General features: G+C 47.9%; 3 protein-coding genes across 21 annotated transcripts in view; 1 reads left to right on the top strand and 2 right to left on the bottom strand.

The window, feature by feature from the left end:
* The first annotated feature begins 26659 nt into the window (after nt 1-26659).
* Nucleotides 26660-101249, top strand: LOC123588145 (proline dehydrogenase 1, mitochondrial). Of its 17 annotated transcripts, none has more exons than XR_006707729.1 (17): nt 26739-27296; nt 31660-31868; nt 37305-37339; nt 37836-37985; nt 39452-39516; nt 39722-39838; nt 40216-40295; nt 41036-41117; nt 42507-42599; nt 42692-42838; nt 43639-43814; nt 44999-45097; nt 49862-49950; nt 81947-82031; nt 82822-82956; nt 86397-86523; nt 98968-101249. XR_006707729.1 is itself a non-coding variant. In XM_045458466.1 (14 exons), the coding sequence occupies exons 1-14, from the start codon at nt 27006-27008 to the stop codon at nt 50212-50214; spliced, it is 1821 nt and encodes a 606-aa protein (XP_045314422.1). In that variant the 5' UTR covers nt 26660-27005; the 3' UTR covers nt 50215-50605. The 17 variants fall into 17 exon arrangements, 11 of the variants coding, with proteins under 11 accessions (XP_045314422.1, XP_045314426.1, XP_045314419.1 ...); XR_006707726.1 differs by lacking the exon at nt 98968-101249 and adding an exon at nt 88874-89619; XR_006707727.1 differs by lacking the exon at nt 98968-101249 and adding an exon at nt 88877-89619.
* Nucleotides 51228-57498, bottom strand: DGCR6L (DiGeorge syndrome critical region gene 6 like). 3 transcript variants are annotated; one of them, XM_045458475.1, is made up of 5 exons: nt 57253-57461; nt 57008-57168; nt 53221-53321; nt 52248-52388; nt 51228-51783 (listed from the first exon to the last, which is right to left on the bottom strand). In XM_045458475.1, the coding sequence occupies exons 1-5, from the start codon at nt 57453-57455 to the stop codon at nt 51700-51702; spliced, it is 690 nt and encodes a 229-aa protein (XP_045314431.1). In that variant the 5' UTR covers nt 57456-57461; the 3' UTR covers nt 51228-51699. The 3 variants fall into 3 exon arrangements, with proteins under 3 accessions (XP_045314431.1, XP_045314432.1, XP_045314433.1); XM_045458476.1 differs by lacking the exons at nt 51228-51783; nt 52248-52388; nt 53221-53321 and adding exons at nt 54527-54666; nt 56455-56625 and having other exon boundaries at nt 57253-57498; XM_045458477.1 differs by lacking the exons at nt 51228-51783; nt 52248-52388; nt 53221-53321 and adding exons at nt 54527-54663; nt 56455-56625 and having other exon boundaries at nt 57253-57497.
* An 11713-nt stretch (nt 101250-112962) lies between the features above and the next one.
* The window catches only part of LOC123588398 (piwi-like protein 1), a 36091-nt gene continuing 6792 nt past the window's right edge, over nt 112963-142261 (bottom strand). Inside the window, exons 5-20 of the mRNA XM_045459276.1 lie at nt 141523-141641; nt 140574-140654; nt 139733-139927; nt 137456-137567; nt 134019-134145; nt 133684-133801; nt 133192-133306; nt 132513-132700; nt 131873-131945; nt 118745-118945; nt 118496-118599; nt 115951-116021; nt 115388-115544; nt 114701-114826; nt 113659-113806; nt 112963-113495 (exon numbers count right to left, since the gene is read on the bottom strand). Coding sequence (XP_045315232.1) covers nt 113379-113495; nt 113659-113806; nt 114701-114826; nt 115388-115544; nt 115951-116021; nt 118496-118599; nt 118745-118945; nt 131873-131945; nt 132513-132700; nt 133192-133306; nt 133684-133801; nt 134019-134145; nt 137456-137567; nt 139733-139927; nt 140574-140654; nt 141523-141641 — 2052 coding nt within the window. The 3' untranslated portion in view covers nt 112963-113378. The remainder of the gene's footprint in view (nt 113496-113658; nt 113807-114700; nt 114827-115387; nt 115545-115950; nt 116022-118495; nt 118600-118744; nt 118946-131872; nt 131946-132512; nt 132701-133191; nt 133307-133683; nt 133802-134018; nt 134146-137455; nt 137568-139732; nt 139928-140573; nt 140655-141522; nt 141642-142261) is intronic.

Below are 142261 nucleotides of genomic sequence, written 5' to 3' on the forward strand. Positions count from 1 at the left end.
GCTCAGATGTTTCTGACTGCTCTGGGCTGGCGCCTGGGCCTCTCACCTGCCCATAGGTCTGTGTGGTGAGAGCCCACCACCTTGGGCCACAGGACAGGTTTCCTGTGCTCCCAGTCAGCACCTTGGCCACCATCCTCCTTGTGTGACACCCAGCCTGTGGGACTCCAGGGTGTTGGCTGCAGGTGTTGGCTGGGTTGGGTAGGTGTAAGCCAGTACTGAGGGGTCTCAGGGCAGACAGAGGGGTTGCTGAGCAGGGCTGGGTGGCAGGTCAGTTGGCCTCCAGCAGGATACGGCTCATTCCTTAGGCCGGAGACATGGGAAGGGTTTGGTGAGGCACATTTATCAGGATGTGGGCAGGTGCAGGACAGCAGGAGGGACAGTATACTTCCCAGGAGGGCAGGTGTGGAGCCATCACTCTTTGTGGGTCCAAAGAGTGACAGAGAGAGGGCCCCAGTTGGTGAAGGGTCGGGGGTGGGCAGAGGGCTTGACAGGGGCTGCAGCCAACCCTAGGGGATCAACCTGTGTGTGGGAAGCCAGAGACCTTATGGGAAGAGCTTGGTCATACACTGCCCCTTTAAAGCAGTCTGTACTGATAAGTTTCTGGGAGGCCCAGAAGGGTGCAGAGATGATAGGCCATTTGGGCCCCACTGATCTGAGTTCACTAGTCTTTCTGGACACATGGCCCAGGGGACCAAGAGTAGGCATGGTCTGAAGCCTATAGACAGCTCTACTCTCTAGGCTAAACAGACCTGTCTTGCCTGCCTGGGCTGGCCTTCTGCCTGAATTGCCCCCCCTCAGACACACCATACATAGGGTATGGCCTTCTGTTAGCTCATCCAGCCCACCACACCCCTCCAGTGAGGCCTGGTACTGTGCCTCAGCATCACCCCCATCCTGGGGACCAGCCTTCACAATCAGCATGTCAGGTGTGAGACAGCTCTCCCGATTGTGTGACCTCAGACCAGCCCCTTGGCCTCTCTGGGCTCAGTGAAGCCTGTAGACAAGGTAGATGCTAATGCTTCCTGGGCTGGGTCAGCTGCTCAATGTCTCTCCTTTGTCCACTTCTCCTATCCCTTGGGAGGGCTGATTGGGGACCTAACAAGAAGGGTGGGATTTTTCACTCAAACATCCACATTTACTTATAGAATCCAGCTTGGACAAGGGGACCCTTTTGCTGCGGCTGGTCCTGGGCTGACAGGAACACAGTTCAACCTCCTTAGAAGGCTGCTGCTTCCACAGGCTCCCAGAGGCTTGTTTCTATCCTGGAGAGACAGGCCTGTAGTGGCTTTACTTGGGCAGCCCAGAGGTGTACCCACAGGCATTTAGTACCTCAATCCCTTCCCAGGGAGGGGTGGGGAAGCAAGAAACATGGTCTCTGTTGCACACATTCTGGGCCACCCCAGGGCAGTGCAGGGAGAGACCTGGAAGGAAGCTCAAAGTTCTTGCAAACCTGTGCCTACCACCCAGGCACTGCTCCAATGTGACCCTTGCTGGCATTCTGAGTGGGCGGCTGGGAATATGGTCCTGGTGCCAGGGAACTAGGGGGCGCCGGCCTGCCATCTGCTGGTACCACAGAAGGTGGCTGCCTGCCTTAGGCCTGAGACGACTCTGCACCAGGCCTGTTAAGTGCACAGTTCCATTCTGTCCTGTGGTGTAGACACCACCAGCATTCCCCATTTTACAGGCAGGAAAATGGAGGTCAGGGGAGTTTAGGTAGACCCACCTCCTGGAAACCTCTCCCAGGGCCACTTTTGCCCATAGCCACTGCTTCCCCCACAGCCCCTCACTGTCTGCAACTTCATGGCTTCAGGGGGTGTCTTGGTCTTCTGTCATCAGCCCTGCACCCCTGAGGAGTCCCTCTGCCCAATTTTGGTGCATATTAAGCCATAATTAATCTGTTTCTTCATCTCTTATTCATCAAAGCCACACACAGCAGCAATCGGGACCATTATAGGGAAGGGGCCGACAGCCTGACCCCTGGCAGAATTCCCAGGCATCCCACTGGTCTGCTCATCTCCAAGTGCTTCCAACCTCTGCACTGAACAGGGGCCTCCTCCCATAGGTGTGCTCCTCAGGCCTTCCACCTCCAAGAGGTTGCTGAGGACTGTGCATTGCATAGTGATAGCCCTCACCACACCACCTTTCCCTCCCCCACTACCCCCACCCCTGCCACTGACCTGGAGCCCCTGTGGCCAGACTCCAGGAGGGGAGCCTGACCCTGCAGAGGGAGGAGACTCAAGCTGCTGTCACCTAGACCTCAAGGCTAGATCTGCCCCTTCTGGCTTCCAAAGGGTGGAGTGAGACCCCAGGGCTCCCTGGCGGTCACTGAAGGGTGAGCTCAGGGTCTTCTCCCAGCAGGTGCAGTAGTTGGTGGTCTCTCAGCTAGGGATAAGTAAGATACTACTGTTTCTGAGGGCCCAAAGTCTGATGCAGGGGCAGAACTCCGGAAGGTGGGGTCCCATGGCTGTGCCCAAGGCATCAGTGCTTGATTCATGCCCCTCCTCCACCCCTGCAGGGAATGTGGATCCTTCCAGAGCCACCCACCCAGCAGTGACAGCTAAATTGGGATGCGCTGTTCACACTAGGAGCCCAGCGGGCGGTCAAAACCGGGTCGGGGGGGGGGCACCTGGTGAGAGGACCTGGGAGAGCACCCAATGGGCTGAGGAAGGCAGACCTTGGTATGACCACAGCTGCCAGCTAGAGTGGACAGGAGTGGAGGGGAGGGCAGGCATCACAAACCCATTCTGGGGCCACAGTGAGGGGGTTTTTGCTGTCCAGCTCAGGTGCATGTGACAGAATGACCCACATTTAGGCCTAAAGAATCCCACGATTAACTCTCCTTCCATAGGCAAGTGAGGACACCCAGAGAGAAGGTCCTCTGCTTCAACCACTCCTTTGAGACACTCCCCTTCCACGGCCAGGAACAGAGCCACAGCCCAGCACCCTGGACAGCACTGCGCCTGCGCGCTCCACCGCGGGAGGGGTGGGTGTGGTCGGCCTGGAGAGTGGGGGGTGGGGGTGGGGGTGGGGGGGGCGAGGGGTGGGGCGAGGGGCGGGCGGCACGCAGGTCGTCTAGAAGAGCCCAAAACTGGGCCCTGGGTGTTGCGTATTCTCGGGCCTTGCTAAAGTTCTAACTGCTTGTTCTCTGATTAAATCAAGAGGCCCTGCCAAAGCAATTCTGAAGTTCACATGAAAGAATATGTGAGCAAAGAAATCCAGGAAAAATTTTAAAAATAAGCCAACCGAGGTAGACCAGCCATGTGGGATCCTAAAATATGTTCTAGAACCACAATAATTAACACAGCCCATGGACAGTCAGATGACAGGGGAAAAAACCCAGAAAGAGACTCCAGTGCAAATATGAGAAAGGAGCAGGTGAAATCCAGGAGGAAAAATGGGTTATTCATGAAATAATTCAAAATATATAACAAATATACCATCTTAGGACAGCTAACCAGACATTTGGGGGAAATGTTTGGATCTTTACCTCACTCTTTGACACTAAAATAAGTATCAAATGGATCAAAGCTTTAAAAAGTAAAAATGAAACTGTGAAACTACTAGAAGGATAAAAAAAATCTGTAATTTTGAATCATTCTAAGAATTATACAAAACCTAGAAGCCATAAAACAAAAGATGGGTATATTCATCCTCAGAAAAATAAAAGGCATGGAGGGAGGGGCAAAATAAAAAGATAAACAAGAAACTGGGAATATAGGCAACTATCTCACAAATGGTCACTGTTACATGTAACAAATTCTCACAAATCAGTAAGAAAAGGACCAATAACCCAAGAGAAAAATGGACCAAGACCTGAAATGAACCCATATAAACAGGCTCAACTTCACTTGAAATGAGAAAGATGTGAATTTAAATTACAGTAAGATGCAGTTACCCTGTCCTCTGACAGCGCAGTGGAGTCCTTCAAGGTGGGGGACTCACTCTGGTGAGAGAGGGGGCACCTGCAGGTACTGTTGGGAGATGAGGGAGGGGACACATGGATGTATGGCTGGAAGTGGTAAGGGAGAGGACACCTGTATAAATGGTTGGGGGAATGATGAGGGGGACACTCACACGTATTGCTTGGGGTGGGGAGGGAGAGGACACCTGAAGGTAGGGCTGGGGGTGTCAGGTGGCTGGAAATGGGGAGGGAGGGAGATGTTTCTTTGTGCTCCTTTTATTCCATGTCACAGGCCCAGGGATCCAAAATAGGAAATAAAGCATTATTTTAAAATAAAACTAATGACACCATCTCCTCCTGCCTGCCTCCAACACCAAGGCAGCAGGCAGGGGCTCTCCTGGCCGTCCACCTGTGGGGAGCTGCTGACAAGCACCCGTAAGCACCTGCTCCCCCTTTGTCCTCATTTGGCACTGTGCTGGCAGTGGCCTGCTTTAGTTAGTCTTGCTTCTGGGGAGCAGTGCCAGTTTCAACTGGGTGTGCTCTAGTTGGCCTCCGGCCCTCACTGCCCCTCCTCATTGGGTCCAGTCAGCTTTGCCTATATTGTATTATCAGCCTCAGCTGTCTGGACCCATGTGTCACAGGTGGGCAGCAAATCCCAGGCCTCCCACAGACTGGGCATGGTCTCTGGGCAGTCCCTGTCCGTCTCAGCCTCAGTTTCTCTGATGGCAAAATGGGGTGAGACCTACTTCATAGGAGGGAGAATTAACAACAGGGAGGGAAAGAGGAGTGGAACGTGGGGGAAACAGCTTCTCTCAGGGGGTCCCAGAACAGGTCAAGGGTCTCTGAGTTTTCAGGGCTTACCTAGTGATGTCCATCCGGGAGGTGCAGAGGTGCCAATCATCTGGGACAAGGGGATGGTGATCCAGGAGGGCTGCCTTGAGGAGTCAGATTTCTGGTCCCTAAGTGCCAGGCCAGGGTAGCCAAGGTTGAGTGTCCACTCTGCAGGGACCCACCCGGCTACTTCTGCCTGTCCACCCTTCATCTACTCATATCCAAGCAGGGGGTGCCTGACAAGCTGGAGCTCTGGGAAGCCCTAGGGCTGAACTTCAGGGACCAGAGTGATGTGGGAGTAGCTCTCACCAAAGCAGAGCATGTGGCTCTCCCCTGCCCCATAACTCACCAGCCTGTCTTGTCCTGTCAGAGCTTTCTGGAGAAAAGGTCACCTTTTCAGCTGAGTCTGAGCTGGAGCTGGGAGGATGGCAGCACCATTTGGGGGAGTATGAACTGGGAGAGATGCCTCCAGGATCCATTCCACCTGCCAGGTCAGGAAATGCCTCCTATATGCCCCTTGTGGAGCAGGCTGTGTGCTCCCTCCTCCCCTAGACCCTAAGACAGGGACACCCTGTCTAGGGGACCCAGGGTCCTGGGAGGGGGTAGTCCAGCCCCAAAAGCATCTGGCCACAGCCAAAATCAGGAGGAAGGCTCTGCTGTACGCCCAAGTGGGTTGTGGATGTGGCAGCAGCCTGGGCCTTTGTCACAGATGAGGAAACTGAGGCCCAGGAAGGTCTCCCTAGGAGTAAGGAGTGGGAAAGCCAACAAACCAGATGTGTGGTGAGTCTTTTTCTCCACTTTGTCCAGGTCTGACTTCTGGGGAAGTCCCTGAGTGCCTGGGGAACTGGGGGCGGGGGGGGGGGGAGGGGGGGCGCTGCTGGGGGAGGTAGCCGCTGGAGGCCCAGCCAGCCAACCACACTTCTTTGTTTCTTGGGGAGTCTCAGTGACTAAAAATCAGGCACATCCTTGACCATATAAAGGATATCAGGTAGAAGCTAAGAAAATAGAAATAAAGTATGGGCTTTGGTTGATAATAACGTATCAACATTGGTTCATCAATTATAGATACGAACGTGAGATGTTAACAATAGAAGAAACTGGGTGTGTGATATGTGGGAACTCCCTGTACGGTCTTCTCAATTTTTTTCTATAAATATAAAGCTGTTCTAAAATAAAAATATTATAAAAAAATAAAAAGGTCTGTTAGCAAAAATCTGGGATATACAGAATTAAGCAGTGGGATCACACTCCCTCCAGTGGTGACCCAGACCATGGCTCAAGCGGTTTATAGTGCCCATTTTTAACCCTGTCAGGCCTAGTTCCATAGCACCCTCCTCTGTTCTCCTCTCACCCACACCTGCCCTGCCTGGAACATCCTCAGGACTGTTATACCTGGCAGTGGGAGGCCCCAAGAGTGTAATCCATCCTTCTATCCCACATTGTTGGACGTAGTGATGAGCTCTGAGTTGGTCTGGCTCTTACTCTGCAGAGGGTACCTCTGCACCTAGGAATCTGCCTGGACCCCTTTCCTGGTGGACTGAGGTCAGCCCCTCCCCCATGGGTGATCCCGTATATAGATGGCAGATGGAGGGAGTAGCCCCATCTGAACTCCCAGGAGGTGGGGACAGTGGGCTCAGTCCCAGCTGATTCTCTCCTGTAAGGCTGTGGCTGTGTCTCCCAGCCTCTCTGGCCTCCTATTTCTTCTACAGAAAGTAGAGTGTGGTGGGGGACCGACAGGCACCCCCAGACAGACTGGGTTCAAACCCCCTTAACCCTTCTTGGCTGAGTGACCTTGGTAGAACAGGTGACCTTTAGCACCCTTGCAGCAACAGGGGAGGTAGCTAGGGACAGCGGTGCTCAGCCAACTGTGCCCACCCAAGGAGGGGCCAAGCCGGGCTCTGCTCACTGGGCCGGGGAGCCTAAATTAGCCCTGGTGATGTCCGAGAGCTCATGTCTGGGAATGAGTGAGTGATAGGGGGTGGAGGTGGGGGTGGGGAAGGGCCTAGCTCTTTTAATGACCTGCTATGTGCCAGGCCCTAGGATGCACCATGCCGGAGGCCCCTACAGTCAGTCCCAGACACAACCTGGGGCCCAGGTCAGGCCTGCTGGAGGCTCATGCGGTAGAGAAGAGGCACTGAGCCTGTCTCAGTTTGTTTGGGCTCCTATAACAAAATACCACAGGCTGGGTGGTTTATAAACAGCAAAAATTTATTGCTCACTGTTCTGGAGGCTAAAGTCTGAAATCAGGTGCCAGCATGGTAGGGCTCTCTGCTGCGTCACCCGCTTCTTATTTCCTCACATGGCAGAAGAGGCAAAGAACCTCTCTGGACCTTCTTTTATAAGGTCACTAATCCTATCTGTGAGGGCTCCACCCTTTTTGCTTAAGCACCTCCTGAAGGCCCCACCTTTGGGGTTGGGATTTAAACATATGAATTTGGGGGGCATACCTTCAGACTGCAGCAGAGCCTGATGGGCAGGCCTCCAAGCAACAGAGGCCAGGACAGCCTCAGGTTGAGAAGGGGGGCAGCTAACACATACTGTTTCTCTTTATGAAGACTGGAGGCCTCACCTGGGGCCCACCTAGGAGCCTGGAGCCCTGACCCAGCCGTGGGGCACACTCGTCCACTTAAACTGCCCATTTGTGGACCCAAGACACTAGTAGGCAGTGCCTAGGGGTGGCTGTGGTCCTCTGTCTGCTAGGATTGGGCCCAGTAGAGTCATAGGACACCTTCCTGCTCCCAGGAGGTTAAGGTAAAACATGGAGGGTTGCCTAGTTGCTGTGCTGGGACAACATCTAGCAAAGCTGCCTGGCTTTTGCTGTGCCCTGTCACATGGACCTGACCTGCACAACCAAATTTTTTTGTGTCCACACCACTTGCCTGCTCCTGGGGTCAGGACCATGACACCATCTGTGCAGCCTGTGAGAATGAGAGCTACCCTGGGCCATGCTGTTCAGGTTGGATGGGGGACCAGGCCACGGAAGGTGGGTGCAAAGCTCAGGCCCAAGGGAGTCAGCCCAGGGTGCAGCCAGCTCTCCTGCCTTCCTCTGGCTTCTTTCCTTCCATTTGTAAACTCCTGGGGAAGTGCCTGACTGGTCCAGCTGGCCTGGAGGTGGGGGCAAGAGGGAACCCTATGACTGGCCACCCTCACCAGAGTTCCAGGATTGAAGCAAAGGGGTGTCCTGTCCTGGGCCCACACATCTGTGGACTTTTGTTAAAGGGTGGATTGACACTTCCATTACGCAGGAGAGGAAACTGAAGCTTGAAGTAGTCCCAGGTATGCCTGAATGCTACACTGAGAGGGCAATGAATCCCAAATGGCCACCTCTCCCCCTGCCATGCCAGAGTGGGTGGGAGGGAGTGGCTGCAGCCCGAAAATTCTGCTGTACATTTTTCTAGTTGCAGGAGTCAGAGGAGATGATTAAAGGTGGATTATGGTGAGATAAAAAGTGTGAGTGATGCACAGGACATAGAGAGAAAGTGCAAGAGCCTCAAAGACCCTGCTATGCTCTCGATGGGGTGACTCAGAAACAGGCTTCACACAGGAAACATGGAAGAGCGGAGGGATGGGCTTGGTCCTGGATCAGGAGCCCCATGGAGCCCACCCATGGCCTGTCCCAGGCCGTCCTGTGCTAGGGGCAGGAAGGAAGGGGCAGCATCTCCCCAGACCTGTGTTCCAGAGCTTCAGAAACCCTTTGGGAGCCCAAGCAAACAATACCCCACTGTACAGATGGCAAATTGGCGGGGGGGGGGGGGGGGAGAGCACGTCCAGAGTCACACAGCCATTGTGTGACATGCAGTACCCTCCACGTGCCAAGCAGAGAGAGCTGCAGAGAGACCAAAGGGAGCAAGGTCTCACCAGGGCTCAGCATGCCTCAGTTTCCCCATTACAGCCGACTTTGAATAAGGTCCTTGTAAAAGCGTACCTGTTCCCGGGTGGGCCCAGTCAGCCACCCACAGGGGAGTGAGAGGTAGTTGGTGCACTAACCCTGTCAGGGTCAGGCCTCTAGCTGGATGGAAAGAGGGGACAGAACCTACAATCATACCAGCTACCCCTGCCCCAGCCCCAGCCTGCAGGAGAGGAAAGAAGCCTTGAAGTACCAGGCCTTTGAATTGCTGTCTCCATGGCAACGCGTGGGCACAAAGGGCCGGGCCAACAAGCAGGCAGCGGCTGCGCAAAGCTGGAAGGAGGAAGGGAATCTTTTATTTATGGGGAGGGAGCTTCGGGGAGCTGGGCTGTGCCCACACCCACAGCCAGGCCAAGATCTTGAGGCTGTGCTTTCTGTCCCATAGGCAGGCCCCTGACCTAGCACCCTCCCAGGACCACTGAGACATCCTGCCTGGCTAAGAGGACAGAGCATGGACAAATGGAGGGCAAAGCTGGGGCAAGAGTCCAGCATACATCTACCTGCAAAATGACCCCAGAGATCCCCCAGGGGCAAGGGAGTCTTCTCCACTGCGCCCCAGTCTTTCTATGGCACATGTGCTAGGGCAGGTGCATGCCAGGTGTTAGGGCAGGTGCAGGCAGTGAGGAAATGCAACTGAACGGGTTGCTGCAGAAATAGAACTCGGGCCGGGGCTGCTTTCCTAGTACTAATGAAGGGCCTCTCAGAAGAGGAGACCAGGAGCCAGACATGAGCAAAAGCACCAGCAATGCAAAGGCCCTGAGGCAGGACAGAACTGCCAGTATGTGAGTATAGGCAGGAAAGTCAGGGCAGATCCACCCACTGCATCCTCTCCTTCCCACACATCTGGCCACAGGTTCCATTCCTTGGGCATCAGAGGCCCTGGGCACCAGGTACCTTGGGTCCCGCCTGCTTCAGGCTTGGGTCCTGCCATCTACTCCTGGTGTCCAGGTGCCAACCCCACCTTCTCCTCAGTTCTGATCCCCTAAAGTGCAGGAAACTGCACACAGGGTGCCACAAGGGGGACTTCTGACCCTAGAGACCCAGGCTGCAGTGCAGAAACCACCACCGTGGAGCAGAGATTTTCATTTAAAAAAATATCTGAGCCAGATTGAAGAGAGAGAGAGAGAGGGAGAAAGTGAGCAAGCAAGAGTAGAGATAGACATAGAGATAGAGGGGGTGTGGGAAGAGAGATGAGTGTCATAGCTCCACGGTTGCTCCCCCTCCACCCCTATCCACAACAGTCCCTCCCCATCATCCCGGCCATCACATCCCATCTCCTTTCCTTGTAAAGGTCTAGATTGAGGCACTATTTTGTGAAATTGGAGAAACCTCACTGGAAATTCAAAACCAGCCATACAGTGAGCCACACATATGTTTTCTGGTTTGAGCCAAGGTTGGGGGGGATGTGGGAGGATGCCCACCCCTAGGGTCTTCAGAGTTTATTGAGAAGCCAAATCATGGGGCTTAAGAGGGGCTTGTAGAAAATGCTGTGTCCTCTCCAATCCCGAGATCTGGTCTCAAGGTTCCTGGGAAACTGCAAGTCCTTTGGGGAGTCTGGAGCCTGGAGCCTGGAGCCTGAGACCCATGTGACCGTCTGAGCTTTTGATACCTTCCACAGTGTTTTCCCCAGCTCCTGACTCCCTGAGCACCAGCCTCAGGGTGGTTTAGGGTACTTGGGGCTGTTTCCTCCTATCACATTTGGAGACAACACTTTCCCACTCCCACCTCTGCCCAGGGAGTCTGCCTCCCTCCCTGTGGGTCAGTTTGATCTCTCCTGTATTTGACTTTGGGGTCTGAACCATGAGGCAGGGGAGAGAGAGCTCCTGGGGACCAGGCAGGACTGAAGGGGAAGAGGGGAGACTCTAGCAGACAGGCCAGGGGACATGGCTCAGCCAGCACAGATCTGCACACGGTGGGGGAAGGTGGCCAAGGTGGAGTGGGCACATAGCCCAGAACCCATTCTCCCCATGGGCACTGTGTCTGGAACAGCCCCTGGCCCCTCCATTCTAAAGATGGCACACTCCAGCCCAAGGAGTGTAAATGATGTCCGCCAAACCACACTGTCAGTGGTAACAAACGATGTATTCCAGCTGTGGCCACTGCCCACCGCTGCAGGGCTCCAGCCCAGACAAGCTCCAACTCCTCTTGATGCTCAGAAAAAAGGCTTGTGGCTGCCAAGTGCTTTCCCCTGCTTCCCATCCACACTTCTCTGATCCTAACTGAGGTCTTTCTCTTGCCAGGACCCTGCCACCCACAGATATGGCATCGCCGTCAATGCCACCCAGGGCTTGTCTCGTCCCTGGTGGCCTCTGTGTGGCCAGACTCTCCCCTGGACAGTCTCAGGCCCCCACACGACTTCTCTCCTGGAGCTGCTGCTAATGGGCTACCGGGCTGGGCAGTACTGTATCCTCTCCCCCTTCCTGGAAGCTGCTCTGCCAGGAGGTGCTCTCAACTGCTGGGAGACAGGGGCCACTGTCCTGCGCCTTGATGGGAAGAGGCACGAGGCTGCACTAGCTGGAGGCCTCAATCATCAGGGGCGTGGAGGAGGACCCAGTGAGGGCCATCGCTGGGGACGGTGGAGATGAGGAGGTCCAGGAAACCTAGTGACAGTATAGGAGGCCCAAGGCCGCCACCAGGGGCAGAGGGGGACGGCAGGATTAGCTTACCTCTCCAGAGGGCAGAGCCAGGTAGGAGGCCTCTGTTTGAACGGGGAGCCTGTAGCAGCAGCTCTATTCAATTTTTTGTAAGTGGGAAGTTGTTTCCGTTACTCATCAAATCCTTTCATTACAAAATGCCCTTATCCTTGAAAACACAGTGCTTTGGAAGGAGCAAGGTGAAGCTGGGTTAGCTCTGTCCCCTGTGGAGAAGGCTTGAGGTGACCACTCTCCTGGGCCCTGACTTGATGGGGCTGTTCCTCAGGGAACGTTCCCCGAATCAGAGGCCCTGCCGGCTGACAGGAGGCCTGGCATCACCAGGACCAGGGTCCTGGGCTTGAGTCTCATTTGCCAACTTGGACGGTCACTTACTCTGCAGGTGTTTGCTGAGGGGCCCCACATTTGTGTCCTGGGTGGGTATCCATCCCAACACCCTGAGGAGGGAGACAGGCTTTGGAGTTTTGTTTGTACCCATTCCTAGAGGGAGCCCATATATTTCACCAGCCTCTCAAAGCTCATCAGAGACCCAACCATGGCCAGTGCCCCACGGACCTGCCTGGCCACAAGCCCAGTACCACTTCAGGACACATCAGGCCTGGCCTGTCTTCCTGGTTCTCCCCATGTGGGGCAGGGGGCTGCAGACTCTTGGTGTGGGCTCAGGAGGCTGGACAAAGGTGCTGTGGGGCTGCAGGACCTTGAGGACAAGGCTGTGGACCCAGGCAGGGGCAGTGAGCAGGGCCAAGGGGTGGCCTCCCCTGGGTAATGGAACAGGGGAGTGGGACCGTATGGGTCCCTTCAGAGTCTGGACCTGATCATCTGTGTTGAGGGCATTCTCCTCTTCTAATCAATGACTTCAAGATGGGCATCTCTGTTGGCTGGCACTGGGCCCTTTGGGGCCACTGGGCACCTCTGGGGCTCATTGTGGGCCAATGTGATGGTTTTCAGGTGGGCACTGCCCAACCTGTCCCTCGCCTGCTCTCTGGAGGCAGAGGACCTCGAGAAGAGCTACAGGGAGCCAATTATCCCCAAGGCAAGCCGGCTGCAGATAATTGGGAAGAAAGGCTTTTTAACGAGGCCGGCTCGTGGAACCGAGCACTGGGGTGCGTCCTCCCAAACTGGGACTCAGGAATTTAGTGGCTCACCATGCCCCCGTGGCTAATTGGGAGCCCTGGTGTACCACTGTCGGCCTAGGGAGGTGGTGTTTTTCTGGCAACTGAGGTGTGGGGGAGCAGATGCCTTGGGACCCTAGAAGTGAAATTTGTACCACCACCCCTCCACCTCCCAGAAGCCTCCTCATTTTTCTTTCTTAGAAAACTACAATGGTCCTTAAACCAGAGTTCACTGTGGCCTAGAACAGCCCCTTGTCTGTGGAGGGGATATTTGGATTTCATCCTGCAGACCGTGGGGTCAGCAACCACACTCCCTCCTAGGCCTCTTCACTCCTAATTGGGAAATAGAAAAATAAAACCAAAACATGAGTTCCCTATTAAAACAGGTGGAATCCTTGTACCCTGTCCCTGACATGATTCTCCTGAATTTTCACAACACCCCCCAATGACCCTGAGAAGAGAGATCAGCATGGTGAACCCCAGCATGGGTGGGGGAACGAGGACTTCCTGGTTCCAGGGGCTCCTGGTTGGGGATGCAGTGCCCCTAGCTTGCTCCACCTCCTGCGAAGGATGGCTCTCCTAGGGTGGCTCCATTCACCTCTGACTTGAGAGGGGTGTGAGAGATAAATAATGAGTGTCCAGCACTCAACAAAGAGCCTGGCTAGAGTGGGGGGAGAGAGGACATGGAGCCAGTCTTTGGGCACATTCCAGACTGGGGCAATAAGGGCAATGGTATTGCAGTTGGAGCTCACTCGGCATGCTGCAAAAGAAGCTTTGGTGTGAGGTAGGGGGGAGTGGGGATGGACAGTGATGATACACCCACAGTGAGCCTTTGGCTCCAAGAAACGGAAAACTCACTGCAAACTGAGTGGGATGGTGAAAGGAACTTGTGGGCTTGTGTAACTAGATGGGCTTCAGGTGATGCTTGATCAGGGCTCAGCTCTGCTCATTGGGGTTTCCTCAGCTGTATTGCCCTGTGGACCCAACTCCCCATCCAGGTTGCCCACAGTCTATACCTCTAACCTAGCCATCCAGTAGCCACCCTGGGCTCCATTCTCATTGCACCAACCTGGATCATCACCATTCCCAGGGTAGGACACAGTGACTTGGCTAGCCTGGATTCTGCCTGATCCGGACCAACTGCTGTGGCAGGGACAAGTCTGTGCTTGTCATAGGGCTCAAGCTGAGCCCAGCCAGGCTCTAGTCCTCACAACAGGAGAGGGCCAGGCCCAGCAATGTCACAGCTGCTGCAGGTGGGGTAGGAATGGTGCTGGTGTGACTGGGAGGGGGGCGGCTGAGGCTCATTGTAAGTGGGTGGCCCTGGGAAATTTCTCAGGAATAAGTGGGGGCTGGAGGGCAGTTAGGAGCTTCTGTCCAGAACAGAGGTCAGCCAAGTGGTGTGGGTGAGGAGGAAGAGAAGGGAAGAAGTTCGGGTGAGTGAAGGAGAATGGGGGACAACGTTTCTAGGGCCAGTAGTGCTGTTTAGTGGCTGGGGAGGACAGGGCTGGAGCTAGTTTTAGATAGGTCAGGTGTGGAGCCAACTGGGCCCTGGGAGTCACCAGGCTGGAGATAGGACCGTGGACCTCACTAGTGATGGTGGTGGATCCTAGTAAAGGCCAAAACACTAGATGTGCTCACCAGAGAAAGAAAATGGACAGTGCAGGGAGGGGCCCAGGACTGGGATGGGGCCAACAGTAGAAGCAGGGAGGAGGGGGGCTTGAGACTATTGACAGCAAATTCTGGAAAACCATCCCTGAGGCTGAGGGATCTGATATATCTGAGCCTGGGCTGATGGGAAGGACCTGTGGAAAGTCCTGGTACCAGCAGCCTCAAAAGGGTGAGCTCCCCATCACTGGAGGATGAAAAGGGACTGACCGTCACTCGAGGCAATGAAGCTCTGCAGCCCTCAAGATGCTGGGTGGGAGGGAGCCTCACATGGGCCCATCCTGGGGTCACCTCTGTTGGGACCCCCACTGGAAGTTGTTGGACCCTGAACATCCTTGGCCCAGCCATGGGGACTGTTGTGCCTTCCCTGTCTACGGAGGAGGACCTTGTCCAGAGGCGGAGCGCCTTGTGTGTCCACAAACACAAACCAGTGCCATCAGCTCACCTGCCAAGCAGGGGTCTCTGTGCTGCTGGGAGGTACATTCTTAGGGCTGTGTGGTACAGCAGCAACATAAACGTGCTTTATGGCCCCTGGGATGCGTTCATCATGAACACCACCTGAAACATTCTGGACCCTCACCCCATCCTCTGGGGCTCGGGTGTGCAGGAGGGATACCCTATGCAGGGCTCCAGGCTAAGCCAGGACAGTGTCCAGGAGGGCAACCCGTGCATGCGTGTGTGTGTGTGTGTGTGTGTGTGTGTGTGTGTGTGTGTGTGTGATGGGGGAGAGAGGCGGTGAGGAAGGATGCCAAGAGCCCTGTGCTAGGGGTAGGCAGCAGGAGAATGATCTGAAGGGGAGGTGGCCCCCAGGCTAGCAGCTTGCCTGGGGTGGAGAGAGGGAGAGGTGAAACTTGCCATCCCCCTGCAGCTGCAGGTCAGGGCCTAGGTGTCCCTGAAGAAGGACAAAGTCCCAGGAGGCAGGGGGCTCTGACAAGGTGGCTCTATAACCCTCTGCTGCCCTCTGCTGGCCAGCTCTGTCATTGTGGGCCTGGCCCCTCTCTCTACTGTGGGCCTGGATCCACGGAGCCCAGGTGGTGCTGGGGGCCAGTAAGGGATTGAACCCCTGAGGTCTGAGGGGGCTGGAAGCTTGTGGCAAGCCCTATACCCAGCCTCACTTCCCCCAGGAGGTCCAGATGGATTCTATCTGGCAGAGAGCAGGGGCCAACCTGGCATATGCCCTCTGAGGAGAGGCAGCTTCGGGAGGGCCTCCTTGTGGCCACATCCTGAAACATCACCCTGTGCGCTCTGCACTATGGCTCCCGACTCTCGGCCCTTGAGGGGGCTCTAAGGGAAGCTAAGGTCAGGGCCCCCTGCCTTCTGTCTCCAACTGTACCCTGGACTTGGGTCAAGCTCCTCCAGCCCCAGCCCACCACAGGCTCACCACCCAAACCCACTGTGTAAAGAGCAGCATGTTGAAGGGAGAATGCCCCTTTATGGTGGCCCTCTCTCCGTGTGCCCAGAGCTCTATGCAAGAAAAAGTGAATTCCATCAATCTTAATGGCGTTCCATACATCCAGCGACTTCGATACTCATCCTGGTACCCGGTTCGGGTAATCAATCAGTGAGTGGTGGCTGCTGTCACAAGGTAGTAACTGCTGTTCCCCATCTCTCCATGTCTGTGGAGCTTGGTGGCTCTCAGCAGCCACAGGCTAAGCTGAGGCTGGGTCTTCACCTGTGGGCATGGTGGTAGGGTCATGAAGGGCTCAGGGCGAAAGCATTGTGACCCAGACAGAAGCCATTTACTGAAAAGCTCTTGATGCCCCAGGATATCCCTCACAGCCTCCCTCAGCACCTCCAAGGCTCCTGCTCCTCTAGGACATCACCCAGAACCTGTCCTGCTCTTTCAGCGGCAACTTGTCACATGTTCCCCGTAGCTACTACTCCTGATCTTATCCACCCTTGCTGGGTGCAGGCCAGTCCTGTGGTGGACCACATTCCCAGAAGGCTGCTGGCAGGGACGGTGCTGAAGGGGTCTGTCGGCTTCCCTGGGGTCTCTGTACCCACCGAGCTGCTATGAACTGGCACAGGGCTGTCTGGTGTTTTGAGAACTCATCTTGAAGGAGCCCCCTGGTTATGGCTTGTCCTGGGAAGCAAGCAAACAGGCCCTTTTGAGGACAAGGATGCTATGAAGGCACCAGGAGCACAGGAGCCAGGAGGCAGGAGTGGTGGAAAGTTCCAGAAAGGAGGGCGGGTGTACATACACAACCACATGAATGGTGTGAGGTGAGAGTGCTGAGCGTGCACATGCAGGTGTGTGCGGATCTGTGCATGTACACACATGCTGTGTGTGCACATGTGTGTCATGCCTACAAAGATAAGAGATTGGAGAGAGATATACAGAAATTTCAGCTCTGGCTTCCCGCCCTGGATGCTGGGACCTCAGATGATGCTGTTGTGTCCATTACCTTTTCAGATTTTTATCAAGATGTCTACTAAAAGCTACATACTAGCTCTATAATCAGAAAGGAAATGAGCTTTTTCAAAACATCAGGTGGTGTTCAAAGCAAGCCAAGGCCTCTGATAGGCTGAGGGTGAGGCCAGAGCTAGGTTCCTGGAAACTGGGATGAAGATTAAGGGAGAAATGGTACAGCACTGAGGGTGGGGGGACCCTGCAAGGCTCTGTTTCAGAACCATGTGTTTATGTATTACATTTCTCTACCAGCTACCCCACAACCTCTGGGTTCCCAGTCTCCACCTGGGTTCCTCCTGGCTCACCTCCTTATGGCCTGGAGGTGGGACCTTCCCACTGTGCCCCATAGCCCTGCTCTGCCCTAGGGCACCCATCCCAGTCCCTCCAGACTCACCCCTGGCCCCTGGGTCTTGCCTGGGATAGACACCCTCACTCCCCAGGGCCAGCTCCCATGTCCATGGACCCCCCAATGTCCATGGTTTCCTACTGCTCCTTCAGCCTCATCAGCTGGCAGCCTCTGGGCTTGCAGAAGACACAACTCTCCTCCCCCCAGACTCCCCCTGGCCTTTGCTTCCCCCCTGCCCCCATGTGTGTTTAAACATTAATCAGAGGAGAGGGAGGTCCATCTGGGCTGCTGTCTGTGATAACAGAGTCTAACACAAATGTCCGGGGGGCCGGGTTGTTTATGCCTTGGTGCTGGTTGCAGCCTCTTCAGGAGAGTGGCAGGATGCACAGGTGGACGTCAGCCGTGTATTTTGCCGGGGGCAAAGAGGCCAAGGTCAGCATCTCTCAGCACCTGGAGGTACAGCATGTACCAACGTCAAAGCATGGCCAGAGTGAGGAATGAAAATCAATGTCAGGCTGAGAGACTAGCCGCAGCTGCAGATGCACTCAGGCAGGAACAAGGACAGGGCCAGGGACACAGATGGGGTGGGGGTGCCAGAGCAACTGGGGGTTCCACATGCCCTAAGAACATTTCCATTTACCTTGGGAACCTACAGGAGGGGCAGCTGGTGAATAGTGCCAGGGGAGCCCATCCACCTGGGCTCTGGACATCCCTGGTGGGGGTGGCCAGGCTTCTAGCCCACATGGAGCAAAAGTGCTGACTGGGCACTGGAGCATTTCCCAGAGAGGAGCCAGAGGCCTTGAACAGCATCCAGAGACACCTGGACAGTGCCAGTCAATCAATCTCTGATAAGTTCCTGAGAGCCTGGGTTGAAGGGCACTGGTTAGGGGTTTGCCTAGGAGCCCACATGTCCAACTCATCCAAATTATCACACATTAAAAACTAAGCCATAGGGTTATTTTATGGTGTTATAACTTTTGTAAAACGTGATAGAGATTCTTTATAAAAAAGCAATCAATACAAGCACATTACCATAAAAAACAAGTGTCAGGGTGCCTGGGTGGCTCAGTCGGTTGAACGTCAGACTTCAGCTCAGGTCATAGTCTTGCAGTTCATGAGTTCAAGCCCCGCATCGGGCTCTGTGCTGACAAACAGCTCAGATCCTGGAGCCTGCTTCAGATTCTGTGTCTCTCCCTCTCTTTCCCTCTCCCCTGCTCATGCTCTGCCTCTCAAAAATAAATAAATGTTAAAAAAATTAATTAAAAAAATAAAATAAAAAAACAAGTGTCATCCTGAGTCTTACCTTCCTCAGTTCATGTGTTCTTTTTCATTTTTATGTTTTTAATGTTTTTTAATGCTTATTTATTTTTTGAGAGAAAGAGAGAGGGAGAGAGAGGATCCCAAGCAGGCTCCACACTGTCACCACAGAGCCCAATGCTGGGCTTGATGTCACGAACTGTGAGATGTGACCTGAGCCGAAATCAAGAGTTGGATGCCCGAGCAACTGAACCACCCAGGTGCCCCATCAGTTTGTGTGTTCTTGCCCCCTTCCCACTGCCTTTGTGGGCATACAGCTTCACCTGTAAAGGTGTTAGCACCCAAATAGATGCTCATGTTATCATTGTGTGGATGCCCCATGGTGCTCCTGGCCCTTCAACCCCAGTGGTGACATTTAAGGATATCCTGAACCATTTTTATCAGGGGGCTCGGGGAGAGGTCCCAGTCCAAGACCTCACCCAGGACCTGTGGGCCAGGCCTGCTCTGCCCCTGCCTTCAAGCGAGGTCCAGCAAGACCTGGGCTGAAATGCCTCCCACGAAGCCCAAGGAGCCAGCCCTACAGGAGGCCTGAAGCCTCTGAGAGGCTCTTGGGCAGCAGGTGGAACCAGAGCCCTCAGCCATGCTATGTGCAGCTCCCTTCCATCCCAGCTCTACCAGGGGACCCAGCTCAGTGACCCTGGTGGAAGTTCTGGTGCATCTACTGGGGTGGGGGTAGAGCAGGGTGTCCCCAACCTCCTACTGTGCCCAGACTCTCATGAGAGGCCATAGTTTGGCACCCTCAGTTTGGGAGCTGGGCTCGTCCCTGCATGGCTAGAGGGAGATGAGGGGCATGAGGTGCCCATGGCAAAGGGTCAGAAATCAGAAGCAGAGACTGTGAGCCACCCCCAGGCACTTTGCTGGCTAGAGGGGCAGCTCAGGGTGAGTTTGGCTGGTAAAGGAGGGGTACCAGCCTATCCATCTTCAAGTTTCACTGTGACCCCCTGAGGCCCCAGCTCTTCCTCACCAAGCCAGAGTCCTCCTTGTCTCAACTCATCTGTCACCTCCTCTGGGAAGCCCTCCATCCCCTACATGGGGACCCAGGAAATACAGCCAGCATTGAGGCCCTTGCTGGCAGCCAGCTTGACACACACATCCAGATTGGGCTCTGGGGACACTGGACAAGCTCATCCCTGAACACCAGGGGCCACCCACCTTGAGAGGACACACTGCCAAGGACAGAGAACAGGAGGTTCTACCGATGCAAGGCAGCTGGCTCAGTGAAGGCCATTTCCACCAGTGTCCAAAGCTATGAAAAGCTGGTCACGTAATCCAGACAGGCCAGCCCTCGTGAGTGTCCAGGACTTCAGCCAGAAGCCACTGCTGTGCCTTTTCTTTCTATGGCTATTATCTATGCACTTAAAAATATATTTTTTTAAGTTTTTAATGTTTTTATTTATTTTTGAGACAGAGAGAGACAGAGCATGAGCAGGGGAGGGGCAGAGAGAGGGAGACACAGAATCTGAAGCAGGCTGCAGGCTCCAGGCTCTGAGCTGTCAGCACAGAGCCCGATGTGGGGCTCAAACTCACAGACTGTGAGATCATGACCTGAGCTGAAGTCGAACGCTTAACTGACTGAGCCACCCAGGCGCCCCCCAAAATATTTTTTTATCACAGAAGTCACACATGTTTTTTGGGAGAAAAAGCTTGAAATAGAGTAACAAGTAACCATTTATGTCCTACCTCACTCCTCCTAGGAAACCCTATTGGGTCTGGGGCACATGCTGAAGCCACCAGAGCAGCTTGTCACGGGTGTCATTCTGCATCCTGCCCCATGGCCTTGGGGAGATGCCAGGAGAGTCCCCTGGGGGCCCTGTGTGGGGCAGCCAGGCTCTTCTCTTTGGGGAAGTCTCCACCCAAGCTGGGGTCACCATCACAGGGCTGGAGCAGAGAGGGTGTGGCTGGCCCAGTGTCACCAAGCATTCTGGCTCCTGGTCAACCCCATAGGACCCATGTGGCATGTCTGTGACATCCTGTCCAGATATAAGGTGTGTGTGTGTGTGTGTGTGTGTAGGCCCTCAGAAAGGGCTGCAGGGAGGCCAAAGTCAAGCTTTTCAGGATGGCTTTGCCTCTGAGACTTGGTCCAAAACCTGTCATCCCTCCAAAGGTCCAGATCCTTGGTGACCTGCCACCACCCCCAGGCTACCAGCCACCATGCAGGAAAGCTGTGCGGGGACACTGTCACATCCGTGTTCTTGGGATTAATGCTAGCAGGGTATCCTTTTCCACATGGGGTCCCCCTACCTGTAACCTCCTCGTCTTCAAGCCCTGCCTTGACCCCTCCAAGGAAGCAGCCAGATTTCCTCTGGGGCTCCTCCCCACTTGCAGGGGACCTGGTCTCCTGAGGCTTCCCTGAACCTCTCAGGTGTCCCACACAGATGGCAAAGGCACAGCTCTGGTTTGTCGGGTGCTTAGTAGGTGCCAGGCCTGTGCTAAACACCTTTGGGGCCTGTTGAATCTTGGCAATGACCCTGAGGAGTGGGTACTGTGATTATTCTTACTTCCCCATACAAAAAGTCCCAAACTCTCTCTGGTCCAAGACTGCCATCTGTGGACCGGCTCTGCCATCCATGTGCTCCTGGTGCAAGACTGTGCTGGGACATAATGGGAGCTGGGGTCACCACTGCTGTAATTGTTGTGTTATTCCAGTCTCCACTTAGCACACATTTACTTGGTCCTGTTAAAGGCATCCATTGTCTTTCCTTCCCTTCTGTTGCCAGGGGCTGAGGGCCCCTCCAGCTTGGTCCCCTTTCAAGGCCTGTGCCTACGCTGGGCTCCTATGTTCCCACTTCCCCAGGCACCACCAGCCAGGGATCCCATGGGAGGTGGTGGTCCCTGTGGACCTTGACAATTGACAATTGGAAAAGGTGGAAGAAGGCTCTAGGGACAGCCACCTTGGCCTCACATCCTGCTGTGAACCCTTGGGCAGGTAGCTCCTCCTCTGTTGAGCCTCAGTTTCCCCTGCACAAAATGGGGCAGTAATTGTAGCTCCTGTAGGGGAAGGTTGTGATTGCCACACTTGTGCGCATATGGAGTACCCCCTGATTTTACAAGGAATCTGGTGGGGAAGGGATGTAAGCGCCTTTTCTCACACAAACATTGGAAGTGACCATACAAAGTGGCTGGTGTGGCAAAGTGTGACTGCATTCATGTAAACGTAGTACAAAGGATCTAGCAGACAATCTTAACTTCAGGAACACAATCATGTTTTACTAGCTCTGAAAACAATGAATAACATCTCTTAGCTAAATAGAGCTTGGGCAGAATCCATGAACGCTGGCATGGAGTGGATAAGGGATAATGTGCCGATGAGGGAATTTACAAGATGGGGGCACAAATACTGGCTTGTGTTTGGTGCAGGCTGATAACAGGAAAACAAGCCCCAAATTAAACAAATGTGAGTGAATTCCTCTGCAAGCAGACGGAGCAAATATATCAGTAAAAATGGGTACAGAGCAAGCAGCAAAACGTAGTAAATCAGAATGAATTCTGACTATTCGGGTAGATAGATATTTCAGGAAATATGGGTAAGAGGCACATGGCAAAATAATAGCTTTGACAGAGTTCCAATGTCAAATTCACGGCTGAAGTGAAAACAAATATTTCACCAAGTATCTGTAGGAGACAGGACACGGGAGGAATTCGGAGGGAGGGCTGTCTGGGAAGAGCCATGGCACATGACTGCAGCAAAAGGGGGTCTGTAAGTGTCCTGAGATGCCTGGCCAGGTGGCCTGCTAAGGTCTGTCCTCTGGGTACTTCCTCCCCAGGAGTCCCTGGCCCTGCTGACTGGCTTAACCCCGGGAGGTGACCACCAGGCGACTGCCACATGACCAAATCCACTGAGGTCTGGCCCTCTTGGATATGCCTCAGTCTTCTGAGATAGAGGACAGAAGCCCAGCCCTTTGCCTCCTGGGCTCACTTCCTGGAGACCCCCACACAAACTCCCACCAGAATTGATGGCCCTGGGGCCCCGTCCTTCTTTTAAAATGTGCCAGCAGCTATTCCCAGCAGAATTGCCTTCTTAGCATTGACAGAGCACCTGTGAAACTCAGTTGTTTTATTTATGTTTGTACTAGGCTGGCATCTTGCGGGCCAGTCTTATCTCTGCAAGCACACTCACAGGTAGATTATCTTCCCTGGGGATCTTGTGCACTGCGATGCTCATCCCTGTCCTGCCTCAGTCTGGAGGTGAGCAGACGGTCTTGGCGAACACCGTGTGCCCTGCCTCCGTATCCTCTCCCCAGGTCATGGGCTTCCTTAAAGCAAATGCCCTAACTGTAAGATTTTTGCTTTTTATAACATGACAGCTTATTGGGATACAATTCACACACTATACAACTCACTTATTTCAAGGGTACAACTGAAGGGCTTTTAATATATTCACAATGTTGAGCAAACATCGCCACTATCTAGTTCTGGAACATCTAATACCCAAAGTCCATACCTATTAGTAGCAACCACTAATCTACTTTCTGTCTCTATAGATTTGCCTATTCTGGACACTTCATATAAATAGAATTACCAACATGTGGCTTTTGTGTCCAGCTTCTTTCAATCAGCATACTATTTTCTAAGTTCATCCATATCGTAGAATGCATTAGTACCTCATTCCCTTTTTATGGTTGAATAAACCATCTGAGTGTGCCACACCATCTGAGTGTGCCACAATTTTGTTTCTCCATTTGTTCATCAGTGGACACTTGGGTTGCTTCTACCTTTTAAAAGTTATTATGGTTATTATGACTAGTGCTGCTATGAGCCAGGATCACTTGTCACTCTCCCCCAAGGCTGCTTGCCCCTGGCTCAGGGATTGGGGGATGGTAGATGCTGTGAGAAAGGTGGAAATTGGCTAAAATTCACTGAAATTTACCAACTTCTTCATCTAGCTGTTCCCTGCAGGCTGCAAGCGGTCTACTAGGCTCCAGAACCAGAAAATAGTTGCCTAAGACAGTTTCATTTAGTTCAATTGTTGTTCATTCAGTGGAGAGATAAATGCCTGGGGCTTTCCACTCCACTGTTGTCACTGCCTGTCCTCAATTCCTTTGCTTTTGAGCCAGAGGCTACAGAGTGAACATTTTTCTGTAAGAGGTGATGAACCCAATGCGTCCTCCTCCTAGCATGAGGTTGGACTGAGTAACCCCAGGGACTGTCCTGGGTGTCTGGGGTGCTGGTTCTAGGCTGGACCCCGTCATTGACCACCACAAGACAATGGCTATCTCATATGTGAGCTTTGCCTGGACCTAGCCTTGACCTTGTCAGTTGTGTTTTGGTTTAGACTCCTCTCTGATATTTCCTGAGTCAGAGCAGGGATGGAGATGCCTGGCATTTGCCATGAATGTTGGGGGAGAGAGCATGGGACCGTTAGACTGTGGGCTAACCTGGAATTTCATGTGCTCAGTTGTGTTGCCAAAAGTCCATATGAGCCTTCTCCATTATCAGGGCAGTGACAGGTGGCACAGCCGGTGGTGCCAAGGTACTCCCCTCTCCCTGCCCCTAATATGAGTGTATCAGAGAGAGGTCACTAGGCAGGAGCAGATAAAATCAATAAGATTCTACCCAAGATGGGCTGAGCACAGTACTGGCTCCTGGTGGGGGAGGGTTAGGGTCAGTTCTTCCCACCTTCTCCAGCCCTGTGTTTGCTGGCAGCAACACTGACTGGTGCATTGGGTTCATTGATTGGCATATGTACCTGACCACAAGGCAGGACTGTGCCTCCTGCTCAGTTGCACTGTTTCTCCTGACACATAAAGCTGGGGTGGAGGCTGAGTGCTGGGAACCTGGGTGCACTTATGGTACCTGGGTACAGATGCTGTTGGGGGAACACTGTAGCCTGGCAAGTTTGGTGTGCACAACACACAAGAGAATGTGGCCCCAAAGGGGTGTCTTCATGGGAAAGTAGGAGCCCGGATGCTGGGCAAGGGCTGGATGTGGAGCAAGGTGATTCAGGGGTCAGGGCAGGGCCCAGAGGACAGGTCTCAAACCCACAGCCACCTGCCTAGAGACTGAGTTCCCACACCACACATGCTCCTTCTTTCCTTCATTCAATAAAGACACATTAAAGAGGCAGTGTGGGGGAACACGGCAAGTGGCTGGGACTCAGCAGTCAGGGTCACCAGTGTGAAAATTAATAAAAAGAAGTCGTTTATAAATGGAGAATGGAAGCCAGCAGGGGGAGCTCTCATGCCCAAAAGGAGGAGCTGCTCCCTGCCTGTCCATACTACTTTAGCTGCTTTACTACCTAGCAGGAGAAAGGTTTTTCTCTTCCTCCAGCAACAGGACCGCCAATGAGACTGTCACAACTCAGCCAATGAAGAGCCAGTATACTTCAGACTCCCAGTTTTCTCCAATGGACTTCTTGTTTATAACAGCTCCTCCCCAATTCCCCCCTTCCTCTATAAAAGAGCAGTACTTTCCTTTGTGCTCCAGACTTGCCTATGGTTTTGCAATTCTCTGAGATTCCCGAATAAACCCATTTTTGTTTTAACGGACAGTTTTATTTTTAAGGTTTATTTATTTTTTATTTTAGATAGAGCATGAGCAGGGGAGAGGAGCAGAGGGAGAGGGAGAATGTTAAGCAGGCTCCAAGCTCAGCACGGAGTCTGACATAAGGGCTTGATGCCAAGACCCTGGTATCATGACCTGGGCCTAATTCGAGAGTCTGACACTCAACCGACTGAGCCACCTAGGCGTCCCTATTTTTAAGGTTTAAAACCAGCAACATGTGTAAGAAGAGGGTGTTGTGGCCGAGTCGGTGCCCAGCCAGGGACATGCCTGAGGAGTAGTAGGGAGGTTGATCCTGAGGAGTAGTAGGGAGGCTGGGGTGCAGGGGGAGGGACAGGTGCCTGAGAGCAGAATTCAAGTGGCCTGGAGCTCATGGGGGGGGGGGGGGGGCTGGTGAAATGACCAGCATGGGTAAGAGAGGTATGGTGGGTGTGGGCAGGGCTGCTGATGGTGGATGAGCCAGACAGCCATGCAGCTTTGCTATGATGGCAGTGGGGAGCCCCTGAAGGATTTTCAGGAGGAGGGAAGATCATCTGTGAAAGGAAAAGTAGTCTGGTGACCATGGCCAGCTGCCAACGCTGACCTACTCTTGTGAGTTGTTTTTAAGCTGCTGTAGGAATCCCTGAGTTCCTGCCTCTAGGCCTTGACTCACCTGCCCCTTTTGCCTCTCCCTTTTTTCTCTTCAGCCCCAATGAGAGCAAGAGCTGGTAGAAAAACCATGACTGTCTCAGGAAGTCTCCCTTAGTGTACAGCAGTGGTGATGGTGTCCCTCCGGGAACATTAGTAAGGTCTGGGGGAAGGATGCTACAGGCATTGGGTGGGTAGAGGTCAAGGAGGCTGATAAACATCTTGCAATGCACAGATCCTCCCCACAACAAAGGATTATTCAGCCCTAAATGTCAACAGTGTCAAATAGTTCAGGGAATCCAATGCCCCAAGATGCATGAAGCACCAGGTGAGTGAGGCTGAGAGAGGCTGCCACCCACAGTCAGACCCAGCTGAGGGGGTGCCAGAATGTCCTGATGAGAGGTAGGAGGGGCCAAGGGGTGAGGGAAGGGGAAGAAGGTGCTAAGGCTGGCAGTCAGGGCAGGTCCCTCCCAAGAGAGGATATCTGGGGCTCCGTTGGCAGGCCACCTACAATGTTGGAAAGAAGGGCATTGGAGGCAAAGGGGCAGAGGGTGGGAAGGCTTTTATGAGTGAAGGGAGGCCCAAAAGAGGTAGCAAAGCAGATGGTTTTGCTATCAGACCCAAGGGCAGCACTGAGGGCCTGAAGGGGTGGCTGGGGGTAGAAACTGTGGGGGCTGCAACGGTTCCAAGAGGAAGCTGGAGGTGCATGCCTGTACGTTGGGTGGGCGGTGGGACTGGACGGACGGGAGAGGAACAGAATTGGGCAAGCCCTTAATGGGCCTCCTTTCCCCGCTCACGCCATAGGTCTGGGAAGGAGGCCAGATGGCCTCCTAAACGTCCCTGTACGCACGAGGAACGACACCACATTACAGCCTTAATGGCTTCTACGTCCTCCCAGCCTCAGCTGTGAGTCCGTGAGGCTCAACGACCACGCAGGAGCCCAGGTATGCAGGTGTGTGATGGCGCCGACGCGCGGGCTCCGGACCCACAGGGCCAGCATGTGGACCGGGGAAACTCAGGGAGAAATCGCACACTTGGTTGCGGACCCAGTTCCTGGAGGCGCGGAGTCTCTTAGGGGAAAGATGAAGCTGGGAATATGTATCCAAGAAGGCAGGGTCTTCTTTGAGGGTGTGGCCACAGGCTGAGAAGGAGGGTTTCAAGCGCGTTTGGCGCCATTGGGTGACCGAGGCGGCCGCAGAACGTACCGGATGTGGGAACTGTCAAGGGTCTGGCCTCCTAGGGGAGAGGGCGCGGCGCGGAGTCCAGGGCGGGCTTTCCCTAGCAAGGTGGCTCAGATCCTAGGCCGGGGCGGGGCCTCCCAAGGGGAGGGCGCCACTCAGGGCCTCCCGACGTGGGGGTGTGGCTCAAGGGCGGGAGGCGGGGACCCCCAGGAGAGGGCGCGGCTCAGGGTGCCGAGCGGGGTTTCTGGGGCGGAAGGTGCGGGTCCTGGAGCGGGGCGGGACGGAACGGGACTTCACAAGGAGCCCACGCGGCACAAGACGTGGTGCGGGGCCTCCTGGCAAGGGGACGTGGCTCAGGGCGCTGGGTGGGTGGGGGTCTATCGGAGAGGGCCGTGGCTCAGCATCAGGCGCGCATCCTAAGGCAGGGCGGGCGGGGCCTCCCGAAGAGAAAGCGCGGGTCCTGGGGCGGGGCCTCTAGAAGAGAGCGCGGCTGAGCTCGGAGCGAGGCGGGGCCGGCCGCGCGTACTTAAGCAGTCTTGGCGCTTGCGGACGCCCCGCCATGGCTCTGAGGTGCATCGTTTATGTGCTGCGCTTCGGAACTCCCCGCGTCGCCCCACTGTCCACGGCGCCCGTGGCTCGCGAGCAGTCCGCGGCTGGCGAGCAGTCCGCCGCAGGCCGGGAGGCCACTCCAGGATGCCGGGCGGCCGAAGGTGCGCGACCGCCGTTGCCCGTCGTGGACTTCGGCAACACTCAGGAGGCGTACCGCAGCCGGCGCAGCTGGGAGCTGGCGCGCAGCCTGCTGGTGTTGCGCTTGTGCGCCTCACCTGCGCTGCTGGCGCACCACGAGCAGGTGCGCGGGTGGGCATGTGGGTGGGTAGGTGCGCAGCGGAGCGCGCCGGATCCTCTGCGTGTTCCGGGAGCCGTTGTGGAGTTTCACTGTAAAGCGGGGGAGCGCCTTGAGCATTGCCTGTAGCCGGGAAGTCAGGAAGGGGAGGTGTTTCCTGCATTGTCTTTTGAGCTTCGTGAATTTTCCTAATGCCAGTTACTATCAACTAAAAACAAAGACCAGTTTCTGAATTTTTAAGCTATATGCTCCTTGTGGTGATGCAAAGTTGTCACCTGAAAATTGAGTGTTTTAAATGTTGCCTAAAAGGGAATCTTGGTGGTATTGAAGGGTCTTGGTTTCTCAGAAACTGACTCAGGAGCTCGCCAGACACAGCCACTCCGAACAGTGTTGAGGGAAAATGGGAAGCCCCTTGAACTACAGCTTTTATTACTTCAATATAGTAACTTGTGAAAAGTGTGTGGGCTTTGGGGAAGTAAAAAGCAGAACGCCGTCTTAGCCACTGTCAGTCTGGGTGTATGGAGATGACAGTTATTTCAGGGTGATCCTGGAAACAGTTTGCAAAGGTGCATGTTGGTGCTAAGTGTCTGGAAGGCTCTTTATGCAGGTGGTGTTGATTTCTCAAGCGAGGCTGTGCTGAGGGTATCATAACTGCCTCCCTTGGTCCCTGAAGGAGGCGGAAGGGGCAGAACTGGAGTTATGGAGGCTTCTGGAAGTCATCTGTGTTTGCAGTAGATGTGGATGTCCTGAGGCAAATTTGTGGCTGTGGAGAGCCCAGGCCAACTGGAGAGGAGGGCAGAAAGGAACACTTGGGGTTCAAGGAGCCTGGTGAGGGGTGGAGGTGTTGAGGACCCTTTGAGGAGCACCAGCGTCTGAAGGGCAGAAAGGAGCAGCAAGTTCTGGAGGTGCAGGGGTCAGGAGGGAGGAGGCAGCTGGGGCGGGGGTGGTGGGTGGGAACGACTAGGGGAGAAAGTGGCTGGCCATGAAGTCTCCGTGGAGGACAAGGACAGGGACCTGGCTCCTGCTGTTGGGGCATCATGGGACTGCTGGGTGGGACTGGGATGCATGGGGCAGAAGTGGTGCAGGAGCTGTGCCTGCTGCCATGTGACTGGAAGGGAGGGAGTGAAGGCTGGAGCCATCTAGGCCATATTTCTCTGAGCTTTCTTCCTTTGGATCAAAGCCAGAGAGAAGCCAGCACAGCTGGAGACCGTGGGGGTGCTGTGAGTGACCACTGTCCAAGTGCCAGAAAGTGCTGGAGTGCAAGGACCACTGTAGGTACCTGGAGGTGTGGGGAGGCTTATCCCAGGCTCCCCTCCTGTCCCACCTGTGTCCTGGGGGTGCCTTCAGGGAGCCCACTAACGGCACTCTGTCTGCCCCCCGTGGGACCTGTTCCACCACAACATTGCTAGGGGTCACACTGGTGCCGTGGCCTCGGTGCCTGGTGCTGGAGGAAATGGGGCAGAGACCAGGCTGCAGGGTTGTAGACTGCTCTTCAGAACCAGCATTTACCTTGTCCTCTGGCCTGCAGTGAAAATTCTTCCTGCTGGGCAGTGTGGGTCTGTGTGGCACCTTCGGTGGGGCGGGGTGGGGGATCATCAAATCCGTTCCCAGGGAGTATCAGCCTGCAGGAGCTCAGTTGGAGATGCTGCATTGGTTTGGCACCCAGTTTGTCCCTTCCTTGCCAGAAGACAAGAGTTTAGAAAACCCAAGTCTTCCATGACAAAGGCTTCTGTACTTGCGTATAAGCCAGTGCAGAAGAGGGTAACAGAAAGGGAAGGAGACAGGATGGATGGTGATGGTGGCTTTTGTGGGACAGAGAACTGGCTTTACCCCTTCTTGATCTGCACACATCTGTTTGAGTCTTTTACAGTGAAAGCAAGTATATGTGTTCCTGGTGTGAGTTTCTAAACCCATGAAGGATGTCCCTACCTGGAGAGGAGGGGACGCCACCCTCATCTCAGGCTGTGCCATCCAGGGATGCACCTGATGCCAGGATGGTTTTAAAGGGGCGGCTTTGCTCTGGAGATAGCTTTAAAACTGTCAGCCCTGTCCCATGTGGTTCCATAACCTTCTGTGATAGGCTGGCCTCCCCTTTGGCAGAGTGAGAGGGTAAGTGACCGGCTCAGTGACCTGGATGGCCTTCCCTGTCATTCCCTCTGAGCCCCGCCTACACCTGAGGAGCTGGTCAGTGCGAAGTGCAGGGTGTGCGGAAGGTTATCAGCCCAGGCCCCCCCCCCCCCCCCCCCCCCCCGCCCCGAGCCAAATTCCAGCATCTGCCTTGCTCCTGCTTCTTCTATTAGCATTGGCTGTGGCTGCTTTTGTGCTTCGTCAGCAGAGCTGAATAGTTATGACTGAGACTGTGTGGCCCACACAGCCTATGTTATTTACCATGTGGCCCTGTACAGGAAAGTTTGCTGGGCCAAGAGTAGAAGACTGGCCCATTTCTGCATATGGTGGTTTCTGACAGTTCTCAGAGCTGATATGTACAATGTCGGGGTTTCCCAGAGCCAGATAATGATTTTGGGGTGTCAGATTCTGCACCACCTGCCACTAGGTGATTTTTGATATAATCAAGATCTGGCTTTTCCACTGGCGAGGCTGCTCTGGCCGATGGACTCCCTGACCACTGGCCCAGGCTGTATGGTGCCGAGACACCCTGTCCTGTTTTCCCGAGTTGGCGCTGTAATTTTTTCTCATCCTCTTTATAAAAACAATGAGATGCAGGACACCTGGGTGGCTCAGTCGGTTGAGAGTGTCTGCCTCTTGATTTTGGCTCAGGTCATGATCCCAGGGTCGTGAGATGGAGCCCCACATTACCCAGCACGGATCCTGCTTAAGATCCATTTTCTCTCTCTCTGCCCTGCTCCCCTTTTTTTCTCTCTCTGTATCTCTTTCTAAAAAAAAACAGACAAAATCCTAATGAAATGCAATAAAATCAGACACGACTGCAGAGAGGACGCAGCAAGGCAAAGGTGATGGCCTGGAAACCCTTGTCCTTGGGACGCCCTGTGGTGCCCTCAGGTGTGGTCCCGAGGCATTTCCACCAAATGCCCACCTGTGATTCAGGGTGTGTCTGACTTCGGGCCAATGTGAGGCTGCTCAGGACTGGTTTGGGGATGAAGGTGTTTGATTTACTGATACTTCTGCTTAAACTAGAGATTGTTCCTTGAAGCCCTGAATCAAGAGATGTTCCTCACAAAAGGGGTTCTGTTATCCATTGGGTTTGACAGACCTCAGGCTTTTTCCGTCTTGGAGATAAGTGGAGGGGGATAGTGGACACATAGGAATTCCCAGACAGGTGGCAGACGTGCCCTCCAAGCAGCCATCCCTTCTAGGCTCAGGGGCCTCCATTGTCCTCACTCCTTCCTGCCCTGGCTGTTCTTACTGCAGGAACTCCGTTCCACCTCCATGCCTTGGCAAGCCCCCCTCTCTGGGTCTAAGTTAGCAAACATTTCCCACCCGTGCTCTGGCAGTCACTCCCTCACCCCCTGTTCTGAATCACACCGTGGAGGTGCCTCGCTCCATCGAGGTCTCTTCCCGACTTGATGTGAGCTCCTTCTCTCTTTTGTTTAGCCTGGAATTGTACTGGGCACAAAGCAGTGACTCAGGACTTTGTTTAAAGGATGGCAGAAATTGAGGATATGGTGAAATGTGATTAGAGGAGCTGAGTGCTTTATGGGCAACTGTCTTGTTCAGGGGAATGTCCACTCTAGCTGTGGGTCTGCTGTGGCCCTGGATGACTGTGTACTTCGTAGAAGGCCACCTGGCTTATTATTCGCCTAATGTTTGCTCCAGTTGAAGTCGGACTCCTTCTGAATTTAGCATGTGTTCATCTGCTCAGTAACTACTAGAGGGCCGGCCCCTTGCCAGACACTGTTTTAGGGACTGGGAATAAACAGTGAAAAAAATATTAAAAAATCTGGGTGCTTGCCTGCTAGAAAGTTGCACCGAATCCTCCTACCTGGCATAACCCACTGAGGTATGAAGACAGAGGATGTTACGAACACACCCACTGCTATTCCCAGAGAGACCTGCTATTCATTTCTTTATCCACCAAATGATAGTCTGGCACTGCTATGTGCTGCTTGGGTCACCCGTGAGTGTGCAGGGCAGAGAAGTGTGAGTGGCCGTGGGGGCGGCACTGGGACCTCTGCCCTGCATGATGAGTAGATTGACAGTAGCTACAAGTGGAGAGGCAAGCTGCTTCCGGTGGTGTCCACCGTTACATCAAGGCCCTGAGTTGTGTTTGACTTTGGGAGATGTGTGTCAAGGCTTTATGGTTGGAGCAAAGTAGGTGGGGAAGCAGGGGTGTCCTGCTGGGATGGGGGAGGCCAGGCAGCCAGGACAGCCCTTTCCCTCTACCTTTCAGCTGCTCCATCTCACCAGGAGACTTCTGGGGCAAAGGCTGTTTGACAAGCTGATGAAGATGACCTTCTATGGGCAGTTTGTGGCTGGTGAGGACCAGGAGTCCATCCGGCCCCTGATCCAGCACAACAGGGCCTTTGGCGTGGGCTCCATCCTGGACTACGGGGTGGAGGAGGATCTGAGCCCCCAGGAGGCGGAGCACAAGGAGATGGAGTAAGGCCTGCCTGGGCATTGGGTTGTAACCCCAAAGCATCCTGGGGCCACCTGGGGCTGGGCTGGGAGGAGGTCCCTAAGGATAGGAGGGCTTGGTCAGTCTGCTTACCAGTGGCCCTCCTGTGTTCCACCTGGGGTTCTTGTATTTTTTGCTCTGTGAGGATGACAGCTCTGGGCTTTCACAAAAGGTCTTGCGTGCACAAGCCTAGAGGAGGGGCAGGGATAGGGGTTGGCAAACCATGACCCACAGCCCAATGTGGCTGGCCTGCCTGGTTTTGTGTGATTTGCAAAGTGAGATTGGTTGTTGCTTTTTTAAATGGTTGAAAGAAAACAAGAATACTATTTTGTGACACTTTAAAAAAAATTTTTTTTTTTTTAACGTTTATTTAATTTTGAGAGAGACAGAAACAGAATGCGAGTGGGTTAGGGGCAGAGAGAGAGGGAGACACGGAATCCGAAGCAGGCTCCAGGCTTCAAGCTGTCAGCACAGAGCCTGACGCGGGGCTTGAACTCATGAGCTGTGAGATCATGACCTGAGCAGAAGTCAGATGGTCAACTGACTGAGCCACCCAGGCGCCCCTATTTTGTGACACTTTAAAGGTATGTGAAATTCGGGGCGCCTGGGTGGCTCAGTCGATTAAGCGTCCAGCTTTGGCTCAGGTCATGATCTCACAGTTCATGAGTTCAAGCCCTGTGGCAGGCTCTGTGCTGACAGCTCAGAGCCTGGAGCTGCTTTGGATTCTGTGTCTTCCTCTCTCTCTGTTCCTTCCCTACTCATGCTCTGTCTCTCTCTCTTTCTCTCTCTGTCTCTCTCAAAAATAAACATTTGGAAACAAAGTATATGAAATTCAAATCACTTTTGACCTAGAGGAACAGAGTTGAGTAGCTGTGACAGATGCCATATGGCCCACAAGGCTGAAGATAGAAGCTACCTGACCGTTTACAAAAACCGTTTTCTGACCCTGATGTAGGAAGTGCTCTGGCTTTCTGTTCTACTAAAGCATTTCTTCTGAGGCATTGCTAACCTGTTGGACAGGTACCACTGCCTAACCCTTGCCTAGCTCTTGGGAGGATTTTCTAATTAGTAGGTGGGCCCTGCCTGGTAAGTATGGAGCCTGTCAAGCCTGGTGCCTACCCAGGGGTCCAAGAAGGGAATGTGCAGCCAGGAGCAGTGTGATGGGCTGGCCTGGGGTCTCCTCCTGAGATCACCAACTTGCTGTAGGACCTGTTCTCTGGGCAGTGGGTATAGGGACAGATGGGTACCTCCCTGACCTACATTTCTGGGCCACAGAAAAAAATTAGAGGACAAGGTCACCCTCTGCTTCCGGGAGAGGTGGCCTCACAGTAGATCCCAGCAAGACCAGCCCTTTCTGTGCAGAATGCCTGGTTCCTGTGCTGATACACGCACCCCTCCATGCCAGGCCCTTGCTTGCATTTGGGACCCTTATTTCTGATAGCAGCTGTGCCCAACCACGTGAGGCTCAAGACAGGCCTGCTGAGTAACCTTCCCTGTCGCATGCTGGGGTGTTTGCTCTGGCATGGGGACAGGAGGGGAGGGGAGGGAAAGGCATCACATGAGGCTCCTGCCCTGGGAACGGAATGTCCAAGCCAAGCAGCAACAGCAGCAGAGGATTGGCCTGGGGAGCCCAGCCCCTGTCTAGCCATTTGCTGTCTTAAAGGCAGGGTTCTCCAGTTTGGCACCCCTCTGTGTGTTCCTCACTGTGGCCTGGGGCTGCAGCCTTCAGTGAGGCTGCCTGTTGAATAACTAAGGGACTCTGTGTTCCCGCTGTGTCTAAGTTGAGGGCAGAGTGATTTCACAATAGGATTTTCTCCCTCTGGTGTGAAAAGACTTATTTCCTAGGGTGATCTGGCTGGCTTCCTTCCTGTCCTGCAGGGGGAGCATCGGGATGTGGGCTGGCCTTGCCCTGTCCTGGATCCAAGGAACCTGTGCCCCTGGGCCATGCTGCTGTTGATACCCATCATGATGTAGCAGCCCTGCTTGGTGGGCTTTGGGATGTGAGTGGTGGTCCCTCCCATCCTACCATGGTGCCCACCATCTGATGCCAGTGGCAGGTGTCCACTCATGCCCAGGTCTGCTGCCAGGCATGTGCCTTTGGAGAGGCCTGGACCAGGGTGACAGAACCAGGCTTGTGGGTGCTGGTTGAACATCTATACTGTCAAGTTGCCTGCCTAGCTTCCTGGGTGTTTAGTCAAGAGTGACTCCTACCATGCAGCCTTCATCCATGCAGCCCCCCATGCAGAGAACTACTTCTGTGTCCCAGTGGGGCCCAGAGGTCTGTTTTGCTAATCCTGTCACGAGGCACATAGACCCTGCTCTGGGGAGTGATATAGAGGCCACTACCCCAAATTAAGGCCACAGGGGTTGGAGTAGGAAGGGTACAGGTGGTGCTGGGCCTGCTGTGGGCATAACCATGTGAGGCACAGAAAGGATAGAAGTGTCTAAATGCACAGGAGGCCCAGCAGGCCTCCTGAAGTTCTGAGGAGGGGATCCTGGAAGGGATCCCTGGGCAGGAAGCAGGAGGTAGGAGGCTACAGGTGGCAGAGGGAGAGAGTAGCCACATATGGCGGGGGCGGGACGGTGTTTCTCAGAACACCTGGTAGAAGGCAGGAGCCCCATAGGGTCTCCCCAGTAAGCTGAGAGCTGTGGGGATAGGGAAAGTGTACCTCCTGATGATTGACTATGACGAGGACATCTGGGGATAGTGTGGATGGCAGGTGTGTCTGTCTTGCCTGTGCAGACACAGGACTGGCTGGCGGTGGAGCCCCAAGGTGGGGGCAGCTCTATAGGACTAGTGTGCGCAGAACACTCAGGTGCTGCCTGGAGCCAGGGTCTGAGGGGCTAGGGATGTGGATGTGCAGGCAGGAATGAGCTCCACTGGGCTTGTCTGTGCTTCACTCCTTCCTGCTACCTTATTCCCCTCACTTTCTGCTTTTTTCTAAAAGGCGTCCAGTCAACACATCACCCAGTGTAGTGAGCTGAGCTTGAAGGTGGCCAAGAGATGGTCAGGGCCTCCCTACTGCCTCTTCAACCCCCTGGGCCACTTGTATTCATCTTCTTCTCCCCTCTGCCCCTTGGCGCATTCTCTTCCTTCCTTCACATCCTGGGCCATGCATGTGTGCATACGTGTGTGTGCGTGTGCTTGCACTGGGCGGTCTCTTCCGGTCCCTGCCAGTCACGTGACCCTCCTCCCTTCCACTGCACCTGGCAGCTGCCATCTTTGTCTTCTCATGACCCACCCACCAGGTCTGGTTGACAGTGTGACCCTGATCCTTCTCAGTGCCATCTGCTCAGAGACAGGCCGCTGTCCCCCTGACCACATGGTTGTGCAGCCGACCCAGTTCCTCTGCTCAGTCCATTTCTAAAGTGCTTCCTCTCTGGTTTGTGCCCAGAAGGTTCATGGATGGAAATAGCACAGACTCTGACTGCTTTCCTGCCACTGAACCTACTGGCAGTGAGGATGGGAGTGGCGCACACCCTTTGGAGGCTGGCTGGGGCTTGGAGGGTGGGTAGACCAGCTGTGGAAATGTTGAGTGGGCACCTTACACAGTGCTGGGTCCCTGGGAGCCCATGTGAAAGAATGCAGCCTACCTAGAAGGCAGGGACCTTGAAGATGAATACTTGTGTTTCCCTGAGCCATGGGCTGTGTGGTTACAGAGAAGGCCCAAGTCCCCAGCAGCCATCGTCCTTGCTGGTTAGACCCATGCCTTAGTGCAGATGGTGGGTCCTGAGTCATGCTATTTGCCTGGTTGTACCTGGACCACAGCTTGGGGCTGGTCTTACAGGTGCTCCTTGTTCCCAGTGGGGATGTTGTGTGTGGGGCTGACCCCCTCCCTTATGTTACTGAGTCAGATATTGTCACACAGGCACACCTCACCCTCTTCTGTATGTCAAGCACATATGTCTAGTTGGCATGAAGTGACTCTTGTCCCCTGTTCCCAGGTGGGGGTCTTATGGGCTGTGTAGCCATGTGCGCGGCCCCTGTGAGCTGTCCCAGCTACTGGGACTCCCGGGTCCTGACCTGGGCATCCTGGCTCACAGTTGCCAGATATGGGCCCTGGGGTTACACAGGAACCAGGGTCTAAAGGGAGGGCTCCCTGGAAGGCGGCTGGTAGCCCTTGGGTGCAGGAGCAGGGAGGTCAAAAGCTGCCTTAGACCTTTGATTCAGCTTGAGGCTACCACAGGTGCAATTAGCTTTCTGTGGCTTCGCTGGCTTTACCTCTGTCTCAAGTGCCCCAGCGCAGGGGGTGGGGGACGGGGAAAACACTGTCCTTTTCCTGTGAAGTATGGGCAGAACCTCAGGGGCCCCCAGGGGTCTGAGCATTTAGGAGTTCACCAGATAAGCCACAGGGCTTCAGCTGCACTCTTTCTGTGGGAACTGATTTAAGAGGCTTTAAATACAAAGTCAGATGATGGACAATGCTGCTCGAATGCCACTCCAGGACAGTAATGGTGAGCGGCTCCTTCATCTGAGTAGGTTTAGCCATGACATTTGCTGTCCCAGATGTCATAGCCAGTGAGAGGGGGATGGTGTCTGTTGTGATTCTGGCAGGCATTCTGGGTGAGGGGGCACCTGGGTGGGGGCAGACCAGGCAGGGGTGGTGAGGGCATGGCCAAGGGACTGCAGGGAGGCCTGAGGGTGGGCAGAGGCAACCATGTTCTCAGACTGGCCTCCCTGATCTGTCCTCATGAGGACTGGGGGGTGTTATTCCCTTGTGATGGGAGGCCAGGGGAGGGCTTGCATTTTAAAAGAAAAATTCTGATTACTGGTTAGAAGATACACCTGAGGGGCAAGACTGAAGCAGGGCGCTGGCAGGCAGTGGCTGGAGGTGGGGCTAGCTGTGCATCTGGGCAGGAGCCCAGAGCCTGGCCTGGGGTTCCTAGTGGTTGGAGGTGCCTGGATGCAGGGGGCTTAGGGCAGAGCAAGCGGCCTCAGCTTTGGGAATTTTGTACTTTGGTAATTGTCGGGCTCCGTTCCTTATCAGTCCTGGCTAGCCCTGAGGCTCTGTCTTCCCCTCAGAAGGAATGCCCCCATAGCTAGCTTTCATCAAGCACCTCCTCTTTGCCTTGGGCTATCAGCTAGTTTTATTCACTCCTCACCTACACATGAGGAATCTGAGCCTTCTCCAGGGTGCAGAGCTTGTAGGCCAAGTTGGTCTGTGAGGCTGCTGCCCTGCCCTGCTCGGGGGAGGTGACCCTGCAGGCCTGGGGTGGGTAAGGAGGCGGGTGGGGCACCTGAGTCACTCTTACCTGCCCAGGCTAACCCAGCTATTCTTGTACAGTCCGCCATGTCAGGTCAGGTTCAGGACTCCACTTCTGGCTTCCTCTCACCTCTGCTTGCTCAAAGGGAATGCGTGCTTGTCACTTGCAGCCTGAGGTGGTGTGACCCACCCTCACCCTCTTGTTCCTTCCCACAGGTCCTGTACATCGGCTGTAGAGAGGGAGGGCAGTGGTGAGTATGAGGAGGCCATTCAGGAACAAATACTTTCACCACCTGCCCCCCTCACCCTCACCACCCCTACTTGGGAGACCTAGGTTCAAGGGCACAGGCAAGACTTGGGGCCAAGGCTCCTCCCTGTGCCTATGTGGCTTCTCCCTGTGTGCACCCAGGCCATTACTTCAGATCTGCTGACATCCTCAGGGCCTTCCCAGGGGTCCTCATCCCCTTGTCCTAAGTGGGTCTGGGTTCTGCCTTTTGGCCCGAGTTTGCCATGTGACTAGGATTTGGCCAGGGGGAAGGAACATTGAGTATAGGAGCAGGGAGTGGTGGGCAGCACAGTGGAGGGGGGCTGTGGCTGCTAAGGAGCCTGTCCTGAGGGAAGAGGGCTGTGGGCCATGGGCAGGTCCTGCTGGATGCAGGGGAAGCCCCATGTTTGCCTAGAGTGGGGTGGGAGCCAGAGCACAGCACAGAGCCTGTGTGTGCTCAGGCCATGTGCCCATCCCTCCAGGTACAAGTAAGAGGGAGAAGCAGTACCAGGCCCACCGGGCCTTTGGAGACCGCAGGGATGGTGTCATCAGTGCCCGTACCTACTTCTATGCCAATGAAGCCAAGTGTGACAGCCACATGGAGACGTTCTTGCGCTGCATTGAGGCTTCAGGTGGGGCCGGCTGTACACCTGCCAGGGAGGCTCAACCTCTTTGTGTAGAGATGCTGGTGGGTGAAAGCAAGGCCAGGCTAGAGCACTTGCCTGGGGCTTGGACAGTCATGAGGGATGACCATGGGTGACACTGGGGAAGATAGGCTGGGCTTAGGTCACACTGGGGTCACGCCTGAGTACAGCTCCTACCCAAGGAGCCTAGCACCTCCTGCCCCTTCCTAGATACTAGTGCCCAGATGTGAACCTCAGTAAGGCTGTCAGTGGGCTGAGTAGCACCCCCATATAGGTCAGGGGCTTGAGCCTCACCACATGTGGTACTGGGGTTTGCCAATGGCTGTGCTGTTGCCACAGAGGACTCCTCCTGCCTGGCCTTATGTGGAGAGCCTGCCAAGGGAGGTGAGTTAAGTGGGCCTCTGAGTCCTTTACTCTTTAGGACATCCCCCCAGCCACAGTGCAGCCCACCATGTGGCCCCAGCAGCCCTTCCATCAGTGGGCTCTGTACCTTCTGAACGCTAGAAGGAGCAGGAGTGAGTTGTACTCAGAAGCAGCCTTCTGAGATCAGCGCTGGGGAGATGCCAGGCAGAGAGGGTCCAGAGCATGGTGCGCCTCCTTACCTCTGTGCCTGCTCTGCCTGAAGCAAAGGTCACAGAAGCCAAGATGGGTCATGGGTTTCTGGAAGGGAGGAGAGAGGCAAGTGTGATTGAGTGCCTTTGGTGCTCCATCCTGTGCTTCACTGGGCATTTCTGTGTTTTGTGAATCCCCCCCCCGGGCAGCCTGGGGTGCCAGTGGCATGGGAGAGGACATGGAGGCAGGGACAGAATGGGCCAGTCTCACTGGCTCCTTTGCCCACTGCATTCCTGGGCCCATGTGGCCAACAAACCCTGCCAAGTTGCCTGTTCCCGCCTCCAAGGTGGGGTATCTGAGTAGCTGTGTACATGGGCATTTATGGGCTTGGTAGAAACATGGTCCTTCTGCCTATAAATGGTTAGCCAGTAGCCCAGGATATCTGACTCCTTGCTGGGCTGTCCCCTCCTGTTGGGGGCAGGGGGTAGCAGGGATCCTTGGTGCCACCTACCTTAGCCTGAGATTGCTGAGCTGTCACTACAACTACTTCTAGGGAGGGTAAGGCATGCATGCTGGGGAGCAGGCAGCCCACCCAGACATTGCTGCAGCCCCTGCTAGGCTTGGATGGGGGAGGGGGGAGAGATCTGCTGGTCCCACTGCACTGTCATCAGTTTTGGCGACTGGATCATTCAAGGCTCCCTGGTGGTCTTGGGGGCCCATCTGTCAGGGAGACCCAGTACCATGTATGTTGTAGGTAATTGATAAGAAGAGGGGGCCACGCCAGCCATTTGCAGTCTGTCACATGTCTGTCACTCTTGAGTGGTATACGCTCTGGGCACAGGCTCCTGGTCCTCCTCATCCCCCTGTGGAGCCCTAATGGTTATTCCTGTGGCTTCTGACAGGCAGAGCCAGTGATGATGGCTTCTCAGCCATCAAGCTCACCGCATTGGGGAGACCCCAGTTTCTGGTAAGTGCCAGAACCTTCCACCTGCAGAGACAAGTCTGTAAGAACTTGGGGCTGCTATGAGCATTAAGTGAAAGCTCATGTATTGGTACCTTGGTGCTGGGAGCCAGGCACACAGGAAGGACTGGGAGGGGGCCTGGAGCTATGCTCCCTGGGGGCAGGGAGCTGGGCATATGCCAGAGCCGGTGCCTCAGGCCTGCACTTGCAGCTGCAGTTCTCAGACGTGCTGACCAAGTGGAGACGATTCTTTCACCAAATGGCTGCAGAGCAAGGGAAGGCTGGGCTGGCTGCCATGGACATGAAGCTGGAGGTGGCAGTGCTACAGGTGGGACAGCCCTGCCCTCGTGGGTATGAGTGGGTGGACACAGTGGGGGCTTGGGAAGGAGCCCTGCCTGGGGGGACCTCGCCAGGCAGTGTTTGAGGTGGGTTCCCAGAGGTTGAGGACATGCTGGGCGGCAGGATTTAGGGACGGGGGTACTTGCCCTGCACATGGCTGAGTGCTGGCTTTGGGTTTGGGAAGGGGCATCAGGGACAGGTAGGACTAGACCTGTCTATGGAACAGAAACACAGGCCAAAACTATCTTGTTCTTGCTAATGGTGTAATAAAGTCAAAAGAGCAACACAAATGTTCAGGGAAACAGGAAATGTTAGTGAATGGGGCTGGGGCACGTCCATGGGAATGCCACCTTCTCACTTCTCAAGGAAAGTGTGGCAAAGATGGGCATCGCATCCAGGACGGAGATTGAGAGCTGGTTCACTGCGGAGACCTTGGGCGTGTCTGGGTAAGAGTAGCCCCCTAGCTGGGAATTTGGGAGTGTATGCTCTGGTTCAGCCATGGTTCCAGCTGAGCCGCAACGGCTTCTCCCAGTCCTGATTGCCCTCCTGAAGAGCATGGGCCTGGGGTGACAATGCTGAAGGACCTGTTCCCTGAGACATAACAGCAGGAGTTGACAGGGAGTCTGGAGTCCTGGGGGCTGGGGCTGCAGCTAGCCCAGGGCTAGCTTAGACAACAACCAGCAGGGCTGCTCACAGAATTATTCAGGTCCTAGCATGAGGGTGCCACACTCAGCCCTTCCTGGGACCCACACGGCAGGTAGGTAGAGGGTCAGGGCAGCTGAGATCCTGGAGGGGCCCATGCCTCATCCTGAGAGACCTGGGGGCTGGACCTGAGGTCACCAGGTTCCCTGGACTGGCAGAGGCTGTCCCCTTACGTGCAGGGTCTGCCTCCTTCCTGGCCTCCTGTGTTTGGCTCTTTCCCAAGCCTGACATGGCTCGTGGTGTTCTTGGTGTTCTCCCTGGGTTTTTATAGCTGCCACCACCCTGACGCAAGAATGTTCTGGTTTTGGTTTCCATTTTGTAAACAGAGGATGATGTTAACATTTTGTCTGTCCTTTGAAACTGAAAGCTGAGGTAAGTTTTGTGGGGGTTGGGCTTGGGATGCTCTTTTAAGGAATGGGCTGGTTGGGGCCTAGGCCCCCCCACAGATCCTAGCACCTGTGTGCTGATGCAGCTTCTTCCACAGCACTCTGGACCTACTGGACTGGAGCAGCCTCATCGACAGCAGGACTGAGCTCTCTAAGCACCTGGTGGTCCCTAACATGCAGGTGATGACCCCTCGCCCCCTCACCCTGTCTCACAGGGGCACAAGGCTGAGAAGGGAAATGTTCCCTGTTGCTTTCCCTGAGGCAGCAGCTGGGGTCGCAGCTGGATGAAACCAGAGTCCTTCCTGGCTGCGTAACACCCCTGTGGTCTGGAGGAAGAGGACAGATCCATGAGCGCCCCACAGAAGGGGAGAGAGACCTGTGTCCTCTCTCCTTGCATGTCAGGTCACCTCAAACCTAATATGATTACTGGCCTGAAATGGCAGTAATCATATTATCCCACGTCACAGTTCTGGAAGGACAGGGCTCAGCTTGGGTGGTTCTAGCTCAAGGTCTCCCTTGCGGTTCTCAGAGGGTGGTGGGAGCTGGGGTCATTGTGGGTCCCCACTCACACAGTCAGCAGTTGATGCTGGCTGTGGGCCAGGGCTTCCTTACCATGTGGTGGCTGGGTTCCTAGGTTGAGTGTCCCCTGAGAGCCAGGCGGAAGCATTATTACCTAGCTCCAGATGTCCCACAGCATCACTTATGCCCAGTTCTGTTTGTTAAAAGTTAGTTACTAGGCCAGCCTGTGTTCAGGGGGAGAGGAATGAGACCCCCCCCACCCACCCAGCTGCCCCATCCTGCCTGTGGGAGGTGCTTGGAATTTGTGCCCTGTTTGAAACCACCCCTGAGCTGGGATGGAAAGCAGCAGAAGTCCCTTGGGAAAACATCCCACAGATACTGCCTTCCACAAGTATCCGGCCCCAGCTGATGGAGGGCTCAGTCCCCAAGCTAAGACACCGAGGGCCAATGGAAGGGCATGCTTGAGGCCCCACTGAGAGTGCCCCGGGCAGTGTTAGTGGGCATTTGGGGCTAGCAGAGGGCCCAGGGCTGCACAGGCCTCCAGGGTAGGTGCTCCCCACCCGCAAACCCACCCCCACCCCCACCCCAGCTGCTGAGCACCAGCTTTCTGCTGACCTGCCAGCTCCCTGAAGGCCACCACTGTCTGGAGATGGTGCCTCTGTCCCCGCTCTGTGTTGTCTGTCTCCTGCAACTTTTCCCTCCTGCTTGTAGCCACCACTCTTTCTCCGATCCCTCTCTCTGCTAGGGGCTGAGTCCTTCTGGGTGATCGGATGGATCAAGGGTTTCTTCCTCACCCTTGTGTGGGAGCAGACACCTTGGGTGTAGGTGTGACCTGGGGCGGCTAGCCCTGTGAGTCAGAGGGTGCTGGCTGGCAGCAAGGTTCTGGGGTACCATGTGACCAAGGCAGGGGATGGGGTAGCCTTTGCTGGTCCTGGGGTATTGGTAGGACCTGCACATGGGGGCAGGTGGGTGCCCTCAGGCAGAGGGAGCTGTGGCTTTGAGAGGTGGAAGCTTGGAGCCCTGCTGGGGCCTGACCATATGCTGCCCCAGACAGGACAGCTGGAGCCTCTCCTGTCACGGTTCACGGAGGAGGAAGAGCTGCAGATGACGAGGATGCTGCAAAGAATGGACATCCTGGCCAAGGTCGAGGACCCTGGGATGTGCCCAGAGAGGGTGGGGGGCACCTGTCTCACTTGATCCCAGTCAAACCTTCTGTCCCACCCCGCACTTCTCAGAAAGCCACCGAGGTGGGCGTGCGGCTGATGGTGGATGCCGAGCAGACCTACTTCCAGCCAGCCATCAGCCGCCTGACACTGGAAATGCAGCGCAAGTTCAACATAGAGAAGCCGCTCATCTTCAACACATACCAGTGCTACCTCAAGGTATGGCCCCTGCCTACTGCCCCCCACCTCTGCCACTGGTCTGCAGGTGATGCCCCTCACTTGAGTCCTGTGCTGGTGCTGGGAGAGGCCTCTGCCTGAGTGTGCCAGCCTCTGAGTGGGAGGAAAGGCCCCAGGACTCTGTTACCGGCTGTGTACTGGCCCCTTCTCTGGGCCTCAGATCCCAGACAGGGTTTTGAAGGGGTAGAAGGAAGATGAAGGAGGCTTTTTGCAGTCTGCTTCATGTGCCTTAATCCCTAAAATTTGAAGGCCTCATGAGTAAGTTTTTTCCTGCCATTTTTATTTCCTGCCATTTTTTAGTTTGGGTCCCTCTGAGGATCAGATGAAATCTCTGGTCCCCTTCCCACAAAGAGACCTGCTGAGACTCTTGCATGTACCTCAGGGAGCCCAAGGTGCTTGAGGGTGGGGTCGCTGAGCACAAACCTGGGCTGGGCTGCGCTGGGACCAGCCAGGTATTTGGAGGAGATGGTGTGGGATGGGTGTCAAGGCTCTAGGGCCGGGGGAAGTGGGTGGGTGGGTGGGAGGATGGGGCAACATCCCTTGGCCCTGAGTCAGCCTGAGAAGACTCCGGAGAATACCGTGGCTGCTGGCACCTAGTCTGTCCCCCAACAAAGTTGTCCTCAGGCCACACTGAGGAGTCACCATTTCTTAGAGATGGAGGTTGGAGGGCCTTCCTCACTCACACTTGTCTCCCTGCTTCCCTGAGCACCTGGGCCTCAGGGGACACAGGCTGGAGGGGGCCCCATCCTGGTCAGCAGCAACTTTTGGCCCTGGTCCCACAGGACGCCTATGACAACGTCACCCTGGATGTGGAGCTGGCTCGCCGTGAGGGCTGGTGCTTTGGGGCCAAGCTGGTGCGGGGTGCATATATGGCCCAGGAACGCGCCCGTGCTGCGGAGATTGGCTATGAGGACCCCATTAACCCTACGTACGAGGCCACTCATGCCATGTATCACAGGTGCGCCAGCCCTTCTTGGCCCCTGGGGGCCTCATGGCTTCCTGGGGAGGGGAATGACAAAACAGGGCAGGGGTGGTGGAACTGACCTGACGTGACCCCTATCTGACTGTGGAGCAGCCTAGTGTGTCAGAAGCCTCTGTAGGAGCAAGACTTCTGTCCTGAGACCAGAGCTGATTATCTTCTCTGCTTTTTACTTATTTTTTGAATCCTCAGCTTTTGTTTTACCCTTTCTAAAAACTTTTAAGGTGGATTTTTAGTACAGAAAAGTCTACTGAGTAAAACTAAACTGGCCCAGGTCCCCCAGCCAGCTCTTGTTGACACTTAGGACAAGAGATCCCTGAGCAGCCCTCCTGCCTCGCATGCAGCCCATTTGCTTTCCAAATTACACACCAGGATCATCAACTGTTTCTACATCTGCTTTTGCTGTGTTTGTCTTTCTGACCTTGTCCTGCAGCAAGGACAGGCAGATCCCATGCTTTTTCTTTGTGAGGTTGTGTGTGTGTGTGTGTGTGTGTGTGTGTGTGTGTGTGTGTTGCAAATAGACTCTGAGTGCCTTGGCTCCCGCTCCCTCCCCGGCAGTGCCCTGCTTTCTGGGAGTATCCAAGTGTGCCATGGGTATACCCACATCTGCTTTGGCATTGTGCATTCAGTCCTGTGCCCTTGCTTTTCCATGTAACACGTATTTGGATCCTCCTGTGTCAGCATGCCGGCCCACAGTGTTAACCCAACAGCCAGCAGAGTGCCCATCTTTGTGAGCTTTTGGTGGTTTGCTGTCAGGTCATTACAGTAGTGACTCATAGCACACTTTGCCCCTGTCTCCTGTACTCATGGGCAAAGACATAGTTGTCACATGTTCCTGGAAATGGTCATAAGGACACACACCATTGCTGCCAGATGGCAGAACCCTCACACTCTCTATGCTCAGGGAGGCTTCAATTTCCTTATGGACCCCTTCTGGAAGCAAAGCTCCATCTGTCCTGAGTGCACTGTGTCCCAGGTAGTCTCCTTTTGAATGTCTAGCCCCAGGTACTGCTCACATTTTCTTTCTTACCTATGAGGTGTTGAGGAATGACAAGTACAGCCTTGGTCCCATTACCATGGCCACACTTGGAGTGGGCTCGCTGGACAGCCATGGGCCTGCTTGTGGCCTCTACAGGCTGGGGCTTACATGGCACTCCCTTCAGGTGCCTCAATTATGTCCTGGAGGAGCTGAAGCACAATGCCAAGGCCAAAGTGATGGTGGCCTCTCACAACGAGGACACAGTTCGCTTCACGCTGCGCAGGTAGGCACCCTCTTCAGCTGTCTGGTGTTCCTTAGTGAGGGAAGGCTTGGGATGAGTGGTGTGGAAGCTATGCAGAGTGGTGGCATTTAGGGGTGATGTCTGTGGGATGAGCTAGAGTGGCACCTTTAGTGTCCTGCAAGCTTCCTGTCTCCCCAGGTCCAGCTGGCCATTGGCACTGCAGTAGCAAAAAGGCTATTTGCAATGACTTGGGTTTTTAAAAATTAATACCTGACTTATTGAAATTTCAAATCAGAAATTAAATTTCATTCGGTGATTTAAATAGCTTACTGAAGTGCACAAATACAATGTGCAATGTCAGATCCCCTCAGGAGGCCTCCAGCATATCATCTTATTTATAAATAGTTACTCTTAACATTTTAAACTGCATCTGGAACTTAATATAGTCTGTTTTCTCTTTAAGTGTGTGTCTTGTGGGGCAAAACTTTGGTAGAATCCACGCAAGTCTGATATAGGAATAAGGTGAAGTAAATTAAAAAAAAATTTTTTTAAATGTTTTTAAATTTTTGAGAGAGACAGAGAGCATGAGAGGGGGGAGGGGCATAGAAAGAGGGAGACACACAGACTCTGAATCAGGCTCCAGGTTCTGAGGTGTCAGCACAGAGCCGGACACGGGGCTCGAACTTGTGAACCACAGAGATCATGACCTGAGCCAAAGTCGGACACTCAACCAAGTCACCCAGGTGCCCCATGAAGTAAATTCTTAAATATTCCAGTGTTATCACCATGTTTTTGTGTTTTCTATCTTAACCCAAGGAGCACCACATGAGGGGTCCTAGCCACTCCTCCTGCTCCCCAGTCTCCACCTTCCTGGGCTTGAGGCCCTACAGGAAGCACGGTGGCAGTGGCCTTGGTGGCCCTCACCTTTTCCAAGAGCAAAGCAGGGCAGCCAAATTGTGGCCAAGCAGGGCTTCCAGAAGAAGCAGTGAATGAACAGCCAAGGCATGGCACAGCCAGCTGCCTGACAAGCTGACTCTGGTCACCCTACACCCATTTGGTGAAGCAGTGCTTATTCTCTGCTTGTGATGGCACTGCTTTTTCACAGCCTAAAATTGCAGCTGAAAACTATTATTTTTTAAAAATTTTATTTAAATCCAAGTTATTTAACATATAATACTTGTTTCAGGAGAATTTAGTGATTCATCACTTACATATGACACCCAGTGCTCATCACAAGTGTCCTCCTTAATGCCCATCACCCATTTAGCCCATTCCCCCAACCCACTCCCCTCCAGCAACCCTCAGTTTGTTCTCTGTATTTGAGTCTCTTATGGACTGTTTTTCCTCTCTGTTTTTGTCTTATTTTTTCTTACCTTCCACTATGTTCATCTGTTACTTAAATTCCACTTATGAGTGAAATCATGATATGTCTTTCTCTGACTTATTTTGCTTAGCATAATATATTCTAGTTCTATCCACATTGTTGCAAATGGCAAGATTTCATTCTTCTGGTCGCCAAGTAATATTCCATTGTGTGTGTATGTATGTGTATATATATAATATACATACATACATACATACATACATACACACCATATCTTCTTTGTCCATTCGTCAGTTGGACATTTGGGCTTTTTCAGTAATTTGGCTATTGTTGATAGTGCTGCCATAAACATTGGGGTGCATGTTCCCCTTCAAATCAGAATTTTTGTATCCTTTGGATAAATACATAGTAGTGTAATTGCTGAATTGTAGGTAGCTAGCTCTATTTTTTAAATGTTTGTTTGAGATTGAGGGGGGAGAGAGAATCTCAAGCAGGCTCGATCCCACAAACTCTGAGATCGTGACCTCAGCTGAAATCAAGAGTCAGATGCTCAACCTACTGAGTCACCCAGGCATCCCTAGGGTAGTTCTATTTTTAATTTTTTGAGGCACCTGCATACTGTCTTCCAGAGTGGCTGCACCACTTTGCATTCCCACTGGCAGTGCAAGAGGGTTCCCCTTTCTCCACATCCTCACCAACATCTGTTGTTTTCTGAGTTGTTAATTTTAGCCATTCTGACAGGTGTGAGGTGGTGCCTCATTGTGGTTTTGACTTATATTTCCCTGATGATGAGTGATGCTGAGCATGTTTTCCCGTTAGTGAAAACCATGATTTCTAATGCACAGCAGTTGCAGCTATCAGGGTGGGGATGTGAGTGCTGAGGCCACCAGTGCCACCCAGGCCGAGTAAGACTGTGGTAAGTCTCCCTCCTGAGAGTCCCTGCCAGGATCAGGGTCTGGCTGTTTCTGTGGGATTGGTGAGGGGCTGAGTGGAGTCCTAGCTGGACAGGACTGCTCCACCTTCTTCCCTCCATCCCTGGGGACTTCCCAGCTGCTCATTTACTGCCTTGGATGCCCCAGCCTTGTGACTGGATGTCAGAGAGCCAGGGGTACCTTTTGTGCTTGGTGAAAAAAAAAATTCTGGTTTGACTTTTAAAACAGATGGTTTAAGTTGCAAATCTTAAAACCTGGTTTTCCCTTAGACTTAAAAAATATTCTGTTACTCCGTGACGGAAACTTGATCATCCACTAGATGATGTACACAAAGAGCCTCCCTGTGCCCCTGGCCTGGCCCTTGGGAACCTGCACCCCTACACAAGTGGCAGGCCCACAGGGTCAGTGATGTACAAGTGGCATCTGCTCAGGTTTCAGTTATGAGCTCAGCAGGCTTTTGCCTGACCACTCCCATTTTAGGTAGGGGTCACAGGTAGGCCACTCACCAGCTAGACAGAAAAGAGTGAAAGTTCTAAAGGTATAACCTGCCCTCAGAAGGGCTTCCTCTCTTCTGCTTTCTGAATCTTCCTGCCGAGAATAAGCCTGTTCTTGGCATCTTAGCCAGGGAGGCTCCTGCCCTGGACACGGCTTCCTTTGTCTGAAGTGCCAGCTGAGTGCGCTCTCCTTTCTCATAGCCCCCAGGGCCCGTGCCACGCTCCACAAATACTATCATGGAGAAGGCTTGGCTCCTGCAGGACATGGTTCTGTGTTTCTGCACTGGGAGCTGGGGAGCCCATGGCAGCTTGGGCTTACCTTCCCTGACGAAGTAGTGTGGGTCTCTGATGCCACATCAGGGAGCTCAGACAGCCTGTGTAAGCTTTGGCTGAGTGGCAAGCCAACCCAGAACTCAAGAGGCCTGAACAACAGCATGTTCTGTGGGCCAGCAGTGTTCGCTGGGCTCAGCTGGGGACTGCTTCTGCTGGCCCTGCCCTGAGATCTGACTTGTATCTGTGGTCAGCTAAGGCCTGACTGGACCTAAATGGCTTCATTCATGGCTGGGGCAGCAAAGGGACTGCATCACATCTAGTTTCCTATAGGCCAGTGCAGGCTTTGCCACATGGTGGTCTCAGGCTTCCAGAAGCCCTGAGAGGGCAAGCCTTTGCCCACATCACATTTGCTCTTCTCTTTTTGGCCAGAGGAAGTCAGGAGGCCTAGCTCAGAAGCCAGGTGGAGAACCTTGCCTGCTGGGAGAAGCTGCAGTCACATGGCCTAGCGGGTGGAGAGGGGTCAGCAGCCACTTCCGCAGGAACCGCGTGAATGTCCCCACCACTGCCAGTCAGGTGGGCAGCAACGTGGTGGCAGCCCTGCTCTCACAGGGTTCATGTTCCAGTGAGGGACAGAGATACTTAAACTGGAGACCGGGGCCACATGGTAGAGACCATGGCCTGCTTTAGAGTAGGTGGCCCCCACACTGGAGCCACTCTGACAGAAAGAGGGAGAGGACCTCTGGAGGATGATCCTCATGTGGAGGGCCGGGGTGAGATGTCGTCAATGCTCTAGGAGTGAGGGGCCTGAGACAGTGAGAAGAGGGGGACCCTGGAGACAGGGAAGCACACTGCTGGCCTGCAGCCTGGGTGCGTGTGAGGAGGACCCAGGCTAAACATGCCCTTGGAGGGAGGTGGAAGGATGAGGGCAGATTCCAGAGCGCTGGTAATTGAGTCTGGACATGTGGATACAGCAAGCTGTAGGCAAAAATATAAGAATCCTCAGTAAGTAGACATTGCAAACCTTGGAAATTTTTCTAAGACCATACAAGGGAGGTGTGAAGTCAGGAGAGGGTGCTGGGCACAGTTGGGGGCCAGATGTTGGGCAGCACTAAGAGAAATGTGAGCCACATCTATTCTAAATGTTCTACTAGCCACATAAGAGATGACGTTAATTTCAGTAATACCTTTCAATTAGGCCAACATATCCAAAATATTACCTATATTTAGTATTTCAGAAAAACAATACATTCTTTTTTCCAGTTTTCAAAATCCCATGTGTGTTAGATACTTCTAGCACATCTCAGTTTAGACCAGTTGACTTTCAGAGACTCAGCGGGCATCAGTGGCTGGTGCTGCTGTATGGGACAGAGCAGCCAGTAAGGGGAGGACAAGAGACTGGGTGGGACGGAGGGGATGTGGCACTGAAGGAGAGGGGCTCAAAAAGGGGTTGGAGGAGGGTCTTTTGATGGCTTACCCAGGCCAGGCTTTGGGGCAGGCCTGCCTCACTAGGTTAGGGCAGACGAGAGGGGAGAGGGAAGGGGCCATGGGGAGCAAGCACAGTGGGAGGGGGAGGCTGGCTGGGAGAGGAGGGAACTTGGTGGCCATGACCTGAGGTGGGACTTGCAGGGCAGATGCTTGGTCTGGGCAGCACAGAGCCTAAACCTATGCCCCACCCTGCAGGGGATGGAAGCTAAAGTGCATGAAGATCTGGGAGTGGAAGTGGAGGGTTCAGAGCTAGCTCAAGTTGCCCTGGGGGCTCACCTGCCATCTTGTCTGTCTACAGGATGGAGGAGCTGGGCCTGCACCCTGCTGACCGTCAGGTGTACTTTGGACAGCTACTGGGCATGTGTGATCAGATCAGCTTCCCACTAGGTGAGCTGAGTCTCCCAGGGGAGCAGGGGTGGGGAAGTCTAGGACTGGGACTCACTGCTTCTGCCTGTGTGTACAGGTCAGGCGGGCTTTCCCGTGTACAAGTATGTACCCTATGGCCCTGTGATGGAAGTGCTGCCCTACCTGTCCCGCCGTGCCCTGGAGAACAGTGGTGTCATGAAGGGTGCCTGGCGGGAGAGGCAGCTGCTGTGGCAGGAGCTCAAGCGGAGGCTCCGCACAGGCAGCCTCTTTCACCGTCCAGCCTAGTGCTCGTGGGGCACCACCACCCACCTTTAGACTTGGCCTTCAGATGCTCCCTTGCCTGGGCTGTGGCCTCCCAGGCCAATGCCACATTTATAGCCCAACCAAAACTTCACATGGATTCACCTTTTTATGCCCAAGACTATGAGATCCACTGGAAGTCAGGCCTCGGTGCCCCTCTGGCCTCTGCCCAGGACATGGGCACCCAGACCATGTCTGATGCTTGCCAGAGCCACTGGGAACTGTCAGGGACTGCCCTTCAATAAGTGGGCACAACCCCATGACCTTGGACCCAAAGGACCACCTTCTGACAGAGTTCATCCAGCCCATACCCTGAGCCCCTCGGGTATGTCACCAGTGGGGAAGCTGGCCTGGTCAATAAACCACTATTCCTGCAGCCCTCAACTTCTTTCTTGCAACGTTTTTCCCCCTCAAGTCCTCCTGTGGGGTCAGCATCAAAGGCAGAATGGTTCTGATGGCTCTGCCTCTCTGGCACCATGTGTCCCTGGGAGTGAGGCCCACCATGGGTGGAGTGGACCCACCAATCCTTCCTTCAGGCTGTATCACAGATTTGGCTATGTAGGGTGCTAGACACTCCCACCCCAAGATGACAGATAGCAGTGCCCCTGGGCACAGACCAATGCAGACAGGATGCTCCTGGGGTGGGCTTGCTGCTTCCCCACCCTGGATTCCCTCCCCCCCCCCCCGCCCCGACACTTGCTGCTCGGTGCCCTTCGCCCCAGTTGTCCTAATGACCCATCAGGCTCCTAGTATTGTGACCAGAGCTGACTCAAAGCTGCCTCCTCCCTCTAGTCCTCAGCCCCAGAGCAGACTAGATGTAGCCTTAGTGCCCTGGGGGAAAGGTGGTATGGCTGGGCCTGCAGCTCCATGAGGGAGCTCCAGAATGGGTGCCCCTGGGAGGAACCTCTGTGACATGGGGAGTGGGGGCATCTGCTGGCTCCTCCATAGGCCATGGAGCTACCAGGTGAGGGCCCCAGTCATGGTAGATACCACAGAGCTGTCATATAAGCCACGTGCAGGCCACACTGTGGCACCTTTATTTCTCTGGGCCTCAGAGGGCTTGGGCCTTGGAGCCTCTCCCATTGACTTGGGCTGCATCTGCCAAGGGAAGGGCTGAGACCAGAACAAGCATGAAGCCTGAAGCATGGCAGAGATTGGGTGCGCCCAGTGGAGTGAGAAGGTGCTAGGACCTCCAGCCCTACTGGGCTCAGCTCTGAGGCATCCGATTAGCAGGATAGGCCCACTCTTCCCTTTACCATACCATCCTAGCTTTGGACAAAAGCAAAGGTGGATGGCAGGTGCAGCCAGAGTCCCATCTGGCCTCTCCTCAGAGGGTTGACTCCTCCTGCAGGCAGCTGGGAAGGTGGTGGCCAGGTTCCATTCAGCTTTCTGCTGCCTGTAGCAACTGAGGAACAGGGCTGTCTTCTCAGCTATGATGGGCAGCAGGTAACTGGCAGGGACCCCATCTGGTCATAGAGCTGTCTTCCCCGCCTGGCAGCCCCTCTGCTGCAGCTTCCGGATGAGTTCCAATAGGTTCATCTGCAGTGTCAGCTCCTGAGATGCAGAAGGGCTGCTGTGAGGCCAGCATGACACCTAGACTCTCCTGCACTGGCAAGAGCCCCAGGCAGAAGCCTCCTTTTCCCAAAGGCCCACAGGCAGCTACCAGGGCCTAAGAGTGCCAAGCAATGAACCCATGGGACTGACTTCCAGTGAATCCTGCCCATGGCTTGCCAGAGAGGGGAAAAAGTGGGGATGCCACCCCCAACAAGGCTGCAGTTGTCCAGGCTTGGTGCACACGGAGATGTATGTAGGGAGGAGATGAGGGTCCTGTGAGTAGCAGGCCTGGGGAAGGGGAGGCAGAGGCAGTGGGACTTGCCTTACTAATTTCTCCCTCCTCCCCTCCGTCTACACACCCTGGGCCTGGCTCCCCAGTGACCAATGATAAAACCCCAGAGGGAATTGGACCTTTGGGAACCAGCATCCCCTGGGCTGCGCCAGGGCAGACCCGAGGCACTGACCTGTGGGTTGGTGGTCACATAGAAGCCAGCAACCCCTGCCTTCTCCAGTGTGCTCTGCTGGTCTGCCACCTTCCGGTCTAGCTCTAGGACAATCTTCTGGTCCATTGCCCGCTGCTCCTCACGAATCCGGTGTTCCACTGCCTGCACGGTGAGGGCGGCTCAGGGGCTTAGCCCCCTGCCCATCAATGACTCAAACATACACTGGTGGCTTGCCACTTCCTTTAGCCACCCCCGCCCCCCCCACCTTCCCAATCATTCCAAGGCCACTGATGGTGCCCTTATTGCACCAGGTTGCTCCCTCCTCGGCCACACTGAACCCTGGAGAAAAGTTCGGCTGCCCCACCCCAAATGTTCTCCCTTCCAGGACCTCGGGCCAGGTGTCCCTCCTTTGCTGTGCCAGACTTTGCCCAGCAATGACCGCTCAGGACCACCATAAGCTGGCCAGATGCCAGATCCACCTCTGCTTACTATCAAGCTGCCAACCACCTCTGTGCCTTTGCATATGTTCCCTCCCCATTGGGACTGCCAGCCAACCCCAGCTCAGCACCTCTTCCCTGTATGCCCTGGCTCAGGGCCGTCTGGGACCCTGCACAAATCCCTCCATGCACTCCTACCACCCATGGCTTCTTGGTTACATATGGGTCTCTTGGTTGTCCTGAGCAATCTGGGAACAGGACAGGCCTCATAATCCCACCATTGCCCTTGCACCTCTAAAGCCTTGGGGCACAACGGCCTCCCACTCAGCACCTGCCCTGCACAGGCCTGGGCCATGAGCAGCTGCAGCCCCAGGGAGCAGGGAATCATATGCTTTTACGCAGTTCTGCCACATCCCAACCCCCACAGTGAAGAGCCATACTGGGGGCTCATCAGGTCTCTAGTAGACCACCCAAGCTGAGGCCCAGAGCAGACAGCAGCTCCCATTCCACCCTGGGCCCCCTCCACCATGGCCCAGTCACCCTGCCCACACCCCTACCTCCAGCTCACGCTGCTGAGTTGCCTGGAGCACGGGCAAGTTGTGGGGTCGGCAGGCCTGCTGGGCTTCCTGGTGCTTTTGCCGCAGTGCCTGCCTGAGCACTAGGAGGAGATGAGACCAGAGAAGTCAGGTAGGTGGTGGGAAGTGAGATGGGAGGGGGTCAGGGAACACCTCTTGCCTCAGCACCTGCCCTGGCTGTCCCACCATGGGGCAGCCAGGACAAGGCGCAGACATGAAGCCCTGCCTGATGACCCAGCCTGCCCGAAGCCCTGCACTAGCAGCTGGGTGGAGTTCTGGGGGATGCCCAATCCCCTAGCCCACTCAGTCTTTCCCTCAACCAAGGCAGGGCCATTCTCTAGCAGCGAGGATCGAGGGGACTCGGTGCAAGAATGCAACAGAGGAGGGTGAGTGAGGGCAGGCTGGCGTAGGGGTGGGGCCAGGGCTATAGCCCGGGGTCAGAAGACCAACAGGAGTGGGAGACTGCGGTCTGGAGGCTTCTAGGTTCAGATGGCCACAGGCCAGCATTCCTGGGTGTGAGCTGCCCATCACCCATGTGATATATACAGAGATGTCCAGGAGACCACCCAGGCAAAGGTCTGGGAAAAGGAGGATGAGGAGTCATTGTGCCAAAGCATGGCATGGTCTCTGCTTCCAGAGGCATGGTTGTGTCCCTCCCTCAGAGCTGCCCTTCAGGGTGGGCAGACCTGCCCCACCCCATCCACCACTCCCAGAGGGAGTAGGATGGGCCCAAGGACGAGATGAGCCATTAGAGGTCCTCTGCTGGGGGCGGGGGGTGTCTATGTTACTTGGAGAGGAGTTCACCAAGGCCACTGAGGAAAGCTCCTACAGTTGCCACTAAATCATACCATAAACATAAGCAAAGTTGTCTAGTCTGATAGGACTGGACTGAGGATAAAGGTATCATGGGATGGAAAGAAACCAATCACAAAACAGAATATACAAAACTCTACAGCATAGATCCTAGACCCATGTCAAATGGTTAGATCTCTCCTGTAAGGAGGGGTCCTCGGCCATAAGGAAACAAACCCAACACTAGGTTTGGCAGATACCTCTTAGCCAGTGGTTTGGCACCTGCTGTGCCCCAAATCTTACCAATCTCCTGTTTCTTGGCATTCTGTGTACACCTCAACAATGGCATTTATCACATTCAATGAGTGTGAAACCAAGAACCACCCTTGAGACACCTGCATACACACAGGGACAAGGAAGATGCTCCCTGGTTAATGTTTACACCACGTGGAGGCAGGATGGGAGGAAATAAATAGATAAATGCAGGAACACATTATCTCCTTCACTTTGTTTATCAAACATTGCTGCAAATCTCAGGACAACATCCAGCTTCCACTGGGTGAGACGAGAGCTGTGGCCACTGCCTGGCTTTAGCAGTGACCAAGGAAAGCAATGGCAGCCAATCACCACCACCTGCTGAGTCAGAGGGAAGGAAAAGCAGAAAGTCACAGGGTGCTCACCCATTGCTGGTGGCATCAAAACCTGTCCAAAACTTCTGAAGCACAAGTAGCAAGGTGTCTAGAGGATTATCAAAAAATCTTCACTAAAAGGAACCAGGACTCTGGAGAAACTGCTGCCCTCCCTGCCCCCCCCTCCCCTTTATTATTCGGAGTGCTTTATTCACTCCCTGAACTAGTAATCTCTGTGGATGAACAAAGGTCACCCACATGAGAATGAGAACTACTTATTGACAGCAAGAGTAAGTGACCATCACTGCCTGCATTTGGTAGAGACTCAACCACAGGCAGGAGTGGGAAAGCTTTTTGCTGGCCAAAGGGAAAGGTCCATCCTGATGGGAGGCTGCTGAAGCTGGAAACAGACTGAGGCAGGGAAAGACAAGAAAAGATGAGCCTAAACACCTTCCTGTACCAGAAAGCAAGGAAGTGCTCCAAGAATGATGGGGACACATCAAAAGAACACAGGAGCCAGCCCAAGAGCTCTCCCACTGACCGTATGTGGCCCAATTTGAGCATTATAAAGAATAATGAGCTATGTACTTTGGATTTTTGACTGTATGCATTTTACGTCTCAATGGAAATGTTTACAAAGACAACCACTACAACAGCAGGGAAAATGTAACACCAATTCTATAAAAACTTAAAAACCTGAAGAGAACGCTTCCCAACTCATCCTATGAAGCCAGCCTTACCCTAACACCCCATGCAGAGGCATTATAAAAAACTACAGATCAATGTTCATTATGAACACAGAAGCAAAAATTCTTAAGATTTTAGCAAATCAAATCCAACATAGACAAAAAGGATAATACATCCTGACCAACTAGGATTTATCCCAGGAATTAAAAACATCAGTGTAATTCACCATAGTAACCAAAAAGCCGCATGATCATGTCAATAGATATAGAAAAAGGGATTCATCAAAATCCAATGTCGATTTCTGAGAGAAATGCTAATTTCTGCCATAAACGTTTAAGTTGCATATCATTGGGTCTGCAACTGCTGTCCAGTTTACAGGAAACAGGGTGGAGAAATGGTTAAATGACAGCATGAGGAAGCAATCTGACAGACCCAGCATGGGGACATTCTCTTCAAAAAGTCAATGCCATAGTAAATGTTTGAGACTATTCCAGGAGCAGAGACCAAAGTAACCAAATGCAATGCATAAACCTACACTGTCCTTACAGAGACAGTTTGTGACAAGTTGGGTAATGTGACTGTGGACTGAAGGTCAGAAGACACCCTGGAATGATTAAATTCTCAGGATGCTGTCCCTGGTCACGTTGGAGTGTCCTTGTTCTAGGGCACTGGTTCTCAATCCTGGGCCAAAGTTGACCCCCAATGATGTCTGGAGACATTTTTGGCTGTCACTGGAGGAATATGCCACTGTCATCTAATGGGTAAAAGCCACGGATGCTGCTAAACATCCTGCAATGCACAAGACACTGTCTCACCATTAAGACTTGTTCAGCCACAAATAACAGTGCTGTGTTAGAAAACCCCAGTCTAGAGGAATGCTGAAGACCCAGGGTGAAACCCTATGGTGTTGCATATATATTTAGAGGTATTAAGAACTTCAGCAAAATGTTAATTATTGAATCTACCTGGAGGGGATACAGGTATACACTATTCTTCCAACTTTACTAAATATTTTAACCTTTTTTTTTTTTTAAATAAGTAAGTTTGGTAAAAATACAATAACAAAGGTAGGAAATCTCATGGGGGCAGGGAGAGCTGCCCAGCATACCTTGCAGGAAGGGGCTCCGGAGACCCCTGAGTGGGTACGTCTGGGAGGAGCCAAGGGCTGAGGGTGTGGCTCGAGTAAATAAGTTTTTGGTTCCAAAGGGTGACAGGGCATAGTGCGGGTGAGGGGGCAGGGGTGGTGTGGGGCTCTGCGCCGCTGGAAGGGGAACTGACCCTAAAGCACGGAAGAACTGTCAACACTTTGGAGCATCACCGAGGGTAGTCAGCCGCTACCGCTGACCACCACCACCAGGATCCGCCCACGGACTGACCACACAGGAAGGCCTTGGGCCATCTTGCGTGGACGAGGGTGGAGACAAGGCTAAGTCTGCGCAGGGAGTGTCGATGTTATGTTGATGCGGGGTCGCGCAACTGACAAAATTAAACTGCCTTGACCTTTTTGTCACCAAAAAAGGGCTAGAGGTCTCCGCGCGCTTGACCTGGTCGATTTTAGGGTCTTCATCCGAGCGACACCCAGGGAAGGACTCGGCCTACACAGACACCGAGAGCTAAACTCCCGGAGGAGAAGCGTGCGTCGTCCCGCCTCCCCCGCGCACCTCGGTGCTCATTCTGTAGCCGCAGGCGCTGATTGTACAGGCTCTTCTCGGTGAGGTGCTGGATCTCCAGCAGCCCCTGCACGATCTCGAACACGGTGCCGTCAAGAAGCGCCAGGGCCAGGTCGCTGAGCGTGGTGTAGGACAGGCGCTGCTGGAAAGAGCTGCGGGCAGAGGGACGCAGTGAGCGCGGGCGGGACCCAGGGCCGCCTCAGCCGCCCGCTCCGCCCCACCCCGCGGCCGCGCACCTGGGAAGCTCTTTAACTAGGCTCTGTAGTGCAGATAGCAGCTGGTAATGCCGCTCCTGCTGCCGGGCCCCATCTACCGCCTCTTCGAAGGCGCCACCGTAGCGCTCCATGGTGGTCGCGCCCAGCAAGCCGCCGGCCGGAGCAACCCGCGCCTCCTCTGCGTCAGGCCCGAGTGAGACGCATCCCGCCCATTTTACGACCATCTCCAACGCGGCGCGTCCCGCCCCCTTTTACGACAGTTGAGGCGGTGCGGCCCACCTCCTGCACCCTCCCGTACGAGGCTCGCTCCGTTCTTACGCAGAGGTTCCTAGGAGGGTCCCTCATTGTCCCCGCCCCTTATCCTGCCATTTGGCCCATGCGACCTGAGGCATAACACCACAGCCTCGAAATCGCGAGATTTCGAAGAAGCCCACCCTGCCCGCCCTGAGTCGGCGCGGACCGAGGCCCCGCCCCACCGGGCTAACTCAGCGAGGGTGTGGGTGTGGTCCAGCGCATGCGCCTGTTGGGATGCCGTGTGGTTGCTGCTGTCGCAAAGTGTTTGCTCCTCTTTGCTCCCCCCAAAAGCGCTTGAGTCACTGAGTCCCGAGCTCCACCAATACTAGCGGCGTGACCTTGGGCCATTTTTGTCACCTTCAGGCCTCAGTCTCCTTGTCTTCCACTCATGGGGCGTTTGTCCGGGTTACCTGTCAAGCGAGACCCCTCTCTCCCTCTCTGACACGGGGTCTGGGAGCTCCAGCAGCGGCGGTGCAGGAAGGGTCTGCGCGCTGGAGGAAGGATGGCGGTGAGTCCCTCGCCCTCCCCAACCCCAACACCTTCGTGGGAGAGCTCTGTTCCCACCTTCACCCCCCCACCCCCTATCTGCCTCCACCAGCGTCGTCAACATGTCGAAGAAAACCTGGCCCAATGCCTCAATCCAACATTGAGAATAAAAGTCCTGGAATCCACAATTACACTCTTCATAAGCCACAAAAATATACAAAACAAAGTTTGGATTGCTGAATATCCTGCTGGACTCATGGGGGCAGGGGATTCCCGCCATGGAGAACTAGCATCATGTCTTCTTCATCCCAGTGGGAGAGTATTCAGTGCTGCCAAAAACTGGGAAGAGGCTGCTGTATAGCGAAATGCAAAAGTAGGTAGATTCATGAAGAAGACAACCAGAAAGAAGGCTTGTGTGGCCAACTTGAGCAGACAAATCCAACTGACTATGGATAGAATGCCCAGACTTTGGAGGAGAAACGCATGCTGACTCCCTGGGGGCTATGTAGGATCAGCACCAAGGAGAGGAGGCATCTTAACTAGGGCGTTTTCTGGGGTGATTGATTCCTTGAAGAAGACTCCTTAACCAAACTTTGGTCAGGCTCCCTTTAGCTCTCTTTTTAACTAGGCCTCATGCTTGGGCCCTGTCTTAAGCCTGCCTAGTCTAGTTGCAGCAAGAATCCTGGTAAGTCAGTTTAGAGAGAATTCCCTACCTTTGACCTCTGATTGTCTTTGAAACCGATCAGATTCCTTGTCCCCTACTCTCCTATTCTCAAGAGGACCCATGTGGCTGGGCTGCAGCAACCAAAGGGAGAGTGCAGCGGGGTACATGTTACAGAGGCTCCTGAGGGATTGTCCTAAGAGCAGTAGGGAGATCTGAAGGTTTGGGGACACAGACATGATCAGATTTGCCTTTCACAAGCCACTCAGTAGCCACCATGCTGGTGAGATGACAGGGCTTCACCTGGGTCAGGGTCAGGGGAAGGCAACACAGGGAGGTGGGGTTCTAGAGCCATCTGGGGTTGTACTGAAGTCCCCACTTAGTCCTCACAGTTTTCTCCACGATGTTTCCTCAGTCCTGGCAGGAGTGGCTCTCCCTTCCCCACATGTGCTCTGAGTCTGGGGCCAGGAATGAATACAATGAATGAATGACAAGCACTCAGGCCAGTGCTGTAGAGTATGGAGGACATGCAAAACCCATAGCTGGAGGTGCACACTGGCACCTTGCACCACACTCCTAGCTGGTGGCAGGAGCAGAAGCTGCGACTTGGGCACTGAGCAGCTGTGAGTGGCTGGAGGAATGGGCTGGTTTAGGCCAGGATGCTGTCACCTCCCTGGAGGTCATGGTTAGAGGGTGATAGCAGCATCTGGGTGAGGGTGCCCACCCAAGTTCTGAAGGAGACCTGGGTGACGGGAAGTGATGGGGATTCAGTCTGGGCCCACCTCTCAGTTCCCCATCTGTGAAGGGTACCTGCATGAAGCCTGGAGTCTAAGATAGGGATTTGTGCTGTGTCATCTGGGTGACCATAAGGCCCCTCTGCCCATACAAGCTCAGTGTATCTGGTTGTTCCAAGTCCTGGGAAGGCCAGGTGGGCAAAGTCAGGCAGACCTGGTTTGGAGGCTGCTCCACAGTCTTGTTCTGCTGCTGGAGCAGGAAGGCCCTCTCTGGCAACCCTACTGTGACCTGCATTAGGGGTCCTTCTCCCCAGTGTGGACATAGACAGTGGGTCAGTCAGGCACAGGGACTCCTGGGCTACCTCAGGGTCATCACAAGGGCCCAGTCTGGAGGGAGGTGTTCTGACCGCCAGATCCCCAGGGCTGATGGTTTTGGCACCACTGGGAGCTTTGTCTGCAGGAACAGGGGACTGGCATGTAGCTGGGACATGCAGTGGGGGTACATATCCCCTGTGTATCTGGACTCAGTGGAGCCACATAACACTCACACACTGGATAGTGTCTACCATAGACTTTCACTCTGTAATCACTATCTGTTCACTCCACTTGACCTCCCAAGCCTAAGAACCTGGCTGGTAGCACTTCGGTGACTGGAGCACACTGGGCTGACTCTTCAATATCAGGCGGGTACGGTCGATTGAATTGTGTGCTGGGGAGCTACAGTCCCTGTCTCTGACTGTGTGCCTGAACAGGCACAGCTGAGTCTGTGGCGTGAGGGGGTGTGTATCTATGTGTGTGGGGCTAAAAGCTTCACTGTGAGGTTTTTATAGGGGTTGGTGCTTGAGTGTTGTGTGTGCTTTGAGTTTTTGTGTGTGAGTGTCTTATTGTGTACATAGAGACATGGTTCTGCCCTGGTGTCCTGGCACCCTGCACACATCCACATAGGCCATGCAGACAAAGGCATGAACCACAGCTGATGGAAGTCTTGGCAGAACATCTGTGAACCTTCTAGAATGCTGGGGAGGCCTGTGGAGGCTCTTTTGAGGTCACTTTTTACTCACAACCTGACTCCTGAGGAGTTCTGCTGAGGTGTGGGCTCCCTAATGGGCTTCTCAGTGATGGGGCATACCACAGCTCCTGCTGCAGTTCTGGCCCTTTTGTTTCTTTGTCATCCTTTTTGGTGTGTGAGGCAAGGACAAACACATGATGGGTTTGTCAGTGTGCGCTGCGGATATCTATGAAGTTAGTACGTGAAGTCAGGTCATGTTATTATGGAGGCTGAAAAGTCCCATGATTGGCCATCTGCAAGCTGGAGACCCAGAAAAGCTGATGGTGTAATTTGGTATGAGTCTGAAGGCCTGAGAACAGGGGAGCCAATGATAAAAATCCCAGTCTGAGAGCAGGAGATGTGATGAGATGTTCCAGCTCAGACAGCAAGGCAAAGAAAAAGGGTTGAATTCCTCCTTCCTCTGCTTTCTGTTGTTTCTATTCAAGCCCTCAGTGGGTCGGATGATGCCCACACACAGGGTGGGGACAATATGCTTTGGAAGCCACTGATTCAGTGGAAATGCTGCTCTGACCTGGAAATTTCTTTACAGACATACCCAGAAATAATGTTTCATATAGACTCCCGATGATTAGTCAGGTTGACACATAAAATTAACCATCCTAAGCCCACCCCTTGTCAATTTGGCACCCATATACATCTTTAAGCCATAAGTAAATGCCAAATGAGGACAGTAACAAGGTCATGATTCTGTCTAGCATGATACAACCTTTGTAAGACCAAAAAGGCACTAACTCCTTCCTTAGAGGAGGAGGGAAGTCCTTGAGTGATGTTTACTTTTCTCCTTGAAACCATGTAACTTAAACACTATGATGTAGAATTGGCCATACTTAAATCCTATAACAAAAATTGGTACATCTTATGTTACATGATAATAATGTAAGGGAGGAAAGAAAACAAAGACAGACACAAATGTATTCATAGTAAAATAAGGAGGAAATATTCATGACTATTATAGTCTTCATTTAACTGATCATGTGGTCGTAGCTAGTATTTATAGTTACCTTCTTCCACTACTCCTCTGTATCCCTGTGCCTTTACCAAGCACTTCAGCTAATTTTTGTTCCTTACCTGGTGGGTAAACCTAACCCTTTATTCCCGAAGGGTCTGGGCCATTAATAATCTTGCCTATTAATTGGGTCATTATAGTTTTACATTAACCTTGATCACAAGGCATGGTAACACTAGGAGAGGCCCTAAGGGATCTCCTGTATATTCTTCCTTACTTCCATTGTGGAGTAGTAGTCCAATTTACCCTTGGTAGTCAGGGTAAATCACCCCAACCAGCCTTCTTTGCTTATTGATTCAGAGGCATGAAGAGACCAAAGTGGCTGAGTGGCAGTCTTAACCTCCAGTTCAATAGAATCATTGTGTCTCCTAGTAGAAGCCTTTCTCCTTCTGTGTTTCTTTTTTTTTTTTTTTTAATTTTTTTTTCAACGTTTATTTATTTTTTTGGGGACAGAGAGAGACAGAGCATGAACGGGGGAGGGGCAGAGAGAGAGGGAGACACAGAATCAGAAGCAGGCTCCAGGCTCTGAGCCATCAGCCCAGAGCCCGATGCGGGGCTCGAACTCATGGACCGCGAGATCGTGACCTGGCTGAAGTCGGACGCTTAACCGACTGCGCCACCCAGGCGCCCCTCCCTCTGTGTTTCAAGACCTTCAGGCCAGCAAAGCATGAGGTTGTGGGAATAGGAATCAGAAATTTTGCTAGTGGGTGACTAAGGTAATGGGAGTGGTGCTATTTCAGTTTACATCCCTCAGTTCCTGGACCTATGGCTTCTGGCTATTGGAAAAATAGCACCATGCATTGGATGCTGATTCAGAGAGTATACAATCTTCTGGAGAATCTTGCCTCAGCCCTGCAAGATACTGCCACTTAGCTGACACTGTAATTGAGTCTTCAAAAGTCTATTCTATCATTCTGCCAGGGGCCTGGGTGGTTCAGTCAGTTAAGCATCTGATTAAGTGTCGGACTCTTGATTTCGGCTCAGGTCATGATCTCACAGTTGTAAGTCTGAGCCCTGCATCAGGCCCTGTACTGGGCATTGAACCTGCTTAAGATTCTCTCTATCTCCCTCTCTCTCCCTCTCTCTCTATCAAGAAAAAAAAAATTCTGTGAAGCTAGTTGTTTCAGGATGATGGGAAACATGGTAAGATCAGTGAATTCCATGAGCATGGACTCATTGCTGTAGTTCTTTTGCTGTAAAGTGAGTTTCTTTTTTTTTTATTAAAAAAAATTTTTTTTAACGTTTATTTATTTTTGAGACAGGGAGAGACAGCATGAACAGGGGAGGGTCAGAGAGATAGAGGGAGATGCAGAATCTGAAACAGGCTCCAGGCTCTGAGCTGTCAGCACAGAGCCTGACGTGGGGCTCAAACTCACAGACTGCGAGATCATGACCTGAGCCGAAGTCAGATGCTTAACCGACTGAGCCACCCAGGCGCCTCTATAAAGTGAGTTTCTTAATCAGAAGCAATGCTGTGTAGAATACATGATAGTGGATAAGACATTCTGTAATTCCACGGATGGTAATTTTGGCAGAAGCATTGTGTGCAGGGAAGGCAATCTGTATCCAGAGTAAGTGTCTATTCCAGTAAGGACTAGACAGTACCCCTTCTACGGTAGAGGGAGTCCAGTGGAATCAATCTGCCTCCAGGTAGCTGGACATTACTCCTGTATAGTGGTGCAATATTGGCATTCCATGTTGGCCTCAGCTGCTGGCAGATTGGGCACTCAGTGATGACCATCTCCAAGTCAGTTTGGTGAGTAGAAGTCCATTTTGCTGAATCTATATGTAACCTTCACCCCTGCCACCATGGCCACTTTGTTCATGAGTCCATTGGTCAGTGACAGGAGTGGCTGGGCAAAGAGGCTGACTGGTATCCAGAGAATGGATCATCCTATCCACTTGATGATTGAAATCCTCCTCTGCTGAGGTCACCCTTTTGTGAGCGTTCACATTGGACACACGTTTCTTCTCCTTCCCCTTCTTCTCCTTCTCCTTCTTTTGCTTATTCAGGAAGGTCTGTCCACACACCTCTTTCCCCAAGTTTGTTACCAATTTTTCAGTCATGTTCCTTCCAAGTCCCTGACCATCCAGCCAAGCCTATGAATTGGTAATGGCACATCTGGCCGTTTCTCTTTCTGAGCAAAGTGCACAACCAGGTGCTCTGCTAGGAGTTCCACACACTCGAAGGGTTTCCTTTCACCATTGTCTTTCAGGGATGCCCCAGACAGGACCTTTCATGCTCTTGCTGTCCATTTTCAGGTGGTCAAGCAGACCCATCTGTAAACCAGGCCCACATCTTCTCTTTCTCTGTCATAGGAAACTCCCCATGTTAGGCCATAGGTGCAGGCTGGGAGAGAAGGCAGTGTAGCAGGAGTGGGAACCATGGGCATTTGGGCCACTTCTTCATGTAACTTACTTGTCTTCAGGGCCTGATCAGGCCCAATGACATCATCCATTTGATGATGAAGTGCTGCTGTGCATGCCCAGTGTTGTGGCTTGGTGGGTCAGATGGCACCCAGTTCATGATGGGCAGCTCAGGTGATGGGCAGCTCATGGTAATTTGGTGGCCATAGTTCAGTGTTCAGTCTCTCCTAAGACTCAGTAGTGGGCTAAGAGCTGTTTCTCAAAAGGAGTGTAATTATCTGTAGATGATGGCAGGCCTTACTCCCAAATCCTGAAGGCTTGCACTGTAGTTCACCAATAGGGGCCTGCCAAAGGCTGCAAACAGCATCTCTGCCATTGACCCTTCAAGCACCCTTGGATCTGCATGGGCACTGGAATCAGAGGTGAACACACCTTAAGTGATAGTCACTGTACCTCCTGAAGCTCTTTGGGTGACTGCCAGCCTCAAGGCATAGTCTCCTTGTTCTGGCCAGCCCGTGCATGGCCATGGTCCTGTAGGGAAGCTGCCAACCTCCCCAGAGCCTCTCTTTGTCTCTCCCCTTTAATAGCATTCCTTTTGGATACTCTTTGGGATGCCCACCCATGAGGTTCTAGTCCAGGTAGATGGGTGCAGTAGAGCATTCTGAGTCGGGGCAACTGGGCTGGAATGGTATCCACTGGGCATGCCAGTGGCTCCAGGTATGTGGGGCAGGTTGGGTCTGGGGAGGAGGGTGACACTTAATGCCACTGTAGTTAAGCTTAAAATGATTAAAAATCTAAATGTAATGTGATGGGCATTTTACTACCTTTTTTTTTTTTTTTTTTTAAAGGGACTTGTTAACATACAGGAAAAAAAAATGTCCCAATGGCTTCAAGTGTAAATATATTAGGTCAAAGAAATGAATCACTGATATATGATAAAGCATAGATGAGTCTCAAAAGCATGACACTGAGTGTAAGAAGCCAGACATAAAGGCCACATATTGTATGGTTTCATTTTCACGAAATATCCAGAATACAGAGATGCAGATAAATCCATAGATCCAGATAAAAAAGCAGATTGGTGGTTGCCAGGGTCTGGGGAGAGGGTGGAATGGAAAGAAACTAATGGGAAGGAATGTCTTTTTTAGGGCAATGAAATATTCTGGAATTAGGCAGTGGTGACATTTACATAACTTTGTGAATAGAGTATAAATCACTGAATTGTTCATTCTTATAAGGGTGAATTTTATGGTATGTGAATTATATCTCAATTAAAAAATTATATGATAAATACATATATATTTTTTTAAGAGTTAACATGGGGAACAGTATGATTCTCTGAGTGCTTTGTTTGGTTCCCCCACTACTGAGATAAAGGAAGACCTTCCAAATGAGAACAAGCACCGTGTATTCAGAGCTTGCTCTACATGGCGAGGGAATCAGCCACCAGCAGTTGCAGAGACTCCAAGGCAGGTGGAGGAGTGGGAGAACTTTCTGGTGGAAACAAAAGGAAGACACGTCCTGATGGGAGGGTCAGGCTGACTCAAGGTCAGACAAGATTGGTGAGGGGGAGAAAATTTGGCTTTCTTCCATTTTCTATTTTGGAAGCTTTTTGAGGAAGAGGGACATTGAGGGGAAAATGTCAGATATTGATCAGGTCCTGATTGCTTGGGTCCAGTTGTGGAGGCTGTGGTTTGGCCTTCCAGGCTGGGTCTTGCAGCTCTCAGGGTAGGGCCTCACTGGTTGGAGCAAGCAAGCTCCCGGGCTTCTGAGAGGATTTAGAAAATTCTGTGGGACAAATGGAATATTACTCAGCCACAATAAAGAATGAAAATTTGCCTTTGCAACAACATGGATGGACCTTGAGTGCATTATGCTAAGTAAAATAAGTCGGACAGAAACAGAAACATATGATCTTACTATATGTGGAATCTAGGGAAAAAAAAAAACACAAGCAAGCTCAGAGATATGGAGAACAGAATGGTGGTTACTTGAGGAGGGAATGGAGGGCCTGCGGGGGGCCAAATGGGTGAAGGGAGTCAAAAGGTACAAGTTAACAGTTATAAAATGAATGCCATGGGGATGCACAGCATGGTGACTATAGTTAATCATATCATACTACATATTTGAAAGTAGCTAGGAGTGTGGATCTTGAAAGTTCTCATCACAAGAAAACATTTTTCTAACTATGGTGACAGATATTAACTGGACCGTGGTGATCATTTTGCAAGATATACAAATATCAAATCATTACGTTGTACACCTATAACTAATATACATTGTTATGCCAATTGTATTTAAATATTTTAAAATTTTGTGGACTACAACCCATACTTCATCATTTTAAGTCAACCAGACACTCTTCTTGGGTAGAGTAGAAACTTCAGTGTTTTTACAACAACTACAATTAGCCAGAAAAAAAACCCAGTAATAATTACGATAATGATGAATAATAGTAACATCAATAGTAGCAATCATTATTCCTAAAAATCTCAGGATTTTCATTTTCTATTACAGTAACCCCCTTCAATAACTTATCTTCATAGATACTATTTTCCCTCCTGACCCCTCCGTGTGCACAGCCTCCTCCCAGTTAGTATTTCCCAGCAAGGGGTGTCCTCCTCAGCTACCCCGCCTGCAGGGGCTGGTCCGTGTCCCAGAGTGAGACTTGGAAACATTCCCCAGAAGGTGCCTCCGAAGACTGGACCCCAAGAGGGACGGCAGCCTAGCTAGGGACCCCCTTCCGACAGCTCAAGGCGGCCCGTGCTGGTCCCTGACTGTAAATGGGGACTTGGAAAATTTTCTGAGCTGCACCTCCAATGAGTGAAGCCCACGCAGGACGCGATCCAGTCTGTGAACCACCCACGCCTCCTTTTGCTGGTCGACCCTTAAGCGCCACGTTAGCCAGCCGCTTGGGAGGATGGCGGGAAGGACGCTGCTCCCCGGCCCCCCACCCCTCCCGGGATTTCGGTCCGATCTCTGGGATCGCTCCCCATGGGCTCGGGAGGCCACTGGAAGGATCCTGCCCTTGTTTGTGGCCACTCTCTGGGCTTTGCCTCCGCACTTATTCCTAGAGCTTTTCAAGTTGAGCTCTGGGAGAAAACGATATAAAAGGGGCCGCCAGGTGGCGTAGTACCACCCTCGCTGACCGCACCGGGACGGATTTGGGTCACGAAGCAGGAGGGCGCATCCCCCGGTCTTGTGGGCCTGGCCTGGCCTTGTCGCGGTCCGTCAGGGTGAAATGACGGAGGACTGGGAGGCCCAGGAGAGCCTTTCGCAGGCCTCCTCGCATCGGCCGTCCTGTCCAGGCCACAGCTCCGGAGAAGGGACTTGGAATATGTGGGGGCGTTCCGAAGGCCGCGTTCCACACAGACAGGCACCTGGAATGAAGGGCCCTACCTAGACTTAACCCATGGGTCTCAAGCTGGTCTCCACTTCCAGAGCGGGACTCGGAAAAGCTGATGGGAAAGTCCAGCAACCGATGCCCACGCAGGGCCGATTCCAGGCCCGGACACACACCTTCCCGGGCCATCTGTGCGGGAATAGCAGGTCCGTGTCTCTGAAGTGGAACTCGGGAAACGTTGGAGGCACCTCCGATCACCGGACCCCACAAAGGAATTGAGCCCAGCCAGAGCCCCGTTCTGTCCCTCACAGACGGCTCGTGCCGGCCTACCATTTTGAATGGGGCCTTGGAAAACAATTTCAGGAGGCGCTGCTGACAGCTGGGACACACGCGGGCTGGCGTCTGACCCTGCGATGTGCAAGCCTGTCCTCCCATTATGACCCAGTCCCACCTCGGGCGGGAGTGGAAAAAAACGGATAGCACAAAGACCCGATGGCGGAGCCACGTGTGTGAAGGTGTCTGGGCGCCGAACACTTTTTTCCCGTTACACCATAGCGACTTTGGTTGGTTCCCGCGTGTGAAGGGGCACCCTCAGGTTGTGGTCCACACCTGGCAGGACAGCGACGGTCACTTCTCAAAACGCTGCCTGTTTATTTTCCAGCAAATGGATAGGCGTCAATGCTCCGACTCCCAGTAGGACCCGGAAGATTGCCGCAGGTGCCACAGGCCTCCTGGAGTTCTGCCTGGCTCACAGAGGCCAAACGCCACACTTGCAGATTTCGCCAGACTGCCGGTGGAAAAGTATATAAAAGTGGCCACCAGATGGCGCCATAGAACAGTTATTAGCCTTCAAGGGGACGACACAGTCTAGGTGCTGGAGAGGGTGCACCTTGGCAGTCTAATAGGGTAATTTCCTCCCAGCCCACCTCGCAAGGCATCTGTCTTCCTGGGGGTGGGCAGTAGGCGTCCAGGGCGTCCCGGGGCCTCCTCCTGAGAGCTGCTGACCGGCAAGGCACGACACTGCTGCGCACGGGGTTCTTGGAACATTTCCCTGAGAGGCTGGCGGCCAGGGTGCGCTGCGTGGGCTTCCCCAGAGCAGCCCAGGCGGTTCTGGTCTCCAGGGAGACTTGGTCAGTTCTGAGGGGGCTCAGCGGGACAAGGACTGGGAAACTGAAACCGTGAAAGTACCCCAAGAGAACATGGATGAATCATTGTTATTTACAATTTTGGAGTGGGGAAGTTCTTTCTAAAGCATAACACAAAGCCCAGAAGCCATTAGGCAAATGATCAGTAAACTTGACCTCACAACGTTTAAACAAAATGGATCTTTGCACAAAGCCCAAACAAAGTCAAATGGCAACAAACAGGTTTGGGGAACATTTGTGCAAACACATGTAGAATATGATACTGATTTCAGCATTACTTAATATAGCAGGAAATTGGGGGGAAATAATTGCTGTTAAGAAGGACCAGCTTAAATAAATTCTAGTACATCAATGCCATGATGTACTAGATGTATTTTATTTTATTTTGATTTTTGCTTTTTAATTGAGATAGATCCAGGGGCCCCTTGTTGGCTCAGTTGGTTAAGCATTTGACTCTTGATCTTAGCTCAGGTCATGAGCTCAGGTTGGTGGGGAGCCCTGTGCACTATCAGTGCAGAGCCTGCTTGGGATGCTCTCTCTCTCCCTCTCTCTCTGCCCTGCCCTGATTCTCACTCTCTCAAAATAAATAAATAAACTTAAAATAAATGAGGTAGATCTATAGGTACTGACATGGAAAGAGGTTGATGATGACCTGATAATGAAAATAGCAAGTTTCAGAGCTTCTCTTGGAAAAAAAAAAATGCACCTTAAATAAATACCCCCATGGAAAGGCAATGGAATTAGAATAGCTAAAGCAATTTTGAAACATAAGGATAAAATCTCCCCTATTTTAACAGTTACTACATAGCTAGTAAATTATGTGTGGTACTGGCAGAGGGATAGGCATGTTGATCAATGGCAATGAATAGAAACCCAATCAAATATGCTGAACTGAGTTTTGGCAAACATGCCCAAGTAATTAACTGGATGAAAGATGGTGTCTCCATCAAATGGAAGTAGGGCAAGTGGACATCAGGGCAAAATTAAACTATGCTAAAAGCCTAAAACTCACACCCCATACAATCATTAACTCTAAATGGATCACACACTTATTTGTAGAATGTAAAACATTAGGAAAAAAAAGTCTATGAGAAAAGTCGGGGGTCTAGGGTTGGCAAAAAGAGATTTTAGACTTGACACCAAAAGTATGATCCATAAAAAGAAATGGATGAACTGAAATTTATTAAAATTAACAACCTAGGCTCTGTGAAAGACCATTTTAAGAAGATGAAACAACAAAATACATCCTGAAAGGAAGTATTTACAAACCACACACTCAACCAAGGCCAGGTGTCTGAAGCTACAAAAACTCTCTAAATGCAGTGGTGAAAAACAAATGGTCTGATTACAAAATCTGCAAAAGACATGAAGAGGCATGTCATTGAACTTTAAATCCACCAATTCCATGTACACAGGAGCTTGACCTCTCAGATAACCTATCACTAAAGGCCTGTAGTCAAATTAAATAATCATCTTGCGATTAAAAATTTCTTGAACAACAATTGTTGGTGAGGATGTGGAGAAAAAGTAACCCTCTTGCAATGTTGGTGGGAATGCAAACTGGTGCAGCCACCGTGGAGAACAGTATAGAGGATCATCAGAAAGGTGAGAATAGAAATACCCTACAATCCAGTAATCGTACCACTGGATATTTACCCAAAGAACACAAAAACACTAATTCGAAGCCATACACGGACCCTTGTGTTTATAGCAGCATTATTTACAGTAGCCAAATTATGGCCCAAGTGTCCATCGATACAAGAATGGATAAAGATGTGGTATATGTATACAATGGAATATTATTCAGTCATAGAAAACTGTGGGCTTAGAAGCTTAAAAATTCCCTGGGCTTGCACCAATGGGTTAACAAGGCATAAAGAATTATAAAACCATAGGATTTGAGTGGAAGTTCTTTGTCACTGCATTTCTTGTGTGATTGTTAGGGAAAACTTCTATTCCTGCTCCTGAGATAATAATGGCCATATTAAGAGGAAAACAAATGAACAAAGGAAGGTAGATCCTATTTCCCCTGGAGCTGAAGCTTTGCAGCACTCTACGATCAGTAGATTTGGTGGGAGCATGGGTTTTGTGCTAGTCTATGGCTGCGGCTTGCTGTGCTGATTCTCAGGTGGACTTGTCCTAGTGATGATGCATTTGCAGGGCACAGGGGTGTGAGACTTGGTGTAAATGGCTCCAGCCTCCACTCCATGGTGCTGTTTTGCTCACTGAAGTCTGCCAGTGCTGATGGGAGGGAGGGGAAAGGAGACATTAGCCATTCATATAGAAATCCTCTCTGGCAAATTCACTTCCCATTGAGATAAAATTCACACACAAGTCACACTTCATGGTGTGCAATTCTGCTTTTCAGTGTATTCACAAAATAGTGCCAAGTTACCACAATAAATTCTAGATGCTTTACATCATGTACCCAATGAAATTCCATACTCATTAGCAGACAACCTTCATTTCCCCTAATCCCTAAGTCCCCAGCTAATTTATCTTCTATTTCTATTGATGTATTTATTATGAACATTTAATATAAATGGAATAATTCCATGTATGACCTTTGTTGTCTGGCTTCTTCACTTGGTATGATGTTTTCAAAGTCAACCCATGCTGTAGCATAGACCAGCACTTCATTTCTTCTATTATTGCTGAACAATCTTTCATTGTATAGATACAAGACAGTTTATTCATTCCTCAGTTGATGGATGTTTGTTGTTACTACTTGGGGGTTATTATGAATAATGCTGCTGTGAACATTTATATATAAGTTTTTGTGTGGATATGTCTTTCATTTGTTTTAGCTGTAAAATTAGGAGTGGAATTGCTGGGTAATAAGGTAAGTCCCTGTGTCACTATTTGAATAGCTGCAAGACTGTTTTCCAGAGTGACTACCACTTTCCATTCTTGCCAGCCATGTGTGAGGCTTCAAATTTCTCTGTCATTTCACTGGCAATCACCTATCTGTCCTTATGGCTATAGCTATCTTGTGTCTATGAAAGGATATACTGTGGTTTTGATTTGTAGTTTTTTTTTAATTTTTAAAAAATGTTTTATTTATTTTTGAGACAGAGAGAGACAGAGCATGAGCAGGGGAGGGGCAGAGAGAGAGGGAGACACAGAATCTGAAACAGGCTCCAGGCTCTGAGCTGTCAGCACAGAGCCCGATGCGAGGCTTGAACTCACAAACCACGATATCATGACCTGAGCTGAAGTCAGACGCTTAACCGACTGAGCCACCAAGGCGCCCCTTGATTTGTAGTTTTTTGATGGCTAGTGATGTTGGACACCTTTTCATGTGCTTAATGGTCATCTGAAAAGCTTCTTTAGAGAATATTCTTTTGAAATCATTTGTCCATTTTAAAATTGAGTTCTTTGTCTTTTTATAACTGAGTTGTAATATATGCTAACTATGTTTCTCATTAGATATATGAATTGCAAAATTTTCTCTATAATGTGGGTTGTCTTTTTACTTTTTTTTTTTTTTTTTTACTTTTTTTATTTTACTTTTGAGAGAGAGACAGAGTGTGAGCTGGGGAGAGGCAGAGAGAGTGGGAGACACAGAATCCGAAGTAGGCTCCAGGTTCTGGGCTGTCAGCCCAGAGCCCGATGCAGGGCTTGAACTCAGGAACCATGAGATCATGGCCTGAGCCGAAGTCGGACACTTAACCAACTGAGCCACGCAGGCGCCCTGTCTTTTTATTTTCTTAATGGTGTCCTTTGAGTCACTAAAATTTTACATTTTAGTGAGGTCTAATTTATACATGTTGGAGTCTTACTAGTTGGAAGTTATTTAAACATTATAACACATAAACCACAATTTCTTTATCCATTCATCACTTGATGGACATTTAGGCTCTTTCCATAATTTAGCTATTGTTGAGAGTGCTGCTATAAACATTGGGGTACAAGTGCCCCTATGCATCAGCACTCCTGTATCCCTTGGGTAAATTCCTAGCAGTGTTATTCCTGGGTCATAGGGTAGATCCACACTGTTTTCCAGAGTGGCTGCACCTGTTTGCATTCCCACCAACAGTGCAAGAGGATTCCCATTTCCCCACATCCTCTCCAGCACCTATAGTCTCCGGATGTGTTCACTTTAGCCATTCTGACTGTCGTGAGGTGGTATCTCAGTGTGGTTTTGATTTGTATTTCCCTGATGAGGAGTGACGTTGAGCATCTTTTCATGTGTCTGTTGGCCATCTGGATGTCTTCTTTGGAAAAGTGTCTATTCATGTCTTCTGCCCATTTGTTCACTGGGTAATTTGTTTTTCAGGTGTGGAGTTTGATGAGTTCTTTGTAGATTTTGGAAACTAGCCCTTTGTCTGATATGTCATTTGCAAATATCTTTCCTTTACGTCGGTTGCCTTTTAGTTTTGTTGATTGTTTCCTTTGCAGTGTAGAAGATTTCATCTTGATGAGGTCCCAATACTTCATTTTTGCTTTTAATTCCCTTGCCTTTGGAGATGTGTCAAGTAAGAAATTGCTGTGGCTGAGTTCAGAGTGGTTTTTTCCTGCTTTCTCCTCTACGGTTTTGATGGTTTCCTGTCTCACATTCAGGTCCTTTATCCATTTTGAGTTTATTTTTGTGAATGGTGTAAGACAGTTCTCTAGTTTCATTCTTCTGCATGTTGCTGTCCAGTTCTCCCAGCACCATTTGTTAAAGAGACTGTCTTTTTTCCATTGGATATTCTTTTCTGCTTTGTCAAAGATGAGTTGGCCATACATTTGTGGGTCCAATTCTGGAGTCTATTCTATTATTATTATTATTATTATTATTATTATTATTATTATTTTTAAATGTGGAAGCACAGAGAGAAGTGCTATCCAATTATGAAATTTATTGTCAAATTGGTTTCCATACAACACCCAGTGCTCATCCCAAAAGGTGCCCTCCTAAATACCCATCACCCACCCTCCCCTCCTTCCCACCCCCCATCAACCCTCAGTTTGTTCTCAGTTTTTAAGAGTCTCTTATGCTTTGGCTGTCTCCCACTCTAACCTCTTTTTTTTTTTTCCTTCCCCTCCCCCATGGGTTTCTGTTAAGTTTCTCAGGATCCACATAAGAGTGAAACCATATGGTATCTGTCTTTCTCTGTATGGCTTATTTCACTTAGCATCACACTCTCCAGTTCCATCCACGTTGCCACAAAGGGCCATATTTCGTTCTTTCTCATTGCCATGTAGTACTCCATTGTGCATATAAAGCACAATTCTTTATCCATTCATCACTTGATGGACATTTAGGCTCTTTCCACAGTTTGGCTATTGTTGAGAGTGCTGCTATAAACATTGGGGTACAAGTGCCCCTATGCATCAGTACTCCTGTATCCCTTGGGTAAATTCCTAGCAGTGCTATTGCTGGGTCATAGGGTAGGTCTTTTTTAATTTTCTCCACACTGTTTTCCAGAGTGGCTGCACCAGTTTGCATTCCCACCAACAGTGCAAGAGAGTTCCCGTTTCTTCACATCCTCGCCAGCATCTATAGTCTCCTGATTTGTTCATTTTGGCCACTCTGACTGGTGTGAGGTGATATCTGAGTGTGGTTTTGATTTGTATTTCCCTGATAAGTAGCGACGTTGAGCATCTTTTCATGTGCCTGTTGGCCATCCGGATGTCTTCTTTAGAGAAGTGTCTATTCATGTTTTCTGCCCATTTCTTCACTAGGTTATTTGTTTTTCGGGTGTGGAGTTTGGTGAGCTCTTTATAGATTTTGGATACTAGCCCTTTGTCCGATATGTCATTTGCAAATATCTTTTCCCATTCTGTTGGTTGCCTTTTCGTTTTGTTGGTTGTTTCCTTTGCTGTGCAGAAGCTTTTTATCTTCATAAGGTCCCAGTAATTCATTTTTGCTTTTAATTCCCTTGCCTTTGGGGATGTGTCGAGTAAGAGATTGCTACGGCTGAGGTCAGAGAGGTCTTTTCCTGCTTTCTCCTCTAAGGTTTTGATGGTTTCCTGTCTCGCATTCAGGTCCTTTATCCATTTTGAGTTTATTTTTGTGAATGGTGTGAGAAAGTGGTCTAGTTTCAACCTTCTGCATGTTGCTGTCCAGTTCTCCCAGCACCATTTGTTACAGACACTGTCTTTTTTCCATTGGATGTTCTTTCCTGCTTTGTCAAAGATGAGTTGGCCATACGTTTGTGGGTCTAGTTCTGGGGTTTCTATTCTATTCCATTGGTCTATGTGTCTGTTTTTGTGCCAATACCATGCTGTCTTGATGATTACAGCTTTGTAGTAGAGGCTAAAGTCTGGGATTGTGATGCCTCCTGCTTTGGTCTTCTTCTTCAAAATTACTTTGGCTCTTTGGGGCCTTTTGTGTTTCCATATGAATTTTAGAATTGCTTGTTCTAGCTTCGAGAAGAATGCTGGTGCAATTTTGATTGGGATTGCATTGAATGTGTAGATAGCTTTGGGTAGTATTGGCATTTTGACAATATTTATTCTTCCAATCCATGAGCAGGGAATGTCTTTCCATTTCTTTATATCTTCTTCAATTACCTTCATAAGCTTTCTATAGTTTTCAGCATACAGATCTTTTACATCTTTGGTTAGATATATTCCTAGGTATTTTATGCTTCTTGGTGCAATTGTGAATGGGATCAATTTCTTTATTTGTCTTTCTGTTGCTTCATTGTTAGTGTATAAGAATGCAACTGATTTCTGTACATTGATTTTGTATCCTGCAACTTTGCTGAATTCATGTATCAGTTCTAGCAGACTTTTGGTGGAGTCTATCAGATTTTCCATGTATAATATCATGTCATCTGCAAAAAGCAAAAGCTTGACTTCATCTTTGCCAATTTTGATGCCTTTGATTTCCTTTTGTTGTCTGATTGCTGATGCTAGAACTTCCAACACTATGTTAAACAACAGCGGTGAGAGTGGGCATCCCTGTCGTGTTCCTGATCTCAGGGAAAAAGCTCTGTTTTTCCCCATTGAGGATGATGTTAGCTGTGGGCTTTTCATAAATGGCTTTTATGATGTTTAAGTATGTTCTGGAGTCTATTCTATTCCATTCGTCTATATGTCTGTTTTCGTGCCAATACCATGCTGTCTTGATGATTACAGCTTTGTAGTAGAGGCTAAAGTCTGGTATTGTGATGCCTCCCGCTTTGGTTTTCTTCTTCAATATTACTTTGGCTATTCGGGGTCTTTTGTGGTTCCATACAAATTTTAGGATTGCTTGTTCTAGCTTGGAGAAGAATGCTGGTGCAATTTTGATTGGAATTGCATTGAATATGTAGATTGCTTTGGGTAGTATTGACATTTTAACAATTTTACTCTTCCAATCCATGAGCATGGAATGTTTTTCCATTTCTTTGTATCGTCTTCAATTTCCTTCATAAGCTTTCTATAGTTTTCAGCATACAGATCTTTGACATCTTTGGTTACATTTATTCCTACATATTTTATGATTCTTGGTGCAATTATGAATGAGATCAGTTTCTTTCTTTGTCTTTCTGTTGCTTCATTATTAGTGTATAAGAATGCAACTGATTTCTGTACATTAATTTTGTATCCTGCGACTTTGCTGAATTCATGTATCAGTTCTAGCAGACTTTTGGTGGAGTCTATTGGGTTTTCCATGTATAGTATCATGTCATCTGCAAGAAGTGAAAGCTTGACTTCATCTTTGCCAATTTTGATGCCTTTGATTTCCTTTTGTTGTCTGATTGCTGATGCTAGCACTTCCAACACTATGTTAAACAACAGCGGTGAGAATGGACATCCCTGTGGTGTTCCTGATCTCAGGGGGAAAGCTCTCAGTTTTTCCCCATTGAGGATGATATTAGCTGTGGGCTTTTCATAAATGGCTTTTATGATGTTTAAGTACGTTCCTTCTGTCCTGACTTTCTCGAGGGTTTTTATTAAGAAAAGATGCTGAATTGTGTCAAATACTTTTTCTGCGTCAATTGACAGGATCATATGGTTCGTATCTTTTCTTTTATTAATGTGATGTATCCCATTGATTGATTTGCGAATGTTGAACCAGCCCTGCATCCCAGGAATGAATCCCACTTGATCATGGTGAATAATTATTTTTATATGCTGTTGAATTCGATTTGCTAGTATCTTGTTGAGAATTTTTGCATCCATATTCATCAGGGATATTGGCCTGTAGTTCTCTTTGCTGAGTCTATATCTGGTTTGGGAATCAAGGTGATGCTGGCTTCATAGAATGAGTCTGGAAGCTTTCCTTCCCTTTCTATATTTTGGGACAGCTTGAGAAGGATAGGTATTTTCTCTGCTTTAAATGTCTGGTAGAATTCCCCAGGGAAGCCATCTGGTCCTGGACTCTTATTTGTTGGGAGATTTTTGATAACTGATTCAATTTCTTCACTGGTTATAGGTCTGTTCAAGTTTTCTATTTCTTCTCGTTTGAGTTTTGGAAGTGTGTGGGTGCTTAGGAGTTTGTCCATTTCTTCCAGGTTGTCCCGTTTGTGGGCATATAATTTTTCATAGTATTCTCTGATGATTGCTTGTATTTCTGAGGGAATGGTTGTAATACTGCCATTTTCATACATGATTTTATCTATTTGGGTCATCTCCCTTTTCTTTTTGAGAAGCATGGCTAGAGGTTTATCAATTTTGTTTATTATTTCAAAAAACCAAGTCTTGGTTTCATTGATCTGCTCTACAGTTTTTTTTAGATTCTATATTGTTTATTTCTGCTCTGATCTTTATTATTTCTCTTCTTCTGCTGGGTTTAGGCTGTCTTTGCTGTTCTGCTTCTATTTCCTTTAGGTGTGCTGTTAGATTTTGTATTTGGGATTTTTCTTGTTTTTTGAGATAGGCCTGGATTGCAATGTACTTTCCTCTCAGTACTGCCTTCGCTGCATCCCAAAGCGTTTGGATTGTTGTATTTTCATTTTCATTTGTTTCCGTATATTTTTAAATTTCTTCTCTAATTGCCTTGTTGACCCATTCATTCTTTACTAGGGTGTTCTTTAACCTCCATGCTTTTGGAGGTTTTCCAGACTTTTTCCTGTGGTGGATTTTAAGCTTCATAGCATTGTGGTCTGAAAGTGTGCATGGTACGATCTCAATTCTTGTATACTTATGAAGGGCTGTTTTGTGACCCAGTATGTGATCTATCTTGGGGAATGTTCCATGTGCACTCGAGAAGAAAGTATATTCTGTTGCTTTGGGATGCAGAGTTCTAAATATATCTGTCAAGTCCATCTGATCCAATGTATCATTCAGAGCCCTTGTTTCTTTATTGATCCTGTGTCTAGATGATCTATCCATTACTGTCAGTGGAGTATTAAAGTCCCCTGCAATTACCACATTCTTATCAATAAAGTTACTTATGTTTGTGGTTAATTGTTGTTTATATTTGGGGGCTCCCGTATTCGGCGCATAGACACTTATAATTGTTAGCTCTTCCTGATGGATAGACCCTGTAATTATTATATAATGCCCTTCTTCATCTCTTGTTACAACCTTTAATTTTTTTTTTTAATTTTTTTTTCAACATTTATTTATTTTTGGGACAGAGAGAGACAGAACATGAACGGGGGAGGGGCAGAGAGAGAGGGAGACACAGAATCGGAAACAGGCTCCAGGCTCTGAGCCATCAGCCCAGAGCTTGACGCGGGGCTCGAACTCACGGACTGTGAGATTGTGACCTGGCTGAAGTCGGACGCTTAACCGACTGCGCCACCCAGGCGCCCCAACAACCTTTAATTTGAAGTCTAGTTTGTCTGATATAAGTATGGCTACTCCAGCTTTCTTTTGACTTCCAGTAGCATGATAGATAGTTCTCCATCCCCTCACTTTCAATCTGAAGGTGTCCTCAGGTCTAAAATGAGTCTCTTGTAGACAGAAAATATATGGGTCTCATTTTTTTTTATCCATTCTGATACCTTTCTGACATCCATTCTGATGTCTTTTGGTTGGAGCATCTAGTCCATTTACATTCAGTGTTATTATTGAAAGAGATGGGTTTAGAGTCATTGTGATGTCTGTAGGTTTCATGCTTGTAGTGATGTGTCTGGTACTTTGTGGTCCTTGCAACATTTCACTCACAGAATCCCCCTTAGGATCTCTTGTAGAGCTGGTTTAGCGCTGATGAATTCCTTCAGTTTTTGTTTGTTTGGGAAGACCTTTATCTCTCCTTCTATTCCGAGTGACAGACTTGTTGGGTAAAGGATTCTTGGCTGCATATTTTTTCTGTTCATCACATTGAAGATTTCCTGCCACTCCTTTCTGGCCTGCCAAGTTTCAGTAGATAGGTCTACTTATGTATTCAGTAGATAGGTCTATTCTTATGTGTCTACCTTTGTAAGTTAGAGCCTGTTTATCCCTAGCTGCTTTCAGAAATTTCTCTTTATCCTTGTATTTTGCCAGTTTCACTATGATATGTCATGCAGAAGAGCGATTCAAGTTACGTCTGAAGGGAGTTCTCTGTGCTTCTTGGATTTCCTTCTCCAGATCAGGGAAGTTCTCAGCTATGATTTGTTCGAGTACACCTTCAGCCCTTTTCTCTCTCTTCTTCTTCTTCTGGAATTCCTATGATATGGATATTGTTCCGTTTGATTGCATCCCTTAGTTCTCTAATTCTCCCCTCGTACTCCTGGATTTTTTTTTCTCTCTCTTTTTCTCAGCTTCCTCTTTTTCCATAGTTTTATCTTCTAATTCACTATTCTCTCCTCTGCCTCTTCAGTCCATGCAATGGCCGCCTCCATTTTATTTTGCACCTCATTCATAGCATTTTTATTTCATCATTACTATTTCTTAGTCCTTTGATCTCTGCAGCAATAGATTCTCTGCTGTCCTCTATGCTTTTTTCAAGCCCAGCAATTAATTTTATGACTATTATTCAAAATTCTTGTTCCATTATATTGCTTAAATCATTTTCGATCCATTTGTTAGCTGTCACTACTTCCTGGAGTCTCTTTTGAGGAGAATTCTTCCGTTTCGTCATTTTGGGTAGTCCCTGAGATAGCTCCAAACTGCAAGTCACTTCCCTGTGCTGTCCGGAGTAACTTGTGTTGGTGGGTGGGGCCCCAGTTAGACCTGATGTCTTCCCCCAGACCACAACTGGGGCCACAGTCAGACTGTTGTGTACCTTAGTTTCCCCTCTCCCAGGGGCAGGACTCACTGTGGAGTAGTGTGGGCTACTTGTCTGGGCTACTTGCATACTGCCAGGCTTGTGGTGCTGCTTCGATGGGATCTGGCCAAGGGCATATTAGCTGGGGTGGATCCGCAAGGTGCACAGGGGTAGGAGGGGCAGGCTTAGGTCACTTTGCCCTCGGTCTTCCCCTGCTGGAGGGGCCCTGCAGCACCTGGAGGGAGGCAGGCCTGTCAGAAGGATGGATCCTCAGAAGCACAGCCTTGGGCATTTGCGCAGTGCAAGCAAGTTTGGTGACGGGAACTGGCTCCCTTTGGAATTTCAGCTGGGGGGATGGGAGAGGGAAATAGCACTTGCCAGTGCCTTTGTTTCCCCGCTGAGCTGAGCTCTGTCTTCCGGGGCTCAACAACTCTTCCTCCTGGCGTCCTCTTGCCCTCCCCACTCTCCAAGAGCAGAGCTGTTCACCTTTAACATTCCAGATGTTCAGTCCTGCTGGCTGTCAGAACTCATGGAGTCCGGCCCCTCCACCTTTGCAAGCCAGACTCTGGGGGCTGTGCCTTGCCAGGCGAGCTGCCCCTCCCCCACCCCGGCTCCCTCCCACCAGTCTGTGTAGCACGCACCACCTCTCCACCCTTCCTACCCTCTTCCGTGGGCCTCTTGTCTATGAAGAGACCATTCTGCTAGTCTTCTGGTGGTTTTCTGGGTTATTTAGGCAGATGTGGGTGGAATCTAAGTGATCAGCAGGATGAAGTGTGCCCAGCATCCTCCTACGCCGCCATCTTCCCAGGTCTCTCATTTGGTGGAGTCTTTTGGGTTTTCACATAGAGTATCATGTTGTCTGCGAAGAGTGAAAGTTTGACTTCTTCCTTGCCAATGTGTAAGCCTTTTATTTCTTTCTGTTGTCTCACTGCTGTCATTGAACAACAGTGGTGTAATCATTTTTTTTGTTGTTCGGTATTTAAGATGATCTTTCCCAGAAGACCAGTTCAGGGTACCTTTGCCATTTCCAAGCATCAAAGTCTTTGGTTATGTTTGATTAGAATCTCTTGGGAATAGAGCATGAGAGATTTTGGTTTGGGTTGTTGGCATTGACCTAATATTGAGGCCATTTCATGAGACACACTCTGTCACGCACACTCGAACTGGACACAAAGTGCTTCCTTGTGAGTCAGGTGCTGGGGAGCTGGGACCCTCTCCCTTTGCACCTTCAGGTCACAGAGCAACACCTGCATGGGACACCCTCAGGTTTACACCTGGGTGAAAGGGCACTTCTGGGGTGGGCATCACAGAGAATGTTCACTCTCAGCTTCCTGCAAGTTGTCCCGGGACCTTTGGCAGAATTGAGGTGGGAGGCAACCCCTGGATCACATTTCTCTCCTCCTCTCCTCACCCAAATCCCAGTCCCAGGACCAGAATGAATCCTGCACTTGCCTCCATGTGACAGAGGCCTGTGTGCAGGTGCCCTGAGACCCTCCCTGGTTGGGGGAATTCTAGAAGCCTGTGTGAAGGCTGCTGGGCTGGATGCACACACTGGCTCTTGCAGCCCCACTGAGATGTCTCCTGGGACTGACCAGGCCCAGGACAGGTGCTCCCTGAAGTGGGGCCAGGGTCTCTGCCCTTGCCAGTACCTGCTGCTCCAGCCACACAGTGATGGACTTGCTCCCAACACCACGGTCATGCTCCACCCTGTGACCTTCCTTCAGGCCTGCCTGGGGCTTCACCCCAGTCCTTTCAGTTTCGGGCTAAATGCAGGCAGGCACTGATGTTTATGTGGCCACACCTGCTTTAGAAATTCCATCATCCCATTTTCAGACTATAGGAAATTTAGACTGTAGGAAATTGGACAAGTTACTTTACCTCTACTCTCATGTTTATCCCCACAATGGGCTTGGAAACTTAGGAGCTGTTATGAAGAATAAGTGTGTCTCAAGTACCTAAGATCCCTCAGGCACAGGACAGTCACTTGATATGCTGAGTTAGTGGTCACTCTGACAGGGCCCAGAGCAACCCCGGGCCCATGGCAGGTGCTCTTGTGTTGGCTGGATTGGTTTAATTGATCAACTGATTGATTGATTGATTAGGGAAGGTGACAGTAAACCCATGATTGTTTCTCCACTGTTCCCTTGTTACAGGACAATCTGGCTGTAGGAGGTGACAAGGAGAAGGGAAATGAGAAATAAATGAGTAGGAGAAAGAAGAAGAAGGAAGACAGGGAGGAAGTGGAAGGAGGTGGAAGGCAAGGAATGCCACACATAAAAGTCATGGGGACAGTGACTGCTTCCTGGAGTAACAGGGTGATAGGCATTGCTCCCTGGTCCCAAGTATGGAGTCTGAGAGCTGAGAAGGGCCCAAAGATCCTAGAAAACTTCCCCATCACAGAGAAGAAGGGATCATGGCCCCAGGAGGGGCAGGGGGAGGGGGGAGGGGACTGCAGTGCTGAGGACAGAATTGAGGTCTGGGGTCAGCAACCTAATCCCAGGAGCACCAGCTCAAGTTCTCACCTCACCCTGACTGTCCCCTTTCCTTACCCAAGGACAACCTATCCCCATTCCTGTCCTTGTACACAAGGAAGACGTCTCTGGTGATTTGGAAGATTCTGATACATAGATCAACAATAGGTAGGTACTTTTTTTTTTTTTTTCTATTTCATCTGTTTTACCCTCACTCTTTCTTCTTGTTCAGCTCCTTTATGTAGCTTTGACTAATTTCCTCTTTCCCACATTTTGTGACTCTCATCCTGAAGGACCGGTCCCATCTAGGCACTTGATATCCTTGGATCTTCAAATCTATATCCTCTGCCTTCAGCCATGCTCAACAACTTCCCTAGCATTTCCCTGGTTTCTGACCCCCTCCCCCAATCCACACCAAAGGTTGAATACACCACTGGGCCATAGCCAGACCATATTTAAAATAGGTTTCTGACCCACAACTAATTCAGGAACTGACCCATTATCTTGTTTTCTGCTGAGGAAGCAGGTCTACTATATATAAGTCAGACTTGTAGGAAATCTGGCTGCTGTATCTAGCAACTTGCTCAGGACTCTACACCACAACCTTGTAACAATTGGCTCCAAATGGCCATATTTATAACAGAGACATTCCTGAATTTTGGTCCCCATTTCCAACAGAGGGCCAACGAACCAGAGAAAAGACAAATATGTACCCCTAAGATTCACATAGGATACCTCGCTTCTTGACAGCTCACTATAGGCCCCCCATGCTAATAGCCTCCCATTAGCGCATAGCTAAAGCCTTCGCTTTGCCCCACTCAAATGAATTTCCAGTCTCCTCCATGATGTTGAATCTCTGCCAAAACACAAGTAATGGTGGCTGACTCCCTTGTTCTAGCAAGCTCTGACAAATATTCTTTGCTTGTGCTCATTTGGTTGGCCTTTGTTTATTGGGCAGTTCATCACAGAGGCCCCACTGAGACCCAGTCTGAGCTGCCTGTTGCTGCAAGACCCCAACCTTCAAGCAAGTGTGGTGCCCACAGAAGCCCCTTGTGCCTTGCTGCTTGCAGCTTGTCGAGTCCCTGATGCCACGGTGAGTGAACACTGCATCTGAAATTTGCTCTGTTGGAGTGAGTTTCTAGGCTATTGACACTCATTCTGGTGCCTGGGTCTTATTCTTGGTTCCCGTTTGTTTGGTCTCCTTGGTGGAATCTGGCCTCTTGTTGTCCCCTCATGCTGTCTTTTGTTTTACTATTTTGTGCTGTGCTGTGTAAAAGTGTTGTGTGTTATAAGAAGAATCTGAGCATAGAGCCACAAACAAGCCCTTGTGAGTCTAGACCCTTTGAGCCAGCCTCACAGAACCGTGACTTTGATGATCTCACCAGACTGGTATCAACCCGGATGAACTGTGCTGAAAGTCACCAATCAAGCCAGCTGAGGTTCTCTCACCACCTTGATTGTTGTGTCCTGAGAGTATTCCCTCTGGTTTCCCACAGGCTGGGGAGTACAGATTGTTGGGTCTGTGTTCAGGCAGTTGGCCAACTGCCACTTTGGGGGCCCAAGGCATGAGGTCCACAAATGTTCTATTTCTAACAAATGTCACCAGCTCTTTTGGGATCCTCTAAACCTAAACCCTCTCCCCTGCCAGAAAAAAAAAATACTGCTTTTCACATATACTTCATTACAATCTTTTAAAAAAATGATTATATAGTTTTGAAAGAGATGGTCAGTGGGGGAGGGGCAGGGAGGAACGGGGCAGAGAGAGAGAATCCCAAGTAAGGTCTGTGCTGTCATCACAGAGCCTGATGTGGTGCTCAAACTCACTTACTGTGAGATCATGATCTGAGCCCAAATCCAGAGTTGGACGCTTAACTGACTGAGCCACCCAGGCACTCCTCATTATAATCTTAATTCTTGTTCCCCACGACTTCACCCATGATGATTTGGATCTCCACGGCCAACTTTGGACTAGCTGATTTGAACAAAATCATTCATTTGAGAAGCATCTTAGAAAAAGGAAGGACCCTAATTGGCAATACCTTTTGGTTGCTATGTTGAGACCTCCAAAGGAAATTCTGAATCAAAAATGGTCTCACTGAAAGATTGTTTGGACAAAACTAATGAACAATTTGACACACCTAAACAAGAATAAAGTAGAAAAACCTCTTTAATAAATCCTCCCCTCCTCATGCCCCAGTTGTGTCCCTGTATCTGCTTCTCCTCTTATGCATCTGGTCTCTCTCCTGCACCTGCTCCCTGTCCCTCCCCTTCTATAGATCCCTCACTTTGCCCTCCAAATTCACCTAAAACACCAAAGTGCCCCTGGCCTCTAAAGATCTGTCCCTCCCATAGCAAGGTGTGAAGGCAACAGCACACCGTGTAAATCTTAAGACTGAAATTCTGTAAGAGCTTATACTTCAAGATGTTTCTAACCCAAAGAGGACCAGCAAATATTCATAGAAGCATTTAGAATTCTTTTAGGTGCATATATGACCCAGGATTAACGGACATATATCAACCAGTACACATATTGGTTGGGCTCTCAGATGATAAATCTTGAACGGAAAAAGCTGATTGGACAGACCTAGAAAGACACCTACAAGACCCTCTTTTCTACCATAAACTAAAGGGTCAAAAAAGGGGTGATGATGGTTATGAAAAAGCCAAATACCAAATACCAATTCAGGTATTTTTAGGAAATATTTTTCATTCTCATTCATGAGTTTAAAAAGGTGCTGTTGTAACAGTAACCCTTTCATCTCATTCTGTCAATGGAGTTACACCTGAAATTGGAGACCTAACTTCATAACATAAATTAAAAGGGAAAAGAACCCCTTTAGCTGAACAACAGTGACCTGGGAGAACATTTGGAAAGGGCTTTACAACAAAAACAAGACAAGGAGAAGTGGTGGCCATGCGGGTGACACAGTTAGGTGGCCCACTCCCTAAACCAACTACCTATGGAGAAGGACATTTGTAGATATTGTCAACAGATTCGGCACTGGGAATTAGATGGTCCCTTGTGCTGAAAGGAAACCAAGACCCAAGAAACATCCCTCCAATCAGATAAGTGAGGGTGTTCCAAGGAAAAGAAGCTTTCACAATCTTGCTACATGCTTAAGCATGCAAGACTTAAATATACATAGACAGGATCGTCTTCATCAATACCTAGCAGATAAGGGTGCTACTATTTGGATGTTAAATGCTGCCATTGCTGCTTATCCTCTTCCTTTGAGTAAACATGCTATGCATGTGATTGGCCTCAAATAACCCAAATATTTTCCTTGTCTCCCTACCCTTAACCACAACCTGAGACCCCTTAGCTGAAAAAATTAACCTCTGCTTCTCTAGGATTCCACCCAGGCAGATTTAATAGGGAGAGACTGCACGTGGAATTGTAATATTGAAGGCACACCACAAGGACAATTTCTTGAGATCCTACACGTCTGTGTATAATCAAGTTGTATCTGCTCTGGATGTACCTTTGCCTCTTCCATGATATGTAAGGCATACCTTAGATAAGGATATTGTTGCTGTACCTGACACTCCATGTGCTAAAAATCCCATTGACATAGGCATAACAATTGGATAAGAACCTATGAAAGTTTAGGTAGAGCCTACCAAACCACTACTTGAACTTCCCCAATATCCCTTCAAGCCAGAAAAAAAAAAAAAAAAAAAAAGGATCAAACTTGCAGTTTAAAGCCTTTTATCTGAAAGTCCTCCTACACCCTCTACTAGTGTTTGTAATATCCCTGTTATGCCAGTAAAGACACCAAATGAATGAGGATACTGATTTGTTCATGATCTCAGGGTCATCAACAAAATTGTTATTTCTTGCTTCCCTGGAGTACCTAACCCAAATACCATCCTGTTGTCAATTCTTCAAAGCTACTTGCTTCAGCATCATGGATCTTTGCTCTGCCTTTTTCAATGTCTCTCTAGACCAGGAAAGTCAATACTTTTTGCTCTTTCCTGGAAAGAACAGTAGCATAGTGGAGGGCCATGGCCCAGGAACTTCGATGCCCCATGTACTTTTCCCATGTGCTCCACCAACACTTAAAAAAAACCTAAGTTTCCCTTGTAATTCAGTTCTCATACAATATGTAAATGATCTCCCACTTTGTCGAGAGAACAAAAAAAAAATCCTATAAAAGGGCTTCCATTTACTTGCTCTCAACCTTAGCAAGAGAGAAATAATTGAGTTTCCAAAGAAATTACATTTTTGCCAGACACAGTTCATTATTTCAGACATAACCTATTTAAAGAGGGGGAAACACTTCCATCCTTCCATTAAGATTAGCAAAAACTCTCAGAAACCTGTGAGCTCCCTTGGTGCAAATACACACAAGCAGTTATGGCTACCCAGTCACTTCCCTTGGGAACACACTGGATAACCCACTATACCTTAGTAGCTGGAAGACCCATGTATCTGCGAACTTCACCACCCAGACGAGACTGCCCTACTGCATACAGACAAGGCAAAAGATTGCAAAGAACTCTTGTACTAATACCCAAGTTTTTCACCAACAGCTTAAGGCTGCCTTCCTTCAACATCTTCCTAGAAGCTTCTTCATGATCTTCAACTGGAGATTTTTCTGTGGGAACAGACATCAGAGCAAAACTGCTCTTACACGTCATTGGAATGGGCCCCAATCAGGTACTGTTTAAATTAAATAAAGCAGTGAAACTCCTGGGATTCACCCTTGGCATCATATTTCACCATGTGTATGTGTATCTGTGTGTGTGTGTGTGTGTAATTATATATGCATATATATTTGTATATTCAGAATTAGAAGGCTATTCAAACTGGGAGACCTCAAACAGGTTTCTTGGAGATCTTCTGTAAGCAGACAGCTGACCCAAGGTTTTCAGAACAGACAAATGGGGATGCCCAGATGACTCAGTTTTGTAAGCGTCCGAGTCTTGTTTTCAGCTCAGGTGATGATCTCACAGGTCTGTGGGTTTGAACCCTACATCAGGTTCTGTGCTGACAGTGCAGAGCCTCCTTGGAATTATCTTTGTTCCTTTCTCTCTGTCCCTCCCATGATCTCTCTCTCTTTCTCAAAATAAATAAATAAACATAAAATATTTTTTAAAATCAGGCAAATGGTGATGGATAGTGAGCAGCTTCCACCCAAGATGTTGGGCAAAACCTCCCATCTAATTCTTTTTCTGTTTTGCATCTGCTTAGTTAAAACAATTCTGCTCATTTTCCATAAATTCTTTGTTGACATCCACCCATCATTACCCCTTTACTCCTTTTCTCTTTCTCTTTTTTAAAAGATTTTCTTTTTTCAGGGCGCCTGGGTGGCTCAGTCGGCTAAGCGTCTGACTTCGGCTCAGGTCATGATCTTGCGGTCCATGAGTTCGAGCCCCACATCGGGCTCTGTGCTGACAGCTCAGAGCCTGGAGTCTGTTTCAAATTCTGTGTCTCCCTCTCTCTCTGACCCTCCCCCGTTCATGCTCTGTCTCTCTCTGTGGGCCCCCAGCCCATTTAAAAAAAAAAATAAAAAAAAAAAGATTTTCTTTTTAAGTAATATCTCCACCCAACATGGGGCTCGAACTTGCAACCCTGAGATCAAGAGTCATGTGTTCTACTGACTGAGTCAGTCAGGCGCCCCTCCTTTTTTCTTACTATAATCCTTATGCTAGTTATAAACATTGTTGGCCAGAAGAGACCCAAACAGTTGCCATTACCCTCAGTCTTCCTGAATGCTGGATATGCCATCCATCATCAGACCCCATGGTAAATACTTCTGGGAAATATGGGTTTCATCAAATGAAATGAATCACCAAGGCTTTAAATTCCAACTCATATATGAGCTCCAAAACGAGGCCACATTTCATTTCTCATATTTTTTAATATTTCAGTTTTTCAATATTTAAATTTTCATTATTATATGTGCACTACTGGAGGAATTAGTTCTTATGAAAAATATTAGGACAATGCTCCCTTTGGTGGAAATTGCATAGAAGTCTATAGGGGCACCTGGGTGGTTCAGTCAGTTAAGGGTCCAAGTCTTGATCTCAGCTCAGACCTTGATCTCAGGGTCATGAGTTTAAGCCCCATGCTGGGTTCCATGATGGGGGTGAAGTCTACTTAAAAACAAACAAACAAAAACATACCTGTAAGAAACCTACCTCTAAAGGGCGTCTGAGTGGTTGAGTCGGTAAAGTGTCAACTTTGGCTCAGGTCATGATCTCATGGTTTGTGAGTTCAAGCCCTGTGTCAGGATCATTGCTGACAGTGTGAAGCCTGCTTCAGATCCTCTGTCCCCCTGTATCTCTGCACTCCCCCACTCTCACGTGCTCTCTTTCCTCAAAAATAAATAAACATTTAAAAAAGAAACCTATCTTGAATTTTTTTTTCAACGTTTATTTTATTTTTTGGGGGGGGACAGAGAGAGACAGAGCATGAACGGGGGAGGGGCAGAGAGAGAGGGAGACACAGAATCGGAAACAGGCTCCAGGCTCTGAGCCATCAGCCCAGAGCCTGACGCGGGGCTCGAACTCACGGACCGCGAGATCGTGACCTGGCTGAAGTCGGACGCTTAACCGACTGCGCCACCCAGGCGCCCCGAAACCTATCTTGAATTTTGGCAAAATTTAGATAATAAAATCTATGCCCTGTTTGGAATACACACCAGTCTCAACCAATTGGCATGAGTAGTAATGGAGAGTCACGTTGCCCTAGATTTCTTCTTGGCTGTCATGGTGGCATCTGTGCCATTGCTAACACTTTTTGTGCTTGGACCAATAAAGTCAGGTAGGCAAAATAGGGTATAAAGTGCTTGAGAAAAAGCTGTTTGGATTCAAGGCTGACCCTCGGGGCTTATGGGATTTGTTCTCTTGGCCTGGGTTAGGCCATTGGAGTTCCTGGTTTTGAAGCACCTAACATGGAGTTTAATTGTTCTAGTTTTTTTGTTTGTTTGTTTCATAGAGGTTATGATTTTAGCCCTAACATGGACTGTTATTTGTTCTTGCTTGTTTGTTTCTTTGTTTCGTAGCAGTCATGTTGCTGGTCCATTGCATTCTATCTGGAGTCTTAAATGCATTTATGTAAAATGATCTCGCATCAGGTGACTGCTGTGATGAGAACAAACTGGTCATGAAGGTCATCCTCCAAGACAGTTAACTATGAAGATGGCTGACAGTGTCTAGCAGCAAAGTATGGGATCTCAGGTTTTCTCTGAATGGGCCAACCTCTAAAAAGTGAGATCATAACCAAAATGGGGGACTGAGAATGGAAGATACAAAAGAACAGTGGCCTGGCCATATATAAAAATAGGACTCTGACATGAGGTCTGCAGCCACCAGCCCAGGAAATCAACCCACTTTCTTCAGTTTTGGCATATTACCTAGAAGTCAGACGTGTAGGTGTCAGACCGCTCTCTCGAGCAAACAGCCCTGGAAGCTAAATAATAACCTCTGTATTGAATTGACTGGCCCCAAATGGCCAAGACTTGATTTGCCACTGCGAGTATCCCTGAATTTTGTCCTCACTTGCAACTTAGGACAAGCCGATAAAACCACAGATGCACCCCTAACAATGATATAGGATGCCCTTCTTCTAGAACACTCACCATAGCTTCCTTATGCCAATAGTCTCCTGCATCACTGAGGCCTTGTATTATTCTGTCTCTACAAAGTTTCTCTAACTTCTGTCCATCTCTGAGTCTGCCCAAAGGCAAGGGATAGTGGCTGACTCCCTTGCTCTAGCAAATTTTGAAGAAATCACCTGTACTTATTATCATTTGTTTCGTCTTTATTTGTATCCACAGCAACACTGAGTAGTGTCAAAAAACACTGAATGGTTCAGGTAGGGAGCTGGGCTAAGTCAAGAGTGCTGGGCCCACCCTGCTGGGGACCCACTGAAGTCTGCTTCTAGCTCAAGTACTCCTTACACTGGTATTTTCCTGATTTGGGTGGTTCTGGAAATGCATAACTTTCCCATTCCCTTCAACTCCCTAGACTTCTCCAGCAAACATCTGGTTCCAGAAGTTCTGTGGTCTTGGTGTTCAGCTTTGGAAACATGGAGACAAAGTTCTGAAACAACCATGTGGAACTGCTGAGTAAGAAAGTTGAGATGGTGTGGGCTAGAGATTTTAAAATTGAATCGAGGCCATCCTAGGTCAGAAAGATTGGAAATTATCAGTATAGATGCTACCTGAAAGAAAAAGAAAGTAGGAAAATATGTCTGGTGGTCCTCAAGTAGTGTCCTGGGGAGGGAGTCTCCAAGATGTGGTTATGGGGAAGGCACTCCCAGAGGAGATAAGGCTCTGTCCCCTGCCACAAAAGGGTCTAGACTCATCAAAAGGATGACGAGTCTGTAGAAACTGGATCTGGGGGATGAAGGAAGGAGCAGGGAAAGTGGATACTCAGAGCCAGAACAGCCCTGTGTTCATTCTCAGCCAAGTCTAGGCTTAGTCCATGCAGCTTAGACACTTCAATCAATAGCCAGTGAGACATAGAAGGCCACAGACAATTTATGAAGCCACCAAAGCACTAGCCCAGGTGGCCACTCTCCCAATTACTTCACAATACCTGCTCATCCAGATCTGGTCAGTTGAAGGGAAGCTAATTCTTAGCAGAGCCATCATGTGACCATTGGTTTGGAATGTCTTGGCTTCTGAGTCAGCTTGGGAGCCAAACAACCCTGCTCAGTGAGGGTGTTCAACTGGTCACCTGGAAGGCACCATGTGAGATGGCTGATTGTGTGAAGATGCCGGGGAAGGATGGCCCACATTGGGCTTCCCCTTATCCTTCAGAGGGGCTTCACTTGGGGGCAATTGCATCGTGTTTTGGGTCGAGGATTGAAACCTAGAGATGGGAGACTGAGTTAGGATCTGGGTTTTTCTCTTGGCTCAGGCACCTCCTCCAAGGCATCAACTGTCTCCTTCACAGAAAATGGGGCAGGAGGATTTGAGGAAGAGACTGAGGGGCCCCTGGTTAGGGGTGCAGGGCATGATTTCAGGTGTTCAGTGATCTCTCTCTCCAGGGAACCAGCTAAATTTCTGTCTTGAACACCCAACTAAACAGTTTAGTGACTTTTGGTGAGTCACTTTTTCTCTCTAAATTTGAATGCCCCCACTGTAAAATACAGATGATAGGCCCTGCTCTGCCGCCTCCCACCTCAACAGGGCTGACACAGAAACCACAGGAGATCACAGATATTCTCTTTGAGCTGTAAGCATCTCTCCATATAAAGGCCAACAGGAAGCTTACATCCTCCCCTGTTGTGGAGCCATCCACAACACCTCTCTGGATTCAACCACTACCAAGTGTCTACCTTATTTAGTGATTGAACACCTAGGGTAGTTATGAAACACCAGCCACTTATTTTTCTGAAGACTTTACTTGTGTTTAATCATTTTGAGCTCACAACTTAATACTAAAAATTAGGCCCTATTAACATTTCAATATCTCAGAACAGAGAAACAAGTCACAGAGGGGTCTGTACAACTTTCTCAGGTACATGGAGCTTCTAAGCAGAGTTTTGACCCAGGCCTTCAGTCATGGACTATGTACTTGCTGTGCTTCTATAATGCCTCAGGGAAATAAAGCTATTTGCTCACAAAACCTGTCTGTTGGGTGTTCGAAGTGTACACCCAGTTGCAAGATCTCTAGAAGTCCAACTTGGCTTCACAAGGCTCTGCTGGTCAGCTGGCAAATAATGGAATCAAAAGATTGATTGTGAATACATTATCACTAATTTCCCTATGGACTTCTACAGCAAGGTGTCAGCAGTTCTCTCTATTGCAATGCATTTCCCAGGATCTTGTTTCAAGGATGAAGAAGAAGAAATGTTCCCCTGAGGTCAAGAATATCAACTGGCACCAGGCAGTGCTTCAGAAAACTCCACATCTGGCAAACAACAGGGGGTACTCTATAAATGACCCCATTGAGGTATTGTGGAAATTCACTCATTAAGTTCATTCAAGAAGAAGGATTCTACTTTAGTCAGTGGCCCATATTTAATAGAAAACCATAAAAATTTAAACCATATTCTTCTGTATGCAAAGGGGGATGATCAAGGCAATCAGTTGTGCTGTAACTGTATAGAAGTCAAGATACATTTCTAACTCAAGATTGGGCACACGTTTTACACTAAACAACATCTCTAGCTGATTTGTGAACATTGGCTCTAATAGATCTCTCCCTAAAACAGTGTTTACAGATTTTTAAGAACCTTAATAGGCATTATTTAGAATAGGAGGTTTAGATGAATGTAAGAGTTGAACAGATAATGTAGAAAGTTCCCATATTCTACCCCTCCAGTTTCCCCAACTGATAACATCTAACACGAGTGTAGTACCTTTGGTATAACTAGCAAAAATCATAATGGCACATTTTCATTAAATTAAAGTCCGCGGCTTCCATTGAAATTCACTCTTTGTGCTTTGACATTCTATAAATTTTCACAAATGCATAATGTCGTGCATCACCGTGACAATATTCTACAGAAATCCATACACCAGTGTCCCTAACTGCGCTATCCAGGGGAGCAGCCACTGATCAGATGTGCCTGCTTATGCTTAAGTTAATTAAAGTAAATGAAGTTAAACATTCAAGCAGTTGAATATCCCTGCTGCTTTGGAGACTGAGGAATGGGGTATGAAATCCGAGAGAAGGAGGAAATATATGTGAAGGTTTGTTTTGTTTTGTTTTTCATGTGTCAGCATCATAACAGTAGGAGATACTATGTGTATGGGCTTCAAGTGTGTTTTGCTCTTCAAGATTATCTTTCCCCCAAGACCAGCTCTTTTCTGCTTCTCCACCGAGCATCAAAGCCTCAATTACATTTGGTTTGCACATTTTGCAAACTGAACAGGGAAGTTACTACATTGGGTTTGGTATGACCTGTGACAGAAGAAGTCTGGGGAGACACACTGTCACACACTTGAACTGGAGACCAGTGCTACCATGTGAGCCGGAGGCTGGGGATGTGAGGACCCTCTCTCTGCACCTTCAGGTCTCAGACCAGCACCTGCATGGGACACCCTCAGCCTTGCCCCTGGGTGAAAGGATGCTCCCGGAGTGGGCATCACAGAAAATGTACCCTCTCAGGCCTCCTGCAGAAGTGAGGTGGGAGGTGCACCCTGGAGCACATTTCTCTCAGGATCAGAATAAATCCTGCACATGTGAGTCCATGTGAGAGAGGACTGTGTGCAGCTGCCCTGAGACCCTCCCTGGTTGGCGGGAATTCTAGAAGCCTGTGTGACGGCTGCTGGGCTGGCCACACACACTGGCTCTAACGGCCCCACTGAGCTCTCCCCTGGGACTGACCAGGCCCAGAGACTCCGAGCAGCAGACAGGAGTCCCTGCCCCTGTCACAACCTGCTGCTCCAGCCACATGGTCCTGGCCCATCCTGTGACCTCCGTTCAGGCCTGCCCGGGGTCTCCCCCCAGTCTTTCCAGAGCTCAGGCAAAGGCTGGCAGGTACAGTGTTCATGTGGCTTTACCTACTATAGAACCCCTATCACACTGCTTGTGGATTAGGGGAATTTGGACCAAGTACTTTTAATTTCATGTTTATCCTCTTAGGGGCTAGGAAAGGTACAGGGTTGTTCTGAGGATTAAGTATCTCCAAGTACCTAAGGTCACCCCAGGCACAGGACACACACTCTGTGTGTGGCAGTGGTTGCCATTCCCTCTGACAGGGCCCAGCACTACCCCAGGCCTGTGGCAGGTATCCTAGGGGGGTTGGCTGCATTGGTTACTTGATTAACTGATTGGTTAGGGAGGCTGGCTGTATATTGGTGATCATTCCCCCCCTCCACCCATATGACACAACAGTCTGGTCAGTGGAGGTGACAGGAGAAGGGAAAGGACACTGATCACGGGAGATAGAAGGGAAGCAGCAGGTTGTGAGTACTGAGGAAGGCAACGTCACGCACAGAAATGCATGGAGACAGCGGCTGCCTTCTAAGAAGGACAAGATGACACCAGCGTTCATTCCAGGCCACAATTATGGAATGTGAGGGCTGGAAAAGTACATTGGAGATCAGAGACCCAGTCCCTCATCGTGGCCCCAGGGAGGAGTGCAGAGCTGAGGTCAGAATGGGGCCTGAGATCAGCCCTTATCCTGCTAGGAACAGTGAGTATGAGTTCTCACTGTCCCCTGTCCTTTCCCAAGGCCACCCCTTCCGGGCCACAGCTGCCATGGTCCATGCCAAAGATTAATTGCAGATTATGAAGACTCAGAAAAAGGGAGCAAAATCCTGCACCTAATTTCTTTCCTCTGTCATGTCCTTCACTTTCTTGCATTCCCATCCTTAAGCTCCTTCTTCTGTGGCTCTTCACCACTCCCTCTTTGAACGATTCTCATCCTGAAGAACCTGGTCCTGTCCAGGCACAGGACATCCTCACATCTCCAGTGTCTATAAGATCTCCCGCCACCCTCTCACCCGCTTTCCGAGCAGTGCCTTGGGTCCAGACCTGAGTCTGCACTCCTGGATCCTGCTCAGTCACCCTGAGTGGTGGACTGGGAGCAGGGTGGGGGCGGAGGATGGATGGGCCCACCTGCCTGAGAGGCTCCCCCAGAAGACTGGGGGTTCCAGGAACCGCGCAATTGGTGCTCTCCTGCCCCGGGAAAGGGCATGGTGCTCTGGACAGGCTCGATCCTTCTCTTCCCACCAGCTGGAAGGGGTCAGAAAGTCTCTTCCCCCAGGCTCAAGAGGGGGATGGGTGAAGAAGGTGAGAGGCGATAAAGGGGAAGAATAAGAGGAAATGTGGAATGTGGAGAGGGCGGGAGCAAAAGCAGAAGGCAAATAAGGGCCCACATCTCCGTGGCTTCCCTGACTTTCTCTTGGCCCTTTGGGAAAGGCAACCAAAGGGAAGGGAGCCCCGTGGTGGCCATATTGCACGTGATTGTGCAAGGGAGAGACAGGAGGGTGGTAACAACCAGCGCAGGAAAGGGGAGGGATGCCCTGAGCACGTCTCTCCTGGAAACGGATACCTGCTCCATATTTCCAGGGGTGCATGGCCCTGACTCTGCCCAAGTCAGGCCTCCTGGGAAAAGTGAAGGCAGAGGCCCTGCGCTCCCTGGCATGCAAGCAGGGCGGCTCCCCAGGTCCAGATCTGCAGACCCGTGACCACACAGCAGCCTGGGCATCAAGTAGGGGCCACCGCAGCCTCCAGCCCAGGCTGGGAGTAGCCCAAGCCCTTGGGGTCTGTCAGCTTCTGCGGAGCCCAGTGGACAGCCTGGATCACCTCAAACTGGGGTTCTATAATTTTTTGTTCAAATATATATATATATATATGTAAAAATCAACACACACACACACATGGAAATGAAGGGAAATTCAGTGCAGTGTCCATTAGGGAATTTGTAAGGAGTTGAATTGCAAATTGCTTATGTTTCTTTTATTTTCCAATTTTTTAAGTTAATTCAAATATAACTGGTTTAATTCCATTTGTGTTATTTTTATTTTTATTTTTTTAAGGTTTCATTACATCTTAGACAGTAGTGTCTTCTGTAGCCTTTTCGCACTGAAACACATTAAGCCATAAAGATTATTATTTTTTAACTACCTCATCATAAGCTTCTTTAAATGGAAAGGCACATGTCAGGCATTTGGATGTAATGGGGAGAAAAGATACTGAGGAAGAAAAGGGAAGCCCTCTAAGTGTCACTTCGATGGTGCAGGTGTCATGCTAGGCCCTATCACAGGTGGATGAGGGGACATCATCACCTCTCCCCCTCCAGCCCTGTGTCATCAGACCTCCTGCTCCTCACAGGCCAGGGGTGGGACTTGGGATTTTCCTCCTGCAGTCCGGAGCCTCCCCTTTCTTCTGCTCCAATACTCTGTTCAAGGGACCAGATGCTTGAGGGCAGCACAGCCACATGCCCAGGTTAAATCTCTCCTGGAGGACACAACACTGTCAGCCAACGACAATCCCCTTAGCCAAGAACCCCAAACAGGCCCCTGGCGGTGTCTGGGCCCAAGGTCACCTTCCAAGACTGGAGGAATCTTTGGGGTCCCACACACCCACCCCAAGCACCCCTTCTCCCTCCACCTCTGTGCTTCTGCAGGGAATAGGGTACCCATGTTTGCTGCTGCTTTGACACCTGTGAAGGAAGCACTAAGCAAGTGTCAGCTGGGGTCTCAGAGCACCTAAGTGTCTAGAAGCTTAAAAAGAAGACAGGAGGTCATGGACGAAGGGCTACCCGCTAACTCAGTGCCAGCCTCTGAGCATGTGAATTGTATAGATTCTGCCTTAGTTGCAGAGATATGTTTTATAGTTAATTCTTGAGGATTTTACATCAAGAAAAATGTATCTTTTGCCTGCTTTATCTTGAAGTCATTTTTATGTAAAATAAAACACACAAAAGCACATGATGCATAGGTAGCAGAAGCTGAATTACCGTGGGCACCACACTCTGTAGCGGTGATTTTCCCTCTGTGAAAGACAAATGCTTCTCTCTCTTTTTTTAAAATAGATTTTTAGTTTTTTTTTTTATTTTTTCTTTTCTTTATATTAAATATAATTTATTGTCAAAATGCTTTCCATACAACACCCAGTGCTCATCCCAACAGGTGCCCTCCTCCCTGCCCATCACCCACTTTCCCCTCTCCCCCACCCCCCCCCCATCCACCCTCAGTTTGTTCTCAGTATTTAAGAGTCTCTTATGGTTTGCCTTCCTCCCTCTCTGTAACTTTTTCCCCCCCTTCCACTCCCCCCATGGTTCTCTATTAAGTTTATCAGTATCCACATATGAGTGAAAACATATGGTATCTGTCTTTCTCTGCCTGACTTATTTCACTCAACATAATACCCTCCAGTTCCATCCACGTTGCTACAAATGGCTAGATTTCATTCTTTCTCATTGCCAAGTAAGGGGATTCAGACAAATGCTTCTGAGAAGCGTCTTCCAGCTTCTTTGCCCTGCCCCCATGCCTGCACAGTGGAAATTGGATCCTCCCAGCTCTCCAGTTTGTTCCACTACCTTCCCAGGGTGCCACCACACTCTTTTGTGCCCTAATTATGTATAATCATCATGCTTGGGAAATACATGGTAACTGATTTCATTCCTTAACCTAATAAGTTAGCAATTATTTTTATCTCCTTCTACAGGAGGCTGCCAGGGTGCTAGAGCCATTCTGTATGTGGAACTAGGATTCGCAGCAGATATGTTTATAAGAAACCATAAAGCTGTACTTAAGATGTGTGCACTATACATACAATAGATAAAGCAGCCATTAAAAAAAAGGCAATATAAGAAATAAATTTTCACATGAAGCACACTTCAAGCCCAGGTGGCTTCCTTTAATTTCAAACAAACATTGAAGATGGAAATGCCTGTCTCTTCCAGAGAAATTTCCATCCAGACACAGAAATACACACACTTCCAGAGAACAGATACAGAGGGAATATGCCCACATTGCTTTCATTGGATCAGAAGAAAATTGATGCCACCCCAGCAGTAGGCATGACAGGAAAGGGGGGCACACAGGTCAACTCTCCTGGATGTAGATGTCAAAATCCAAAACCATACAGCATAAATCTGGAGATTTGGGAAGCAAATTGAGATCTCACAGTGGGGTTCCAATGGATGGATGTGGACAGGGTCAGTGGCACTTTGCGTGTTGCCCCAGGGGTGGTGAGAAGGGACAGTGCCATCGGGTTGGTGGAAAAAATATTTGATGACAGAGGGAAGGAGAATCTGAGTGACTCTCAGGGAGAGCCTTGGGGTGGGTGTCACAGGCTGTGGCTATGGAGGGGACCCTTTAAGAGGACATGGGACTCTGTCCCCTTCCACTGCCAGGGCCAGAGAAGGACAAGGGGTCTGGAGAGATTTTGTCACATAGGGAAGTAAGAAAGTTGCACACTCAGAGCCAGTGCAGCCCCTGCCCTCCCTCAGCCAGGCTGCTCTGACAGTTGCTCACATTAGTGGTCAGCAGGCAGTGGGGGACATGCCAGCTTCATCCATTAAAGCACCAAACACCAGCCCAGCAAGTCATGCCCTCATTAAACAGTGCTGTTCATCCAGGGTTGGTTGTTGAAGACCAAGCTCATTCACTAGAGAGCTGTCATGTGGGTAGTGGGCTTGGAAATGCCCACGTTCTGAGCTGCATGGGGGCATGTAGACCACTAGTCAGATGCCCAGGAGCTCACATTGGACAGCTGATGTGTGAAGATGCTGCAGGAGGAGAGTCATAGAGGGGACACCCTGACCCTTCAAGGGACTTCCTTTTCGGAAAGCGACGTTGCTTTTGGGTCAGGGATCGAAACCTATGGGTGGAGGCTGAGGCAGGCATGTGCTCCCTTTGGAATTTCACGGCAGGAGAGTTTGGGGATCAGAGGGAAAACAGGAGCTAGAGAACTCTGGGGGCTCCGGGATCTCTGTCCCTAGAAACCAACTACATTCCTGTCCCAGACTGTCCTGTCATCAGCTTCTTCACTCTAGTTGCTTAAAATCTCTGAATTTCAGTGTCATGAACTACAAAATATGGGTTAATGCCCTGCCCTGTGCATTCCATGGAGTCTGATGGGGATCACAGGAGATGATGGCAGATATTCTCCATGATCAGGAAAGCCTCATGCCCACATTAAGGCGGAAAGGTTACCTTCCACCCACCCTTGCCCTGTGGCCATCCAGGTTTCCTCTCTGCAGGCAACCACTCCTACATTGCTTGCTTGTTCTTCCAGGCATGTAATATCGGGTCACATATGGAGCACTTAGGAGGTCCCAATAATTTTCCTTAGGCATTATTTGGATTTTCTTATAGTAAGCTTTATAATACTAGTAAGTAGGTCCCATATCACAGAACAGGGAACTGAGGTCAGAGGGGTTAGGTAACTTTCCCAAGTATGTGTGGTTTCTAGTATGATCTGATACAGGTTATCAGGCACCAGCTCCCAGGCTCTCTGTCACTGTCCTCTGTATTGTCCTTTCTACATGGTCTCATCTAATGTCAGGTCCCTAGGCACAAGTCTGCTGGGGGTGGTAAGTGCATACCACATCGCAATACCCCTCTTCTAAGCCCAGCTCAGACTCAGCTGGCTCCCCAGACACTGGTGAACAAGGAGAATGGGAGTGTGACCTAGGGATGCATGAATATTCCAGGTGCATATTAACAGTTCTCTCCCTTTTTAGTGTATTTTCTAGGATCATGGCTCAGATTACAAAAAGAGAGGATCCTAAGTGATTCAAACACAGGACTCACAAGAAAGGCATCTGTGCTCAAGACAATCTACTGGCTTTCCCCAGCAGTGCTTCAGCAGCATCAAGATGGACATCTTTCCAAACAACAGGGTCGAGCCACAAATAACACCCCAATGAATGACTACTCCATTGAAGAAGGTAGTGTGGGTATAAAATCAGTAAGTAGATTCAAGAGGAGTAAGGGTAGTTTGTACAGTGGAGACTGGATGTTGGTGAGGATGAAAGGAGCAGGGAAGGTGTACACTCAGAGGCAGGGAGCCCCTGCCCGGTCCTAGCCATGCCTTTATCCAGGCTGCTCAGATGGTGGGTCAGATTGTTCATCAGGGAGACACCGGGGCCTCTAGACTTCATCTTCCAGAGCACCAACCTAGCAGACCCCTTTCCTAACTACAATCAACTGCTCATCACCCAGGTTTGGTCAGTTGAAGATGACGCTAATTCACTGGGCAACTGTCCTGTGGACAGTTGGTTTGGAATGTTCTGGGTTCTGAGACATTTGGGAGTCAAACAGACCAGTGGTCATTCAGGGTGGTCACCTGGCCACCAGCAAGGCAGCTAGTAGCATCAAGTACTGGGGGGCACGGGATGGGGAGATGGGGATGTGTTTTTCATTCTCACACCTCCCCAGGCCCCATCCATCAGGGGGAAAAGGCATTGTTTTCTGGGTCAGGGATTGAAATAGAGAGGCAGGAGTTGGGTTGGGTTTTGGGCCATTCTCTTGGGCCAGCACCTCCTTAGGGAGCCAGCTGTCTCCCTGCAGCAACCTTGCGGCCAAAGGATGTGGGCCAGGGAGTGAGGAAAGGGCTTGGTTTCAGTATGCAGGGCATGATCTCCTATCCAGGTGATCAGAGATCTCTGTCCTCAGGGAATTGTCTGTATCCCCTGCCTCTGAACCATAAGTCATCAGTGCTGTGATTCTGAGTGAGCCACTTAATCTCTCTAAATGTCGATGCCCTGAACCATAAAATATAGGTCCCAGCCCCTTCTCTGCCCACCCCACAGTCCATTCATGAGCAGCACCAGAATTAACAGGTTTTCTTCACTATTAGAAGTGTAATATTGAAGTCTCCTAGTTTTATTGTTGAGAGATCAGTTTCTCCTTTTAATTGTCAGTTCCATGTACTTTGGCACTCTCCTGTTGAGTGCAAAATGTTTACAATGATCTCTTTGAAGGATGGACACTTTGTCACTGTACCATGTCCTTCTTTGTCTCTAGAAAAAAACTGTCATAAAGCTTATTTGTCTTCACAAAGCCAGTCTAGTTCTCTTGATTACTATTTGCTTGGTATATATTTTCCATCCTTTTTACTTTCAATGCCTTTGTGTCTTAGGTTTAAAGCATGACTCTCCTGTAGATGGCATAGAGAGAGATTGTTGTTTTCTACCCATTCTGTCAATATCTGCCTCTTAATTGGATGTAAACTCCATGTGCCCTTAAGTACTCATCAGGTAGCATCGAAATCTATTGTTTTTTCATTATTTCTGTATATGTTATATCTTCTTGTTTTAATATTCCTCCATTCCTGCTTTCTTCTGTGTTATTTTCTAGTGTACCAACTAAATTCCCATGTTGTTTCTTTTACTATATATTCAGGGAGTACTTAGTAGTTTCACTGGAGATTACAACTAATGTCTTAATTTCCAACATTCTAATTGGATTCATACCAGATTAATTTCAATGGCATACAGACATTTGACCCCTTTAAAATTTTTTTTCACTTGCTTATTTTAGAGGGAGAGAGAGCATGAGGGGGGGAGTGGAGCAGAGAGAGAGAGAGAGAGAGAGAGAGAGTCTCAAGCAGGTTCTGCACTGATTGTGGACTCTGGGCTTGATCCCCTGACGCTGAGATCATGACTTGAGCTGAAATCAAGAGCCAGACGCTCATCTGTCTGAACACCCAGGCACCCCTAGAGACTTGACTCTTAATATATCTAATTGATGTCCTCTCTTTTTGCCATTATTTTCACTCAAATTACCTCTTTATACAGTCTGTGCTCATTAACATATATATTTACATTTTCTGTATTTATAATATATGCAATTTATATATATGTATAATATTAACTTCATAGTTTTAAATTAGAAGAAAGTCTATTGTTTATATACTTAGGCTATATATAGTTTATGTGCTTATACACTTATACATTTGTACTTTTTTATATTTACCTATGTAACTATTTCTTCATGTAGAAATAAATGCCTTTGCATTTTAGATGGAAGGACTCAGGATTTCTTTTTTTTGTAAGTTTATTATTTATTTTGAGAAAGAGATAACACATTAGCAGGGGAGGGGCAAAGAGAGAGAAAGAATCCTAAGCAGGCTCCACACTATCAATGTGGAGCCCGATACAGGGCTTGAACTCACAAACCATGAGATTGTGACCTAAGCCAAAATCAAGAGTCAGATATGAAATGGAATGATCCACCCAGGTGCCCCAGGACTTAGGGTTTCTTGTAGGGCTGGTGATAGCAATGGATTCTCTCAGATTTTGTTTACCTGGGAATGTCTTAATGTCTTCTTCCATCGCTGAAGGACATCCTGGATAGATACAGAATTCTTGTGCACAGGGTTGTCTTTTAGCACTTTCAGTAGATATCCCACTGCTTTCTGGCCTCTGTGGTTTCTGATGAAAATTTGCCATTAAACCTACTGAGGACACTCTATACATAATTAATCACTTTTCTTGTATTGTTTTCACAATCCTTTGTCTGTGGCCTTGAACCATTTTAGTGGGATGTGAGTTTATCCCACTTGGTGTTCATTGAACTTCTTGAATATTTGATTAATGTTTTCATCAAATTCAGTGAGATTTTTGTTCTTATTACTTTGCATATTCTCCCTGTCCTTTCTCTCTTTTATGTCTTTCTGGGACTCTCTCTCTCTCAGTTAGTGTGTTAGTATGCTTGATAGTATTACACAGGTCTTTGGGGCTTTCTTCATCCACCCCCCCCACTTTTATTTTTCTTAACTTGCTGTCAATCAGACTGGATCTCAATTTTCCTACCTTCAAATTTGCTGGTTCTGTCTTCCTCTTGCTCAAATCTGCTGTTCAGCTCTGTTGTGCATTTAACTGTATCCCATCCCAAATTAAGTATCAGAGTTCTAACCCCCAGTACTTGTGAAAGTAGAAGTAAGGTCTTTCCAGATATCATCAACCCTGGATTGGGGCTGGCCCTAATGCAAAGGCTGTTGTCCTTACCAGAGCAGGGAGGTTTGGACACAGACAGAGGGGCAAAGGCCATGTCATGTGCTGCCTGAGGCAGAGATAGAAGAACTTCAGATATAAGCCAAGGGAAGCCATGGGTTTCCAGAAAAATACCGAAAGCAAGATAGTGGTGAAGAGGGATAATTCCCCACCTCTTTCCCAGCCTACAGCTTGAGTTCAGACTTCTAGCTTTTCACACAGCAGCATAGCACAGGAAATTTCTGTTGTTTAAAGCCACATAGTGTGTATAGTAATTTGCCACAGCAGCCCCAGAAAATCAATTCAAGCCTCTCTGGTGACATTTTATTCTTTTCAACTCCAGAAGTTCTATTTGGTTCTCTTTTATATTTTGTATCTTTTTATTGTTACTCTCCACTTGGAGAGGCACAATTCTTGTACTATAGTTTAGTTCTTTAACTATGAGCTCTGTGAAGTCCTTGAATGTCTTTAAAATAGCTGATACAGAGAAAGACAGATACCGTATGTTTTCACTCTTATGTGGATCCTGAGAAACTTAACAGAAGTTCCATCGGGGAGGGGAAGAAAAAAAAAAAGAAAAAAAAAAAAAAAGAGATTAGAGAGGGAGAGAGCCAAAGCATGAGACTCTTAAAAACTGAGAACAAACTGAGGGTTGATGGGGGGTGGGAGGGAAGGGAGGGTGGGTGATGGGTATTGAGGAGGGCACCTTTTGGGATGAGCCCTGGGTGTTGTATGGAAACCAATTTGACAATAAATTTCATATTAAAAAAAAAATCTACTCTCTTAGCACCAAAATAAATACATAAATAAATAAAAATAAAATAACTGATACAAAGTATTTGTCCAATGTCTGGACTTCTCTCAGGGACAGCTCTGTTGGTTGCTTTTTTTTTTTTCTTGTGTATCAGCCTGGGAAGACTCACTGAACTCAGCATACAGTCATGCTGATTGCTGTGGTTTATTACAGTAGAAGCACACCCAGCAAAAGAAGCAAAGGGAAAAGGCGCATGGGAGGAGGCCCAAAGAACACCAGGCACAGGCTTTTAAGAATCCTGTTGCAATGGGGGCGCCTGGGTGACTCAGTTGGTTTTGTGCCCAACTTCAGCTCAGGCCATGATCTCACGGTCGGTGAGTTCGAGCCCTGCATCAACTCTGTGCTGACAGCTCAGATCCTGGAGTTTGCTTTAGATTCTGTGTCTTGCTCTCTCTCTGCCCCTCCCCAACTTGCGCTCTCTCTCTCGGTCTCAAAAATAAATAAACATTAAAAAATAATTTAAAATGTCCTGTTGCAATGGAGTCTCATGGGTACACCTCATTCCTCCAGCAATGACTCAAGACAATATGTGTGAAACATTGTCTTCCAGGGAAGTTCATTAGTGACTGTGTGCCCAAAGGTTTTTAGTGGAGACCAGTCATTTAGCACATAACTGAAGGCCAGAATTCCAGCAAGTAAGAGATTCTTAGCATAAACCACAGTGTTCATACAGTTGAGGCAGACCAAGCCACTCTTGCCAGAGAATGGTGGGGACCCTCCTGGTTCCAAGTTCCCAGATGTCAACCAGTGGCTAATCGAGCAAGCAGAACTTTCTAAGGAAAGCAGTCTCAAACCTGCTGTGTAACTCTTTCCTGTATAGAGCCAGACTTAGTAATTTCCTTGTAGGTCTCTTATAATTACAATTATTTGGGGGTGAAGTGGTGTATAAATTAAACATTTTAAATAATATGGCAACTCTGGCAATCGGATCTCACCCCTCCCTATGATTGATTGTGTTAGCTTTTTTTTTTTTTTTTTTTGTCATTGCTGTTTTCTTGTGAGTGACCTTTCTGAACTCATCCTCTGAAGAAGTCTGTATTCTTTGTCATGTATGATCGTGGTAGTACCTGCTTGGCTACTTGGTGGTGCAGCCATTGACTGGATCGAGATTGCATTAGCAGCCCAGAACTGAGAAGTCACTCAGTCCTTGCTGAGGGGCTGTGTGGGCATGTGGAACTGTGTCTTCAACACTCAGCTGGCAGCAGAGAACTCTGCCATACCTTTCACTTGCTGAAGAACAGAATCAAGGTCAGCCAGCTGTTACAACATGGGGGCTTGTGGAGTCTTTTCTGAGCATGTGCGCAGCCCTACATTTGCACGTGGTCTAGATTCCTAGGACTACGAGCTTTTCAAAACTCCTACAGAAATTTCATTTCTCAGCTTTTTTAGGCTTTTTGTTGGCCTGTTATTTGCTCCAAGTATTATCCATTACATTAAGCAAGTGCAAGTTAAGCAATTGCCTGTATTTTTGTTTTGTTGTGTTTTGACAATGATTCCAGGGGAAAAAAGGCTTTTTGTGCTGGGCAAGCTCCAAGTCCAATTAGATGCAGACAGTCGAATAAGTAGGGTCTGATAGAGACCTACCAGATAGGTCCAGTAGTGATTATTTCCTAGGAATGAGGTTTTGAGGAGGCTTAAGCCCCTCTTTGCTCTGTCTGGTGGCTGGCTGCACAGTGCTGACTCTCACTGTGAATGTGAGCTCTTCATTTTCTGGATTGCATGGAACCACAGAGCAGGGCATGGGGCAAGGCATGTGAGAACAGCACGAAACTCATTGCTCTGAGATTTAGCTGCTGTTTTCCTGGAACCAGCATCCCCTCCATTGCTGCAAATCCCAGTTCATTTCCAGAGTTCTGCAAATGTTGATGGCGGCAATTTGTCACAGATTCCTCATTGCTTTTTTGGAGGGCAGAATTTTGTGGGTCTGTCAGCTGCCATCTCTCCACTGAAGTCATTCACCAAATCATATTCTTTTGAGTATCCTCAGGCCACATGCATGACGGATTGTCCTCGGGTTTTTGTAATATGCACAGTTCAATATAAACTGTATCTCAGATGAAAACTCACCTTGAAGTTGTGTGCACACTGTTAGGTCAAATACGTGCAATTAAACTTAAAAACAGAGGCTAGTCTCACTTTAAAAGGAACTTTAAGGGCACCTGGGTGGCTCAGTTGGTTAAACATCCCACTTCAGCTCATGTCATGATCTCACGGTTCATGAGTTTGAGCCCTGTGTCAGGCTCTGTGCTCTCGGTGCAGAGCCCGCTTCAGATGGTCTGTCTCCCTCTCTTTCTTGCCCCTTCCCAACTGATGCTCACTGTCTCTCAAAAATTAAATAAGCATTAAAAATAAATAAATGAATAAAAGGAATTTTCTTAAAACAGTATACTGAATAATGTAACCCAGCACTTGTGGCTAATATTGACAGTATCCTACAGTTGAATTTAGGTTATTAGATGTGGTTTTGTGTTATTTTTAAGTTGGAAAAAGCAAACAATTGTTCAAAACTTATTATATATATTATTTTGTAGTGGTCAAATTTGGATATTTATGATTTCTTTCACTTACAAATTTCACTCATCCTCACAGTCACAGAGATGGATATTTTGGAATAAAATAATTATTTTTGGCCAGGAATGTTTTATCAAAAACTATCTTGATGAGACTTGTGATTTATGGAAAAGAAATGTGAACATATCCAGGAATTCCAAGATACAATGTAAAGCTTCCAGACATTGGAGATCCACATTGCATCTTTTTAAAAAAATTTTTTTAATGTTTTTATTTTTAAGAGTGCACGTGCACACGAGAGGGGGGGGGGTCAGAGAGAGAGAGAGAGAGAGAGAGAGAGAGAATCCGAAGCAGGCTTCAGTCTATGAGCTATCAGCAAAGAGCCTGACTCAAGGCTTGAACTCACGGATGATGAGCTCATGACCTGAGCCAAAGTCGGATTCTCAACTGACTGAGCCACCCAGGTGCCCCTCCATGTTGCATCTTTAAAATACATGCAGAATTGCTCCAAACTGCTCAAAGGCTGTCTACAGCAGCCAAGAGGATGCAGCTGATTTTTGTATCCTGTTTTCCTAGAGACCATTCCAAACCTGTATCACACAGATGTGTGTATAGCAGAGAGGATGGGGAGGACTCAGATTCTCATTGTATCTCCTATCACGGAAGTCTGAGCCTCAGGACACCATTATTGTGGCTTCAAGTTGACTCTGTGCCCTGAGCTGTGTCTCAGCACACCCTGCAGTTTGCTGGGTTGGTTACAAGTTGTCTTGTTGAGGTAAAGCTCCTGTCACATAGGCCTCCCATCACTTCCTTCTCAAATTTTCCTTGTCACCTCCTGATTCCATCCATATGCTTTTTCCTCTGCAGGAGACATTGCTTCTGCCACTGCTCACCCCAGCCATGACCCACACTGCACCCCAGTTACCCTGAATGCATTCCTCAGCTGGGGGCGCAGTCAGCCCCTCCAAGAGAGCCACCCAGGGGCTCCCCGACTAGAGCTGTGCTCAGGTGATCTGTTTCAGGGATCTCCTCCTAGGTGACTTTTTATTCCGTGGTTATTTCATATGTATCTTCCAGAGAATAATTAGGATCGATGGAGGCAGAGGCTGCAAAGTTCTCACACAGGCATGCTGCACACACCCACTTGCACCTGGTGAACAGGACAGAGATTCTCCAGAGACAGGACAACGGGTGTACATGGGGGAGGGTGCAGGATCTGTATCTGCGCAGTCTGCTCCATGCCCAGCTCTGCCCTTCACACCGCATGACCCAGGGCAGGCTCAACAAACCTCTCTAGGAGTCCCTTTCCTCATGTCTAAAATAGGAGTGACAGTCATTCCAGTACCATCCTCAAGGGGTGCTTGTGAAGACAGAGAGAAGTATTATTCGCCTAAGGTCCTCGCAAGGTGCTTGTCCTGTTATCACTAAATGTGTGGAGGCCTGGCCCCGCATTACTGGGTCATGACCTCACTCAGCAGGCCTGAGCCTCCATGCAGCTCTGAGGTCCATGCTAGGACCACTGTCACCACAGCTGTCACCCCCCCCTCCCCATTGCCACAGCCAACCCCAAACTCTGTCTTTTGTGTATGGTGTAAGAAAGTGGTCCAGGTTCATTCTTCTGCATGTCACTGTCCAGTTTTCCCAGCACCGCTTGCTCAAGAGACTGTCTTTATTCCGTTGGGTGTTCTTTCCTGCTTTGTCACAGATTAGTTGGCCATACGTTTGTGGGTCCATTTCTGGGTTCTCTATTCTGTTCCATTGATCTGTTTTTGTGCCAGTACCAGTCAGCCTCTACCATGGGAATTCTTTTCTCAGTTCTGTGTTGTGTGCCTGCCTTTTGTTTTCCTTAAAGCACAGATGTCTAGGGGCTGAATGTCTCTACTGGGGACATGGGATACACAGTAGTGCTGTGGTGTCCCTGCCCTCCTGGCACGTCCATTGTACAATCTCTCAGGTTCTTCCAAAGAACACAAACCCCCCACACTCCATGCTCCCCAACATGTCCCAAGCACTTAACTGGCAATTGTCCATTTAATCCAAACTTGTAAAGTGAGTTTAGTCACCCCTGCATGCAGCCTGCCTGCAGAGAGGTTAGTAAATTCCTTGTCCAAAGCCAGGCAGAAAAGCCTGTTTAGCCCCATAGTCACTGAAGACATGGGATAAGTCATCAAGACAACTTCCTAAGGAACAGAACTCACACTTGAATCCTTAGTGGTCACTTCCTATGTCATTCCTTCAATGAACATATATCATTCTAAACAGACTCAAAGTTTTCCATCGAATGCAAGATGGTTCACTCCACAACTAACCGAAGCGGGCAAGCTGAACCATAATCCCAGAATGAGGTGAGCACCAAGAACTTCTGGGCATCACAGCTTTGGGGGCAGCACCAGGGAGTGGCTGATACCAGCCTGCACAGCACAGTCTAAAGATGCTGCCCTGCCCAGTGCAAGATAGGGACCTCTCTGGCCAGGATGCCCCACCACTGAGATTCCTGGGACAGTGCAGACTGTGCCCAGGGCCCTGCAAGAAAGGCAGGGAGACATGGGGATGGTGAGGTTGTTGTGCCCTCAGATAAGAAGGAAATGGCCGGGCCTCCCCTGACTCATGAACAGCAGATCACCTGGACAGAGAGGGAGGAGGAGGGGAGATGGGTTCCTAGGCTGTGATGGACATGCCCCTGGAGCTCTGCTTCCTGAGGAACCCACTTGCCCTATTCAATGGGACATGCAGATCCTTCTCCTACCCTCGGAGGGAGCCCCATCTGAGCTCTGAGCCAGAACTGTGCCCCAGTGGCTCTAGCAGGGCAGGCCCACCGCACCCCCTGCTGCCTGAGGGCCAGAGGCACCTACACAAAGGGGACCCTGGAGAGACAGAACTGCACCCCATGCTCTGTCCGCTGCCCCCTCTTCACAGTCAGGGGTCTCCTTACTGCCCACGAGCTTCCTCTTCAGGCTGCAGCCTCTTTTCCGTGGTGAAGCCCTGACCTCAGTGAAATGGCCTCCATGGTGCAGATCCCTGTAGAGGGGGGCAGAGGGAAGCCGCGCTCAGACAGCACTTGTTCCAGATTGAGGACATCAGAAGGACAAACGACAGTGATGGACTGGCCAAGACCAACCAACTTCCCACTATGGCAGTCATGAGGGGTGGACGATCTTCACCTCACCCTGCGGTTCCTCCCACGCTGTCATCCCTGATTGAGGGGAGGGGACAATGCAGGGATGTGTCCTCAGGGACAGAGAGACAGCTCTCAGCATATTTCATGGGTGTTCCACTCTGGCAGACGTGAGCCCTCCTTGTAACAAGCCGGTTACCCTCAGCCTAAGATCGGACCCAGGGATCAACTGGGGCTACTGTTTGGGGGTGTACATATAGAACCAGGATACTGGGAGTGAGCAAGAGTTTCGAGGGGAGAGCTTTTTCCCTAGGCAAGCTGGTCCTAGGAACTAACATGCTTCCAGTGCAGGACAGAGTGATCTTCTGACCAAGAGCCCCAGACGGTGAGGATGGCTGAGTCAGCAGACCACACTCAGGACTTTAGAAATGGAGGTGCAGCAACACACCCAGTTCCGGGGGGCCAGAAGAGAAAGGATGGCCATGCGTGACCACCCCCCACCCCACGGACACATCCCTGGAACTCAGCAGGCACTTACCCACTAAGCAACAGTGACAAGGAAGGCTCTGGGCAGTGAACAGGTGCAGGCAGCCCATGGGTTTTAATCTCACTTCCTTGTGAGCCCTGAGCACGATGATGCAGGCCCCAAGCCACTGCCTCGTGCTGGGCAGGAATACTCAACCTCATCTCCAGGCTCAAGCCGCAGAGAGAGAGAGATGCTGGGTGGCCTAACCTGGAGCCTAAGAATCTGAGATCCCTTAAAATCTGTTATAATTCTGTGGGTCAGGAGTTTGGGAACATGGCCCAGGTGTTTCTACAACCAAGCTGCTCCCCGGTTGCCAACACTGTTGCTGTTTCCAGTGCAGGTGATGGTAGCCATCTGTCCTGGGCTCTTGGATACAGAGGGTGGCTGAGTCAGCCCTGCCTGGGCCACACACCCCGGCAGGGGGAGGCACAGGTAGAACAGAAAGCCAGGTGAGTGATGGGGTGGAACACAGCTGAGAGGTCCCCCACAAATCTTCCACCCAGGGCAGGTCGGCTGTCACCTGTGCAGACTGAGGAGGACAAGGGTGAAAGGAACACAGGACACGGTGCAGATACTCAAGAGTTCTGCCCCCGCTGAGACTCCAGCGGGCCCCCCCGCCCCCCCGCCGAGTGTCTCTTATTCTCTCCCTGGGTACCTATGGAGGGAGGGGTTTCTACATTCAAATAGTACTTGCTCCCAGACACTCCTGGGCAATATTATCTGTGTCAGAATAATGCCCACCCCCCAAGATACTCATGTTCTAATCCTTGGAATCTGCCCAGATGTTGCCTCGTATGGGGAAAGGTAGTTAAAGTTGTAAACTGGGGTGTGAGAGCAACCTGGCTGCGATATCTGCCACCCCAATGATCACCAGGGTTGACTCAGCTGGTCTGGCTGGCTGGACAGATGTCCCCTTCCTCCCTCACAACTCCATATACATTCCTCCTCAAGCTGCACGCCCGGTCCAAGAGGACGACCTTCCCTAATAGAGGAGAACCGTTCTTTGGTCAAGGCCTTACAAGTAGCTGCAATTTTCCTGTTAGAACCTCTCAATAAGCTCTCCAGGTCCCTTCATAGGAGAATTTGGGTGGTCAAGCTTCCAAGACTCCAGACATATCCAAATGAGGTACTGCATGTGGCAATCTGCCTTTCTTAAAAAAGAAATGAAAAAAGCTACAGATGGAACTAAGGCTGTTAATCAGCTAACAAAATAGGGGGGAGGATCCTGGATTAGCTAAGTGATCCCAATGTCATCACAAGAGTCGTTAAAAGTAGAAGTGGGAGGGGCACCTGGGTGGCTCAGTTAAGCGTCCTACTTCAGCTGGGGTCATGATCTCACAGTTTGTGGGTTCAAGCCCCACATTGGGCTCTGTGCTCACAGCTCAGAGCCTGGAGGCTGCTTTTGGATTCTGTGTCTCCCTCACTCTCTGCTCCTCCCCCACTTGCACTCACTCTCTCTCTCTCTCTCAAAAATAAATGAACATTAAAAAAAATTTTTTAAGAAGAAGTGGGGAAGAGGAGTCAGTATTAGACAGGATGGGGGAATGAGCTAATCAGTCATTGCCAGCTTTGAAGTTGGTAGGAGCCATGGGGTAAGGAACAGCCTCTGGAAGCCAGAAAACACAAGAGACGCATTCTCTGCCAGCACTTCCAGAAAGGAATACACTGCTGACATGCTTAATTTAGCCCAGTGTGAGGCCCAGGTCAGCCCTATAACCTACAAAATGAAGATACCACATTTATGAGGTCTGAAGGCTCTAACTTTGTGGTAATTTGTTACAGTAATAGAAAGCTGACACAGCAATTCCCACATCAACAGGCTGAAAATCATGAACATTTCAATAGATACGGAATAAGCATTTGGCAAAATTCAACATCCATTCATGCTAAAGACTCAATAAATAAGAATTAATACTGTCAACTTGATGAAGGACACTTAAAGAATCTATAGTTTATGAAATAAATATCATAAATACCAGGGTCATCCCTCTAGATTTCCTTATGCTAGATATTGGTGCTATTTTCTTCTGTCTCTCACCATCTCCTCAATGCTGTTTAACATTCTGATATTTTGTCCAGCTCTTTGAGTTGTGCTCAGTGGGAGGTTTGATATATATATTTATTAACTTTTGCCAGAGGAAGTTCATTTTTCTTACATATTGCATTGCTACTTAGGCCAAACCCATTCCCAGAAGACCTTTAATTAGTTCAACACCTACTCCGTAATAGGAAACTCAGGCACAGTGATATGTAAGTGGGATTTATAAGCTCTTGGAACAGTGAGGCTTTCTCCTAGAAATATTGACTACCAGCCTCCTTCACCTAATTTATAAAGTGCTAGTAAGCTAATAAAGTCAGATAGCACCTTAATCACAAAACTATTTCCATGTATCTTAGAAAACCAACAACTTCTTTTAGTCAGTAGATTAAGAAACTTAAGACCAGACTATATTTTTAAAGTAACAAGACCCTCTGTTAAGTTTCTCTAGATCCACATGTGAGTGAAAACATTTGGTATCTATCTTCCTCTGACTGACTTATTTCACTTAACATTAATACCCTCCAGTTCCATTCTGCAAATGGCCAGATTTCATTCTTTCTCATTGCCAAGTAGTATTCCATTGGAACAGAAGACCATGGGGCAGGGGAAGGGGAAAAAATGTTACAAAGAGTGAGAGGCAAACCATAAAAGAGACTCTTAAATACTGAGAACTGAGGGTTGGTGGGGGAGAGGGGAAAGTGGGTGATGGGCATTGAGGAGGGCACTTGTTGGGATGAGCACTGGGTGTTGTATGGAAACCAATTTGACAATAAGTTACATTAAAAATATAATAAAATAACAAGACCCAATTTCAATGATTGTAACATGAATACCTTTATTACATCATTTTAAATTTATAAATCTTGAAATTTGTATATACTGTTATAAATAAATGATTTGTCTTATACTTATGGGAAATGTTCAGAAAGTTTTAGTAACTACTTTGAATTTGTTCCTTCCATTTTATATAGATCTCTAGAAATGTATTATCTTAAGTCAAAATCTACCATCAGAAAAAAACATGTTACCTTAATTTATCTTTAATTATAGACCCATCCTCTATATTCTATTTATCATTATTGCCAATCCTGCTAGGTAAGCTATTACTTGGATTACAATATATTTTAAAATGACTTTTGTTTTAATTTTATTTCTTAGAAAACTGGTTCAAATTGCAAACCTAAACTGATTAACTTATGATCAAAGAAATTCTATTGTTTTTAAACATATCCTTTTTTGTTATGTCTGAAACAAATCAACTCCTTACTGCTCCCCAAAATATGATTCTATGTAGGAATATTAAAAAAAAACAACAAAGTTTCACATATTTCCTGAATCTATTTAAAGATAGTTTTAAGGGAAGAGAGAGAAAAAAAGTATCTGTTTTCAAGAAAGACACAATAGCTTCATTTTAACAAATTACCCAGGACCCTTTTGATTACAGTCCAGTTAACAATAACGTCCCACTTGGAACATACACAAGAGAATGAATTAGTCAGAAGTGCTAATAGAGCTCTTCATTTTGCTTCCTTGTGGAAAAAGTGACAAAACATTTTGATGTTCCTAAGCTGTCAACTCTTAAAGCAAAAGGCTCTCCTCATTACATCTACCAGAGATACATTTCAAATTTCCACCCCAGTCCAAAGAGTAATCGATACTACATACATGTTATTTCTTTCATACAAAGTTTTAATTAACACAAATAAATCCCCATTTAATTTTGCCTCTTTTTTTTTTTTAGAGCTTTGCTGTTCTTTAAGAGCTAAGTGTTTCAAAAAGGTATTATTTTCCAAGTATAATCTACCTGTGCACGTGACTAATGTCCAGCCACTACACTGAGTACAGTAACTTGCTCAGAACACCAAGTGTTCAGGCATGGTCAATCATAAAGTCACTGTAATGCATTTCAAAGGTGGATTGCAAGACAAAACCCTCACAGCCCATTTTCCTGCCTGGAAAATAGAAGGGTCATGTTCAGTCAGTGGTAGTATTGCCCAAAGCATGCGCCACTCTGAACCCTCATGTCTAACCAATAATGATTATAATTTAAAACTGCATCGAGGAAAGTATCTCAGAAGGACAACTTAAAAAGGAAAAATAAGTTCACAAATGGTGGCTTTCAACAAGTCGTCAGGCTCTCTTCTGTGGGTCACAGGTAAAAGAGACGGCTTGCCAGGGAATAGTGTGGTTCTTGGTGGATACTCTGGCCCACAAGGTAAGCCAGTTTATGGGCATAGTGACAAGGAGCAGGGACTCGAATGACACCCTTTAGTGGGAAGAAGAACAACAACAACAAAAATTAAGCTTCTCTCTACGTTCCCTAAATGTAACTTTTCAGAGATACCAATTCAAAGGTTCAGAAAGTATAGATTTAATTTCAAACAATTTTACAGATCTATAGGAAAATCCATATCAAAAAAAGTACTTACTGACAAATTATAATACATGTGGCATAGTCTGTAAGTTAGACACTGTATTCCATCTGGGGTGAAGTGAACAGTGTCATGGATAACATTATAGTGAGTGGGAGTGACAGTACCATCTTTCACAGACTGGCTCACGATAAAAAAGTCATACCTGGAATCACACAACACAGGAATACAGCATGTCAGCTTATTTTCAGAAAGAAAAAACAACATAGCAAATCTAGTATCTGACGTGACATGAATGGACAGAAATCCATTCTATGGACAAGTTTCCTTTACATTTAGAAGCCTGCCTGACTGTTGAGCAATGATTGGGGAAAGCAAGTCTACAAAGGGCAGTGCAACCATCAATACAAGCAAACAAGTAATAATGCTCTCATGATTTCTACAAAAGCATCTGTGCTGATGCCTAGATGCAGAAACTTGAAGTTGGCATGTTGGATACGATCGTGGACACTGAGTTTAGAGTTCCAGGGATGAACACCTTCTCCTCTTCCCAGAAAGTCACCAGAATCCATTCAAAGTCCCCAATGATAGAAAAGGCAAGGTTCATCAACTTCTTGTAGCTCACGGGTTTTTATGTGTACTATGTTCTGCTTGGTGTTGATCTTACTTTCTTTCCACTTGCTTTTCTCTTCATTCTTTTCCTGCCCTCTCCTAGATTGATCGATGTTTGTCCTTCCTTAATCTTACTATGTTTCTCCCTGTCTGATGCTATGAAGGTCCTGTTTGTTTCCCATTCAGGGTTCTGCATAGTTCTTTCATTTGGCAGAATGGATGAGTCTCCATTTGACCAGGAGTCCTGCCATCCTTCCCAACAACTGCAGAATCTCAGAATGGTAAGCATATGTAAATTCTAGGAGAAGACAACTGAAGACAGAAACCTCTATAATTCCATGTGTATCTGTTTATATAATTTTTTCACCATCTTTAGGTCAATTCTTTCTCCTCCAAACCATGCAAACCTTTTTTTAGAAGAAAAAAAATAACGTTTCTGTTTGAATAAAAGGGAACCTTTATTTAAATAAATAAAAGAATGGCTTACCATTGCCTCTTGGTCACCTCCACATCAATAACCGTTCCTGGAAGTGGATTTTGAAGTCTTCCTTGATACTCAGCAAAAAATCTGGTATTTATTCGTTTCTTCACCACAACGACAGTTAGTCGGACCCTTAAGAGTTACGATTGGTGTCACTAGGTGTGCCCCGTTATCTCAGAAGCATTCAGAGGTTGAAACACCACACAGACAGGATTAAGAAGAATCTGCAAAAGACTGCTCCCCACACACCCCAGTTTTATGGTCCTAGTTCTGTGTGCCTGACTCAAGCAGTAAAAGAGGTTCCTATTCACAGCCACCCACATCATAGGGGGAGGAACTTCTTCACAAGGTCAGGACCCCTCCTACCTATGCTGGGCACCAGGGTTCACCCACAAACAGATGAGGCCAGAGGAGGCAGTTGAGAGGAATTCTCCAGCCCTCGACTGACACAACTCCAGAAGAAAGGAGTTGCATAAACACGAACCATCGACCAGCTATTATCATGGATTTTAATGAATATCTGAGGTTAAGAAGCCCCCGCTACATGAAGGGTGGCAGGGAGATTAGGAAAAAGGAAAGTTCATGGGAGCTCCAAAGGAAGAACACAATCTGGAATGTTTCAGTTCTGCTCTGCACTCTTGACTTGGGTGTGGAGCAGAATGTCAAAGAATCTGCATTTTACAACTTATATACTTAGACTCGTCGCCGTAAACAGATTTTAAGGAGGACCGAATCTGTGGTACTTCGTGTTCAATCAGTGCTTGAAGCTGACCGTCCCCCACTCCATCCCGATACACAATGATGGATTGTGGCAGAAATAGATTATGTTTATACCAGAGCTTCAGGGCAGCTGAAAGGAAACGAGAAACACAGATAAATAGACAGTAACTGGGAACAAACTGGCCACTGCTATTTGTAACAACTCCTAGGTTCAGTTTTTCAACACTGTAGCCTCCAGGACACTTTCACAGCTTTTAGGCCTTCAGGCTAGCTCAGGGTTTCTCAACAGCACTACTACTGAAATTCTGAGCCAGGTAATTCTTTGTGGTGGTGACGGTAGGCGTGTTGTTGTCTTCTGCATCATTCCTGATCTCTACCCACTAACTAGATGCCAGTAGCACTTCCATCCCAGTTGTGACAACCAAGAGTGTCTTTAGGCATTGCCAAAAATCTCCTGGAGGATAATCTCTCCACTAATGGCCAACTAGTATATACAACTATAAAGTCAGGCACTCCAACCTCCAGGGGACACTGACCTTCCAAGCAGGCTTTCAGCCCACTCACAAGCTCCTGCCCCGCTTCTTGGAAGACACACTGAGAGAACCACCTGTTTGGAGAAACATAAGCCATTAGTTTGGCAAACAGGATTCTTAAAATTTCATCATTTTGATGCTGAGTTAATCTAGGACTTCCAAAAAAAAAAAAAAAAGTCACTATCAGTAGCTGAGGATCCATTTGAGGATCCATTCTTTCATTTCCCTGCAGAGATCAAAACATTAGTCTCTTCTGGTATCTTAGGCATTTAATAAGATTCTGAATGGACACAAATAGTGATATAGAATGGAAGCATTGGGGCGCCTGGGTGGCGCAGTCGGTTAAGCGTCCGACTTCAGCCAGGTCACGATCTCGCGGTCCGTGAGTTCGAGCCCCGCGTCGGGCTCTGGGCTGATGGCTCAGAGCCTGGAGACTGTTTCCGATTCTGTGTCTCCCTCTCTCTCTGCCCCTCCCCCGTTCATGCTCTGTCTCTCTCTGTCCCAAAAATAAATAAACTTTGAAAAAAAAAAAATTTAGAATGGAAGCATTGATTAACATTGCCACAAATTATTCATACTTTCAAAGTGCTGACTACTGCTATCTCACCCACTGGTGGACACCACAAAATAAATAGACTGTTTTCCTGGAGATTCCTGCTTCCAGGCTGATGCCTTAAACAATGGTTCATCCATAATAATCTGCTTTGAAGGAGCAATCTGCTTTGGAATGGCAATAGCTACTTGACCGTGTGCCAATAGATCAATAGTTGTCTCAACGTTATTGTTTTTTCTTTTGTAAATATTTTGAGAGAGAGAGGCAGAGAGAGGCAGAGAGAGGCAGAGAGATAATCCTAATCAAGCTCCCCATTCACGAACCATGAGATAATGACCTGAGCCAAAATCAAGAGTCAGATAATTAACCAACCGAGCCACCCAGGCACCTCTGGTCTCAGTATTCTATCCCCTGTGATTTAATTCGTTCAAAGTATTACAATGACTTGACATGATACAACATATTTGTCTGCCTCTTTTTCGGTATTTACATTCTATGAGAAGAGATGATGCTTTTGGGCACTACATTTTCACGGCTCTTTTCGCAGCATTTGAACATAGCAAGTGCTCAAAAAGCTCTCTGAACCAGGGACACTGGGTGGCTCTGTCAGTTGAGCATCTGACTCCTGGTTTTGGTTCAGATCATGATCTCACAGTTCATGGTTTCAAGCCCCGTTTCAGGCTCTGCACTGACAGCATGGAGCCTGCCTGGGATTCTCTCTCTCTCTTTCTCTCTCTGCCCCTCTTCTGCTCACTCTCTCTCTGTCACTCTCAAAATAAAATTTTAAAAATTATCTATGAACTAAATGAAAGCTTAATTTCCTCCCCATTATTTTCAAATTCCCTTCCCCACACAAAAAAAACAAAACAATGTTACTGTATGGAAATAGAGTATGACTGGGAAAAAAATGGTCATTTATGAAAATAAAGATGAATCCTCAAAAGAAAACTCTCGAATTATACCTAGTGGGTCACATTCATCATTAAACATAGCAGTGATTTGTGACGGTCATACATGTCCTAATGCTCAGGAAACTATAAAGTGTGTGCAAACTCATCTAAAGGTGGATTCTATTCTAAGCCCAGAAAACAGAAGTGTTCCTGGAGCAAAGGAGAAGCACGGGGTATGGAAGCAGGTCTTCTTTGGCAGGTGCATTACATATGAACGTATGAAGACAACATCCCATATCTATGAGCTACTGGTTGCATTCCTAGTTGGTCTTCCCCATGCACACACTCAGTTCTTTCCCATGGCTGATGGTCCCCATGCAGAGACCCACTGATAAGAGCCTTTGGTAGGCAGAATCCTACCTGTCCTAATCCCCAGGACTGTGACTATCAGGAGATATTGTCCCGTGATTATGTCCTGTGACACAGTTTACTTTATAAGGAGATTTTCCAGATGGACTGTATCTAATCTCATGAGCCCCCTTAAAAGTAGAGAGTTTTCTCTGGCTGATGGCAGAGGAGAAGGAGATGTTTGAAGCAGAACAAGGACTCAAGGTGCCCTGGGGGATCAGGGCATGTAAGAAGGAATGTGGATGAAATGGTAGGAATGGAGACTGGCCGGCAGGTGGCAGCCAGCAAGAAAATGAGGACCTCCATCCTTGGTCTACAAAAAAAATGAATTCTGCCAAAAGGACGTGCCCTTGGATTCTCCAGACCAGAATGTGGCTTGGCTGACACTTTAACCTCTGCCGTATGAGGACCTGAGAGCCATGTGGTGCCAGATGGCTGACCCACAGACCTGTGTGCAGACACATGAGTGTCATCTTAAAGTGCCATATTTGTCATCATTTGTTATGCAGCTATAGAAAAATCATACAGAGGCTTCCACACAAAATGTTTTTGGAGCATAACCTTGCCAGAAGAGGAGCAGTACAAGGTGGCTAAGAACACATTGTCTGTGGACCTTGCTAAGGAGCATTAGTTACGCCCACTCTCCTGCTTGTCCAGCCAGCTGCCAACTGAACCATGTCTGCCAGAGCCCACTCACTGTGTTAATTCCTGATTGACGCTGGACACGAAGCCTGCAATGGACTTCCGTCGATTTACAATATCGTGGAAACAGTCAATACCGACGAACATTGCATTCCGTAACTGAAAGGTTTAAGAAGGGAGTCCATTGAGTTAGGACAAAACGTGAGCAAAATTAAGCAATTACATGTTAAAGAGAGTCAAATACAGTCTTAGCAAATTCAATGAAACAACTGAAATAAAGAGAAGGCAAAGAAATCCAACATACTCCTGTTTCCACCTTCCAGAGGGCTCCTCCCATCTTGCAGTTCATCTGCTGGGCAATCTTTGTAGCAATGGTCATCAGCGTCTGGGGTTTGTCTAAGGTCCGTGCCACCACACACTGGCTTGGGATGGGGCAATTGACGCACAGGTATTTTTTAATGCCATCATACAGGTCTTTCCTGTCACTGGACAGCACACAAAGGACCTTGAAAGAAAGCAAAGATGAAACTGTCCAAGATGCAACCACAGTGACAGGAGAAATGGACAGGAGAAATCAAGGAAGATATTTAGGTGGAACACTGATAAAGCAGAGTCCATTTATTCAATAGCTGATCTGTTAAAGGTCTGGAATCCTGTTACATTAAATAATTGTAAAGTGTGTAGAAGAGAGTCTGGGAGCCAGGCACAGGCGATATGCATCGATTGTTTGAACTTGCAAAGTCTGTACATCCTGGTTATTCTGTTTCTAGGAGTTTATCATGAAGTTATCAAGGAAGGGTTAAAACACAGATTGAAGCATACCATTCTCAGGACAGTCACCACTTCCAGTTGCAGACTATGTGAGAAGCACTTGCCAAGCTTTGTACTCAACTCAATTAATTCCTCAACAACCTACTGAGATGAATACTAGTATCCCCATCTTATCTCCAAGCAAACACGCTCAGGAGTTATGGGAACCACCAGATTCGCAGGCAGCAGAGCAAGGTTTCCTATATGTGCTCAAACCTCCAGCAGGACACAGAGCCATGAGGAAGAGCCATTACTGCTTGCTGGTTTCTGACTATAATGGGAAAATCCTCAATATATTATTTTTACCATGATGATGCCTTCAGCAAGATTTTTTTTGGCAAATATCCTTGATCAGATTAGGGAAATTGTTTTAATGTTTATTTTGACAGAGACAGAGAACAGGGGAGGGGCAGAGAGAGGGAGACCCAGAATCCAAAGCTGTCTCCATGCTCTGAGCTGTCAGCACAGAACCCAACATGGGGCTCGAACTTCTGAACCGTGAGATCATGACCTGAGCCAAAGTTGGATGCTCAACTGACTGAGCCACCCAGGCACCCCAGGAAATTCTTATTCTAGATTAAATGAGTTTTTCTTTTCACATAAGAAATGTGGAATTCTATCAAATGCATTATCTGCATTTTTTTCAGTTGCAATCATTTTTCCTATAATTCACAATACTAACCAGCTAATTACTTCTCTTTTTCTAAAAACTGAATTTCAAGTTTTCAGATCTACTAGCACCCCCCTGGACCATGGTGTTCTCCTAATATTTTTTTTTTTAGCCTCCAAGGAATCTTAATCATGAACTCTCCTTGTTCTTAATGTTGTCAAGTCTCTTTTGGCCTCTTTTCTTCACACTTGACAACCTCAAGTTTCAATATTCTTGGCTTCAGATTTGTTGTTCTGTTTAGTTTCTGCTTTTTGTTATTTCCTCCTGCTTTATTTTGGTTCATTCTGTTCTTAGCGCATTAAAATTTAGACTTCATTCTCAATGCATTCACTGAGGGCCAGGAGTCCCCATTGTTATTAGTTTGCTGTTTTATACAGGTCTTGATACATACTACTTATATGGTCTAAGTTTTTTTTTAACTTCCATTAATATTCTTCTTTTTTTAAGGAAAAAAAAAATGTTTATTTTGAGAAGAGTGTGTGGGAGGGGCAGAGAGAGAAAGAATCCAAGCAGGCTCTGTCTGCACTGTCAGCATGGAGCCTGATGCAGAGCTCAGACTCACAAACCTTGAGATCATGACCTGAGCCAAAATCAATTGGATGTTTAACCAACGGAGCAACCCAGGTGCCCTTCCATTGATATTATCCTAATATAATTGATACTTACAAGTAATTCTTCGGTTTTTAAATGTACGTGGACTAATGATTTCTACTTGCAGTGGACTGTAGTCACTGTGTGTTTTTGATAGTAATGTCAGTCCTTCATTATTGGTTTAGGATTTCTCCATGTCCACTGGGATCACTTAAGTATAAAGCTGAACTAACTTACAGATACGTTTTGAAAAGCACCTAATCTTTTGGGTACAGATTACACACACACACACACACACACACACACACACTTTTCCCTCCTTATATGTATATATTTATATATTATCTGGTAAGTCAAGCTTTTAAATATGAGTTTAAAATCTTCTAGATTGGAATCCCGGAAGATGGTGGCTTAGGAGGACGTTGGGCTCACCGCACGTCCTGCTGATCACTTAGATTCCACCTACACCTGCCTAAATAACCCAGAAAACCGCCAGAGGATTAGCAGAACGGAGTCACTGGAGCCAAGCGCAGACGAGAGGCCCACGGAAGAGGGTAGGAAGGGCGGTGAGGCGCTGCACGGACTGGCGGGAGGGAGCCGGGGCGGAGGGGCAGCCTGCCGGCCAAGCAGAGCCCCCGAGTCTGGCTGGCAAAAGCGGAGGGGCCGGACAGACTGTGTTCCAACAGCAAGCGCGACTGAGTGTCTGGGAGGTCATAAGTTAACAGCTCTGCTCAGAAAGCGGGAAGGCTGGAGGACAAAGGGAGGGAGAGCTGCTGAGCCCCCGGACGACAGAGCTCAGCTTGGTGGGGAACAAAGGCGCTCGCCAGTGCCATCTCCCCCACCCATCCCCCCGCCAAAATCCCAAAGGGAACCAGTTCCTGCCAGGGAACTTCCTTGCTCCTCCGCGCAAACACCCAACTCTGTGCTTCTGCGGAGCCAAACCTCCAGCAGCAGATCTGACTCCCTCCTGCTGCCACAGGGCCCCTCCTGAAGTGGATCACCTAAGGAGAAGTGAGCTAAGCCTGCCCCTCCTGCCCCCGTGCACCTTGCCTACCCACTCCAGCTAATACACCAGATCCCCAGCACCACAAGCCTGGCAGTGTGCAAGTAGCTCAGATGGCCACGCCGCCCCACAGTGAATCCTGCCCCTAGGAAAGGGGAAGAGAAGGCACACACCAGTCTGACTGTGGCCCCAGCGGTGGGCTGGGGGCAGACATCAGGTCTGACTGCGACTCCGCCCACCAGCTCCAGTTATACACCACAGCACAGGAGAAGTGCCCTGCAGGTCCGCACCACTCCAGGGACTATCCAAAATGACCAAACGGAAGAATTCCCCTCAGAAGAATCTCCAGGAAATAACAACAGCTAATGAACTGATCAGAAAGGATTTAAATAATATAACAGAAAGTGAATTTAGAATAATAGTCATAAAATTAATCGCTGGGCTTGAAAACAGTATAGAGGACAGCAGAGAATCTCTTGCTACAGAGATCAAGGGACTGAGGAACAGTCACGAGGAGCTGAAAAACGCTTTAAACGAAATGCAAAACAAAATGGAAACCACAACGGCTCGGATTGAAGAGGCAGAGGAGAGAATAGGTGAACTAGAAGATAAAGTTATGGAAAAAGAGGAAGTTGAGAGAAAGAGATAAAAAAATCCAGGAGTATGAGGGGAAAATTAGAGAACTAAGTGATACACTAAAAAGAAATAATATATGCATAATTGGTATCCCAGACGAGGAAGAGAGAGGGAAAGGTGCTGAAGGGGTACTTGATGAAATAATAGCTGAGAACTTCCCTGAACTGGAGAAGGAAAAAGGCATTGAAATCCAAGAGGCACAGAGAACTCCCTTCAGACGGAACTTGAATCGATCTTCTGCATGACATATCATAGTGAAACTGGCAAAATACAAGGATAAAGAGAAACTTCTGAGCGCAGCAAGGGATAAACGTGCCCTCACATATAAAGGGAGACCTATAAGACTCGTGACTGATCTCTCTTTTGAAACTTGGCAGGCCAGAAAGAATTGGCATGATATCTTCAGTGTGCTAAACAGAAAAAATATGCAGCCAAGAATCCTTTATCCAGCAAGTCTGTCATTTAGAATAGAAGGAGAGATAAAGGTCTTCCCCAACAAACAAAAACTGAAGGAATTTGTCACCACTAAACCAGCCCTACAAGAGATCCTAAGGGGGACCCTGTGAGACAAAGTACCAGAGACATCACTACAAGCATAAAACATACAGACATCACAATGACTCTAAACCCGTATCTTTCTATAATAACACTGAATGTAAATGGATTAAATGCGCCAACCAAAAGACATAGGGTATCAGAATGGATAAAAAAACAAGACCCATCTATTTGCTGTCTACAAGAGACCCATTTTAGACCTGAGGACACCTTTAGATTGAGAGTGAGGGGATGGAGAACTATTTATCATGCTACTGGAAGCCAAAAGAAAGCTGGAGTAGCCATACTTCTATCAGACAAACTAGACTTTAAATTAAAGGCTGTAACAAGAGATGAAGAAGGGCATTATATAATCATTACAGGGTCTATCCATCAGGAAGAGCTAACAATTATAAATGTCTATGCGCCGAATACCGGAGCCCCCAAATATATAAAACAATTACTCATAAACATAAGCAACCTTATTGATAAGAATGTGGTAATTGCAGGGGACTTTAACATCCCACTTACAGAAATGGATAGATCATCTAGACACACGGTCAATAAAGAAACAAGGGCCCTGAATGATACATTGGATCAGATGGACTTGACAGATACATTTAGAACTCTGCATCCCAAATCAACAGAATATACTTTCTTCTCGAGTGCACATGGAACATTCTCCAAGATAGATCATATACTGGGTCACAAGACAGCCCTTCATAAGTTCACAAGAATTGAAATTATACCATGCATACTTTCAGACCACAATGCTATGAAGCTTGAAATCAACCACAGGAAAAAGTCTAGAAAACCTCCAAAAGCATGGAGGTTAAAGAACACCTTACTAAAGAATGAGTGGGTCAACCAGGCAATTAGAGAAGAAATTAAAAAATATATGGAAACAAACGAAAATGAAAATACAACAATCCAAATGCTTTGGGACGCAGCGAAGGCAGTCCTGAGAGGAAAATACATCGCAATCCAGGCCTATCTCAAAAAACAAGAAAAATCCCAAATACAAAATCTAACAGCACACCTAAAGGAAATAGAAGCAGAACAGCAAAGGCAGCCTAAACCCAGCAGAGGAAGAGAAATAATAAAGATCAGAGCAGAAATAAACAATATACAATCTAAAAAAACTGTAGAGCAGATCAACGAAACCAAGAGTTGGTTTTTTGAAAAAATAAACAAAATTGACAAACCTCTAGCCAGGCTTCTCAAAAAGAAAAGGGAGATGACCCAAATAGATAAAATCATGTATGAAAATGGGATTATTACAACCAATCCCTCAGAGATACAAACAATTATCAGGGAATACTATGAAAAATTATATGCCAACAAATTGGACAACCTGGAAGAAATGGACAAATTCCTAAACACCCACACACTTCCAAAACGCAATCAGGAGGAAATAGAAAGCTTGAACAGACCCATAACCAGCGAAGAAATTGAATCGGTTATCAAAAATCTCCCAACAAATAAGAGTCCAGGACCAGATGGCTTCCCAGGGGAGTTCTACCAGACGTTTAAAGCAGAGATAATACCTATCCTTCTCAAGCTATTCCAAGAAATAGAAAGGGAAGGAAAACTTCCAGACTCATTCTATGAAGCCAGTATTACTTTGATTCCTAAACCAGACAGAGACCCAGTAAAAAAAGAGAACTCCAGGCCAATATCCCTGATGAATATGGATGCAAAAATTCTCAATAAGATACTAGCAAATCGAATTCAACGGCATATAAAAAGAAGTATTCACCATGATCAAGTGGGATTCATTCCTGGGATGCAGGGCTGGTTCCACATTCGCAAATCAACATGATACATCACATTAATAAAAAAAAAGAGAAGAACCATATGATCCTGTCAATCGATGCAGAAAAGGCCCTTGACAAAATTCAGCACCCTTTCTTAATAAAAACCCTTGAGAAAGTCGGGATAGAAGGAACATACTTAAAGATCATTGGGGCGCCTGGGTGGCGCAGTCGGTTAAGCGTCCGACTTCAGCCAGGTCACGATCTCGCGGTCCGTGAGTTCGAGCCCCGCGTCAGGCTCTGGGCTCAGAGCCTGGAGCCTGTTTCCGATTCTGTGTCTCCCTCTCTCTCTGCCCCTCCCCCGTTCATGCTCCGTCTCTCTCTGTCCCAAAAATAAATAAAACGTTGAAAAAAAAATTATAAAAAGATCATAAAAGCCATTTATGAAAAGCCCATAGCTAACATCATCCTCAATGGGGAAAAACCGAGAGCTTTTTCCCTGAGATCAGGAACACGAAAGGGATGCCCACTCTCACCGCTGTTGTTTAACATAGTGTTGGAAGTTCTAGCATCAGCAATCAGACAACAAAAGGAAATCAAAGGCATCAAAATTGGCAAAGATGAAGTCAAGCTTTCGCTTTTTGCAGATGACATGATATTATACATGGAAAATCTGATAGACTCCACCAAAAGTCTGCTAGAACTGATACATGAATTCAGCAAAGTTGCAGGATACAAAATCAATGTACTGAAATCAGTTGCATTCTTATACACTAACAATGAAGCAACAGAAAGACAAATAAAGAAACTGATCCCATTCACAATTGCACCAAGAAGCATAAAATACCTAGGAATAAATCTAACCAAAGATGTAAAAGATCTGTATGCTGAAAACTATAGAAAGCTTATGAAGGTAATTGAAGAAGATATAAAGAAATGGAAAGACATTCCCTGCTCATGGATTGGAAGAATAAATATTGTCAAAATGCCAATACTACCCAAAGCTATCTACACATTCAATGCAATCCCAATCAAAATTGCACCAGCATTCTTCTCGAAGCTAGAAGAAGCAATTCTAAAATTCATATGGAACCACAAAAGGCCCCGAATAGCCAAAGTAATTCTGAAGAAGAAGACCAAAGCAGGAAGCATCACAATCCCAGACTTTAGTCTCTACTATAAAGCTGTAATCATCAAGACAGCATGGTATTGGCACAAAAACAGACACATAGACCAATGGAATAGAATAGAAACCCCAGAACTAGACCCACAAACGTATGGCCAACTCATCTTTGACAAAGTAGGAAAGAACATCCAATGGAAAAAAAGACAGTGTCTTTAACAAATGGTGCTGGGAGAACTGGACAGCAACATGCAGAAGGTTGAAACTAGACCACTTTCTCACACCATTCACAAAAATAAACTCAAAATGGATAAAGGACCTGAATGCGAGACAGGAAACCATCAAAACCCTAGAGGAGAAAGCAGGAAAAGACCTCTCTGACCTCAGCCATAGCAATCTCTTACTCGACACATCCCCAAAGGCAAGGGAATTAAAAGCAAAAATGAATTACTGGGACCTTATGAAGATAAAAAGCTTCTGCACGGCAAAGGAAACAACCAACAAAACGAAAAGGCAACCAGCGGAATGGGAAAAGATATTTGCAAATGACATATCGGACAAAGGGCTAGTATCCAAAATCTATAAAGAGCTCACCAAACTCCACACCCGAAAAACAAATAACCCAGGGAAGAAATGGGCAGAAAACATGAATAGACACTTCTCTCAAGAAGACATCCGGATGGCCAACAGGCACATGAAAAGATGTTCAACGTCGCTCCTTATCAGGGAAATACAAATCAAAACCACACTCAGATATTACCTCACGCCAGTCAGAGTGGCCAAAATGAACAAATCAGGAGACTATAGATGCTGGAGAGGATGTGGAGAAACAGGAACCCTCTTGCACTGTTGGTGGGAATGCAAATTGTTGCAACCGCTCTGGAAAGCGGTGTGGAGGTTCCTCAGAAAATTAAAAATAGACCTACCCTATGACCCAGCAATAGCACTGCTAGGAATTTACCCAAGGGATACAGGAGTACTGATGCACAGGGGCACTTGTACCCCAATGTTTATAGCAGCACTCTCAACGATAGCCAAATTATGGGAAGAGCCTAAACGTCCTTCAACTGATGAATGGATAAAGAAATTGTGGTTTATATACACAATGGAATACTACATGGCAATGAGAAAGAATGAAATATGGCCTTTTGTAGCAACATGGATGGAACTGGAGAGTGTGATGGTAAGTGAAATAAGCCATACAGAGAACGACAGATACCATATGGTTTCACTCTTTTGTGGATCCTGAGAAACTTAACAGAAACCCATGGGGGAGGGGAAGGGAAAAAAAAAAAGAGGTTAGAGTGGGAGAGAGCCAAAGCATAGGAGACTGTTAAAAACTGAGAACAAACTGAGGGTTGATGGGGGGTGGGAGGGAGGGGAGGGTGGGTGATGGGTATTTAGGAGGGCACCTTTTGGGATGAGCACTGGGTGTTGTATGGAAACCAATTTGACAATAAATTTCATATATTGAAAAAAAAATCTTCTAGATTCTAATTTTTATGTGATGATTTCTGAGTTTTCTGAGAGTGGTCAGCTAACATTGTCTCCTACAACCAGCTTCTGGAGTAGCATGGACCTGTCTCCTCCTGAGGAGAACTTGTTCAAGCTTATGAAAATATAGGGGCATGCCTGTTTATGGCCTTGTTAAACTGGCTGAGCTCTAAAGTTAACGGCAATAAAAAGGAATGAAATCTTGCCATTCTCAACTATGTGGATGGAACTAGAGGGTATTATGCTAAGTGAAGTCAGAGAAAGACAAACATCATATGACTTCACTTGTATGAGAACATTAAGATACAAAACAGATGAACATAAGGGAAGGGAAACAAAAATAAAAACAGGGAGGGGGACAAAAACATAAGAGACTCTTAAATATGGAGAACAAACAGGGTTGCTGGAGGGGTTGTGGGGGGGGATGGGCTAAACGGGTAAAGGGGCATTAAGGAATCTACTCCTGTAATCATTGTGGCACTATATGCTAACTAACTTGGATGCAAATTTAAAAAAATAAATAAAAAATTTTAAAAAAGATTTACAGAGTTAAGATAGGAGAGAAGTAGAGAGATGATCCTAGCAAGTGGGGATGCTTTCTCCCAAAGTGTCTGCCCACCCTCTGAAAGGTTGGAGACTATGAACAGACAGCCTGAGAGAGAGAGGAGGACAGAAATTGAAGGCAATGCCCTGTCGAGGAAAGAGTACTAGAGATAGATTTTGAGTCTCTACCACTCAAAACTAAACAGATGAGCTTTAGAACACTACATATTAAGGCATGAAGCCACGGGAATGTTCAAGCTGATAGTTGTACCAATGTACACACCCACCATTTTGGAAAAGTGATAAGTAGCATCTAATGACAAGGGACCATTCTACTCCAAGGTAAATTGCCAACAGAAATGCATGTGCACAAAAGACATGTACTAAAGTATGCAAAACAGTACTCTAGATCATAGCAAAACTAGAGACATTCCACATGTCCATCAAGAATAGAATGGGTTAAGTGGAAAAAAAATGGGATACTACTAGAGCAAGAGAGCAAATAAACCACAGCTATATCCCACTAAAGGCGAAGCTCAAGGTTGAACAAAAAGAAAAACAGACCAAAAAGACTATGTAGGGACACCTGGGTGGCTCAGTCGGCTAAGCGTCTGACCTCAACTCAGATCATGGTCTCGCGGTTCATGAGTTCAAGCCCCGCTTCGGGCTCTATGCTGTCAGTTCAGAGGCTGGAGCCTGCTTCGGATTCTGTGTCTCTCTCTCACTCTGCCCCTCCCCCCCTCCCAAAAATAAATATTAAAAAAAGGACTATATGGTGGACTCTTTAGGGGCAAAATTCAAACACACATAACACGAAGCTCTGGTGACAGCAGTCGGGGGTGGGTAGTAGATGCATTAGGAGAACAGTAAGCATAAAGGAAACAGTCTACTTCACCGGAGGGTAAAAGATCATAATCCATTAAATGAGAATCCATGAGTCCATGTTTACATAAGTAAATAAATACATACTGGCACGAGTCAAGAAGAATGGAAAGGTCTTCCTAATAGAAAAACAACTAACAAACACAGAAGAGATGCCAAAAGCATAAAAACCACTGACTGGGGAGCACCATAATAAGCACTATTTTAGGCACAAATCATCAATGGATGCTAAAACTGGGGAGTGAAACTTCACCGAGAAACAGGAAATGTGCATGGTCTCAAAATGTCTCCCCCCAATTAACTGATTAATTACAAAGGGGGGGGAATTGTCACTTTAAAAATGGGGAAAACTACCAGACCTCATCTTGAATCAGATGATCCAAATTAAAATTACAAGTCAACACCACATGCTCCCAAACATGATGAGTTGAAAACAAGACGGTGTCGCTTCTGTGGTAATCCTGCAAGAGCACGTGACCTGACTCCAGCTGCAAAGAAACGGGCAAAGTCATACTGAGGACTGTTCTACAAAATAACTGACCAGCATACTTTCAGAATGTCAAGGCCATAGATCTCAAAGGCAGACCAAAGAAATTTTCCAGATTAAAAGTAGACTAAAAAGACACGGCCATCAGATGCCTCAGGTGACTCGGGGCACTTTGGGTGGCTCAGTTGGTTAAATGTCTGACTCTTGATTTGGGCTCAGGTCATGATCTCATAGTTCATGGGATCAAACCCCATGTCAGGCTCAGCACTAGCAGCAAGGAGCCTGCTTGAGATTCTCTCTCTTTCTCTCCGTCCCTCCCCCGGTTGTGTTCTTTCTGGAAAATAAATACATTAATTTAAAACAAAATAAATTCTTAAATGCCTCAGGTGATCCTAGAAGGACCCAATAATTTGGTTTCCTATAAAGGAGATGGTTGGTAGAATCGGAATTAGGCGGGTAGATGGATGAATGGCTCAGGAAAACACACGTACTGTTAATAATGACACACATGCATAAATGGACATATGTGTGTATGTTCTGTACATAAGGAGAGGGAGAGAATGATTTGCAGAAAAGGGGGTAGGTAGATGGAAAGGAGAGGGAGAGAGAACAATTATATGGATGTGTTAGAATGTATTATTTGTGGAATCCAGATGATGGCTGTAGAGAGCTTAGTACTGCCTTTGCAACTCTTCCTGTAAGTCTGAAATTGCATTAAAATATAAAGTTAAGAGAACTTAAGGTTCTAAATATTCATGAGAACAGAAACTGGAAGTTTCAGATTGATGTGTAATGGTTATTTGGAAAAGGAACACAGTAAGGTTCTCTGTTTAAAATAATGGGGACAATGTTTCCAGTTGGCACTTTTTACTGCAAATGTTTAATTTTCAGGAACCGGTTATTACAGGTGAGTGAATGTATTTTTATTCTTTTAGCCTTAAGTTTTTAACAAAATCCTAGATTTGTTTTTCACAGGAAGGAAATCAAACCAAAGAAATCCCCATAGCTTGAACACACTTATTTCCTGTTACTGCCTTACTCTTCCAACTCACACATTTATAGGAATTTAATTATTCAAACACTTGTGCTTCCTCACCATGCCTTGTTTAAACCAGTGAGCTATAGGGGGTTATGTGTATACACCATAAGGAGAATATATTCCCAAACTATCTGCGAATTGTTGGTAGTGTTACCACCAGTCCATATTGCATATCTGTGATGTTAAAATTTTATTTTAGATGTAATATAAATTTGTAGCTTGATGTCCTCTGGCCCCCCCACCTTACTGCCACACCGCTTTGAGATTTTTTAGCCGCATGGCTTCACCCCTGTTCACATACATGAATTCCCTCTCTACTCGATCTATGGAGATTTCCATTTGCACTTAAAGACCATTTTACACATAATTGTCAATCCTTGTGTTATGTGGTCATCCCCAATTGTGTGGCGTGCATAAGAAGGATTGTAGACATGCTCCCCCCAACTCCATCTGACAGAATACCTTACAATATTGAAGGAGCTACCTTGAGTAGAAGATACTATTCCAAAAAAGCAAAGTTAGGACAAATGACTCAAAGTGGGACAAGATCCCATTCAAGGGATAAAGACATCTTTTAAGACATTCCCACAATTAAAAAGGCAGTCTTGAGCTTTTCAGGCAGATGTTAAATGAGCAAAGAAATTCCTGTTTAGAGGATTTAAACAACTACCAAGGTTCTTTAACTCTGATTCTAACAAATGGAAACACTATGCTTTGCTGATTCCCAGTGAAGGCTTCCAGCTGAGGATCTAAGGCTGCAACACCGAAGAACAGAACAAAACACAGCACTCAACAAGGAACAGGAGGCAATACACAAAATTTAAGTACAATAGGATTTCAAAAATAAGACCTTTCATTTAAGAATGTGTATGGCTCATACAAGGTAGGCTTCAGAGTAGCCTAAAAGCCTCCAGAGTAGAAACTAAAAAGAGAAAAGTCTACCCTTTCTGTAAAGGACAATAGGAGAAACATCCTGGTTTCATGATCAAGAAACAAAGATCCCTTTAAAGATCATCCTGGAGGAGGAAGAAGGAATGCAAGATGGATTAGGAGAAAGAACCCCAGGAATGAAGAAGAAAAAAGTTGCCTTAGTAATTCAGATACAACATAATGACAACTTAGTCTAAGACACTGGATGGAGAAAAGGTAAGGAAAAGTCCTCACAAAAATACCAAAGTAGAGAACACATGCTGGACTAGAACGAGATCATGGACTTCAAAGGATACAGCTGGGGGTGGAGACAGGATGAATGTGATTACCATAATCCACCTTACTTTACATTTATATGGTGGTTTTCAGTTGCGAGATGTTTTTTCATTTTTTAATGATTGAGACAGAGAGAGAGAGAGGGAGAGAGAGGGAGAGAGCGCGCGCACACACTCTCTCAGTGTGTCTCTCAGTGTCTGAGACAGAGAGAGAGAGAGAGAGAGAGAGAGAGAGAGAGGCAGAGAGAGAGAGAGGAAGAGAGAGAACCCCAAGCAGGCTCAGAGCTGTCAGTGTAGAGCCCAACATGGGGTTCAATCCCATGAACTGTGAGATCATAATCTAAGCCAAAACCAAGAGTCAGACACTTAACTGACTGAACCATCCAGGCGCCTCTGTGAGATTTTAAAAAATAATAATTCCAAGTTCTCAAGCCTGAAAGAATTAGCATAACATGGTAACATTACCTAGTGGCTAAAACCCAACATTACCTAGTGGCTAAAACCCAAAAGGCTGTATTCAGCTACATGAGGGGGTAAATTTATATTTGTTTGCTAGTTTTGGAAACCACTGGCAACATTTCAAATTTAAAAATACAAACAAATGCAGTTTTAGGATAGTCACTAAGTAGTGTGCATATATACATATATAATAGACACTTACCATCTGTGTTTTGGATGACACATGGTTTTCTAAGATGGTTGTATAGGATTGGACTGTATCATTTACTTCAAGCCTAGAAAATAAGTATATATACTCTATATTCACCAGGTGACAAATAGTGAACATGTAACATTTTATGCAGCCAATGAAGCATGATATAAGATAAAACAAGATACTATGTTAAGTCAAGTACTTCAGTTGAAAGTTTGTTCTTAAAAATAAGGTCAATTTTTGGCTTCCTTAACATGTATCGCAATAGCCACAAACCATATATCACAAAAGACTATTTTAATACCTGTTGACTAGAATAGACTTTTTTTGTTTACAAACTTTCATTTTGATGCAGTGACTGATTCCTATAACTTAGTATCTTCTGATTCCAATTTTAGATTGATAACTGCTTTTAAATTTTTTTAATGTTTATTTTTTGAGGGGGGGGAGGGGCAGAGAGAGGGAGACACCGAATCCGAAGCAGGCTCCAGGATCCAAGCTGTCAGCACAGAGCCTGACGTGGGGCTCAAACTCACAAGCTGTAAGATCATGACCTGAGCCGAAGTCAGGCACTTAACTGACTGAGCCACCCAGGCACCCCTTGCTGACAACTAATTTTTAAATCGGATATAATTTCTGCCGTACTTACATTTTTGCGTCTCTCATAGCTATGCCCATGGTGGGTGTAACTTTCCGTAGGCTCTGTAGCAAGGACAAGGCTGCTCCATAATTTCTCCTAGGATATAGCACTAGCCAATGATCTAGTGACTTCACATTGAGTAAAGGTCCACTTCTAGTTTCTTTTGACCAATCTGCAAATTGTGGATGGGAATTGAACTGGAAGAGAATTCCAAGACAGACAGACATATATACATATATATTTTTTTAATGAAGTTTTATACACCATCGAAGAGCCTTTCCATCGTAAATCTGTGCTACTATTGAAACACTACAATTTTAAACTTCAGTCATAACTGAATGATATCTTTTTCCTTAAGATAGAGAGTAATACTGGAATTCCACCATGGGTCATTCTGGGCTGTTTTGGTTCTAGGTAGTTGACTCATAAGGGTGCATTTGGAAGATAATTTTGCCATGAGCAATGTCCACAGTACTAATAAAGATAAAACACAGTTTACTACATGCCAACCACGTTACATGCATTCTCATTGAACATCTGCTTACTGTCTCATAGAGAAAGGCAGGTAACCCAAGAAGAGAGAGTAGTCCCAGGTATTGACCTGAGTGAGTTCCTCTGTGTTATTATTCACCTGACCTCAAATAACTAAATGAGTAAGTGAAACATGGCCACTTTGAAATGGTCTTACCGCTCTGCTTCCTTGAAGAATTCTTACTTCTTTCATAATTCTTCCTGAGAAAGACACGAAGTTGGGGTCAAATTTCAAATCCCAAAGTTGGAGTTCCCTTTGTGCACTCTTATTTCTGAAAGTTAAAATTTCTAAAAATCAATCCAAATGAAATAAGCAAAGGCAATGATCCACTTATAAAATTCTCCTCTAATCTAAAGATGTCTTCTATTGTCCTCTGTGCTGACATGGTACAAAGAAGGTCCCTGGTACCCTGAAATCATGATGTCTTCGCTCTCACATTTGCACAGGGTCTTAGGATCTTTCTATATCATTCTCCCCCTCCAGACTTCCCCTAACTTTGCATTGACAGAAAAAAATAGAGTTGTTTCCCCCAAGATATCATTTTCGTCCCAACTGTCACATTTTAGTTGGAGAATCTGAGATGCCAGGGGTTCTACGCAGTCTCCACTTCAGGACACACACACACACACACAGAAAAATAACACTTACTTTTGTACAATATTCATGAATCTTTGTAATTCATGCTGCCTTTTTTCTGGATCCAACCTTGTATGCATAGCCAAGTCTCTCATCACTCTGTAGTCTTTACGCATTTCATCTGTTAGACCTTTACAAAAAAAAGTTTAGAAAAGATATAGCTAAAGAAGCAAGAATAGATTTACACGAGAGAGGCCAGGACCACTGTACCTGCAAGAGGAAGAACCAGCAGAGAGAATGCAGCTCTGGGCCATATGGAGTATTATGAAAAGCCGGTACTTCTACATCCTAACACCTGGGGCTTAAAAGGGGTGGACTTCTCTGAAGACTGCATAAATCTGTAGTACCTGTCAGGTAGCATAGCTCAGGAACCAGCATTATAGGCTCATGGGGCGTGTCCTGTTGGCTCTTTTTCCATTTGCCTTTGCTGACCAAAAGTGGCTGAGTTAGGTCAGTAACCACTAGACCATGTTGCTGCTCAACAGAAACAAGAAAGAACACTGGTGTAACTATCAGTGAAGCCTCAGCAAAGTCATATAAATATGTACAGAAGTGCGTTTTGGGGTCACCAACAGAGGCCTGGGGGTGTGCTGGTGATACGGTTTCCTCAAGTTTAAGAACGCATTAAAGATATTCTTAATATTCTCTTAGTTAGACATCCCACAGATGGCCTCTTTTTTTCTCTCTATCAACACACGTAGCCAAGGAGACAGGGATTCTTACAGACATTATATTGGGGGTCATTGTACCATCCTTTCACTACATATATGTAAACATATGACAGTCTCTTAGGATCTGTATTTCTCACTACAGCACTGTCTTAAAGATTCCTCAAACATACTTGAGAACTTTCAAGAGGATTCCCAAACGAAGGGGTGGACAACAAACCCAGTCAACTTTTTAGAGTTGCAATTCCACATATATTCCCAACATGCCTCCTGCATCATTTCCCCTAAACTCTCAGTCCCTGTTTCCAGGAGGAAGAGATATTTGCCGAGACATCCTACCCCTGGGCTGCAATTTCCATGCCACAAACTGCTTTTACTCTCTAACACACAGCAATGGTTCTTCATAGATCCTTCCATGCCAATCAGCAAGGTCCTCATCAGTAATAAGTTAGCCACATGAATTCTGGTGTTATCTGCCTGCTAAACATCCTGAGAACTCCAAAGGAGTTCCTACCTGAGACAAAACTTCACATCCAGTGTTCATGGCTCTTTTTCTCTTAAGCTGAACTATTGCTTTTAATTCTTATGATCTCATTGCAGACTATATATGTTTTTTTTTCACCCTTACAGTGGTCTTTAGTTATTTGAAACACAGCTGGGATTCACCCCCACTTCCTAGTTCTAGAGTCTTAAGGCCCAAGCTTGTGCAAGTATCTACATGTGTGTAGAATCATGGAATCGTTTTAGGGCCTCATCTATCAAAGCCTTTGGACGAGCTATTCTTCCTGTCAAAAACTTTGGGAAACATGCCTCTTATTTCCCATAGCTGCCATGCAACATCCTAGAAGGATCTCCTCCTCCAACATCAACTTCTGCACCTAAACAGGAGTTCTGTGGTCCTTCTTTGCAGCATTATGAAATCTTTTTTGAAGGCCAGGATTGTACTTTCCTTCTAAGGGCTCATCGATGGATTCCAGGATTTTTCTAGATCTCATGACAACAGAACGACTAAATTGCCATCTGTCATTAGACTGAGTTCCCGCCAGGGCATCCCAAGACTACTCAAATCGTTTAGAATATTTCAGCCCATCTGTTTTTTTTCTCAATTAAACCTGCTGAAACCACAGTCTTATGTTTCTTTTACATCCAAGGCTCCTGCCTATCAACTCGTGCCAAGAAGGTAGTTTGTCTTCATGTGACAAATCCTCTAATTATTCCCAAACCCACTGCTCTGTGATGCCAGCATGTGTGAATTTACTACAACCTATATATATTTGAACTTCTATGTGCTAGTCGTGGTGTAAGACAGAAGAGGTATTTACAAGGAGCAAAACCAACATTGTCCTGCCCTGGTGGAACTCTGTCTACAGAGAGGGGAGAGATTCGTAAAATGACCACTCAAATACAGAATTCCAAATTGGGATAGATGCTATGAAGTGCAAGAGCACAACAGAACAGGGGACCCCACAGAGGCCTGAGGTTTCAGGTTGGTGTGGGGGTGGGGTGGATGTACTCTGGATACCCAGCATGGCTCTTCTCAATCAATGACATTTAAGGTCAAATTTGGAGAATGAACAAGCAAATATCAGCCTGGTATCTCCATCTACCACCTCCATCAGAGCCTAAGTCAACCCAAAAATCCCTAATCTCCTCACACCGACTCCCCCGTTGTAGTAAATAACTCTGGCATCCACTCACTTCCTACCTCTCCCACCCTAATTCCGGTCACCATTATCATTGACCTAAAGTGACTTAGCCACCTCCTCACTGATGACTCTGCCTCCCTTTTTACCCACATACAGCCCATTCCTTGTAATTAGACACATATCTGTAAAATAAAATATATCACTTCATCCATCTGTATAACACCTCACAATATCTGATTTGTCTCCGTGGACAGAACTTTATACAATGTGGCCCCCACTTCATCCTCTGATTTCATATCCTACAACCCAAGGATGTCCTCCCTGCAACCATGTGCACTTCTTCACAGAATAATCTAGCCTTGTTTGGGATCTGGATACATCTTGCCCATCTGGAAAGTGGGGCCTTTTCTCTTCTCCCTCATTTGCCCACAGCTTGCTCCTTTCAGACATTCACATACCAGCTTCTCAGAGCTTTCCATGACCTCCCACTCTGAACCACCAGACACTGTCCATAATACCTCTCAATTTTAATTATCTGGATATATCCCTCATAATCCTTAGAATAGTCTTGTCTGTCTCTCTTCCTGCCATAAGGATGCAAGTTCCTTAAGAACAGACAACTCAGTGGTCCTACCAATGTATACCCAAGATGTGTAATGGGCACTCATTAAGTGCTTTTTTGGATTGAATGAACAAGAACTAAGTATGAAGCACAAGTGAGGATAATGTAATAGCACCATCCCCTTGAAGGGATGCCAGAGGGCTGTATAAGCCTTGGTGGTTCCAAGTAGCCATGGTTTGGATTCCAGTATAAAAATACAAGCTGTTTTTTAAAAAATATTTATAAGTTCTTTCCATTTGCTACAGATATCTGTAATTCCTTTCTCTCATCTGCCAAAGCTAGAAGACTAATCTCGTCAACTACTGTATCTTTGTGCACCAAGCTAAGTTTACTTATGTCTTTGTGAACAAAGATTGAGGAATCCATGAGTTCTGAGATTCAGCACACAGCTGACATCCTTCCAGATGGTAATTAGTCATTTGTTTCTTCTTTTCAAACCAAATTCTATAGGGCTCAAACTTCTATATAAGGAAAGTGTTCATATATGAAGTCTTGCCATATTCTATTTTCTACCCAATGACCCATCAACATGTTTCAAACTACCATAGCCTCTTCTTAGGCCCACGGTAGAGGCCATATTGGAGCCATTCTAATCATGTGACATTACCCTCTATATGAGTATGAGGCACTCGAATGCATGGATAATAGATCTGTCAAGTTACAATACCTCTAAGGAGAAATTTTATAGTAGATTATTATATATGTTATAGGTTAAAAGAGTATGTTATATTATTATAATCTAACATATAAGACTCTATATTGCACATGTATTTTTATGAGACATATTTGACTACATAATAAGAAAAAAAATGAGATTTAAATACATTGAAAGACAGGAGATTTCCTACCTCCTTGTAGTAGTCTACAAAGGTGATTTCCTCACCACCTGATTTCTTAAATGTACTTCTGGGAGTCTCCACCCAATTAATAGCATCCACCCGATAGGTTCTATTGTTATACCTGTGGAATGGTCACAACATATAGTATTATTCCTAACATATTTATGGCATGGGATCATGTAAGAAGTGAGAAGCTTTAAATCCTACAAGAAATTTCAGGATATATCCACTTTAGTAAATTCATATGAGATATAATTCACCTATGTAAGGGTACAATCCAATGGTTTTAGTATATTCACAGAGTTGTAAATCTTATACATTTGCCTACCCACCCTATTTCACATGAATTGAATGATACAGTATGTGACCTTTCCTGACAGCCTTCTTCCACTTAGTGTACTATTTTTCAAGGTTTGTCTATGCCGTAACATGTATTGGTATTTCATTCCTTTTTGTTGCCAAATGACACACTATTTTATGGATATACATTTTTATTTTTCCATTTATCAGTTGGTGAACATTTGAGTTGTTAACACCTTTGAGCTATTATGAATAATGAGGTTATGGACATTCATGTATCAATTCTGGTAGACATAGGTCTTCATTTCTCTTGGGTATAAAACTAGGAATAGATTTCTGGCTCATATGGTGACATTATATTTAGCATATTGAGAAAGGACCATCCTGTTTTCCAAAGAGACCACACCATTTTTACTTCTACAAGCAGTATGTGACGGTTAGTTCCAACTTTTTCACATCGTTGCCAACACTTAATCTCTACCTTTTCAAATTAAGCCATCATAGTATGAACAGGTATTTGCTTGTGGTTTGACTTTGCATTTCCCTGATGGCCAATAATATTGAGTTTCTTTTCATGTGATTATTGGCCATTTGTATATTTTCTTTGGAGGCCTGTCTATTCAGATCCTTTGCCCATTTTTTGAAAGTTGGGTTGAAAAAATAAATAAAAGTTAGGTTCTCTTTTAATTATTGACTTGTAAACATTTCTTACATATGGAGATGCAAGTTATTTAGGAGATATGTGATTTCAAATGTTCTCTCATTCTGTCCCTTTTTTTTTCTTTCTTTTCTTTTTCTTTTTCTTTTTTTTTTTTTTTTACTTTAAAGAAAGAAAGTTTTTAATTTGGTGAAGTCCAATTTATATTTTCCTTCTGTCATCCCTTCTCTGTTGGCATTTTATTTTTTAAGGTTTTGCCTAACTCAAAGTCAAGAAAATTTACTCCTATATTTTCTTCTAGGAATTTTATAGTTTTAACTCTTACATTTAGGTCTATTTTGATTTAATTTTGGGGATAAATTGGAGTTAATTTTGTATCTTCTGTGAGGAAGGGCCAGGTAGATATCCAGTGGTCCCAGCAATATTTGAGGAAAAGAGTATTCCTTCCTCAAGAAAGCGGTCTTGACACTTGTTGAAAAAAAATCATGGACTATAAATGTGAGGGTTAACTCCAGGATTCTCAATTCTATTCCATTGATTTTTAGGTCTATCTTCATACCAGTATCCCACTGTTCTGATTCCTAGAGCTTTGCAGTAAATTTTGAAATTGGGAAGCAAGAATAAAGTTGAGGACTCCTAAGATGATGCTGGCCAAGCAGTTTTACATCCACACTCTTCAGCTTAAAATGTCTAGTCTAGAGGAAGATTAAAAGTAAAACACTTCCGTCAAGCGGAAATTTGCTAATGGATTATAATTAAGCCCTGATTTTTAAAATTAGTTAGACACAAAGCAAGAGAAAAGAAATTTGGAAGGAGCATATTCTGTTACATGTGAGAGAGGGTTCAGAGCAGGTGACTGGATCAACATCAGGAATCACAAGAACAGCAAAATCTACAACTGAAACTTATCTTTTTCTCATGCGGTATAGACAGATGAGAAAAGCATGGATGGATTCTCACCATTTCCATGCTATTTCTGCTTCTGACCTTTAATGTTTAGTGATTTGAAAACTATAGGACCATCTCTTATGGGGGGAAAAAGTTCTCAAAGTGATTGGATAGGTTTTTAAAGAGCAGACTTACAGGACACCTGGGTGTCACAGTTGGTTAAGTGTCCGACTTCAGCTCAGGTCATGATCTCATGGTTTGTGGGTTCAAGCCCCACATCAGGCTCTGTGCTGACAGTGCAGAGCCTGGAATCTGCTTCGGATTCTGTCTGTCTGTCTGTCTGTCTCTCTCTCTGCCCCTCCCCCACACTCTGTTTCTCTCTCAAAAAAAAAAAAAAAAAACCAACAACAAACATTAAAAAATTAAAAAAAAACACTTACTTTGTAAAAACAATTGATCCAACTAATTCTTTAGAGATTTCCTTAGCATCTTTCCTTTGGGATTTGTTATCAACATGCATTATTAGATCATAAGCAGTTTGCATTCGGAGCAGTTTATGGTTCACATCAGCACAGAGGGTAATGCTGGTTTCATACTCAAGAATAGAAGTACTATATCCAGGCCAGATTACCAGCCTGCAAACAGAATACATTAGATGTAAGGGTCAAAGTCCAAGCTCTGAACAAAGAAGCAAATGTCCCAGGGTTGGAACTTGGGGTCTAAAACTGGTGCTTAGGAGTCAAGCAGTTTCAATTTCTTATTTTTAGTAAGAACTGATCTTTTGAAGGACCTTTCCAATAGAGATTTACCTGATGTGCTAGTTATAACTCTTACACCCTCTTTGTTAAACCATATTGTTACCACCCACAGGCTCACACACCTATATCCACACACGTACATACAAATGTGAGAATATATAGGATATAGGTGTATAAATTATAAACATCTACACAATATATACATACATACATGTAGCTATAATTACTATGATTGAAAGTATTTAAGAGACATTTATTATTCAAATTTTAGAAGATTTAGACTTCTTATGAGGTTTATATAACTACTGAATACCTCAAGGTTTATGCTTATCACTCTAGGATTGTAAGAGTGAATCTTTTCACTTCGATTGAAATTTACATTAAAATCTAACTTAATCGTTCATGGCCAGTGGGTACCACTGAAAAGACCATCACTTATAAATCCTACTGCTTCAAATGAGAGTAACTTTCTCAAATGCTTCTATGGTCAGGTCTGTAGAATGTGAAACTTTCCACTGTGTACTTATGATTGAGGAACTCTGTGGCCTCATTCTCGTTGTAATAGTTGCGACCAACTTGCTTCAAATCCATCATCTTCAAAATCCTAGAAATTGGAAGAATGGATTTCGTTGAAACCACAGTGAATATTATTAAGCATTTACTAACAAACACGGAGATACACTGGGGGAAAGAAATCTACAAGTGACTTTGTTTTACAAACAATTAACAGGAAGTGCCTGATACAACAAGTAAATGACATTGTAAGGTAGATATTAAAGCCCCTTGAGCCTCCATTTTCCCCTCCTTTACATAATCTACAACAAAAGGTCATGGGAAGGTCATCAGAAGGTCCTTCATCCCCAGAAATGAACTGAAACCTCTTTTGCAGACTATGTGCCTCCAATTTTCATTTTCACTATTTGTGCATCACCATAAGTGTAGAACACCAAACAAATGTAGGGGTGCCTGCTTGGCTGAGTCGGTTAAACACCAGACTTCGGCTTAGGGCATGATCTTGCATTGAGGGCTCAAGCCCCGCACTGGGCTCTGTGCTGACAGCTCAGAGCCTGGATCCTGCTTCGGATTCTGTGTCTCTCTCTATGCCCCTCCCCCCTTGTGCTCTATCTCTCTTACAAAAATAAACACACTTGGAAAAGAAAACAAATGCACATTTAGTCCAGGGAGAAAGAGGCATCGCTGTGCACAGTTGACATCTGCCCCTCCCTAGACAGGGAGCAGGCATGTGATGTGGGGTAGGCAGGAAGAACAATGTCAACAATAAGCCACAGAACTCAAACAAAACTCAAATCTAGGTGAGGTTCAAGTGCTGATTCATCTCAAAGATTGCTTGCCCTCCCAGAACATGAGGAGACATCGAGAACACAAATTCTAGGACCAAACATCTATGTACAGTGCCACTGACACACTAACATGCAACCAAATCTCAAGGAAACGAAATCTTACAAACACACTTTCTAAAGAGAATGTTGTAATAACGTAAGCAGTCCAGTGAGGTGGGTTTGAGTTCACTGCAGAATTCAATGGTGACCTTCACAATCTTTTTGCCCCATCGGCTGACCAGTTCTGTTTTCTGAGGTAAAGAAAAAACAAAAAGGTCTGGTGCTCCTTCCAAGGAGAGTATGCTCATTACTAGACCACAAATCAACAGGTCACTTGGGTGTCCGGCAGGAGCAATCTTAACCCCCAGCGGCACATTCAGGTAGGAAATAGGATTTAGGAGACCCAAATGGGGGTCAGAATTAAATATTTACAATGATTTTTTTTTTAACTTAAACAAGCTCCTGTAAATTATGCACTTGGTAAATAAATATAGAAGTTTATTGAAGTGGGGTGTCTGGGTGGCTCAGTCGGTTAAATGTCTGACTTGAGCTCAGGTCATGATCTCACAATTTGTGGGCTCTAGCCCTATGTCGGGCTTTGTGCTGACAGCTCAGAGCCTGGAGCCAGCTTCAGATTCTGTGTCTCCCTCTCTCTCTGCCCCTCCCCTGCCCACACTCTGCCTGTCTCTGCCTGTCTCTGCCTGTCTCTGCCTGTCTCTGCCTGTCTCTGCCTGTCTCTCTCTCTCAAAAATAAACGTTTGAAAAAAATTTTTTTAAGTTTGTTGAAGAGGGTCACCTGGGTGGCTCAAGCAGTTAAGCCTCTGACTTTTCATTTCAGCTCAGGTTATGATCTCATGGTTCAGGAGTTTGA

This window comes from Leopardus geoffroyi, chromosome D3 (genome assembly GCF_018350155.1).
Source record: "Leopardus geoffroyi isolate Oge1 chromosome D3, O.geoffroyi_Oge1_pat1.0, whole genome shotgun sequence".
Classification (NCBI taxonomy): domain Eukaryota; kingdom Metazoa; phylum Chordata; class Mammalia; order Carnivora; family Felidae; genus Leopardus; species Leopardus geoffroyi.

Excerpts from the sequence above, each read along its gene's own strand:
- LOC123588145 (XM_045458463.1), top strand. The coding sequence starts at position 27,006 with ATGGCTCTGAGGTGCATCGTTTATGTGCTGCGCTTCGGAACTCCCCGC. Across the intron at positions 39,517-39,721 it reads TGGGGAGACCCCAGTTTCTG|CTGCAGTTCTCAGACGTGCT; the intron begins GTAAGTGCCAGA and ends CTGCACTTGCAG. Across the intron at positions 43,815-44,998 it reads ACTCATGCCATGTATCACAG|GTGCCTCAATTATGTCCTGG; the intron begins GTGCGCCAGCCC and ends CACTCCCTTCAG.
- DGCR6L (XM_045458475.1), bottom strand. The coding sequence starts at position 57,455 with ATGGTCGTAAAATGGGCGGGATGCGTCTCACTCGGGCCTGACGCAGAG. Across the intron at positions 52,389-53,220 it reads CTCAGCAGCGTGAGCTGGAG|GCAGTGGAACACCGGATTCG; the intron begins GTAGGGGTGTGG and ends CTCACCGTGCAG. Across the intron at positions 51,784-52,247 it reads ATGTGACCACCAACCCACAG|GAGCTGACACTGCAGATGAA; the intron begins GTCAGTGCCTCG and ends TCTGCATCTCAG.